General features: G+C 50.4%; 6 protein-coding genes and 1 long non-coding RNA gene across 44 annotated transcripts; 3 read left to right on the forward strand and 4 right to left on the reverse strand.

Annotated features, from left to right (window-relative positions):
• Window positions 1-3,322: 3,322 nt before the first annotated feature.
• On the reverse strand, window positions 3,323-9,791 carry TRIM65 (tripartite motif containing 65). Of its 2 annotated transcripts, XM_054456208.2 has the most exons (6): window positions 9,378-9,791; window positions 7,108-7,203; window positions 6,622-6,855; window positions 6,366-6,540; window positions 6,170-6,235; window positions 3,323-5,705 (listed from the first exon to the last, which is right to left on the reverse strand). In XM_054456208.2, the coding sequence occupies exons 1-6, from the start codon at window positions 9,789-9,791 to the stop codon at window positions 5,137-5,139; spliced, it is 1,554 nt and encodes a 517-aa protein (XP_054312183.1). In that variant the 3' UTR covers window positions 3,323-5,136. The 2 variants fall into 2 exon arrangements, with proteins under 2 accessions (XP_054312183.1, XP_054312184.1); XM_054456209.2 differs by lacking the exon at window positions 6,170-6,235.
• Window positions 9,625-13,055, forward strand: LOC134738657 (uncharacterized). The gene is made up of 5 exons (XR_010124575.1): window positions 9,625-9,759; window positions 10,712-11,238; window positions 11,371-11,457; window positions 12,011-12,276; window positions 12,714-13,055. It is a non-coding gene; the product is annotated as an uncharacterized LOC134738657 (long non-coding RNA).
• MRPL38 (mitochondrial ribosomal protein L38) lies at window positions 11,473-18,220 on the reverse strand. Its single transcript, XM_054456212.2, has 9 exons — window positions 17,729-18,220; window positions 17,452-17,631; window positions 14,928-15,062; window positions 14,626-14,834; window positions 14,122-14,194; window positions 13,903-13,948; window positions 12,426-12,584; window positions 12,068-12,204; window positions 11,473-11,815 (listed from the first exon to the last, which is right to left on the reverse strand). The coding sequence occupies exons 1-9, from the start codon at window positions 17,793-17,795 to the stop codon at window positions 11,679-11,681; spliced, it is 1,143 nt and encodes a 380-aa protein (XP_054312187.2). The 5' UTR covers window positions 17,796-18,220; the 3' UTR covers window positions 11,473-11,678.
• A 4,502-nt stretch (window positions 18,221-22,722) lies between these two features.
• Window positions 22,723-54,230, reverse strand: FBF1 (Fas binding factor 1). 33 transcript variants are annotated; one of them, XM_063655809.1, is made up of 31 exons: window positions 53,919-54,047; window positions 52,808-52,872; window positions 51,135-51,220; window positions 50,554-50,581; window positions 48,636-48,677; window positions 45,993-46,086; window positions 44,157-44,217; window positions 42,776-42,826; window positions 40,847-40,964; window positions 40,226-40,303; window positions 39,526-39,645; window positions 39,057-39,192; window positions 38,784-38,917; window positions 38,107-38,206; window positions 35,941-36,399; window positions 34,700-34,801; window positions 34,423-34,511; window positions 34,195-34,253; window positions 33,230-33,385; window positions 32,963-33,063; window positions 32,623-32,829; window positions 30,992-31,099; window positions 30,760-30,899; window positions 30,562-30,680; window positions 27,869-27,991; window positions 27,599-27,784; window positions 26,975-27,151; window positions 26,766-26,903; window positions 26,555-26,672; window positions 25,042-25,157; window positions 22,723-23,660 (listed from the first exon to the last, which is right to left on the reverse strand). In XM_063655809.1, exons 3-31 carry the CDS (start codon window positions 51,135-51,137, stop codon window positions 23,577-23,579), a joined length of 3,447 nt encoding a protein of 1,148 aa, XP_063511879.1. In that variant the 5' UTR covers window positions 51,138-51,220; window positions 52,808-52,872; window positions 53,919-54,047; the 3' UTR covers window positions 22,723-23,576. The 33 variants fall into 33 exon arrangements, with proteins under 33 accessions (XP_063511879.1, XP_054312175.2, XP_054312168.2 ...); XM_054456200.2 differs by having other exon boundaries at window positions 35,941-36,396; window positions 53,919-54,044; XM_054456193.2 differs by having other exon boundaries at window positions 53,841-54,040.
• A 265-nt stretch (window positions 54,231-54,495) lies between these two features.
• On the reverse strand, window positions 54,496-92,009 carry ACOX1 (acyl-CoA oxidase 1). 3 transcript variants are annotated; one of them, XM_054456847.2, is made up of 14 exons: window positions 91,563-92,009; window positions 91,132-91,291; window positions 86,281-86,441; window positions 70,419-70,526; window positions 68,895-69,014; window positions 68,633-68,748; window positions 66,501-66,670; window positions 64,468-64,630; window positions 63,827-64,017; window positions 62,771-62,950; window positions 62,547-62,652; window positions 62,269-62,412; window positions 61,306-61,512; window positions 54,496-59,830 (listed from the first exon to the last, which is right to left on the reverse strand). In XM_054456847.2, the coding sequence occupies exons 1-14, from the start codon at window positions 91,669-91,671 to the stop codon at window positions 59,783-59,785; spliced, it is 1,983 nt and encodes a 660-aa protein (XP_054312822.1). In that variant the 5' UTR covers window positions 91,672-92,009; the 3' UTR covers window positions 54,496-59,782. The 3 variants fall into 3 exon arrangements, with proteins under 3 accessions (XP_054312822.1, XP_054312821.1, XP_054312823.1); XM_054456846.2 differs by lacking the exon at window positions 86,281-86,441 and adding an exon at window positions 73,136-73,296 and having other exon boundaries at window positions 91,563-91,751; XM_054456848.2 differs by lacking the exon at window positions 70,419-70,526 and having other exon boundaries at window positions 91,563-91,694.
• On the forward strand, window positions 91,971-113,557 carry TEN1 (TEN1 subunit of CST complex). Of its 2 annotated transcripts, XM_054456853.2 has the most exons (5): window positions 91,973-92,110; window positions 97,485-97,605; window positions 98,808-98,905; window positions 104,414-104,571; window positions 113,113-113,557. In XM_054456853.2, exons 2-5 carry the CDS (start codon window positions 97,504-97,506, stop codon window positions 113,232-113,234), a joined length of 480 nt encoding a protein of 159 aa, XP_054312828.1. In that variant the 5' UTR covers window positions 91,973-92,110; window positions 97,485-97,503; the 3' UTR covers window positions 113,235-113,557. The 2 variants fall into 2 exon arrangements, with proteins under 2 accessions (XP_054312827.1, XP_054312828.1); XM_054456852.2 differs by lacking the exon at window positions 97,485-97,605 and having other exon boundaries at window positions 91,971-92,110.
• A 131-nt stretch (window positions 113,558-113,688) lies between these two features.
• On the forward strand, window positions 113,689-119,038 carry CDK3 (cyclin dependent kinase 3). Of its 2 annotated transcripts, XM_054456849.2 has the most exons (7): window positions 113,689-114,576; window positions 114,910-114,987; window positions 115,058-115,178; window positions 115,284-115,454; window positions 115,547-115,648; window positions 116,234-116,437; window positions 118,339-119,038. In XM_054456849.2, exons 1-7 carry the CDS (start codon window positions 114,323-114,325, stop codon window positions 118,462-118,464), a joined length of 1,056 nt encoding a protein of 351 aa, XP_054312824.1. In that variant the 5' UTR covers window positions 113,689-114,322; the 3' UTR covers window positions 118,465-119,038. The 2 variants fall into 2 exon arrangements, with proteins under 2 accessions (XP_054312824.1, XP_054312826.1); XM_054456851.2 differs by lacking the exon at window positions 115,547-115,648.
• The last annotated feature ends 626 nt before the right edge of the window (window positions 119,039-119,664 follow it).

The raw sequence follows: 119,664 nt of genomic DNA on the forward strand, positions 1-119,664 counted from the left end.
GCAGATGCTTGATTACTTCTCCTTTGTGTTGAATTCCCCGTTTCCTGGATCCCAGGCCTTCCTTTTCCCTTCATTGATTTACTTCTTCATTTTTGAAAAGTCTGCCCTCTGGGTGCTTCCTAAGGATGGAGGCTGATGTGTCTGCAAGTGTCTCTGTTCGGGCTTCATCCCTGACTGGCAGTTTGGCTGGGCATGGAATTCTAGGATGGAAATCCAGTCCCCCAGCATCTCAAGGGCTGGCTCCATTGTCTTCTACCTTCCAGCTTGATGCTACTCAAAGCCTCAGTTTCAGGCAGCATCCTGCTCCCATCCTGCCTGGAAAGGCACATCCCCTTGTTCTCTTTACTCTTCACCTCTGATATGGTTTGGCTGTGTCCCCACCCAAATCTTATCTTGAATCCCAGCTCCCATAATCCCGACGTGTCATGGGAGGGACTTGGTGGGAGGTAATTGAATCATGGGGGCTGGTTTTTCCCATGCTGTTCTCATGGTAGTGAATAAGTCTCACGAGATCTGATGGTTTCATAAAGGGCAGTTCCCCTGCACACGCTTTCCTTGCCTGCCGGCATGTGAGACATGCCCTTGCTCCTCCTTCGCTTTCTACCATGATTGTGAGGCCTCCCCAGGCATGTGAAACTGTGAGTCCATTAAACCTCTTTCCTGGCTAGGCGCAGTGGCTCACGCCTGTAATCCCAGCACTTTGGGAGGCTGAGGTGGGCGGATCACGAGGTCAGGAGATCGAGACCATCCTGGCTAATGTGGTGAAACCCTGTCTCTACTAAAAATACAAAAAATTAGCCAGGCATGGTGGCAGGCACCTGTAGTCCCAGCTACTCAGGAGGCTGAGGCAGGAGAATGGCGTGAACCCAGGAGGTGGAGCTTGCAGTGAGCTGAGATCGCGCCACTGCACTCTAGCCTGGGCGACAGAGCAAGACTCCATTTCAAAAAAAAAAAAAAAAAAAAAAAACACCTCTTTCCTTTATAAATTGCCCAGTCTCAGGTACGTCTTTATTAGCAGCATGAAAACAGACTAATACACCTCTCTGGCCTCCAATCCAACTCCCTCCAATCCTGCTGGCCCGTGAGGTCCCTGTCTTTCACAACCTCTCCTGCCCTTGTTCTGTCTCTGGGTGGCCATCCACCTGATTGTGCATAACTGAAGCCCAGAATCTGTAAGGGGTTCTGGTGGGTAGTCCAGACATGCTGGAAACACCCACAAGCTAATCAAACGTGTCCCCTTTCCAAATGTCGCATCCCAACCCTGTGCTGCCTTCTCCCTCGATGCCAGCATGCATTTTCCTGGAAAGACGGTGGAAAGTTCTATCAGAATCAGTTAGGCTGGCTGGGCATGGATCGCTTGAAGCTAGGAGTTCAGGACCAGCCTGGGCAACACAGTGAGAACCCCGTTCTTGACAAAAAATTAAAAAATTAGCTGGGAGAGGTGGTATGCGACTGTAATTCCAGCTACTCAGGAGGCTGAGGCAGGAGGAGGAAGGATCACTTGAGCCCAGGAGGCAGAGGTTGCATCCCACCCTTGCACTCCAGCCTGGGTGACAGAGCGAGGCCCCATCTCTTAAAAAAAAAAAAAAAAAAAAGAAAAGAAAAAGAAAAAAGAAAAAAAAAAAGCAATGGCTCACGCCTGCAATCCCAGGCATGGATCCCTTTGGAAGGCTGAGGCAGGCAGATGACATGAGGTCAGAAGTTTGAGACCAGCCTGGCCAAACTGGTGAAACCATGACTCTACTAAAAATACAAAAATTAGCTGGGCGTGGTGGTGGGCGCCTATAATCCAAGCTACTTGGGAAGCTAAGGCAGGAGAATCACTTGAATGTGGAAGGCAGGGGTTGCACTGAGCTGAGATTGCTCCACTGCACTCCAGCCTGGGCAACAGAGTGCAACTCTGTCTCAAAAACAAAACAAAACAAATTAGCTGGGCATGGTGGCGGGTGCCTGTAGTCCTAGCTACTCTGGAGGCTGAGACAGGAGAATGGCGTGAACCCAGGAGCCAGAGGTTGCAGTGAGCCAAGACTGTACCACCGCACTCTAGCCTGGGTGACAGAGTGAGACTCTGTCTCAAAAAAAAGATAAAGGGTGGGAGTCTCTGAGCCTACGTTGACTTGGGAGGCTGTCCATTAGGAAAAAAAGCGGTGGGGGATGGACATGGCGACTCATGCCTGTAATCCCAGCACTTTGGGAGGCCGAGGTGGGTGGATCACGAGGTCAAGAGTTAGAGACCAACCTGACCAACATGGTGAAACCCCATCTCTACTAAAAATACAAAAATTACACCGGGCGTGGTGGCTCACGCCTGTAATCCCAGCACTTTGGGAGGCCAAGGCGGGTGGATCACAAGGTCAGGAGATCGAGATCATCCTGGCTAACACGGTGAAACCCTGTCTTTACTAAAAAATACAAAAAATTAGCCGGGCATGGTGGCAGGCGCCTGTAGTCCCAGCTACTTGGGAGGCTGAGGCAGGAGAATGGCGTGAACTCAGGAGGCAGAGCTTGCAGTGAGCCGAGACTGTGCCACTGCACTCCAGCCTGGGCAACACAGCGAGACTCTGTCTCAAAAAATAAATAAATAAATAAATAAAAATTAGTCGGGCGTGGTTGCGGGCGCCTATAATCCCAGCTACTCAGGAGGCTGAGGCAGGAAGATTGCTTGAACCCGGGAGGTGGAGCTTGCAGTGAGCTGAGATCGTGCTACTGCACTCCAGCCTGGGCGACAGAGCAAGACTCTGTCTCAAAAAGAAAAAGGGGTTAATATTAATAATATAGAACACGCTCACAGAATATAGAAAGAACCACCACCCAATAGGAAGATGAATTTCACATAATAAATGACTCCAAACACCTCCCACCTCAGAAGCAGAAAGGGGCCACCTCTTCCTCTCTCTGCCCCTTTCAGAGCGTAGCTCAGCCCGTTGCCGCCTTGGATTAGGAGGGACTATGAGGTGGGGACAGCAATGACAGCCATCTGGCCAGGCCAATACATCCTGCCTGGCTGGACTTTCAGCTCCCACCGTTGCCCCTAGCTGGTCAGCAAGGTCCTGCCTGCCTCCTGGCTGTGGGGCTGCATATGTCAGATTCCCTTCCCATGTCTGGGGAGCTCCCACCTGAGGATCTTGCTGGAAAGTCCTTGCCTGGGCTGTGCCAATCCTAGGCCCTGCCCTGCTCTTGAACAAACAGCCACAGGCTAGGAGCAGGGACACAAAATGGGGGCTGCAATGGTGGCAGTGATCAGGGTGGGGTTGTCGTGGGAGGTTTTTTTTTTACAAATATAAAAACATTATATATATTGGGTGTATGTATATTACACGTATTATCCTTTTAAAAAGTTTTATTGTGAAATATTTATCCATGAGTACATATAACACAGATGTCCAGTTTTTCAAGTTACAAAAAGCAGACAGCCCTCCTTTTTTTTTTTTTTGAGACAAAGTCTCGCTCTGTCACCCAGGCCGTAGTGCAGTGGCGCAGTCTCAGCTCACTGCAACCTCACCTCCTGGGTTTAAGCGATTCTTCTGCCTCAGCCTCCCCGGTAGCTGGGATTACAGGCGCACGCCACCATGCCCGGCTAATTTTTGTATTTTTAGTAGAGACGGGGTTTTGCCATGTTGGCCAGGCTGGTCTGGAACTCCTGACCTTGTGATCCGCCCGCTTCAGCCTCCCAAAGTGCTGGGATTACAAACGTGAGCCACCGCGCCTGGCCAAAAGCAGACACCCTTGGAACCACCTCCCAGAACAAGAAGTGGAACATTTCAAGTAAAAAAAAATTACACCTGCCCTATGACCCAGCAACCTCACTTCCGGAAATACAAGCAAAATCATGCCCAGGCGTCTTCGTGGCAGCTTGCTCTGCAATGGCAAATACCACACCAAACCAGGAGGAGCTAGCCTGTGCCGGCACCTGCACACACAGCTGCCCCAAAGTCCCACACCCAGGGGTGGGATACTGGAGACGAAGGTCCTGCCAGTGTCACGCGCTGGTTAGTGACAGGGTTGAGGGGCCTTAGTTGGCTTGACTCAAGGTGGCCTCACTGTGGCCTTTTGTGTAAAAAAATCTTCAAGTGCTCACTGTTCCCTGAGTGACTCACTTGAGGTAACAGCCTACATACATGACCATAAATGTGGCCAAGCATCTGCTCAGAAATGTTCATCATAAGCCAGGCGTGGTGGCACACACCTGTAATCCCAGCTACTCAGGAGGCTGAGGTAGGAGAATCCCATGAGCCCATGACTGCACCCCTGCACACCAGCCTGGGTGATAGATGGAGATCCTGTCTCAAGAAAAACACATTGATGTTTGTATAGCTAAAAAGAAAGCAAGTTAAATGTCCAATAATGGATAAATAAACTTGATAGTCATTAGAATGACTACAGCAATCAGTGAAAATTTTCAGTCATGTGAAAAATGCTTATGTTAAGTCAAGAAACTTCAGAAAACACTGTAATCTCAGCTACTCTGGAGGCTGAGGTGAGAGGATCCTTTGAGCTCAGGAGCTCGAGGCTGCAGTGAGTCATGATTGTGCCACTGTACTCCAGCCTGAGTGACAGAGCAAGACCATCTCCTAAAAAAACAAAAATGTTTAAATGCAGGAAACAAAATTGTTTATAGAATACAATTATAAGGATGCACAAAATAAAAAGACTACAGACAGGACGGACATCTATCCAAATGTTACAAAAAATTAGAGAGCGCTGCAGGTAGGGAGGAGGGAGGAATCTGTCTCCCCCTGGGATTACTCTGGCTCACCGCCCCTCCGTGACTGCTCCTTTGGCCTTTATGGTCTCCAGAGGCAAGTTCAGGTAGATCTGAATTTTGTCACACATGCTGTCCTGTAAGCCCAGAAGTCCCCTGGGCACTGCTCTCACCTCCCAGGCCCAGGCAGTACCTAGAACTGGGTTCTGTTTGGGGCAAGGGCATCCCATTTATCCCCCTCCTAGACTGTGTCCCTTTCAAAAAGGCTGCAACAGTGAACTCTGCGTTTATGCTCACCTCCCCCAACCTCCAATCTCTTTCTGAGTTAACAGAGAGGCCAAGAGCTGGTCCTCCAGTCCCCAAGCTGGAGCTGGGCAGCTCTTGGGCACATAGGCATGGTGGCAGCTATGCCAGGGCTCCATCCCATGCCTTCTTCAGCTGAGCACCTCTTCCTGGGGCCCTGGAGGGAATACAGCCCCTGGCTGATGGCACAGGGTCAGGGTCCTACCCTCGAGGAGCCAGAAGACGGGGGTGAGGGGCTGGTTGAAGAGGGCATGGAAGGTGTACAGGGGCTGGGTCTGGGGCTCCAGGCTGTAGAAGGTGAGGCAGCCTGCGGCCAGGTCCAAATCCATGCCCAGAAGCCGCCCTGACACCCCTGGGAGGCGCTGGGCCTCCCCGTTGTGCCAGGCCTGGAGGCTGTCCTCCTGGACACAGAGCCCCCAGGAGCAGGGTCCCCGGCCAATGTTGTCTGTGTGGGGCCCCAGCCTGCACCGTGGCAGTTGCGGGTAGGAGACGCCCAGCGTCACCGAGTGGTCTGACGCGCACACCTCCCAGTAGTGATGCCCGGCCTGGAAGCTCTGGGCACATTGCACCTGCCAGAGCTCGAAGCTGCCGGGCCCGCCTGGGCCCCGGGACTGAAGGCAGTGCTTCACCTGCTGGTCCTGGCATGACAGATAGAAGTAACGGTTGGCGCTGACTGGATCAAAGGTCAGATTTCGATAATCTGTTGGGGACAGGAGGACAGCAGTGGGCTAGGGGAAGACAGCACAACCAGATCTCCATTGATCCGCTGCTAAACCTCTGCCAGGCACGCTGAGCACCGGCCGTCACCATAGCACTTAATCCTTGCCGTGACCTCGCAGGCGGAATCCTCTATCAGCCCCGTTCACAGCTGAGAAAACTGGGCTCCGAGAGCCATTAACTCAGTATTAAGTGGAAGAATTGCGGGTCTGTGTCCCAGACTCTGTCCTTCAACACACACTGGCTGCGTCTGCTTCAGGGTGGATGTGCACGAGGTGTGCAGGGGGTGGGGCCAGGCTCAGATGTCCCGGCAGGACAGTCACAACACGTGCCCCCCTCACTCACACGTGCTTACAAACATGCACACACACACCTGCTCACAGCACACACAGGCACTTCCTTGCACACGCACGCACAGGTGCACACATACACGAACGGCCTCCTTACTCTGCCAGAGTTTCCTCCTCAGTGGACAAACTGTGCTTGGGACCGGTGCCAGGGGGCCTGGGGCCTCTAGGGGGCAAACAGTGTTAGGGGAATGGTTGGAGAGGTCATGACGTGTAGGCCCTGACCCGCCTCCACCCCCCAGCGGGAGGGGCAGCTGGGCCCAGGACAGCAGGGGGAGGCCTGGGGTCAGTCTTACCCATGGGGGCTAAGTCCACAGGTTTGGCTGGTGCCCCAGGGTGGCTCCCCTCTTCCAAGAGGAGGCCACACAGCCGGCTTAGCAACTGCTTCAGGTCACCCAGCTGTTGGTCTTCATCCCACTGCAGAGGGGTCAGTGGCCCAAGAGGCCCTGGGGGCTGGAGGAGCTGTGATTCCTGAGCCCCAGGGAGAACAAGTAAGCCTGGGCCTGAGGGGCAGGGAAGCAAGTCCCCCACCTGTGCCCTGAGCCCTCGCACCTGCAGGAAGGTCTGCTCATCCACCTGCTCCAGGAGCTCCCGGATCCTGCAGCCATGGCGAGCCACAGCCTCCAAGTGGCCCCGCAGCCGCTGTTCCTCGTCTCGAGCCTGTGCCAGCGCCTGTGTCTTGGCCACCTCGATGCTCCTCAGTGCTGCTGTGTGCTGCATTTCCAGGGCCTGTAGAAGGCTGCTGAACTTGCCGGAGACCCAGGAGGCCAAGATGCAGGCCGAGTTCTGGGTGGGAACAGCAGGGGCTTCAGGGTGGCCAGGGCCCTGTGCCATACCAAGGCAGGCCAGGGCCAGGGCTGCCCGCTGGGCTGAGGGTCAGGATGTGGGGAGGCAGGGTCCCGGGAACCTCCCCACGACCCCTGTGCCCAGATCCCTGCCCAGCCCCACTCCCTGCTGCCTAGTGTTCCAGGGACCAGCTGGTGGCCGCCCCCAGGATGCAGTGTGAGGCCATGGTGAGCGGGCAGACAGGCCTTGTACCTGGATCTGGCTGCTTTGCTTCTGCAGCTCTAGTAGCTGGCCTTCGGCCTGCGTGGCCTGCTGCTGGGTAACCTCTAGGCTGGCTCTCAGCTGGGCCTGTGATGCCCGCCCACGGGACAAGCAACAAGAGAAGGCCAGGATTGGCTGTGACGTCCTTTCTCAGACAACCAACCATGCCTGCAGACACCAGGCAGCCCCTCCCCACGCCACCCCAGGCCAGCCTGCAGAGCACCGGCCTCACTCTAACCCAGGGAGAGTTGGGGCCGTGCCCCGGGGGGTCCCGACAAAGTCCTTTCTAATCTGCAGCAGGGTGGTGCCTGAGCAGAGCGGAAGCCTTGGGCTCAGGACCCAACTTCCATTCCCATTTCTACCTCTTGCATGCTGAGCAAGCTGAGGCCAAGCACCTGCCCTCTCTGGGCCTAACCCCCCACCCATCAATACAGGAAAGCGATAATGCTGGCTCAGGAGGCCTCGCAGGGAGGACCCCAAACACTAAAGCCGTTGGTCCCTGTCTCACTGCAGAGGGGTCAGTGGCCCAGGAGGCCCTGGGACTTGAGCTGACTGCAAGGACCACCCAAAGCACCAAAGCTGTCTGACAAGTGGGCAGTTATTTGCATGGATAAACTAGATTCTTCTGGGGATCCGGCCAGTCCCTGGCCCTAGCTTTGAGCCTGAGACGGGAGGAAGGGACCCCTATTCGGTTGTGCTCCCTGAGTCCCTTGGGAATCAAAACACCGTGCTCTCACAAGAGCGGGACGAACCACGCAGGTCCCAGGGGCTCCATTCCCGGCACCTGGTCAAAAGCTTCACCACCTCGTTTCTGCTCCTCCCGCAATGCACTGAGATGGGGACCGTTACTATCCCCACATCACAGAGGAGGAAACAGGCTCTGAGAAGTTGATAATTTGATCAAAGTCCTCAGATCTTCCTAAGCCCAGAGCTCCCCCAGGCCCCTGGCCTCCAGCATTTAACACAGGAAGACAGGAGGCGGGAGGGCAGGCTCTCCCAGGGCACCTGACCCTCCCCCAGGGACAGGCACCCCCATGTCCCTTTCCCTCTCTTTTGCAAAATTCTGGCTCCCCTGGTGCTACTGGCTGCCCCTGTCACTCCCTTCCTCCACCGGCCTCCAACTCAAACTTCCATGCCTAGCTCAGTCTTCTGCACCCGCCAGTGAGCAGTACATCTCGTCTCCTCCTCCTTGGCGGCTTCAGCAGCTACAAGGAACGTCCCGCAACACTCTGGAGCCCTTTTCCTTCACCTCGTCTCAGCCGCTCCTGTGAACTCACCCTGGCCCTGTCACCAGCTCTAAAATCTCCAAATTGGCCTCAGCTTGCTCAGCATGCAAGAGGTAGAAATGGGAATGGAAGCTGGGTCCATTCTTCCTTCTTTGACCACTGCCTTTGTGGCCTCTCCTGTTCCAGCCACCTCTGTCTCAGTCCTCCCACCTCACCGACCCCCCAGCCGTGCACCCCCATTCCTCCCTGCCCATCAGGCCTCCTGGCCACCCCTTCCCTTCCTGTCCCATCCAGCGTCCCTGCGCCATCCTCCATCCACGCCTTAGCCCCAGCCTTCCTCTGTCCCCGAATGATTCCACGTCCTGTCTTCGCTGCCGAAATGGGTTTTGTCAAAGGCACGGACCACCTCCACAGTACCGATGCTGAAGGTCATTTCTGTCCTCGTACTGGGCCTCTGATCAGCATGGGCACCCTGCCTGTTCTCTTCCTGGCACCCCTGTCTCCAGGCGCCACACAGGGCTGCCGTTCCCCCGACCTTCCCCATCTCCCTGGGAGCTCCAGCTTGGAACCTTCTCTCCCTCCTAGCGCTAATGACTCCCAGCTTTCGACTTCCAGCTCCCCACTCCTGAGCTTTGGAGCTCACTGCAAGCTCCGCCTCCCGGGTTCACGCCATTCTCCAGCCTCAGCCACCCGAGTAGCTGGGACTACAGGCGCCTGCCACCAGGCCCGGCTAATTTTTTGTATTTTTAGTAAAGACAGGGTTTCACCGTGTTAGCCAGGATGGTCTCGATCTCCTGACCTCGTGATCCGCCCGCCTCGGCCTCCCAAAGTGCTGGGATTACAGGCGTGAGCCACTGCGCCTGGCAGACCCGCGATTTTTATAATCAACTCCCAGGTTGGGCGAAGCCCCTTACAGTTGAGACTCCCCGCCCCCGCCGGGTGCCCGAGAGAGCAGGGCGCGGCCCGCAGGAGTCACCCGGCGGTGGCCAGGCTGCGGCGGGTCCGGCCCCCTCCCGCTCCCGGCGGACGCGTCACCTCGCGCTTGAGGCGCTCGGCGTCCAGCAGCGCCCGCTCGTGGAGGCGACACTCGCGCACGGTGCACACGCTGCACACGCAGCGGCCCTCGGTCCGGCAAAAGAGCTCCAGCGGCCACCCGTGGCGGGGGCAGCGCGCAGCAGGGCCGGGGCCGGGGCCGGGGCCGAGGCCGGGATCCCGGGCGGGCCCGGCGCGCACCACCTCCAGCACGCCGCTGAGGGCCACGTTGCGGCGCAGCTCCGCGCCGTCGGGAAAGGGCTCCCGGCACTCGGGGCACGCCTTTCCGCAGCGGTCCCACCAGTCCCGGATGCAGGCCCCGCAGAAGTTGTGGCCGCAGGGCAGCGTCACTGGGTCCTGGTAGAGCCCCAGGCAGATGGCGCAGGTCAGCTTCTCCTCCAGCAGCTGCGCGGCCATGGCCCGGCGGCGGCGGGAGCCAGGCGGGCCCCGGGCTTCTTAAAGGGACCGCGGGCCTCGCGCGCTGAGGGCGCCTGGGCGTGGCTAACGCGGGGCGAGGTCCCCGCCCGGGACGGCGGAGGGGGGCGGCGGGCCCTTCTCTGACACCCTCGACGAGCGACCGCCGCAGGGGCCTAGGCCACCCCTGCCCACCTCGGCCTGGCCCGCTCGAAGGTTCCGCGTTCCCGCCTTGCGCCCCTCCCTCCCTCTAGGCTCCGCGCCACCCCGGCTGAGAGCTGGCTTCGGCTCTCTAGGGTCCCAGCCTGGCGGGTCTATCCCACCCCCCTGGGCCTTCAGCCCAGGTCCTGGAGACCAGAGGCTCGAAAACCCCGCCAGGCCTCCGGGCTTCTGACCACGGGCCGCGCGGAACCTCTTCTGGACTCATCTGTCAATCACCTAACAGCATAGACCCCCCCCAACAATCCCCCGGGGCTTGGCGATGAAACGGGCGGGCGGGCTCCCTGCAGACCCGAGCACTGCTGCACTTTTTCCTGGAGCTGGGTTTGGGACACTTGCCAGACTGGGGTGTCTCCCTTCTCTGGGCTACACGTAATTTTGGTTCTTTTAAAGTAAACAGCGAGATGGAAATGTCTGGTCACCAAGAGACAGGGACCAGTTAACTGGTATTTTTCAAATGGCTCTTGAATGAGTACACAAACCAGCTTTCATCTGCAATCAGCATCCCCTCTCCCTGCTGCCCTCTGCTGGGGAGAGTTCTTTGCCTGGGGTCCAAGCCGATCTGCAGCCTCAGTATTTAGAGGCACTTCAGCGTTTCCCCTGCAGCTGAGCAGGCAAGGCGGGTCTGGGGCCTAGCGCACACCGGCAGTGTGTATCAGGCAAGGGGGAACCCCAGGAGAGTAAGGCCTTTCTTTCTAACCAAGCTGGGCTGATGTTGAGGCGACACGAGCTCTCACTGCTGCAGCAAGCACTGCGTCCTCTGTGCGGCCATAGGCGAAGTTTCTTTCTGACAAAGTGCACGGATCTATCCTCCACCTACTAGTTAACCAGACTTCTGCTTTTGGTAAGGGAGAAACAAAACACCTAACCTTCCAGTCGCGAGGCTCCATGGGCTTTCTGACCCTGAGCAGGTCTCTTGAGACACGCTGTTGCCTACCTAACGTGGCTTCTCCTCCCAAGCATGGGGTGGGGGCTGGAACCTGCGCAGAGGGTCAGTGCTCGGGCAGGCACTCTCTCTCCAGGGTCCGGTGGGACCCCCCTGGGGCACAGAGCCAGTGATCAATAAATGCTCCCTCCTGAGCCCAGCTGCTCTGCTCCACTTTTTCGGGGAGCTGGGTTTCAGGAACCTGCTGGATTGGGATGTCTCCCTTCTCTGGACCACACCTGTTTTTGGCCCACTGCCTGCTTTTGCTTCGGATCCCAGGGCCCCTGACACCCTCAGAAGACGGAAGTGAGTGAGGACGCACTTAGTGGGGTGGGAGGCAGCCTCTTTCCCACCCATGAAGCTCCATCGGGGTCCTCTGGCCCTGGAGCACCGACCCAGGCCAGCTATGGCAGAAATCCCTTTTTTTTAAAAATACAGGCAGGGTCTCATTATGTTGCCGGCTGGTCTTGAACTCCTGGGCTCAAGCGATCCTCCCTCCTCAGCCTCCCAGTGTTGGAATTACAGGTGTGAGCCACCAAGCCCGGCAAGAAATCATCTTTATTCACATTCCCCACCCCACCACCTGAGAGTCACTTTCACTTCAAGCCCTGGGCCTGATGGGAGGGGGCCAAAGAGGGGGGCTGCCTAAGGCAGGGCCCAGACCCCACAGCGTGGGCCTCTGGAGCTGTGTCTTTACTCTTGCTGCCGATCAATCCCGTGCTCTGAAGTGCGCACACTCTGGCTCCTTAGTAGATGCCATAGGTGGGCTCATGACTGTCCCTGTACCGGTCCAGGTAGCGCAGGGGCTGCCGGTGGGGGAAGCGCTTCTGCTTGGGGTGGTAAGGGGGCGGCCGCACGAACTCAAACACTGGCTCCCGCATGTCTGCAAGAAGAGTGAGGGGCACAGGGGTGGTCTGCTGGCCTGCGCCCCTTCAGGCTGAGGCCTGCCCACCAGGGGCCTGCCGCAGCCTTCCCCTAACAAAGCTTCTCCCTGGCAGGGCAGGCGAGGCCTGGGAGCTCAGGCCCACCCACCAGGGGCCTGCCGCAGCCTTCCCCTAACAAAGCTTCTCCCTGGCAGGGCAGGCAAGGCCTGGGAGCTCAGGCCCACCCAGTGCCCCAGCCCCATGGCCCTTACCCAGAAGCTGGTGGAAGATGTAGGTTACGGAGTCATCCCAGCGGCACTGGAAGAAGGACAAGCCGGCTGGAGTCATGGCTTCTTGGTATTTCTTGTAGAAATCAAAAGTGCGGAAGGTCCGCTGGGCCAGCTGATAGCTATGAGAAGATGGAGAGCGTGTGAGAGTGGGGAGTGGGGCACCAGAGCCCCTCACCCCTCCACCCCAACAGGTAACCCTGAGAGGCCCCTGGGAGTCTGCTAGCACCCTATCTTGCTCTTCTGCCAGTCTCAAGGCCAAGGTCAAGAGAGAACTGAGCAAGAGTGACCGTTCCAGGGGAGCTGGCCTGACGCCAGGTTATGTGTGGGTGGTGTAGATTACCAGGGTGAGGGGCGTGCATCCTCGGAGAAGTCAATTGGCTGGTCCTGCTTGAAGAGCAGGAAGGCAAGACGGTGGATGCCGGAGCCTCGGGCAGGGAAGGGGGGGAGGTAGGGACACGTCACCTGTCCTTCAGCCACCCGGTTACCCGGGATGTTGGTTCTGGGAGGAGGAAAGTCCCCATTAATTACCACTCCAGGGAGGCAGCAGGAGTGTCCCCTCAGCTCCATGCACACCCTAGAGGCTGACGTGACTCCCTGGAAGGACAGCTCTAAACGCTCTCTCTTCTAGGACAGAGGAGGCAGCCAAGCTCTGTGAACGCCTGGACATACTGCAAACATGGGAAGCGGGCTGGAGGAGCTCCGAGTGGGGGACAGGGCTTCAGAGAGCATCAATGTGACAGCAAGGCCATGCAGCCTGCTTCCAGGCCCCGGGAACCAGGGGGTCCGCCACAGCCACTGAGGCTAGAAAGCCATGCCACTTCTGGCTGCTTTTCTCTCTGCGTCCTGAAGTCTCCAGGATCTCGTCAGGGAGTGTGTGCCCAGCCTGGCACAGGGGCGGCCAACGCCTCAGGCAGAACTCCCCGGAGGGTCCTGCGGCACAGGCTGATAACTACAGTTGAATAAAAATGACAGAAACCAGCCTCCCAGTCACTGTCCCCAGTTAACCAGAAAGCTCAAAGTTGGGATCACTGGCCTGACCTCTGCCCCCTGGCCTGGTGTTCAGAGCCAAAAGCTACCAAGATAGAAGGCAGCCCAGTCTGGGCCCAGGGAAGGAGCGGCCAGTGGTTCAAGGAGCACCTGGGAGATGCCACAGCTGCCAGGCCTCTCCCGCTCCTTCTCCCACGTGACTGTCACAGTCGACCTCATGTTGAATAAGGCATGTGGTGCCATTATCCCAGTTTTACAGGTGAAGAAATGAGTTTAGAGAGACGAAGGGGCCAGGCATGGTGGCTCACGCTTGTAATCCTAGCACTTTGGGAGGTGGAGGCGGGCAGATCGCTTGAGCTCAGGAGACCAGCCTGGGCAACATGGTGAAACCCTGTCTCTATAAAAAAATACAAAAATTAGCTGGGTGTAGTGGTTTGCACCTGTAGTCCCAGCTACTCAGGAGACTGAGGTGGGAGGAGCACCTGAGCCCAGGAGTTAGCGGCTGCAATTAGCCATGATTGCACCACTATACTCCAGCCTGGGGGACAGAGTGAGACCCTGTCTCAAAAAAAAGAAAAAAAGAAAAGAAAAGAAAAGATGAGGAGGCTTGTGGGGACTGACCGAGGCCTACTGCAAACTTTGTCTCCTGTAGCTGTCTTCAAGTAGACACGTGGATCCCAGGGCCCCTAACACCCTCAGGAGGCAGAGGCGGGAGGTGAATTCAAGTTCCCATGGGTAGTCCATGAAACTTAGGAGCAGCTCAGTCCAGGCTCCCAGGTCCTCTTCCGGCCTGGGCAGCACCCCCCTACCCCCGGTACTCCGGTACTCACAGCAGCCAGTGGAGGTACTCAGCATCCGGCTCCAGCAGGTGCCCATCTGCACAAAAACACACCTGCTGACCACGGCCCAGCCAACCACGGCCCTGCCGCCCCCTCCCTTGTTAGGAGCCAGCGCTGGAGATCTCCACCTGGTCTCTCCCCCAGCCCCCCCAGGCCCTGGCTCATGGGAGGTGAGGGGGGCAGGAGGCCTGGTGAGCCCCAGACACCCACCCAAGCTAGTGAGTAGCAATGTCCACAAGGAGCTCTCTTCTGCCTCATAGGTCACCTCTGGCACTTGGGCAGCCTGGCAGGGAGAGAAGGAAGCTGTAAGCCCCACCAGGGACAGGCCAGCTGTTGCAGGGAGCCTTGGAGAAAGGGGTGCCCACTCTGACCCAAAAGCCCTTGACAGCCCCTGGCACAGGCAGGCAGGCAAAGGGATGTGTAGAGAAGGAGCCCTGCAGAGTTGCCTGTCCAGGCAACAACCACAAAAACGAACATGTGCCAAGGCCTGGGCAGGAGGGCATACCACAGACAGCAGGCCGGTCACAGGAATGTGCTAAGACAGAGCCTCTTTTTCCTTCATTTTGTTCTATTTTCTTTGAAATTGTCACGGTGTTGTCTTCCAGGAAATCAAAGAGACAGAGAACAACAAAATTCCAAACCCAGGAGTGTCTGTGACACTGAGATGGGATGTGTCTGTGCTTGCAGGGAGGAGGGGCACAAGTGAGCGGTTACCTCGGTTGGAGTCACCTCATTGCCACAGTACACGGGCATCAGGTCGTCCTCACCCACAGCGTAGGCCACGTGCAGAGGGACTCGGGGCACAAAGGTAGCACCGTGGAACAGGTCTCGGTAGAGGCCGTAATACTCAGCCAGACGCTGCTTGTGGTAGGGGCCACAGGTCCTCTCCCACTCGGCCCGCACAGCATCCAGCGGGACACTGGCTAGACAGGAATAAGGCCAGTTGGGATATGGGGGGGGCAGGGACACACCCTGTACCCCAACTCTGGGATGGCCCCTCCCCTGAGAAGGCTTACCTGTGCGGAGGCGGGCAGCCCGCTCCTCTTCCACATTGGCCCGAAGCTCCCGGATGGCCTGTTTCCGTTCCAGTAGCTGTTGGGTCCGGGAGACTTTGGGTGGAGGCAGCCCAATATCAATCTTTTCTTCGGGATCTGGAGAGGGAAGATGTGTGGGAAGAACAGGGTCATGGCTCACTGCAGCCTTAACCTCCCCGACTCAGTCTCCTGAGTAGCTGGGGCTACAAGTGTACACCATCTCATCTGGCTAATTTTTGTATTTTTTGTAGAGACAGGGTTTTGCCACATTGCCCAGGCTGGTATGAACTCTTGGGCTCAAGTGATCTGCCCGCCTCAGCCTCCCCCGGTGCTGGGATTACAGGCGTGAGCCACTGCGCCCAGCCATGGTAGCTAATTTAAAAAATCTTTCTGAGATATGGGATCTCATTATGTTGCTCAGGCTGGTCTCAAACTCCTGGTCTCATGTGATCCTCCTGCCTCAGCCTCCTAAGTAGCTGGGATTACAGGCGCAAGCCACTGCACCCAGTGAGGGGGCGGGCACATCTTCTTGGTTAAACTGCCTGTCTCTATCTAGTCCTCTCATTCTGTGCTTCAAGCTCTGCTGCTCAAGCTTTCCCTGCGATTCACAGAATTAAAACATACTGTGCAGTCTACTTCCCAGACCTGAACAGGATGTAATTGGGAAGCAAATCAGATACAACTTGAGGTTGTTTTTCTTTGAGACAGAATCTCGCTCTCTCGCCCAGGCTGGAGTGCAATGGCGCGATCTCGGCTCACTGCAACCTCTGCCTCCCGGGTTCAAGCAATTCTCCTGTCTCAGCCTTCTGAGTAGCTGGGACTACAGGCGCCTGCCACCATGCCCGACTAATTTTTTTTTGTATTTTTAGTAGAGACGGGGTTTCACCATGTTGGCTAGGCTGGAGGTTGTGTTTTTCTGATCCCCAAACCAGGTCACAGTTTTGTCTAGGTCGTGGGAAATTGAAGTCAATGGTCCTTCCAATTATAGTTGAGATCACCTCCAAGCCTGTTTCACAGGTGGCTATGAACACCCAGCTGTCCTGGGTAGAGTGAATGACTGATGCTAGAAGGACTTATAGAAGTGCTTCTCGGCCAGGTGCCGTGGCTCACGCCTGTAATCCCAACACTTTTGGAGGCTGAGGCAGGGGGATCACTTGAGGTCAGGAGTTTCAGACTGGCTTGGGCAACATGGTGAAACCCCATCTCTACTAAAAATACAAAAATCAGCTGGGCGTGGTGACGCATGCCTGTAGTGTCAGCTACTTTGGAGGCCGAGGCAGGAAAATCGCTTGAACCCAGGAGGCAGAGGTTGCAGTGAGCCATTGCACCACTGCACTCCAGCCTGGGCAACAGAGCGAGCCTCCGCCTTAAAACAAAACAAAAATAGTAATAACGAAAACATACTGAGCCCTCATCAGAGATGGCATTAGGCAAAAATGCCAATGAATTGCCTCTTTGAATCGTCACAGCAATTTTGTAGCAAAGACAGAATTATTTTATTTTACAGTTGAAACAAGCTCAAGGGCATTATCCCTGAGAGGCTGAGCTAAGATTTAAATCGGGCTATTTAGATTCCACGCTTATGCCTTTAACCACCACAAAACTGCCTCTATAAATGCTTAAAAAGAAAAAAAAAAAAAAAGCAAAGCATATAGTCCATAAATTGTAAGTTCCTTAAAGGTTGGGGTCTTTTTTTTTTTTTCTTTTTGAGACGGAGTTTCGCTCTTGTTGCCCAGGCTGGAGTACAATGGCGCGATCTCGGCTCACCGCAACCTCTGCCTCCTGGGTTCAAGCGATTCTCCTGCCTCAGAGGCCTCCCGAGTAGCTAGGATTACAGGCATGCGCCACCACGCCCAGCTAATTTTGTATTTTTAGTAGACACGGGGTTTCTCCATGTTGGTCAGGCTGGTCTCGAACTCCCAACCTCAGGTGATCCGCCCGCCTAGGCCTCCCAAAGTGCTGGGACTACATGCGTGAGCCACCGCGCCCGGCCAGGTTGGGTTCTTTTTTGAGTCACCCTGCCCAGGCCTTTAATTTCATTCAGCAAAGTACTGCACACGTACATCCTTGCACTGTTCAGGTGCAAGGATCCAATGGAGGGCAAGACAAGCAGGATCCCTGTCAACAGGGCGTTTACAATCTGGGGAGAGGCAGCGCACAGAGTCAGAATGCAGAGTGGCCAGAGCTACCTACAGAATATTTTAGGCGCACAGAACGGCATCCCAATCCGGAAGGTCAGGTGGTCAAAATTTTAGAAGCAAATATTTTAGGAGCTCGAACTCTAATAGTAGGGGGAGCGAATTTTCCAAGAATGAGGCGCAGAAGGTGTGAAAAATTCTGGCGTGATTAAGCTGCCGATAGCGCACACAGGTCTGCAGGCAGGCCCACCCAGCGTCCCCAGCATCCACAGGGGCGCCGGCAAGTCTCGCCCACAGCCCAGGGAAAACCGGCGGGTCCCCTGAGTTCCCCGGCGGTGGCTGCAGCCCCTGCTCCAGTCGCCCCGCACCTGTCTTCTCCCCGAAATGCTCCCGGTAGGTCCGCCACCAGTGCGGGGCCTGCGCCTCCTGCTCTGCCCGGCGCCGGTAGCGGTCGAAGCTCCGGTACTTCTCCAGCCGCTCCAGGTTGCTCAAGTCGATGTCACTGTTGGGCATCGGCCCCAGCGGGGGTGTCCGGCGGCCCAGGACGGCTGCGGGCAGAGAGAAGACGTAAGGCCGGCGCCCCAAAACTCGGGCGACAGCCCCCCCTACCCAACGCACAGAGCTGCCCACCCCCACACCCCTCACCTGAGGTGCTGAAGCCCCGCCATCTCCGACACCCGCACAGCGCGGCTCGCCACCAGGGCGCCGCCATCTTCCCTCCGGCCTACGTCACTGCGGCCGCCACTAGGACCCGGGCACAGGTGGCCAGCTCGGCGCCTGAGCGCACCGCGGCAGGCCCCGCCCCTAGGCCCGCCCCCAGCCCCGCGCTGCGGAGCAGGCCTCAGACGCCTGTCCCGGAGACCCCTGCACCGTCTGCCTTGGGCGGAGGTGGAGGTGGCCGCAGTCTGCAGGCGCCCGGCTCCGGAAGTGCCCGTTGGACGGCGGGGCGGAGCTGAGAGCAGTCATATGCTCGGCCATGGCTGGCCACCAGGGGGCGGAACAGACGGGGGTCGGCCGGCGGGGCCCTCCCCCAGCCCCTGGACGCTGCGTCCTGATTTCCCCAGGGACGCACGCCTGGTTGGAAGAGAAGGGGTGCGAGCTCCGATTCCGGACTTGGTCTGCTTGGGTTTAAAACCCAGATTGAGGGCTGGGCGCAGTGGCTAACGCCGGGAATCCCAGCATTTTGGGAGGTCAAGGCCGGTGGATCACGAGGTCAGTTGATCGAGACCATCCTGGCCAACACGGTGAAAACCCGGCTCTACTAAAAATACAAAAATTAGCCGGGCGTGTCATACGCCTGTAGTCCCAGCTACTCGGGAGGCTGAAGGAGGAGACCCGCTTGAACCTGGGAGGCGGAGGCTGCAGTGAGCCGAGATCGCGCCACTGCACTCCAGCATGGGGGACAAAAGTGAAACTCTATTTCAATAATAATAATAATAATAATAATAAAATAATAGTAATAAAAACCCAGATTGTGGCTGGACGCGGTGGCTCATACCTGTAATCCCAGCACTTTGGGAGGCCGAGGTGGGCGGATCATCTGAGGTCATTAGTTTGAGACCACCACCATCAACATGGTGAAACCCTAAAGATACAAAAATTTTTGTATCTCTACTAATGATACAAAAATTAGCCGGGCGTGGTGGCAGGCGCCTGTAATCCCAGCTGCTCAGGAGGCTATGGCACAAGAATTACTTGAACCCGGGAGGCAGAAGCTGCAGTGAGACGAGATCGCGCCACCACCTCGGTGACAGAGTGAGACACCGTCTCAAAATGCCCCCCGCCAAAAAAAAAAAAACAGATCGTGACCTTACCGTCTTCGTTGTGGTTTCCTCATTTGGGAAAAAGCAGGTTAACACTAGTGCTTACCTGACAGCTGTCAGGATGAAAAGATTACCTTCTGGAAAGCGCTCGCAGTGGTTTGTGTGTTAGCTCAACTATCTCCAACTTCTCATTATCCACACAAAGGCAGAAGTGACCTGGTTAAGATGCAGATGTAAATGTTTCTGGCAGGACTCAGGCTTGCTCTTGTGATCCAGTTCTACCATGGCATAACTTGGTAGCCCGGGGAATCTGGGACCCTCCTTTGCCCCAGCCCCGGCCCTCCTGCCCTAAAAGGCAGGACTTTTCCATCGCACTTTGCCCCCAGGCCACGGGCCCTTTGTATACGCTGTCTCTTCTGCCTCTCACCTCCTCACTGCCCCACCTTGGCCTGGCCACCACCCAGCCCCAGGAGAGGGGTCTCTCCAGGAAGCCTGCTCTGACATCCCAGGCCAGGGCTGGTGGTGACCAGGCCAGTGGCTCTGGCACCAGCAGAAGCTTGACCCTCACAATCACTTTGAGATGGAATGAGAATGGAATGAGGGTCTCTCCAACCAGCAGGAAGTGGCGACACCTTCCACTGGTTCTCATAAACAGCAGCCAAACAGCTAAATCTTTCACAGTCATTTCTAATTCACTCAGCAGTGTGCACCTGCTACATGCTAAGTGTGGAGGCGAATACGTGGGGCAGTCACACCCAGTCCTGCTCGTAAGGAGTTGCTTATTGTGAAATTCCATACTGCAGTTATGCAGTACAAGAGCATAACTGGATTGTGTGTTTACATTGTGGCTGTTTTACCTTGTCCTTTTTTTTTTTTTGAGATGGAGTTTCTGTTACCCAGGCTGGAGTGTGGGGGCACGACCTCGGCTCACTGCAACTTCTGCCTCCCAAGTTCAAGTGATTCTCCTGCCTCAGCCTCCTGAGTAGCTGGGATTACAGGCATGCACCACCAAGCCTGGCTAATTTTTTGTATTTCTAGTAGAGACGTAGTTTCACCATATTGGCCAAGCTGGTCTCAAACTACTGATCTCAGGTGACCCGCCCACCTAGGCCTCCCAAAGTGCTGGGATTACAGGTGTAAGCCACCGCGCCCAGCCACTTTGTCCTTTTGTTTCTGAATCATTTTCTTCAGCCTCTAAACCTACCCGCTCTACCCCACGACCCTCCCATCCCTCTCCAGATGAAGATGTATGGGGCCTTGGCAGTTGGCGTGGAAGCTGCTGGCCACCCAGGTGGCGGTGCATTCCTCCATTCTTGTCCTCTCGCTGTCCTAGAACCCTGACTGGCGCTTGCTTGGATATTAACAGTTGAGAGAGGCTTCACATGGATTCCCACATGTACCAACTTGAAGCAAATAACGATGAATATCTTGAAACTAGAAGCAGTGGCTCTACCATTTTAGAAAAATATATGGGGTCTCACTATGTTGCCCAGGCTGGTCTTGAACTCCTGGGCTCAAGCCATCCTCCCACCTTGGCCTCCTGATAGCAGCTACAGGTGTGTACCATTGTACCAGTATTTTTTTTTTTTTTTGAGACAGAGTCTTGCTCTGTCGCCTAGGCTGGAGTGTAGTGGCCCGATCTTGGCTCACTGCAAGCTCCGCTTCCCAGGTTCACGCCATTTTCCTGCCTCAGCCTCCCGATTAGCTGGGACTACAGGCGCCCGCCACCATGCCCGGCTAATTTTTTGTATTTTTAGTAGAGACGGGGTTTCACGGTGTTAGCCAGGATGGTCTCGATCTCCTGACATCGTGATCCGCCCGCCTCGGCCTCCCAAAGTGCTGGGATTACAGGCGTGAGCCACCGTGCCCGGCACTTGCACCACTATTTTTTACCCATTACATTCCACCAATACTTTTCTTTTTTTTTTAGACAAAATCTCACTCTGTCATCCAGGCTGAAGGGCAGTGAGACAATCTCGGCTCACTGCAACCTCTGCCTCCTGGGTTCAAGTGATTCTCCTGCCTCAGCCTCCCAAGTAGCTAGGACTACAGGCCACGTGCCACCACACCCGGCTAATTTTTGTATTTTCAGTAGAGACAGGGTTTCACCATGTTGGCCAGGCTGGTCTTGAACTCCTGACCTCAGGTAATCCACCCACCTTGGCCTCCCAAAATGCTGGGATTACAGAGGTAAGCCACCGCGCCCAGCCGCACTATTTCTCTCTAAAAGGAACTGAATGAAGCACTTGGGTTATGATCTTGTTTACAATTTTGAAGGAAAAAAAGAGCAGCAGCTACACAACACTCATTTCTGTACTCAGCTCTCTCCAGTGTCTGTGGCCTGGGAGAAGGCTGAAGGGGATAATTAGGATGCCTGCCACACCCTCATGGCGGTGACAGGAATGCTGAGTGCTTACACTGAGTAAAGTGCCATTATAACTGAGTGCCTGTGGAATGCCTCTGCTTGGCTGTCCCCCCGGCACTGTATACTCATCTGTGACACCACCCAGTCACCCAAGCCAGGAACCTGGGCGTCCTCAACATGTCTTCCTTTCTGATCCTCCATGACTGGCACTAGGTCTGAGGGGCACTTTTCTGTGGGCCCTCCCTGCCATGCCCGGCAGTCTTGCCCATAGTCCCTCCCCTGCACCATTGCCAGCTGCCTTCCCACACATCCTCTGTCCCCACTCTTGCTGCCTCTGGTCTGGTCCCCACCCTGCAGACACAATGGGTTTTCTTTTGTTGTTGTTTTTTTTGAGACGGAGTCTTGCTGTGTCGCCTAGGCTGGAGTGCAGTGGTGCAATCTCGGCTCTCTGCAACCTGTGCCTCCTGGGTTCAAGCGATCCTTCTGCCTCAGCCTTCTAAGTAGCTGGGATTACAGGCACACACCACCATGCCCAGCTAATTTTTTTGTATTTTTAGTAGAAACAGAGTTGCACCATGTTGGCCAGGCTGGTTTTGAACTCCTGATTTCAAGTGATCCACCCACCTTGGCCTCCCAAAGTGTTAGGATTACAGGCGTGAACCACAGTGCCTGGCCAATGGGTTTTCTAAAATACAAATATGGTTCAACTTTGTTTAAAATCTTCTAGTGAAGACCTGAAAATTTGCCCTCAGACAAATTTGCCCTGAAAAGTTGCACGTCTTTAACAAGATATGCAAAGCCCTCTCATTCTAACCTCTTCTCCCTACTCTGTCTTGAAGGCCATGCTCTCCCGCTGTGGGTCTCCCAGCACCGCCCTCCCCGACGTGTGTGCTTGATCACCTGCAGGTCCTGCAGGTGGCTGCCTAGATACCAGCTGCCCCTGGGCCGACGTGCCCATCCTTAGACCCCCCAGCTCTTTGCACAGGTCTGCCTCAGGACTGGTTGAGTCTGTTTTGTGGAGAATCAAATTTGAGACTTTACCAAAGCTTCCAATGGGGCATGTGATACTTCCCTCCCCAGTGTTGGTACCAGCCCCAGAAGCGCCTGAAAAGATCTTCCTCCCACACCAGCACCTACCAGGAGTGTAGCCTGCTCCTCTGGGAGGTAGGAGAGTGGGGTGGCTGACAGCCTGGGGCTTGGGGATTGGCCAGAGCAGAACTCAAATCCAGGCGCAGCTACTCACTGTCATTTCAGGCAGGTTATTTAATCTCCCCGGGCCTCAGTTTCTGCATGTTTGAAGCAGGGCTAATAGTACCCTTCTCCTGGCTGTGGTCCAGCTGCCAGGTGCCACTGGAGACCGCAGGTGCTGGAGGGGAGAGGCACGTGGCCAGAGGCGCCTGGTCCTGACCAATCTTATAGGCTGATTTTTTAATAGGAACATCTGCCTGTTCTTTGGGACTTGTCCAGCAAATAACAGGAAACATTTTCTAAGAAATAAGTATAAACTCTGATGAGCCATGGCAAAAGCAGTTTTTTTAAGCTTAGTCAAGTGAAGCAGCGGGAGTGGAGGAGGATCAAAGAAATCTCTGCTAGTTGTGATTGATTCCTTGTCACCTCCACTGCACACCCACTGAGCTGTGGCTTTGGGCAGGTGAGCAGCACAGAGGCGCATTCCCTCCTCGTCCCTCCCCACACCACAGTTCCCTCCGCTGCCAGTGGGGCATCCAAATGGGGAAGAAGCTGAGGAGGCCACTGTTCACCCAAACTGGTTGGTCCTTCGGGCAATGCTGGGAATAGGGTGGGGGCTCTGGGCAAGCCCAGGAGGAGGAGGGCCTGGCTGAGTTCCAGGAACATCTCACACCACAAGGGAGGATCTAGCTGGTGCCCTCCCTGTACTATCAGGAGGCCAGAGGGCCCTTCTCCAGCTCATCAGGGAGGGAACTGCTCTGGCAGGGAGTAGGGAAGGCTGTTTGTGGCATCCCTCAAGAAAGCTCCTGCCTCAGAAGAGGCCCAGGCAAAAAGAGCCCACAACAGTCTACCTGTGGAGTAGGGGGAGCCCACAGAGCCCAGTGACAGCTGGGGGTCCTTGCTGCCAACTCAGACCCTCAGATCCAAGCCAATGGCTTTGAGGCAGGGCAGCCAAAGCCGTGGTAAGACAGCCTACACCACAGAGCCCCAGAGGCAGGGGCTGCCCCGGGCTGGCACATTTGGAAAGGATGCACTTGCACCCTGTCCATGGAAGAGCTGTCATCAGGCCTGAAGCATCTCAGAATCCTCCCCAGGCACTGCCTCCATGGAGGCAGCCGGAGGAACAGGAGAGTTCTGGGGTCCAAACCCTCTGTTGGGGAATTGGCTGGGGTCCCACTCAGGCTGAATGAGATGTCAAATTGTAGGACCCTTTCTTCAGGGTCTCCAGGAAGAACTGTTCATTCTCCAAGAAGTCACGGTCCTGCAAGGTAGATTTGGATGGGCGGTCACCTTCCCTGAGCTGAGAGAGAGGTGGAGCCCTGGACACTAGCTGAGCCAGCCCTCACTGAGGCCCCTCCCCACATCGTCCCTGACTCTGCCTGGCTCTGGGAGTCAGCAGGAGCCATGAAACAGCCAGGTACGGAGTGAGACAGACCACAGTCTCAATCCTGGCAAGGTTACTTGTTTGCCGTGGAACTTACGAGCACATGACTTCATGTCTCTAAGCCTCAGTTTCCTTGTCTGTAAACATTCCCTGTAGCCCTTCCTTGTAGGGCTGTGTGAGGGTAAAAGCTTAAAATATACACAAAGCAGGCCAGGCATAATGGCTCATGACTGTAATCCTAGCTAATCCGCAGGCCAAGAGGGTAGGATCACTTGAGCCCAGGACTTTGAGACCAGCCTAGGCAACATTGTGAGACCCCATTTCTAAATATAAATAAATAAGTAAAATATAAACAAAGCCTTCAGCATTGAGGTTGGCACACAGGAAATGCTCCATAATGACAACTGTTATCATTATTGTTTTGTTTTGTTTAGTTTGAGACAAGTGTCTTGCTCTGTCACCCAAGCTGAAGTGCAGTGGTGTGAACACACCTGTAGCCTCGACCAACTGGGCTCAGGCAGTCCTCCCACCTCAGCCTCCCAAGTAGCTGGGACTATAGATGTGCCCCACCATGCCCAGCTAATTTTTAAATTTTTAATATTTATTTTTTTGAGAGAGTCTCGCTCTGTTGCCTGGAGTGCAGTGGCACTGTTGTGGCTCACTGCAGCCTCGACCTCCCGGGCTTAAGTGATCCTCTCCCCTCAGCCTCCGGAGTGGCTGGGAGTGCAGTGTATGCCACCACGCTCAGCTATTTTCTTGTGGAGACGAGGTCTCACTATGTTGCCCAGGCTGGTCACAAACTCCTGGGCTCAAGTGATCCTCCCACCACAGCCTCCCAAAGTGCTGGGATTACAGGTGTGAGTGACGCACCCGGTCCTATTTTTTTAGTTTTTCATTTTGTAGAGACAGGGTCTCAACATATTGCCCAGGCTGGTCTCAAACTCCTGGGCTCAAGTGATCCTCCTGCTTCAACCTCCCAAAGTGTTGGGATTACAGGTGTGAGCCACTGTGCCCAGCCTGTTATCATTATTGCTCTAGGTTACCATGAGGTTTAACTGAGATGACATATGCAAATTGCTTTGCACAGAACCTGGCCTAGTGGGGAAGTCTGAGCATTGGCTCACTAAGCAAACTGCAGTTTTACTCCCCAGGAGCTGGGGTCACCCCTCCCCAGGGCTGCCATGTACTCCCCCCTGCCTCTGCCCTGAGCTGGAAGGACTTGTGAACACAAGGATCCCCAAGGCCAGGAGAGACTCACCTGCTCTGCCATGTGCCTCAGCAGCACCAGCCTGGCATGGAGGTGCAAGGGGCTGGGGTCCAGGCCAGTCGGTGGCTGGCTGCACCAAGGAGTGGTGGGAGCAGGAGGCATGAGGGCTGAAAAGGCCAAGGAGGAAGTCAGGGACCAAAGTGTTGATGGAAACACCGGGCGGTCACAGCTTGTTCCTGCAGAGCTGCTCCCCCTGCCAGTGGGTGGACCCTGGCCATATACTCAGGGTGCAATGGCACTAACTCTCAGAAGCCTCTGGCAAATGCATACCTGCTCCTACCTGGCAAGACCATTTATAGGAATTTATTCCAGTGAAATAATCAGGCAAAGGTGCAAACACATATGTAGGAAGATATCCACTGGGTACTCTTTCTCTTTAAGACAACAAATCACTCAGCATAGAGCAGCCTCACAGTGGAAAACTGTGCTGATTGGGAATTGACTAAATGTTTAATGAGTGATCTGAAAACCTATTCCACGTGTACATTACTGAGTGAAAAAAGTAAAGTTATCGAAAAACACATACGATCCTAATTTTGTTTTTAAAAACATGTACCAGGCTGGGCACGTTGGCTCATGCCTGTAATCCCAGCACTTTGGGAGGCCAAGGCGGGTGGATCACCTGAGGTCAGGAGTTCAAGACCAGCCTGGCCAACATGGCAAAACCCTATCTCTGCTAAAAATGCAGAATTAGCCAGGCATGGTAGCACATGCCTGTAATTGCAGCTACTCGGGAGGCTGAGACAAGAGAATCGTGTGAACTCAGGAGGTGGAGGTTGCACTGAGCTGAGATCATGCCACTGCACTCCAGCCTGGGTGACAAGAGTTAAACTCCATCTCAAAAAAAAAAAAAAAAAAAAAAGTACCAGAGTGGAACATTATGCACCAAAATGTTACAAGTGAAAAGTGGTTATCTCAAGACTCGGGAGTGGCGTTGAGGGTGACTTTTTTTTTTTTTTTCTTTTTTTTAAACGGAGTCTTGCTCTGTCCCCCAGGCTGGAGTGCAGCGGCACAATCTCAGCTCACTGCAACCTCCACTTCTCAGGTTCGAGTGACTCTCCTGCCTCAGCCTCCTGAGTAGCTGGGATTACAGGCACCTGCCATCACACCCGGCTAATTTTGTATTTTTAGTAGAGACGGGGTTTCATTATGTTGGCCAGGCTGGTCTTGAACTCCCGACCTCAGATGATCCGCCTGCCTCGGCCGCCGAAAGTGCTGAGATTACAGGCGTGAGCCACCGCTCCCAGCCTGACAATGGCTTTTTTTATTTCCTTTTTTTCCTGAGTCCAGAGTTACAAAAAGGTGACATTTTTCATAATAGTGTCCCTCTCTCTATTTCTGATTTATCTAAAATTAACACACATTATTTGTGTAAAAAACAAATAAGGCGACTGTAAAACCCAGCTGGCCGCCTTAACTGGAGCGCTGGAGGAGGGCCTGCCCACTCCTAGCACTGCCCCTGCCCAGTCCTGAGCCACCGGCCCTTCCTTCTGGAGCCACTCACCATTCTGGCTGGAGGCTGCAGGGCCCTGGGCCCTGGGGAACAGACCCACGAGGCTGGAGGGCAGGTCCTGTCGTGCGCGGTCCAGTTGCAGCCTCTGCTGGGCCAGACTCAGATGCTCCTGTCCCCGTTCCCCCGGAAAGAAGGACTCAGCTGTGAGGTGGGAGGCTGGGGGTGCCGGGGGCAGGGGCGCCATACACTCAGGGAGCCTTGCCTGGTGCATGTGCTGCTCCTGCTTCCGCAGCCGCTCCTGCTGTTGCTGCACCGCCTGCAACCGGGCCTGCTGCTCTGCCTGCACCTGCCGGGCCTCGCACAATGCCCGCTCCCCCTCCTCGTACTTCTTGGAGGCCACCTGCAGGGAGGCCGCCTGGGTCAGGGCTGCCTGGGCTCAGCTGCGCCCATGCCCATGTGCCCTAGCAGCACCTTGCTCATGCTCTCCACCTCCTCAGCGCGGAGCTTGACACGCAGGGCGGTGGCGTTGATCCTCTCCTTCTCCAGCCGCAGCTCCTGCCGCTCCTGCTCCAGGGCTGCTCTCTCCGCTGCCAGCTGCTTCTCCTCGGCCCGGAGCTCGCTGGCCCTGATCTTCAGCTCAGCCTGCTCCTGGAGACGGCGGAGGCCCTGCTGCATTCTCCTCCCAGGAGTTGCGCTGCGCTCTGTGCAGGACCCTAGGGTCCCCTCTGCCCACCCTGCCCCTGGGAGGGGGTGGTGGAGCCAGGGGCTTCCAGGGAGAGCCAGAGAAGCCTGGGCCAAGCCCGAGTGCTGCCCTCACAAGCCACGTGACTGTGGCAGGCTCAGCTCTGAAGTTGGGGTTCCTCATTTCTAAATGATCAAAGTCATGGGAATATGAGGATCAAATAAAATGTGTATCATGCACCTGGGACAATACGAGGAAGCTGTTAGCATGATGATGCGATTACTGTTTTAATCCCTATGCTCTTGTGACATTAGTGCTACACTCTCCTTTCCTAAGACTGGAAGCGGATGTGTCCAGATGGAGGGGCGCAGGCTACCCTGGGCCCTCCACTGTCCGGAGGCTCTGGGCCCTACCTTGGCCAGGCTGATGAGGGTGCCCTCCCGCTGGGTGTCCACCTGCAGCGCCCGCTCGGCCTCGCGCTCGGCCCGCTCCTTACTCAGCTTTTGCTGCGCGGAGAACTCCGCCCACTCGGCAGCCAGGCGCCGCCGCTCCTCCCCGCACTTGAGCATGACAGACTTCTGCTCCTCCAGCAAGGCGCTCTGGGATGTGGGGATGAGGGCACGGGGTGAGTGTCCCTGGGCGTAATGGCAGGGGCAGGGGCTGAGTGCGGTGGCTTGACTCACCTTGGCCCGCTCCAGCTCCGCCCTTTCCATGGCCATCTGCTGGGCGGTGACCTTCCTTTGCTCCTCTAGGGCGCGCTGCATGGACTCCGCCTTAGACTGCTCGGCAGTCACCCGCCAGCGTTCCTGTAGGGCCCAGGGCAGGACTGAGAGCGTGGTTCCCACCCTGAGGATCACGCCTGGCCACTCCCTGAGAAGCTGCATGAACCCACCAATGTCTCCCACACCATGCCACTGACACATCCTTCCCAAAGAGGCACAAAATGAGGGGTGCCTGGGAGGGACTGCCAGGGCCCAGCCCGCACAATTCTGCCCAAGAGGAGGACCCAGCAGGTGCCCTCCCAACCCTCAGGTCTCCAACAGCACCAAGGCTAGCAGCTTGGGGGGGCCTAAGAGCAGCAACATCCCTGCCTTTGAATCGCCAGCTACACACTCTGCCTGTCCTCACCCATCAGCCAAGCAGGCTAAGCACAGCGTGGCCTAATGCTGTGCTGTGGGCCCGGCCACACACAGCATGAGGCGAGAGCTTCACTGTGCCTGACCCCAGGCAGATGCTTAACACAGTTACCAAATGAAGAGGCGAATCAAAATGGTTCACAACATAAAAGCATCTCTATCTATGTTGATATGGCTACAAGACAGATATCAGGTCAACAGTGGACATCTGTGACTAGTGGAATATTTTCATTTTCTTCTTTAAAAACATTTTTTTGGGCCAGGCACAGTGGCTCAGCCCTATAATCCCAGCACTTTGGGAGGCTGAGACGGGCGAATCACCTAAGCTGGTTCAAGACCAGCTTGGCCAACGTGGTGAAACCTATCTCTACTAAAAATACAAAAATTAGCTGGGTGTGGCGGCAGTTGCCTGTAATCCCAGTAGCTCAGGAGGCTGAGGCAGGAGAATCCCTTGAACCCAGGAAGCGAAGGTTGCAGTGAGCTGAGATTGCACCACTGCACTACAGCCTGGGTGACAGAGCGAGACTCTGACTCAAGGAAAAAAAAAAAGTTTTTGGCTGGGCATGGTGGCTCACGCTTGTAATCCCTGCACTTTGGGAGGCCAAAGTGGGCAGATTGTCTGAGCTCAGGAGTTTGAGATCAGCCTGGGCAACATGGCAAACCCCTGTTTCTACAAAAAATACAAAAAATTAGCTGGGTATAGTGGCATGCACCTGTGATCCCAGCTACTTGGCAGCTGAGGTGGGAAGATTGCTTGAGCCCAGGAGGTTCAAACTGCAGTGAGCCGAGATCTCGCCACTGCACTCCAGCCTGAGTGACAGTGAGACCGCATCTCTAAAAAAAATTTTTTTTTTTTGGCCAGGCATGGTGGCTCCCACCTGTACTCTCAAAATGTTGGGAGGCTTAAGTGGGCAGATTGCTTGAGCCCAGGAGTTCAAGAACAGCCTGGGCAACATGGCGAGACCCACATCCCAATAAAAAATACACTATTAGCTGGGTATGGTGGTTTGCGCCTGTAGTCCCAGCTACACAGGAAGCTGAGGCAGGAGGATGGCTTGAGCCAAGGAGGTCAGGCTGCAGTGAGCTATGATCACACCACTGCATTCCAGCCTGGGCAACAGAGCAAGACCCTGTCTCTAAAAAATAACAGTGCTTTGTAAAACCTTAGAAGATGACAGCTACTAGCTGAGGACAAAAAGATACCGGTGGGAGGACAAGGAAGGCTTTGTGGAGGTGGTAGCATCGAAAGATTCATTACCATTGAATTCAGCCTAGAATGATTTCCACAGGTAAGGAAAAGGAAGTGAGCAAAGGCAGGGACTGCAGGTGTGCACCACCACACCCAGTTAATTATAACAAAATTTAAATGTTTTTATTATTTATTTTTTTGAGACAGAGTCTCGCTCTGTTAACCAGACTGGTGTGCAGTGGCGTGATCTCCACTCACTGCAACCTACGCGTCCTGGGTTCAAGAGATTCTCCTGCCTCAGCCTCTCTAGTAGCTGGGATTACAGGCATGCGCCACCGCGCCTGGCTAGTTTTTTATTTTTTTATTTTTAGTTTCACCATGTTGGCCAGGCTGATCTCGAACTCCTGACCTCAAGTGATCCTCCAGCCTTGGCCTCCCGAAGTGCTGGAATTACAGGCATGAGCCAACTTGCCTGGTATAAAAAATATTTTTTATGGTCTCGCTAGGCTGGTCTCAAATTCTTGGGCTTAAGTGATCTTCCCGCCTCAGCCCCCCAGGTAGCTGGGATTATAGGCAAAGTCCACTGTGCCTGGCTAAGGTCATCATTATTTAAATAAAGCATGTGCTTATATATGAAAGGTATCTAGGGAGTTCAAATGTCTCTGTGACAGCTGAAGAGGCTAGGATGACATTTAATGGGCAAGAGCATCTGTCCCAGTGTCAGGCCTCAGCTGATGTGACAGATTCGAGTGTCAGGAAGTGGAAGTGCAGCTGATGGTTGCGGGGCTAGACTGCGGAGGGCAGCCAAGGTGGCTGAGGGGCTTGCGGTGCTGAGGAGCAGGCAGGGCGTGGTGGGGGCCTGGCCAGGCGGCCCCTGCGTGCTCAGGTGGGCAGTGCTGAGGGCCTGGCCAGGGCAGGGAGTTGTAGAGGCAGGAAGCGGCAGGTGGGGCGCTGACCTCCTGAGGAAGTGAGGTCAGGGGAGTGCCGCCACACCTGCGGGTGCCCTGGAGAGGAGGCCCCGTGGCAGGAGGGCCAGGAGGACGGGCCTCACCTGCTCCAGCAGCCGGCTCTGCTCATTTAGCCGCGCCTCCATCTTCCCGATGACCTCCTGTTGCCGGCTCCGCTCCTCCTCCATGTCCCGCTGCTGTTGGCCCAGCCGCTCCTGCAGTGCTGGGGGCAACCCACAGGGTGCTCAGCAGCTGCTCCCCTTCCCACCAAGAGCCCGGGTGGCTGAGAGGGGAGGGCGTACCCCGCAGCTGCTCGTCACGCTGCCGGATCCCCAGCTCCCGCTCCTGGGAGGTGGTGAGGTGCGAGGCCTCCACGCGGGAGGACAGCTCGTGCAGGCTGCTGGAGAACTTCTCCATCTGGTGGATGATGCTATTCAGAGACCTGGAAGAAGACTAGGTCACCCCCTCCTGAAGGTCTCGGGGACCCCCCCGGCCTCCAACCTCAGGCGGGCATGGTTGGGACAGCGCACATACCGCGTGTGGGAGGTGGCACTGGTGGCCGCATCGACCTCTCGGTCCTTCAGCAGCTTTAGCCGCTGCAGCTGCTCCTCATGGTCTCTGCGCATGTCTAGGATGGACGCCCTGAGCGGAGGTGGGAGGGGAAGGCGGTCACCCTGAGCGGAGGTGGGAGGGGAAGGCGGTCACCCTGAGGGGAGGTGGGAGGGGAAGGCGGTCACCCTGAGCGGAGGTGGGAGGGGAAGGCGGTCACCCTGAGGGGAAGTGGGAGGGGAAGGCGGTCACTCTGAGTTGGACCACCCAGATGCGGTAACTCCTTGTGGAAGGGCATGCTTCTGTGCAGCCCTTGCTCCCAGGCCTCTCCTCCGCTGGGCACTGCCTGTTTCCCCAGCTCCTCTGTCTTATCTGTCATGGTGCCTCAATGCCACATGCACTAAGATGGGCATTCCTCCCATTATTCAGCTTTTTTTTTTTTTTGGAGACAGAGTTTTGCTCTGTCACCCAGAGTCTCTCACTCTGTTGCCCAGGCTGGAGTTCAGTGGCGTGATCTCGGCTCACTGCAACCTCTGCCTCCTGGGTTCAAGCAATTCTCCTGCCTCAGCCTCCCAAGTGGCTGGGACTATAGGCGCTCACCACGCCTAATTTTTTATATTTTAGTAGAGATGGGGTTTCACCGTGTTGCCCAGGCTGGTCTCGAACTTCTGAGCTCAGGCAATCTGCCCACCTTGGCCTCCCAAAGCACTGGGATTACAGGTGTGAGCCACCGCGCCCGGCCCCAAGCAGTCTTTCTTTATTTTTTTTTTTGTAGAGATGAGGTCTCACTATGTTGCCTAGGCTGGTCTTGAACTCCTAGCCTCAAGCAATCCTCCTGCCTTGGCCTCTCAAGTGTTTTGTTTTTTAAATGTTTTCAGAGACAGGGTTTTGTTCTGTGGTCCAGGCTACAGTGCAGTGGCATCATAGCTCATTGCAGCCCTGATCTCTTGGGCTGAAGGTATCCTCCTGCCTCAGCTTCCCAAGTAGCTGGAACTACAGGAGTGCACTATCATGCCAGCTAATTTAAAAATTGTTTTTAGAGACGAGGTCTCACTGTGTTGCCCAGGCTGGTCTCAAACTCCTGGCCTCAAGTGATCCTCCCACCTCGGCCTCCCAAAGTGCTAGGATTACAGGTGTGAGCCACTGCACCCGGCCCTGAGCAGTCTTAAAAGGCTGTCTCTGCCTTCATCGACCTCTGACTCCCTTAGGTAACTTTTCTTAGTTTCCTTCTCTTCCAGAAAGGCAACCCTATCAACATGGTAGGCACAACAGTGCAAGCCTTTCCCAGGTGGATCTTGTTTCTAGTCTCTACTGCGTGAGCAGGCGAGTGGATGACCCTGTGCTTAGTTAGACCCTGGGGGGCTTGCTGCTGCCATACCGTGCCTGAACAGCCTGTGGGTACCCCCTCCTGCCTCTGTAAGAGCAGGTGGCACCCCCACCCATGGGTGTGATGGGTCAGTGTGCTCAGCCCTCAGTCCTCACTCACTGGACTGGGAGGGAAGGACCCAACCCCTGTCCAAAGGCTGCTGAGCCACAGCGAAGGGTCTCGTGGGGATGGCTGTCTTCCGGCTACTTCTTGCAAGCCTGCTCCCCAGCTGCCTGTCCCTGGGCCTCACCGCTGCAGCTCCCGGAGCCGCTCCATGTCCTGGTCCTTCTCCTGTGCCATGGCTGCCAAGCGCCGCTGGTGCTGGGCTGTAAGCTCAGCACGGGCCTGTTCGGCCTCCTGGCAGTGCGACAGATACCGAGCTGACAGCTCCTCGTTCTCTCTCTGGAGCCGCTCCTCCCGTTGCTGGTACGATGTTTCTAGCACCTTGATGCGGCTTCTGCCAACAGAACACCCAGCCATGGCGCAAGGAACGCAGAGGGCTGCCACCTAAAGGCCTCTCCAGGCACACTGGGGTGGCCTTTGGGGTCAGTGTGAGATCCAAGGCAGAGCTGGGGCCAGCGCCAGGGTACCTGTGTGCACTCTCGATGAGCTCCAGGTCTGCCTGGTGCTGCTGCTGCAGACTCCCCAGCAGCAGCTCATGCTGGGCCCGTTCCAGCTCCAGCTTCCGCACCTGGGAGACAGCAGGAGGGCCAGCGACCAGGGAGGGGAGGTGGCTGTACTCCACGCTGCCCTGTGCCAACAGCCCCTCCTTCCTCCTGGGGAAGCTTCCAGCCACTCTCAGTGTCCCCTCCCGTCACAACCCTGCCCACAGCGCCAACGGCCCCGCTGCCCCTCACCTGGGCCTCCAGCTCTGCCAGCCGGGCCTGGCTCTGCAGCAGCTCGGCCTGGAGCTCGGCGGGGCCGCTCTGAAGCTGCACCTGTGCTGCCAGGAGCTGCTTCTGGTATTCTGTGCCCGGCAGCAGGCTCTGGGCCAGGGACTCTGGGAGCAGGGGCTGGAGGAGAGGAAGAGAGGTGTTCCTGGTTAGGGAGGGGACAGGGGCCCAGCTGAGATCGGCTACCTCCTGGCCCGCTGCTCACTGGACCTCCCTGCATCTGATCTGTGGCTGCAGATGGGGCCAAGGCCTTGGAAAGTCACAGTCACTGTGGCTGAGCAGTCCCCAGTGTACCTCCCCTTGCGGGTCTGGTCAGGAGCATGTCTCCCTCCACCCTCTGGAACAGCTTCCTCCCCAACATGGTCTCCGGCTTCCCAGGCAAATGGCTGAACCCCAGCAGAGTCTTCGCTATGACAAAAGCTGATGCTGGCTTTTCCTGTCAGGCCTGAAGCCCACATGTTGACACTAATTTGGTTCCCACGAGCTGTCCCCTACCCACCATCTCCCAGGGACACACTCCTGGGGGCACCACACCTCCCAGGCCCAGGTGTCACAGGTGACTGACACACATGGGAAACAGAGGCAGAGGTGTGGTGGGAGGATGGCAAGGGTGGAGGAGGCTTTCTTGACAGAACAGGACCCTGCGGCCCTGCTTTCTGACTGCAGCATCCCAGCTCCCCGGCCTGGCTGCCTCTTCAAACTCCCCACTGATGTAGGCAAATTAACACCCAGCTCTTCCCAGAAGCAGCGAGGCTAGAAATTCAGGCAAGTTCTGGTGGGGGGTGCCAGGGGGAGCTGGCTGACATCACATTTGGTAGGTTTGACACATTTTTCCTGGCAGGTCATCAGGTCAAACTGTTGGTGTTGCCTCTGGGCATGGAGAATTGCTCCCTAGGCCCTGAGCTAGACCTGTCTGCCCACACCCCTACCTGGACGGGGATGGAAGGCTCTGTGGGTTCCTGGGTGCTCGGGAAACATGTGGCAGACTCTGAAACATCAACAGCAGAGAAATGAGCAGGAGGCCCAGGGCTCTGGGCCTGCGAGTGTCCAGGAGGGGCTGGTGTCACTCATGTCCCAGGGACCCCAAAGGAAGCTCAAAGCACCTCTTCCTCACCCAGGGTTAAACTCCCAAATGAAGCAGAAAACAAAAAACAAACCAGTGGCCGAGAGGTCTCCAGGGGCTGTTCCTCTCTTTGGGGAACCTGTAGGGAGTGCTGAGGCGGCATGGTTCCGAGTCACAGGGGACCTGAGGACACAGGGATGGGGCAGGGTGGGCAGCCTCTGTGTGGGGCACGGGGACGGGGCAGGGTGGCAGCCTCTAGGTGGGACACGGGGACGGGGCAGGGTGAGCAGCCTCTGTGTCCCTCTCTCAGGACAGAGGCCTGTGCTGCCCACCATGCTCTCATTCCCGCTCAGCCCGCAGCCCAGGCCTACCCTGAGATGCCAGGCCTGACACACGGTCTTTCTCGTGCAGTTGTTCCAGAGCTCCCTCCAGCAGCTGCGTGCTCAAGCCCTTGTGTGCTGGTGAGAGGTTGGCTGAGGAAAGGCAGCGTTCAAGATGAAGGTGACAGAAGGCCCAGGTCAGGCTGGATGAAGACAGGGCCCAGGACGGGCTTCACACGTAAAGCTCGTGGCCCCCCTTCCTCCTGCTCCCACCATCCCGTCTTGGGGCGTTCTCCTCCCACGTCTGAGCTCCTGGGATTTCTAGGCGTCTCTTCCCTTCGAGTACCCCCTTCCTGCCTCAATGTCCACAGTGGCGTAGTGAATGGACACTGTCCAAGCAGTGACAATGGAAATGTTATAGACACTGGAGTCAAGTTCAAGTTCAGAGCCCTGTTCCAGTCCACTTAACTTGGCTCAGCTCTAGATTAGGGTTCTGCTCAGTCTACCAAATCTGGCTGGCTCCCTTTCCCGTTATTTCCACCTCTTTCTCAGCTCACGGGTCAGTGAAGAGACAGGCTCTCTTCTGTTTTGGCCTGAGCTTTCCCCTCGGCCTCAGATCAAAGTCAAAACTGCCCTCCTGTCATCAACCCCAGGACAGGGTGATGTCCCTGGGCTGTCACAAATTGCCCAGTTCACTCCCCTGGGCTGTGGCCACAGCACATCTCACCACTTCCTCTGGACTCCCCCAGCCTGCCAGCCCCTTGTGCCTTCCTGCCCTCAGGGGTCACTCGCTATCCTGCCCCACGGATAGGGGCTTCTCCCAGAGGTGCTTCTTGGCCACTGTGTCTCCTCTAACACTCTGAAAGAGCACAGGGACATCTCAGCTCACACACGCCATACTTGCTTCAGTGGAGTTGGCAGAAGCACCAGCTGTTTGGATGCCGGGGCTTCCAGCCTGAGGGCGCTGTGACAGGGCAGCGGTGTGTCTGCCACCTCAGGGACCCTCTGTCTTCTGCCCGATCAAGTTAGCACCCATCCCCATGGCAGTCAGGGCATGAATGTCAACAGCCCTCCTTCTTGGGTGTGTCCCTGGGGCAAGCCCGGGAGCCAGAGGCTCTCTCTGCAGTGCCCAAAAGGCAGAGTAGCAAAGTCAAGAAGCGGCCTCTGTGGCCATGGCGCCCTGCCTTGTTCCCCAACTCCTGACTGAGGCTGCGACAGGTGAAGGGGCAAAGGGGCTCCTCGAGTCCCCAGCCAGTCCTCCCCCTACTAGCCACAGCAGCCCAAGCCCGTACCTGCCAGAAGGGGGATGGCCCGCTGTCCCCGCCAAACTCAGGCCCTCAGAGGTCCCAGCATGCTGCTCCCTGGCCAGGCCTTGGGACTTCTTCCGAGATAGGGCATGGCTCAGCCAGTCCTCCTCTTTCTCCTCCTTGGAGGCTCGCAGCTTGGAAGCCTGGCTGGCTTTGGCAGGGGACCCTGCACCTTCAGTTGGTGGCTTTGCCCTGGAGGGGGGCAGCCCAGCTGGCGTGGAGTGCTGGCTTGCAGGAGGAGGCACTGAGGGCGTGACAGGCACTGAGCTTTCCCGACGGGCCTCTCTGGTGGGTGAGGCAGGGAGCAGGTCCAAGTCCTCATCCTTGAGGCCCAACCAGTCAGCTCCTCCCTTCCTGGGCTGGATGGGGCTGGAAGCCGTTGGAGGGCTCTGTTTGGAGCCTGGTTCTCCCTTGGGGTCTGGGCCACGGTCTGCTAAGAACCTACTTCAAGACAGAAAGAAGGGTGTCAGGCAGGGGAAGCAGCCAGTCCCAGTGGCCCCCTAGCAGCCTGTGGCTGGGCGTCACGATGTCCAGGGACCCTGCATAGTCAGCTGAGGCCCAGTGAGCAGTTGCTCCTGGACCGGCTCAGGTGGCAGGCCACGTGCTGTCTGTAGAACACCACGAAGTACAGAGACCTTGACTTCCATCACATGAACCAGGGACAGTTCTACCCACAGAGAACAGGAATAGGATCAAATGACAACCGTGGGCACACAGGTCTAAAGAAAAATCAGGCCGAGCATGGTGGCTCATGCCTGTAATCCCAGATCTTTGGTAGGCCAGGGTGGGCAGAACACTTAAGGCCAGGAGTTCAAGACTAGCCTGGCCAACATGTGAAACCCCATCTCTACTAAAAACACAAAAAAATTAGCCAGGTGTGGTGGTGAGCACCTGTAATCCCAGCTACTTGGGAGGCTGAGGCACGAGAATCGCTTGAACCCAGGAGGCGGAGGCTGCGGTAAGCCGAGATCATGCCACTGCACTCCAGCCTGGGCGACAGAGTGAGACTCTGTCTAAAAATAATAATAAGAAGAAGTTGGATCAAGTGGTTTCCAGGTTTTCCAACAACAGTTACTTCATTTGTTCGGCCGTGGCCTTCATCTGTCACTGACCAGTGGCAGCAGGTTCCCAGGGTTAAGAATGTACTGGGTATGGGAAGAAATGCCGATGTGCATAGAGCTATTCAGATAGAAAGAGGATGAAGAAGCCAACCTGGCACAATGGGAACAACTGCTGAACCTGGGAAAGGATGAGAGGGGCTCCTGGTGCTGTTCTTACAACTTCTGAAGTTTTTTTTTGAGACGGAGTCTCGCTCTATTGCCCAGGCTGGAGTGCAGTGAGTGGTGCAATCTCAGCTCACCACAACTTCCGCCTCTAGGGTTCAAGCTATTCTCCTGCTTCAGCCTCCCGAGTAGCTGGAATCACAGGCGCCCACCACCACGCCCAGCTAATTTTTGTATTTTTAGCAGAGACGGGGTTTCACCATGTTGGCCAGGCTGGTCTCGAACACCTGACCTCAGGTGAGCCACCTGCCTCGGTCTCCCAAACTGCTGAGATTACAGGCATGAGCCACCACACCCAGCTGACTTTTGAAGTTTGAAATTACTTCAAAATATAAAGTTTAAAATATATACTGGGAAAAAAACTCCAAACTCAGAAAATCCTATCACTGATTTAATTTTTTTTTTGTAAACTGCGAGGATCACACTGTTAGAATTGTCACGCAGGTTCGACAGCAGAGTTCCTGGGAAGCGGGGTCTAAGAAGCCACCGCAGAGGCCAGTGGTCTTGCTACCCATCGGGAAGTATGTTCCTTGGGGAGACCGAGTGACATCACAGCCTTTTATGATTTCAGGGGCTTTAGGTGGAGGCAGGCCCACCTGCCCCTTTCCTTCTGAGGCTGGGTGGGGCACTGGTGAACCTGAGCAGCGTCTGGGATGGGGGCTTCCACTGGGGCTGTCTCCACCACTCTGTCTGGGCTGGCAGGACCAGGCCATCTCCCGCTTCCTTCAGCACCTGCAGAGCTGAGGGCCTTGTACCCTGTGGCCTCCCACATGAGACTCTCGGGTGGGACAGGGGACAGCTGCAGGGGCCTGTCTTCCCAGTGGCCGACCTGTCTCAAGAGGTCAAGCCTCCTGCAGGCCCCACTTACCTGACCGACTGCCGGCGGGACTGCCGGCCCTCAGAGGAGACCACGGTGGGCTGATAGGCTCCAAAGGTGAAGTCCTCGTCACCCCACGCATCTTCACTGTCTGTGAATTAAGGAGCCTGTGACCGTGATCTGGAGTAGGGAAACCAAGCTCATTTGCGGCTGCAAAATTCTAACAAAAGCTGAATTTGGTAGCTTGTTGTGTAAGACAAGCAGAGGGAAGCTGCTGTGAAGGGAGCACCTCAGGCACTGGCCAGGAAGATGCAGTGGTCTTGCAGTAGCCGGGCCCTGCCCCGTGATCCCTCGAGGTCAGGTCCAGCAAGCTGCATGTGTCACAAGAACGATTCTCAGCGGACAGCTTGTGGGCTGATGCTTTGAGAAACATGGCCAGAGCAGTGCTTTTCAAATGCGAGCTGCTACCCGTGAAAGGGCCGAGAAACCAGCTTAATGTGTCACAGCCAGTGTGTTTCCAAATCAAACAGCATCTCAATCATAGACGACCAAGCACGAACAGTGATCATGGTAAATATTATTTCATGACGCTTTTGTCTCAGCTATAGACGTGTATAATCACATGTGTGTATCAGGATGTGAGGCTGATTTCTTACTACAGGTTGTGATGAAAGACTGATCTAGAGGCCTCCCTCCCATCCTGTTGCAGCCCCCGCAAGCCTCCTTACCCTGTGGCCTCTGGTACTTCTTGTCTAGCTTGAACTCCCTGTGCTCCCCGGTGCCCGGGCGGGCCAGGAGTTTGGTGGCCGTGCCTCGACCCAGCAGCTCATCCAGCGTGGAGCGAGCAGGGCGAGGCCCTTCCCTGCAGGATGGGACACACAGCAGGAACGTGTAGGTATGAGGGGCTCTCGGGAATCCCACAGTACCCGTTCACCAGCTTTTCCCTGAACCTGAGGCAGCAGCCTCAGGCAGCAGCCCGGCCTACTCATAGGGATCCTTACTGGTCTCCTATCTGCCTGTTCTCTGCTTTGGGGCTGTCTCCAAACCCCAAGGTGGCCATGATGTCATCCCCATCGTCAAACAACAATTCTTTTTTTCGGATAGGGGTGTCCCCAGGAGTTAGAGGAATAGAGGGACCTGAAAGACAGAACACAAGGCCCGATGCCCACAGCCTTCTTGCCTTCAACTGTGATATCTGAGTGAGGTTGGGGGTGGTTTCTCTGCACCTTTGGGTAGGACGACAGGCTTTAGACCTGCCTGATCTGTCCACAGGACCCAATTCCTCCAGCCTACTCCCAGACTCACACATCCTACCTCCCTATTCCTAAAGGCTGATGATCTCTTTGTACGGGACCTTAGACCTCTGGTCCCCACCTGGGAGAGGCCTCTGGTTCTGCACCAGAAAGGCTGGTTAGCTTGTTGCCAATAAACCCTTCCTCCAGGATGGGAAATGAGCCCACTCCACCCTACCTTGATCTCTGACTGTGCTGGGGCTCTTGTCAGAAGCTGTTTTACTCTCTGTCACAGGCAGCTTCTTGGTGATTCCTTCTTCATCATAGGAGAGAAGTCCTCCGAACGGGTCTTCCAAGTCTCACAGCAGAAGGGAAAGCACAGGTCAGACTGCAGCACTTAGTTGAGGAAAAGCAAGCCTGAACTGGGGAGCAGCGCTCGAGTCAAAGCTTCTAGCTGCTCCAGTACACAAACAAGCCCCCCTGGCATCTGGAGGGGGGGGCCTGGGGCAACGGGGACTCCACAAAGAGACAGGCCAGGCAAGGAGAGAGGGAGTTGGAGGGCGGCCCTGGACCTACGGGGCCTGCCTCAGGCTTGCCCGTGGGGGCCTCTGACTCTGCAGGCTGCATCGCCTTCTGGAAATGTCCCTCAAGCGTCAGAAGAGAAGTAAAATATCCACACATTCATGACGGGAAAGGGGCTTCTTCCTATACTTGGGAAAATCTTCAGTTTGATGCCTGGCTTTAAGGTCTTTGCAAATAAGTTCCCTAATATCTCAGCCAATACAATATAACTGGTCCCGACATGAATTCATGAGGAACTAAACCAGTGGCACCCCATGTGACATAGGCAGCAGCTGGGCCTTGGGCCAGCAAGCATACCTAGGCTGCTCTACTCCCAAACCAGAGTGTCCCAGAGGCATGACAGGAGCCTATGGTACCTTCAGAGGAAAACCTCCTGTTCTGATGCCCAGAGCTGCTGGGAGACAGAGGTGACTTCTTGGTGGGAATGGCGCCCCCTGCAGGAAGCAGAAGACAAGGTCGTGGGCATGAGTCTCTCCTGGCCAAAGTCCTCCTCCCATATCATGGACTGGGGCCCCTGGGATGGGGTGCACTTCTTCCTGGGAAGCTGGGGGCTCATGGCCATGGGCACAGCCAAGGGAGGAGTCTCCAGTTCTCCCATGGGCTTCTGGCAGGGAAACGAGGTAGGAGCTACCTCTGCTTCCTCATCATGAGTCACTCCAGAGACATGGGTTCAGGAGAGGCACAGGCTATCATAGAGTTCTCCATTTTAACTCACACAGCTTCTCCAGGAGCTGCCCATGTTGGACCCAGAGGGCCTGGAACAGCTCGAGGAAGGGAGGAAACTCAAGCTGTCCCCTTACCCCACCACACACACTCAAATACGCACACGCACAACTGCTCCTTGGCCCCTCTATCCTGTGCAGAGAAAACCCAAGGACATGAACGCTTCCTACTAGCATCTTCCACGTCCTCAAAGTCTCCCTAGCAGATGCGAGGAGCCGTCTCCCATGCACCTTTCTCACGGGCTACTGACCCACCTGCAGGCTTGGGGTGGCTGGGCAGCTCTCCTTTCCCAGGGTCCTTTGCAGCTTTTTTGCTAGGGGCTGGATTAGATTTCTTCAGACCTAAGATATCAGCATCCATGCCGTCCAGGTCCTAGAAAACCAGGAAGGGAGGGCAGAGGACGATGTCTGATAAGGGGCTGAGGACTTCCACCTGAGAGAGATGGGCTGTTGGCACCCCAGGTGTAGAATTGTGAGAAAACAAAGGAAAATGAGAAAACTGTTGAGAAAAACAGTGAGTGAAGAAAGAAAATGGAGCTAAAGGTAAGCAGGGTGGAGTGGAGTGGAGTCCAGCTCATGGTTCTAGGATGAGAGACTCAAAGTCAGCACCAAAAATTGAGTCAGAGGACTTGTGGGTCATGCCCAGGGATCCTAGGTGGCTGGTCCTGGGAAAAAAGCTTTCTTTTTTTTCTTTTTTTAGACAGGATATTGGCCAGGCGCGGTGGCTCATGCCTATAATCCCAGCACTTTGGGCCGAGGCGGGTGGATCACCAGGTCAAGAAATCGAGACCATCCTGGCCAACATGGTGAAACCCTGTCTCTACTAAAAATACAAAAATTAGTTGGGCACGCTGGTGCACGCCTGTAGTCCCAGCTACTTGGGAGGCTGAGGTAGGAGAATCGCTTGAACCTGGGAGATGGAGGTTGCAGTGAGCTGAGATCACCTCACTGCACTCCAGCCTAGGCAACAGAGCAAGACTCCGTCTCAAAAAAATAAAAATAAATTAAAAATAAAATAAAATAAAGACAGAGTCTCACTCTGTCACCCAGGCTGGAGTGAAGTGGTGCGATCATAGCTCATTGCAGCCTCCAACTCCTGAGCTCAAGTGATCCACCTGCTATGGCCTCCCAAAGTGCTGGCATTACAGGAGTAAGCCACCATGCCAGACTTTTTTTTTTAAAACAGAGTCTCACTCTGTCACCACCCGGGCTGGAGTGCAGTGGTGTGATCATAGCTCATTGCAGCCTCCAACTCCTAGGCTCAAGCAAGCCTACTGCCTCAGCCTCCCAAAGTTCTGGGATTACAGGTGTGACTGACTGTGCCTGGACTTTGAGGAGAAAGATTTCAAGATGAGATTAAAGAAGCTGAATCTGGACCGGGTGTGGTGCCTCATGCCTGTAATTACAGTATTTTGGGAGGCCAAGGTAAGAGAATCGCTTAAGGCCAGGAGTTTAAGGTTGCAATGAGATCACACCACTGCACTCCAGCCTGGGTGATAGAATGTGATGGTGTCTCTAAAAAAAAAAACCCAAAAAACAAAAAAACACAACAAAAACAAGAGCCCCACAGGGCTGTAACCAAAAACGTGGCCTTGTCCTAGGGACTGTGGCAAAATGAGTTAATTAAAAGGGACACAAAACCCCAAGCGTCAGACAGGAAGGTGCTGCTGGCTGGAAGGGGAGGGAGAACAAGGTGTCTTAGGCCAAGCTAGAGATTACGTCCTTACAAATTATTCAGAATCTGTGCCTTAAAAATCCATTGCAAAGATTGGCGCTGGGCTTGATCTGATGAGAAGACAGCAGTATTGAAGGGGGCTTGGCAGGGGATGTGGAGAGAAATATGGAGAAAGATTAAGAACAAGCGTTAGAGGAGAGAGTCTCCCCCTCTGTCTTCTAGGTGGAGGTGAGGGGACCCAGCTAGGTGGGCCTCCGAGTAGAGCTGGCTCCATTTCCCCAGAGGCCTGTGGCACCCTCCACTCTCTATACACCAGGAACACTGGTTGATACTCAGAAAGGCAAGAAGGCCAACGGCTCACAGATGAGTTCCATGCTTGCACGAGGAAGGGCTCAGAAACACAGGTTGTAAAGGGAGAAATTAGAGGGAGAATGAAGCCTTGGTACAAAATATCATGACCCCACCCCACCCACCCCCAGTTGTAAGAATCGTGCAAGCTGTTTCCTTACCTTCATGGCCTGGAGCACAGCCTGTGGGTCTGCCTCTGAGATACCTGAAACCTAAGTCCACAAGGAGGGTGAGGACACAGATGAGGAGGCACATTAGTCAAGGCCCAATAAAACTCAGGGTCCTGGCCCCTTGCTTCTGTTAGGGCAGACGGCGCGGCAGGAGCAGAGCTTGGCCAATGGAGCTTACACAGGAGGGTGGCTTTGTTCCCCTTGCTTGGGCTTGGCAGTTGTTTGAAGCCAAACCTGCCTGGTTATAGAGACTCAGAGAGCACTGCCATTCCTGCTCCTTCCACCACAGAGAACTCTTCCATCCAGGACCGGAATTGTGCTACTTCCCACCCATGCCAATGGACAGCTATGGAGTTTATTAGGGGAAAGGAGCAACATCTAAGACTCCAGCAGTTTCAGGGAGCTCTCCTTTCCACTCATCTTACTACAGGAAAGAGGATTCTGCTTTGGGTCCACTCAGCAGCCCTTGGGCATTATTTACAGTGGCTCACGCCTGTAATCCCGGCACTTTGGGAGGCGGAGGCGGGTAGATCACTTGAGGTCAGGAGTTTGAGGCCAGCCTGGCCAACATGGTAAAACCCCGTCTCTACTAAAAATACAAAATTACCTACTAAAAATACAAAAATTATTTTCTTTGACTGGGCACAGTGGCTCAGCCTGTAATGCCAGTACTTTGAGAGGATGAAGTGGGTGGATCAAGAGGTGAGGAGTTTGAGACCAGCCTGACCAACATGGTGAAACCCCGTCTCTACTAAAAATACAAAAATTATTTTCTTTGGCTGGGCACAGTGGCTCAGCCTGTAATCACAGTACTTTGAGAGGCCGATGTGGGTGGATCAAGAGGTGAGGAGTTTGAGACCAGCCTGACCAACAGGGTGAAACCCCATCTCTACTAAAAATACAAAAATCAGCCAGGCGTGGTGGTGGGTGCCTGTAATCCCAGCTACTCAAGAGGCTGAGGCAGGAGAATCGCTTGAACCAGGAGGCGGAGATTGCAGTGAGCCAAGATTGCACCACTGCACTCCAGCCTGGGCGACAGAGAGAGACTCTGTCTCAAAACAAAAAAAAAAACAACAAAGAACAAAAAAATTAGCCAGTCATGGTGGCAGGCGCCTGTAATCCCAGCTACTTGGGAGGCTGAGGCAGGAGAATTGCTTGACCCCGGCAGGCGGAGGTTGCAGTGAGCCGAGATCACGCCACTGCACTCTAGCCTGAGCAACAGAGGGAGACTCCATCTCAAACAACAAACAAAAAGAACAAAGTGACTTTGCAGGGACTTCTAAACCCTTCTGTGGGCAGCCCCTTGGCCCCAACACCCATCTCATTGTTTCTGGGGATAAGTAGAGAGGTGGAGGGAAAAGGCCAGGCTCACCTCAGCATCAGCTTCTTCCAGGCCTGCCATGGTGCTGAAGACATCATCACCCAGGAGGGACCTGCAAAGGGGAGGCATCAGCCCCTACCTGCATCCCAGGGCACTGGATGACTCTAAAAAGGGGAGGAGTGGCTTAGAAAGCCCAAGGAATCTCGGATAGGTCTCTCCGGAGAACAGAGGTACTAAAAGGAATGTCACAGGCCACCTGATGCAGTGATTTTCAACTTTGTTAGCAGTAGAACTGCTTCAAAAACAAATTGTTAAAAACAACAGGCTGGGCGTGGGGGCTCATGCCTGTAATCCCAGCACTTTGGGAAGCCGAGGCAGGTGGATCACTTGAGGTCAGGAGTTTGAGACCAACCTGGCCAGCATGGTGAAACCCCATCTCTACTAAAAATACAAAAATTAGCCAGGCGTGGTGGCGGGCACCTGTAATCCCAGCTACTCAGGAGGCTGAGGCAGGACAATCACTTGAACCCGGGAGGTGGAGGCTGCAATGAGCCAGGCTGCACTCCAGCCTGGGCGACACAGCAAGACTCCGTCTCAAAAAATAAAAGTAAAAAAAAAAAAAAAAAAAAAAGAAAAATAACTGCTCCAGATCACATGAGGGATGAGGGCTCACAAAATTCCTCCCTATCTCTCATCTGTGGGGTATTCGTTCTTATCTTAGAAGAACAAACACAATTTGAAAATCACTGATCTAGGCCAATCCTTTAATTCTGAGGATAAGAAAATTAGGACTCAGAGAAGTTCAGAAACTGCCCAAGGTCATATCATAAATAACAGATGGAAGATAGAAGCCAGGACTGCTGACCTCTTGTGCAGTTCTCTTTAACTTCCCCAGGCTCCTTCAGTAAAACCAGGAGCTGGCCAGGTGCGGTGGCACACGTCTGTAATAACAGCACTTTGGGAAGCCAAGGTGGGCAGATCACCTGAGGTCAGGAGTTCGAGACCCGCCTGGCCAACATGGTGAAACCCCATCTCTACTAATAACAAAGTAGCCAGACGTGGTGGCGGGCGCCTGTAATCCCAACTGCCCATCTCTACTATTAACAAAGTAGCCAGACGTGGTGGTGGGCGCCTGTAATCCCAACTGCGTGGGAGGCTGAGGCAGGAGAACTGCTGGAACCTGGGAGGCAGAGGTTAGAGTGAGCTGATCGCGCCACTGCACTCCAGCCTGGGTGACAGAGCGAGACTCCATCTCAAAAAAAGAGAAAAAATAAAAATAAATAAATAAATAAACAAAACCAGGAGCTGAGGGAAGTAGGTGGAAATTAACTGACATTAGAAGTGAGCACGGCCAGGTGCGGGTGGCTTACACCTGTAATCCCAGCACTTTGGGAGACTGAGTGGATCGCTTCAGCCCAGGAGTTCGAGACCAGCCTGGGCAATGTGGTAAAACTGTCTTCACTAAAAATACAAAAATTAGTCGGGTGGGCCGGGCATGATGCCTCACGCCTGTAATCCCAGCACTTTGGGAGGCCGAGGTGGGCGGATCACCTGAGGTCAGTTTGAGACCAGCCTGACCAATATGGTGAAACCTTGTCTCTACTAAAAATACAAAAATTAGCCAGGTGTGGTGGTGGGCACCTGTAGTCCCAGCTACTTGGGAGGCTGAGACAGGAGAATTGCTTGAACCGGGGTGGTGGAGGTTGCAGTGAGCTGAGATCATGCCACTGCACTCCAGCCTCGGCAACAAATATTCTCTAAAAAAAAAAAAAAAAAAAAAAAAAAAAAAAATGGCGAGCAAATGTGAAGTAGAAAGTGGGGGGTGGAGGGGCAGAGAGCATTTAGACTGAAGTAGGTCATGGATACCCAGTCCAACCCTGCCCTTACTTTGTTCTAGCCTTTGAAGAAGGGAACATCTGAGATACACCTGTGGTGTCTCTGGTATGTGAAGCTAGTTTAACAGGCTTCTCAGGTAGTGTCACTGGAAAAAAAGAAAAGAGAAAACGTGTCATTTAGCTAAAGGGACCTGGAGTCAAGATGCAAAGGCTGGCAAGCTCCCTTCCTACGCTGTCTCTATATTAGGAGGAAGAAACCTGGCCCCATAGGCAGGTCCCAATGTCACCCCTTGGAAAACCTGAATGGGAGAGGGGGTGGTACATTTCCAAGGAGGAAGTCAACCCTAAATGCCAAATACCAAATGAAGAGCGCAACCCAACCCAACCCAACCCAACCGCACCCCAAGGAAATGCATGAGGAACAATTGCTTTTCCACAGCCCAAAACTGTAGGCTGGAATACATGGGCTGGAATACATTAGCCAGGCGTGGTGGTGGGTGCCTGTAATCCATCCCAGCTACTCAGTAGGCTGAGGCAGGAGAATCGCTTGAACCGGGAGACGGAGATTGCAGTGAGCTGAGATTGCGCCACTGCACTCCAGCCTGGGTGACAGGAGCTTTGTGGGTTCTCTGGGGCCATGTAGGGGAAACCTAAGTCTCTCTGTCCCTGGTGAGCTTTACATGACCATGAAGCCAGGTTCCTTAATAGACCAACACGGACACAAATAATATGGATTAGCATCCAGAATCTACAAGGAACTCTTTTAACTCAACGATAAAAAGACAAGTAACCCAATTAAAAAGGGGCAAAGGATCTGAACAGACATTTCTCCAAAGATATACACATGGCCAATAAACACATGAAAAGATGCTGAACATCATTAGTCATTAGGGAAATGCACATCAAAACTACAACGAGATACCCACTTTACACCCTCTAGGATGGCAATAATCAAAAAGAAGGAAAATAAGTATTAGCAAGGATGCAGAGGAACTAGAGCCATCTTACATTGTTGGTGGGATGTAAAACGGCACAGCTGCTGTGGAAAAGCAGTCTCCTCAAAAAGTTAAACATACAGTTACCATATGGTCCAGGAAGTCCAAATGAACTGAAAACACATGTCCACCCAATAACTAGTACACGAACGTTCACAACAGCATTATTCATAACAGCCAAAATGTGGAGATATCTCAGATATCCATCAACTGATGAAGGGATAAACAAAATGTGATTTATCCACACAATGGAACATTATCTAGCCATAAAAAGGTTATAAAGTACTGATTCATGCTACAGTGTGGATAAACTTGGAAAATATTATGCTACATCAGAGAAGCTACGTGCACTGGCCATGGTAGCTCACGCCTGTAATCCCAGCACTTTGGGAGGCTGAGGCAGGTGTTTGAGGCCAGGAGTTCAAGATCAGCCTGGCCAACATGGAGAAAACCCATCTCTACTAAAAATACAAAAAGTAGCTGGTTGTGGTGGTACGTGCCTGTAGTCCCAGCTACTCGGGAAGCTGAGGCACGCGAATTGCTTGAACTCAGGAGGCAGAGGCAGAGCCGAAATGGCGCCACTGCACTCCAGCCTGGGTGACACAGTGAGACTCTGTCTCAAAAAAAAAAAAAAAAAAGCTAGATGTAAAGGTAAGATGCTGGCCGGGCACGGTGGCTCAGCACCTGTAATCCCAGCACTTTGGGAGGCCGAGATGGGTGGATCACCTGAGGTTGGGAGTTCGAGACCAGCATGACCAACATGGAGAAACCCCCGTCTCTACTAAAAATACAAAATTAGCTGGGCGTGGTGGTGAGCGCCTGTAATCCCAGCTACTCAGGAGGCTGAGGCAGGAGAATTGCTTGAACCTGGGAGGTGGAGGTTGCGGTGAGCCGAGATTGCGCCATTGCACTCCAGCCTGGGCAACAAGAGCGAAACTCTGTCTCCAAAAAAAAAAAAAAAGGTAAGATGCTGTGTGATTCCATTTTATGTAAAGTGAGTGTCCACAATAGGCAAATCCACAGAGACAGAGAGTAAATGATAAATAGTTGCCTAAGGTTGGAGGGAGGAGAGAATGAAATTGACTACTAATGGGCATGGGGTTTCTTTACAGGGTGACGGAAAATGTTCTGGAATTAGGTAGTGTTGATGGTTGTACAACTTTTGAATATTCAAAAACCACTGAGTTGTACACTTTACAGGAGTGGACTTTATGCTATATAAATTACATCTCAATTTTTTTTTTTTTTTGAGATGGAGTCTCACTCTGTAGCAAGGGCTGGAGCGCAGTGGTGCAACGTTGGCTCACTGCAACCTCCGCCTCCTAGGTTCAAGTGATTCTCCTGCCTCAGCTTTCTGAGTAGCTGGGATTACAGGCACCTGCCACTATGCCCAGCTAATTTTTTTTTTTGTATTTTTAGTAGAGACGGGGTTTCACCATGTTGGTCAGGCTGGTCTTGAACTCCTGACCTCGTGATTGGCCCTCCTCGGCCTCCCAGAGTGCTAGGATTACAGGCGTGTATATCTCAATTTTTAAAAAAGGCCGGGTGTAGTGGCTCATGCCTGTAATCCCAGCACTTTGGTTCAGGAGGTGGGAGGATCATTTCAGTCCAGAAGATTGGGACCAGCCTGGGCAACATAGTAAGAAAAAAAAGCAACAGCAGCAGCCCAAAGTAGGGGATTCTGGGCAAGGCACACTTACTATCATCCCCTAGAAGGTCACCAAGTAAATCACCAATGGAGCCTGGAACAGAAAAGGGACTGTCATGACTTCAGGAGGAAAGAAGAGTGGCCCTCATAAACATCAAGGCTTGAGACTCGCCAGAAGGCGGCAGAGCTTTCAGATGTTGGGACTTAGGCTTAGCTCTCCTTTCATTGGCCACAAGATGTTTTATAAGTCTCTGGCAACAAGTCACAAAGACTTGTTGAAATACCCCTAGGCAGAAATTTAAAATAACTATCTCAGGCTGGGCGCAGTGGCTCACACCTGCAATCCCAGCACTTTGGGAGGCCAAGGCGGGCAGATCACCTGAAGTCAGGAGTTTGAGACCAGCCTGACCAACATGGCGAAACCCCATCTCTACTAAAAATACAAAAAAACGGCCGGGCGCAGTGGCTCACACCTGTAATCCCAGCACTTAGTGAGGCCAAGGCGGGTGGATCATGATGAGGTCAGGAGATTGAGACCATCCTGGCTAACACGGTGAAACCCTGTCTCTACTAAAAACACAAAAAATTAGCCGGGTGTGGTGGCACGTGCCTGTAGTCCCAGGTACTCGGGAGGCTGAGGCAGGAGAATCACCTGAACCCGGGTGGTGGAGTTTGTAGTAAGCCGAGATTGTACCACTGCACTCCAGTCTGGGCGACAGAGCGAGATGCCGTCTCAAAAAACAACAAAAAAAACCCTAAAACTTAGCCGGGCATGGTGGCGCATCCCTGTAATCCCAGCTACTGGAGAGGCTGAGGCAGGAGAATTGCTTGAACTTGGGAGGCAGAGGTTGCAGTGAGCTGAGATCGCGCCACTGCATTCCAGCCTGGGTGACAGAGCAAGACGCTGTCTCAAAAACAAACAAACAAAAACAAAACAAAAATTAGCTGGGCATGGTGACACATGCCTGTATTCCCAATTACTGGGGAGGCTGAGGCAGAAGAATTGCTTGAAACTGGGAGGCAGAGGTTGCAGTGACCTGAGATCATGCCATTGCACTCTACCCTGGGAAACAGAGCAAGACTCCGTCTTAAAAAAAAAAAATTATCTCAAAGGATGATGGTGCAGATTTTCAGCAGAACCTATACTCTACCTGCCTACCATGACACACTGGCCAAAGATCAGTCTTCTAGACCCTGAACACAGCCCAGTGCAGCTCGTTGGGAAGAGTGCCCGAGATTTCTAGGCACATGGAAGCTACTTTCAGACACGTACGCTCCTTGTACCCTTCCATCTAAGACCCCCCCAGAACTGGTCTGGATGTCCTCATCAATGGCCACTTTCTGATGGAGGCATGTGGGGGAACCTAAGTATGAATATCTAATTCGATTCCCCCCACCAGCTTTCCCACCCTGAATCCCAACCACATATTTCTGGATACAGAGCCCAAGGAGAAGGATTTTTTCCAAAACCCCATATCTTATTTATGTCTGAACTTCTCTGAGGACCAGTGAGGCAGCATAAGGAAGACCATGCCTGCCTGCAGAATAATGGGAAGAACAGCAAGACTCTGATCAAAAACATTTTTTTTTTGAGACGGAGTCTCGCTCTGTCACCCAGGCTGGAGTGCAGCGGCACGATCTCGGCTCACTGCAACCTCTGCCTCCTGGGTTCACGCCATTCTCCTGCCTCAGCCTCCTGACTAGCTGGGACTACAGGCGCCCGCCACCACGCCCGGCTAATTTTTTGTATTTTTAGTAGAGACGGGGTTTCATTGTGTTGGCCAGGATGGTCTCGATCTCCTGACCTCATGATCCACCCGCCTTGGCCTCCCAAAGTGCTGGGATTACAGGCATGAGCCACCATGCCTGGCCCAAAAACATTTAAATAAACACACGTCTCATTGTTCCAAGACCAAAGGGGAAAAAGATACATATTTGGCTTAAGAGTAATGTTCCATCTCTCCACTCACCTTTCCATCTCTTCTTGGTTTTTAGCGCCTAAAATGGGAAAAACAAATCACATCAAGAAAACCAAACAGTGAACACAGGTGGAAATTGGCAATGCAGAATGAATTGTGTTGCCTTTTGCCAAGTAACCAGAGGCAAGAGCACCAATGGCATCTAGAGATGTAAGTCCTTTATGCGTTCCTATAGTTTCTGAGAACGGACTCATTCAGAGCCTGGAAACAGCCCCACTAACCAGCGATGGGTGCCAATGGGCGGGCAGGTCACTCCTTTCCCAGACACGACATGCAAACCCTCCCAGCCGAGATGTCATGTGACCGGAAATATCTTCTATTCCATGCCCCTGACTCCTCAATACCAGTGACAGACACTTAAAAATGCTTCCAGCTGGACACTCAGAGTCTCAGAAGAAACCTTGGTTATCGAAAGTTTGGTATCAGTGCCACCTCCTGTCACTCTTCTCCAGGGTCTCCATCCTGGTCCTTGCCGCCCAGCCCCCAGAGTGTTGCATGCAGTCAAGATCTTTAGGGATGCAGGATGGGAGGCATGTTCGCTTTCCATGCATGTTACTCTGAACTCTGCCTACCATCTCACAGCTCTCGGGGGTGCTCGCAGCTCCTTCACAGCACTGGCCAGCTCATCTGGATTCTGCCCACATCAGGCTCATACTCCCTAATGAAGAAAATTAAAGTGGTTGCTTAAAAATGATGTAGCTTTGGCTGGGCGCCGTGCCTCACGCCCATAATCCCAGCACTTTCAGAGGCCAAGGCGGGGGGATCACCTGAGGTCAGGAGTTCAAGACCAGCCTGGCCAACATGGTGAAACCCTGTCTCTACTAAAAACACAAAAATTAGCTGGGTGTGGTGGTATACATCTGTAATCCCAGCTACTCAGGAGGCTGAGGCAAGAGACTCGTTTGAACCTGGGAGGTGGAAGCTGCAGTGAGCCGAGACCGCGCCACTGCACTCCAACCTAGGCAACAGAGTGAGATTCCATCTCAAAAAAAAAAAAAAAAAAAAAAAAAAAAAAAGAGACCGGGCGCGGTGGCTCATGCCTGTAATCCCAAAACTCTCTGGGAGGCCGAAGCGGGTGGACCACCTGAGGTCAGGAGTTTGTGACCAGCTTGGCCAACATGGTGAAACCCCATCTCTACTAAAAAATACAAAAAATTAGCTGGGTGTGGTGGCAGGCCCCTGTAATCCCAGCTACTCGGCAGGCTGAGGCAGGAGAATCTCTTGAACCCGCTAGACGGAGGTTGCAGTGAGCTGAGATCATGCTATGCATTCTAGCCTGGGCAACAGAGCAAGACTCCATCTCAAAAAAAAAAAGATGTAGGTTTAACAGCATGAATCCAAGGGTTATCAAAGCTTCTCTCACTTTGCCCATTCAAGAGGTAAGGCCCATTTCCATAAATTAAAAATTCCTTATAGGGGATGCACTTCAGAAGAGGAGCAAAGTACTCTCAGGCTGGGTGCGGTGGCTCACACCTGTTATCCTAGCACTTTGGGAGGCTGAAGTGGGCAGATCACTTGAGGTCAGGAGTTCAAGACCAGCCTGACCAACATGGTGAAACGCTGTCTCTACTAAAAATACAAAAATTAGCTGGGCATGGTGGCATATGCCTGTAATCTCAACTACTCAGGAGGCTGAGGCAGGAGACTAGCTTGAACCTAGGAGGAGAAGGTTGCAGTGAGCTGAGATCGCCTCACTGCACTCCAGCCTGGGCAACATGCGAGACTCTGTCTCAAAAAAAAAAAAAAAGTGCTCTGGATAACTTAATGGGCTTTCTGAGGCTTTGAAATTACTTGAAAAAAGGGCAGTGGCTATCATCCCTTACCCTGAAAGCCGATGCAGCAAGTGGCAAGTACTCATTTCAGAAAGGAGGTGGGTGCCTGGCACCAAGGCTGAAACCCTTTCCCGGGCAACACCCATGACTACTTTCTAGGCAGCATTTAGCACAAAAGCAGGTATGAACTCTGGTTACTCTTTGATATTCTTTTTCTTTAAAAATTTTTTTTTAGAGACAGGGTCTCACCGTGTTACTTAGTTTGGTATTGAACTCTGGGGCTCAAGCAATCCTCCTGCGTTGGTCTTCCAAAGTGCTGGGATTACAGGTGTGAGCCACCACATCCAGCAACACGATTTTCACTGACAGTGGAAATATTTCCCTTTACATAGGCAGTAAATCTGACCCACTGAGAACAGTTTTCCTCGGAATTAGCTCTCTCCCTCCCCCTCCTCCACTTTACCAAAACCCACCTACAGGATGTCCTGGAAGAAAGGAGTCAGAGGGGTCCTCTCTATGTCCCAGGTGTTGGCCTGTCCTGTTATTGGAATGCAAGGGTTATCTGGGCTTAGCTACAGAGCCCACCCTGAATACATGTGTTTTGTTTTCTTTTTTTCGACAGAGTCTTGCTCTGTTGCCCAGGCTCGATTGCAGTGGTGTGATGTTGGCTCACCACAACCTCAGCCTCCCGGGTTCAAGCGAATCTCCTGCCTCAGCCTCCCGAGTAGCTGGGAATACAGGCACGTGCCACCATGCCCGGTTAATTTTTGTATTTTTAGTAGAGACGGGGTTTCACTGTTGGCCAGGCTGGTCTCGAACTCCTGACCTCGTGATCTGCCCACCTCGGCCTCCCAAAGTGCTAGGATTACAGGTGTGAGCCACTACGCCTGGCCTTCTTTCTTTCTTTTTTTTTTTTTTCCCAGACAGGGTCTCTCTCTGTTGCCCAGGCTGGAGTGCAGTGGCACGATCACAGCTCTCACAGCTCACTGCAGCCTCGACCTCCTTGGGCTCAGGCGATCCTCCAATCTCAACCTCCCTAGCAGCTGGGACCACAGGCACACGCCACCATGTCCGGCAAATTTAAAAACTTTTTTGTAGAGACGGGTCTCCCTATGTTGCCCAGGGTCGTCCCAAACGCCTGGCCTCAAGTGATCCTCCCGTCTTGGCCTCCCAAAGTGTTGGGATTACAGGCGTGAGCCACCGTGCCCGGCCTTGTGTTTCTTTTTCTCTGCAATGGCGACTTCACGACTTACAAGTCCAAATGTGTCCCATAACACATCAAGGAACTTCTGGCATCTCCTATCGATCCTGCAGGGGCTTCTCAGACTATGGGGATTTTCTAGGCGTGGTTTGCCAAGGCCAAAGGTCTACAGAGTAACCCCGTCCCCACATGTTTTCAGCCGACTCCATGCCAGGCGTTTTACAGATCCCGAGACCACCTCTAAGCAAGACCCCTAACCGGAGTCGCCCCTCCGTCCCGAGACTCCTCGCCCCTCAATGCGTCACCCTTCTGAGCGCCCGGCCTATCTGGCCCCCGAGCGCAGCCTGTAACGCTCTCAGCCCCTGAAGCCTCCCGTTACGCGCCGTGCCCCCGGAGATGTGGCCGATGGGACCAGCGCCGGCCCTGGCTCCATTCGGGTCGCCCGCCTGGCCAGGCCTGGCCTCCAGCTTCCAGGCGCTGCCGTCACCCTCAGCCTTCCGGCCTCCCGCGGAAAGGCGGGCGCGAGGCATCCTGGGAGTCGCAGTCTGCGGTCGCTCACCTGCCCGCACCGAGGAGGCGGGGACGACGTGAGGAACTACAGCTCCCAGGGAGCCGCGCGCGGCGTTGGCGGGGCCAGGCTTCTGCCGGCGGCGGGCACGTTGCTAGGAGCTGCCCCAACGCCTCTCCCGGAAGAGGGCGCCAGGCTCAAAGGCCCTCTTGGGAACTGCCGGGATGCTTATAAGTTCCTCCTGCCCACTTCTGAGGGCTGACACGTGGCCAGCGCGGAGGCGTGAGAAACGTGTTGATATTGGGAGGTTGACGGGTGAATCCACAAATTCACCCGTGTTTATTCCACACCCCAAAGCTTGAGGGAAGTGACTCACCTGTTAATGATCCAATCAAAGCTGTATAGCCAGAATGAAACCCAATACTGTCGCCCCACAAAAAGATTAAGTCACATTTTTTTCTAGTATGTGCTAATTATGAATTTTATTAAGGTTTATTCAATGTCACAGAGGAAAGAACGGTTTGTAGTTTGGCTTACCCGCAGTGCTGTGACAGCAGGTCACAGCTGTCCAACCATGATCCATTCACATGCTCTGGCCCCATGCCCCTCGTCCTCCCACCCCTACCCCCACAGGACACTATTAAGCCAGGGCTGGCTAACAACATATGCTAAATGCATCTTCTCAGGTATGAACCAAACTCAAGCCACAACAGCAAAGGGGGAAAAAGGTAGCAAAGTAATTATGTGCTCCCAGGGCATACAGTCACTTAGTTGAATCCATAACAATTGGAAATAAAAAGGCATTTATGAAGTGTAGTCCACAGTCTGAATATGGAAGGTGGAAGATCACACATTTACTAATCTAAGAAACACTCAAAACATATTTTGGTTCAGAATTCTTAAAAATCCCCAATTTTCCATGATCTTCCCAAGACAACCAATGACCCACTTAAATTTAAGGCAAAAACACCCTTGAATCTAGGAATGTCCACATATGCAACAGCTAACATCTGGTAACTCTAGCAATGTTCCTTATATGTTTCTGTGTTTACTATCATGACCATAGGAAGAAGTACTGGAAAATTTAGTAAGTGTGGACAGTTAAAAGCAAAACACTGGCCGGGCGCGGTAGCTCACGCCTGTAATCCCAGCACTTTGGGAGGCCGAGGTGGGTGGATCACAAGGTCAGGAGTTCAAGACCAGCCTGGCCAACTTGGTGAAACCCCTTCTCTACTAAAAATACAAAAAAATTAGACGGGCATGGCGGCAGGCACTGTAATCCCAGCTACTCAGGAGGCTGAGGCAGAGAATTGCTTGAACCTGGGAGGCGGAGGTTGCAGTGAGCCAAGATTTCGCCGCTGCACTCTAGCCTGGGTGAAAGAGCGAGACAGCGTCTCCAAAAAAAAAAAAAAAAAAAAAAAAAAGCAAAACCCCACCACCATCCGTATTTTAAAATAAAAAGTCGTTTTAGTCAATTACAGTGTGACTTGTTCTAATCCTCCAAGAATGGAGTAGTAAATAAACAGCAGAAATGACTTCCCTGCATTATTTCATGAAGATGATCAAAACCTTTATCTAAGTCAGAACATCAACAAGACTCTTGGTCTCAGGTCATCAATTTCCTGGCACTCCTCTCTCTAGCTGCAGTAGCAGCTACTGCTTGAAGACAACCTATATATCCCAGGCATACCCTCTACATGTATAAAAAGATGTGCAGGTGTTACAGACCACCTACACCTAATTCACTTCCTTTCTAATAAGATGGATGGAGTAACTCGGAAAAGGGAGAGGATGGATTTTGAGCCGCAGTTGTCTAAAGAATTATTGATTCACAGGGATCTCAAAGATTATGCATTTGAAGAGTTTTATTTCTCCACCCAAAACCCTGCAGTGAAGAAAACCCAAGAATTAAGATGTAACATATTGGCTGGGCGAGGTGGCTTGTGGCTTATGCCTGTAATCCCAGCACTTTGGGAGGGGTGGGGGGAGTGGGGGTGCGGATCACCTGGCCAACATGGTGAAACCCCATCTCTGCTCAAAATACAAAAATTAGCTGAGCGTGATGGCAGGTGCCTGTAATCCCAGCTACTCAGGAGGCTGAGGTGGGAGAATTGCTCGAACCCGGGAGGTGAAGATTGCAGTGAAGTCGAGATCGCACCATTGCATTCCCGCCTGGGTGAGAGCGAGACTCCGTCTCAAAAAAAAAGTAACGTGTTGGCCCAGCGCAGTAGCTCACTCCTGTAATCCCAACCCTCTGGGAGGTCTGAGGTGGGAGGATCACCTGAGGCTAGGAGTTCATGATGGGCCCAAGGCAACATAGCCACACCCTATCTCCAAAAATAAAAAAATAAAAAATTAGCCAGGTGTGGTGGTGTGCACCAGTAATCCCAGCTTAGAGGAGGCCAAGGCAGGAGGATCACTTGAGCCCAAGAGTTGGTGGCCAAAGTGTGCTACAATCACACCACTGCATTCCAGCCTGGGTGAGAGTGAGACCCTCATGGGGTGGAAAAAAAAAGATCTAACATGTTAACTTTAGGAACTATAAAATGCCTTCAGGTGTATGTAATCTGAAATTACAAGTGGTGACTTCTCAGAAAGCCTATGAACATAGTGAATGTTGTAATGTTCTGAAGATAAGCTGATACTTAGTACTGATATGTTCTAAAGACAAGAACATGAGGGCCCCAAAGGCTGTGTCATCAGCTCTGCTTTGAGGTCACTAATTTTTAAATACAGAGCATAAAGTAGAACTCCAAACACTTGGGCAAGAAGAATCCATTGCAAATAGCCAACACATTTCTATTAAACCTCACATTTTCAATTTCGTATTTGGTTGAGAATACTTTTTTTAAAAAGGCTTAAATCAGTATTATCTAACACACAAAAAAAATCTCATTAATTCTCCTCACTCTGGGCCAGGTGCTGTGGCTCACACCTATAATCTCAGCACTTTGGGAGGCTGAGGTGAAATGATCGCTTGAGCCCAGGAGTCTGAGACCAGCCTGGGCAACATGGCAAAACCCCGTCTCTACAAAAAAAATAGAACAAATTAGCTGGGCGTGGTGGCACGTGCCTGTGGTCCCAGAGACTCAGGAGACTGAGGAGGGAGGACCATTTGAACCCGGGAGGCAGAGGTCACAGTGAGCCAAGATCCCACCACTGCACTCCAGTCTGGGTGACAGAGTGATACCCTGTCTCAAAAAGATAAAAATAAAATTCCTACTCAGTAATTTTGGAGAAGACAAGGTTAAAATGTATCTTTGTACTTGTGAAAATGGCTCACAAAATTTTGAATCCAACAGACCCAAACTTGTCAGTGGCAGTCTAGTGTGGTAGAGAGCAAATTGCACTTGCCACTTCCTTTAAGGTACAGCCAACAGATGTGTACCAAGTACTTCCAAGGACTCCTAAAGTGACTGGAGCCACTCACAACTATTGCTACAACTGCAGTAATTACAGCTGATTTACAGCTGTCCACTCAGGCAGGTATCACTCCTTCCTTTTTTGTTCTTAGTGTTGCCTAAATCTAATAAACCTCTATTCTAAATTTCTTCATAATTTAAACCTATGTTTAATTGTGTGGCATATTTTTTCTCTCTTAATAGTACAAATCAGTGAGGTTTACTCTATCTTTATTCTTGATTATATTGAACAAAGTTCAAGACAGAACATTCCAATATTAATAAAAATAGCATCAAATGTCAGATTTAGATTTTATTTATTTTATTTTTTTGAGATGGAGTCTCACTCAGCCACCCAGGCTGGAGTGTAGTGGCACCATCTTGGCTCACTGCAACCTCTACCCCCCAGGTTCAAGCGATTCTCCTGCCTCAGCCTCCTGAGTAGCTGGGACTACAGGTGTGCGCCACCACCATGCCCAGCTAATTTTTGTATTTTTTTCAGTAGAGACGGGGTTTTACCATGTTGGCCAGGATGGTCTCAAACTCCTGACCTCAGGTGATCCACCTGCTTCGGCCTCCCAAAGTGCTTGGATCACAGGCGTAAGCCACCGCGCCCGGCCCCAGATTTAGATTTTAAATAAAACGTGAGATACTGGGTCAAAGGGGGCTCTGCAGGTCGATGATCTCCTCAAACCTGCAAAGATATCCCATCTATGCAACTGGATTAGGGGGGTGTCATTCCAAACACCCTCAGATCCTGCCCAGATATTCATCTGTGAACAAGGTATTTCAAAACTAATTTTGAAACAATTCTACATCTAGCAGGTCAGTTTATCATTTTCCAGAATCTGAACTACTGTCAAGATAGACTCAAGTGAGATTAACACAGGGTTAATCTTCAATCTTAACACAATTATCAATTAGTTCTCCCAGTGGAAAGATTAAGGCTTTTATCAACATGTAGCATTTCTGCTGTAACCTATAAGTCTCATATTATCAGTTCCCCAGGATAGATAGATATTATGTCAGGTCCCAAGATAGGAGTTATATTTCCATGGAATTAAGCCATATTCTCAGGACTGATTCTAGAACAGCTGGTTGGTTTCATGAGGCATATAGCGTAGATTAAAAAAAAAAAAAACCAAAGTGACTTACATTGACTTTAAGAAAAAATTAATTAAGATGTATTTAACCTTTAAATATAGAATGATTGTGTAAATTAGATTTCAACTGAAAGGACAATTAGTGATTCAGAGAAAGCTCCTAGAAATAAACTGAAAACAAAGCCATACATAGAGTCAGAAATAGAACCTACGGAACTTCCATTTTTCTAACTATATTTTTTTGTGTTTGTTTTCTCCCAGTTGTTAAAAAAAAAAAAAAAAAAACCTCACAGTTTCAATGATTATATTTTCTGAACCAAAAATCAGAACACATGGTTTGTCTCAAAGGGTTTTTCTGTGCTACGTCTGGGAGTGAGGTGATCTCAGTGACATTTTTTTTAATGCCAAATACAGTAACCTCCAAGCTTTTAATGGCTTATGCCAAGATGACAGAATATGTGAAATCTGATTGTTTGAGTTACACTCTGCACTCCAAAGTTACAACAGTGCCACAGCTGAGAGGTCTCCCTATACTTCCTACTGTGACAATTGAGCGATCCTTCAATGGAAAATTCCTAATTACACGAGACAATGGTCCTACAGTAGGCCCATGCGGAGTAAGTTCCCTCGTTGGAAAAATGCTAGCATGAATAGTTTGATAAACGCAATCCATCAGCAAAGGAGAGCAAGCAGGCAGAGACTGTGCCAAGCAGAAACTCATTCGCATCAAGTTTTCCAATAAGTTTCCTTCCCCCAGTCCCTTTTCTTCAATCCTGCTTTTAAGCCAGGCCCCAGGGTAAGTCTGGTAGAACACTGAGAAGGAAAGCTTGGAAGGGTTCTACACCACTTCAAAAATACCTTTGCTTAAAAACACTTATATAGCCAGTGATTAGCAATTAAAATGTGAAAATAATCAACTACTTAGTAGTTAAATTCTGCTAATTATCAAAAGTCATAGTCTACTGGGATCAGCAGCATTACAAAAGGAAGTCATATCGCATTTCTTAAGCTTTTTCTGAATGGTTTAACAGGTCTCTTTCAGTGTTAATTGCACTTAAAACATCTGCTTTTTTTCATTTAATCTCTGAAATCTGTTCATTTTTTTCCCTCCATTTATAAAAAGGGGTCAATTTATCATTTGCTCCATAGCTATTTGAATTCAAAAAAGATTCCACACAGATTTGAGTTGCACAAAGGCGCTTTCTGGAGCAGATTAAACTTGTCCTTGTGACACTTCAGAGCTTGGACTGCAGTGACTTCAGGTGCTTGTAAGATTCGTGGACCTGTGGGGAAAGGAGAGAGAAGAACTACTAATAAAGAGTTTGCCATGTTAAATAGTATACTGTTTGTTTGTTTGTTTTTTTGAGACTGAGTCCTGCTCTGTTGCTCAGGCTGGAGTGCAGTGGCACAATCTTGGCTCACTACAGCCTCTGCCTCCCAGACTCCAGCGATCTTCCCACCTCAGCCTCCCGAGTCGCTAGAACTACAGGTGTGTGCCATGACACCTGGCTGCTACTATTTGTATTTTTTTGTAGAGATGGGGGTTTACCATGTTGGCCAGGCTGGTCTAGAACTCCTCAATTCAAGTGATCCACCCACCTCAGCCTCCCAAAGTGCTAGGATTACAGGTGTGAGCCAGTGCCCAGCCTGTGGTTGTTTCTGAAGAGTCCTTATCTTTTAGAGCTATGCATTGAATTATTTATGGATAAAATTATCTGATGTCTTAGTTTTTTTTTTTTTTGAAACGGAGCTTCGCTCTTGTTGCCCAGGCTGGAGTGCAATGGCATGGTCTCGGCTCATCGCAACCTCCGCCTCCCAGGTTCAAGCAATTCTCCTGCCTCAGCCTCCCGAGTAGCTGGGATTATAGGCATGCGCCACTGCGCCCGGCTAATTTTATATTTTTAGTAGAAACAAGGTTTCTCCATGTTGGTCAGGCTGGTCTCAAACTCCCGACCTCAAGTGATCCACCTGCCTCGGCCTCCCAGAGTGCTGGGATTACAGGTGTGCATCACTGAGCCTGGCCCTGATGTCTTATATTTATTTCAAAATAGTCCCCAGGAGGAGGGGGATGAAGGTTCAGATGAAACACAACTAGCCACGAGTTGATAGTCATTGCTGCTAGACAAAGGGTGTACCAAAGAGCACTATGGAATTCTCTTTTTGTATATTTTATTCTATTTGTGTGTGTGTGTGTGTGTGTGTGTGTGTGTGTGTGTGTATATATATTTTTTTTTTGAGATGGAGTTTTGCTCTTGTCACCCAGGCTGGAGTGCAATGGCACGAACATGGCTCACTGCAACCTCCGCCTCCTGGGTTCTCCTGGGTTCAAGCTGAGGCAGGAGAATTCCCGAGTAGCTGGGACTACAGCCGTGCACCACTACCACCCGGCTGTTTTTTTGTATTTTTAGTAGAGACTGGGTTTCACCATTTTAGCCAGGCTAGTCTCGAACTCCTGACCTCAGGTGATCTGCCCACTCGGCCTCCCACAGTGCTGGGATTACAGGTGTGAGCCAATGTGCCTGGCCTGTATATATTTTTAAATGTTCAATTCGTTATCAAAAATTGAAATTGATTAAGACCCTGGTTACTGTGGGAACAACCCAATTCCCTTCTGAACCTGTTGCTCAAATAAAGTGACCGTCAGAAGTGGCCATGGTACTTTCAGAGCTTTCACAGATAAATCCCCTTCCAGAGGCCTTTCCTGCTTCAATATTTAAGTGAAGACTTTAAAAAAGGTGCAGAGACACTGGATTTTTACCTCTGCTTTGTTCAGTGGGGAGTTCTTAGCCCACTCAAACAAGTTTTCATACACATTCCCATCATAGCGGCCAAGCACAGAGCCAAGTGTCACATCCTGAAAATCAAATGCATCAACCAAAGCAACAGCATCTGAGCGAATCAGAGTGAGTAACTCCTTTACACGCTGGTTTACTTGCGTAATCTGAGGCTCTGTCATGATGCTCCCCTAAAAGAGACCAAAATAAGTAAATAAAACATATATATGTATATAGATAGACATAACTATATGCATATACAGCTATAAAGCAGATGACAATTATTTTTTTCTTTTTTTTTTTTTTGAGACTGAGTTTCACTCTTGTTGCCCAGGCTGGAGTGCAATGGTGTGATCTTGGCTCACCGCAATCTCCGCCTTCCGGGTTCAAGCGATTCTCCTCCCACGGCCTCCCAAATAGCTGGGATTACAGGCATGCGCCAGCACGCCTGGCTAATTTTGTATTTTTAGTAGAGATGGGGTTTCTCCATGTTGGTCAGGCTGGTCTCAAACTCCTGACCTCAGGTGATCCACCCGCCTTGGCCAAAGTGTTGGGAATTACAGGCATGAGCCACTGTGCCTGGCTATTTTTCCTTTTTTTTTTTTTTGAGACAGAGTCTTGTTCTGTCGCCCAGGCTGGCGTGCAGTGGTGCCATCTTGGCTCACTGCAACCTCTGCCTCCAGGGTTCAAATGACTCTCATGCCTCAGCCTCTCTAGTAGCTGGGATTACAGGCGTGCACCACTGCACCCGGCTAATTTTTGTATTTTTAGTAGAGACAGGGTTTCACCAGGCCGGGCTGGTCTTGAACTCCTGACCTCAAGTGATCACCGTACCCGCCTTGGGCTCCCAAAGTGCTGGGATTACAGGCGTGAGCCACCGTGCCCGGCCAACAATTATTTTTCTTAAAACAACAACAACAAAAGACTTATACTTAGAAAATACTGACCTGAAGGAAATCCCCCGCGTTCTGACTGATTCCATACAGAGAATACAGCAGACATAAATTCCTTAAGACAGCTTGAATGGCTTTATCTTGAATTTTGAGGAGTTTTTCTGAAAAGAGCTTAACTACCACATAGTGGCAATGTGCCTAAGATTAAAAAGAAAACACCAGAGTTTGAGAACCTTGGAAAAAGATTCAATACACAGTGACTACGGTTTCTGTATCAGAAAATGCGGGATGCTAGGGGCAGGGAAGGGGAAAAAGAGAGAACTACCACTGACCTCACTTGCTCGAACAAGGTCAACAGAAGTTAGGTTCCACGCTACCTCCTTGCTTTTTCTGTGAATCACTTCTTTCTGAAGGTTTTTTGCAGCAATTTCTACTAGTCTGTTAAGACACAGATTGGAGGTCTGAGGAAATGATCGACAGTATTCACGCCCTTCTTGTCATCTGTCAGGGCCCCAGCCCCACTGCTGCGTATTCCAGCTCTTGAGGGAGAGCTCACCTGGCTGCACGGAGTTTATATGCTTCGGTTAGGCTTTCCGGGCTGTGGATATCCACCATGGTTGGCCAGACTGCTACCTGCTGTGGCTGGATGCGTTGACTGGGCAGGTCGTTCAAATAGGACACCATGCCACACACCAACTTTCCTGAGTGCACCTGGTCATAGCTTTTCATCAGGAACCTAAAAGTCACCAGTAAACATGCTTTTAGTAACTCTACTTTTTTTTTTTCTTCGAGATGGAGTTCCGTTCTTGTTGCCTAGGCTGGATGGGGTGCAATAGCCGGATCTCAGCTCACTGCAACCTCCTCCTCTCGGGTTCAAATGAATGATTCTCCTGCCTCAGCCTCCCAAGTAGCTGGGACTACAGGCACCTGCCACCATGCCTGGCTAATTTTTAATATTTTGTTTTTTTAGTAGAGACAGGGTTTTATCATGTTGGCCACGCTGGTCTCTTAACTCCTGACCTCAAGTGATCCACCTGGCTTGGCCTCCCAAAGTGCTGGGATTACAGGAGTGAGCCACCACACCTGGCCTTTTTTTTTTTTTTGATGGAGTTTTCGCTCTTGTTGCCCAGGATGGAGTGCAATAGTGCAATCTTGGCTCACTGCAACCTCCGCTTCCCAGGTTCAAGCGATTCTTCTGCCTCAGCCTCCCAAGTAGGCTGGGATTACAGGCATGTGCCACCATGCCTGGCTAAATTTTTTGTATTTTTTTAGTAGAGACAGAGTTTCACCATGTTGGTCAAGCTGGTCTTGAACTCCTTACTTCGTGATCTGCCCACCTCAGCCTCCCAAAGTGCTGGGATTACAGTCATGAGCCACTGTGCCCAGCCCAGTAACTCTATCCTTGATACAACTTCAAGCTATGTAACAGGTGCTTCATACTCTCTATCCTCACCACGAAATAAAAACCGTGAGTCAGGATGGAAGGCAAAAGTATACCTTTCAGGAACAAATATATATATATGGTGAAGAAAAACCATGGGAACAAGAACCTAGGAAAAGGACTAGAACATTCTTATGAACAGATGGGAGGAATTGTGGATTTGACTCTCACCTAGCCGTCTGGAGCATCATGACAGTGTTTTCTCCCTCAAAGGTACAGCTTGGGGTGAAATTGACATAAATATTTGGAAGACCACTGCAATGAGAATAGCCATGCCCACCACAAGCCATCCGACATGCTTCGATGCCAGTGTTTGCAGTCCAGGAGGTGAAAGCCTTCAGTCCGGCGGTGAGGGCATGAAGCTGAGAGGACAAGCACAAATCTGTCAGGACATTTGTGGTGCTGAGAGCCCGAGAACCAATGAGAAAACACACCCCTCCTCTAACATCTTGGCCACTGTCAAAACACAGCTGCCGCACATGCAAACTGAAGAAGCGCAGCTGTCCGACTGGCCAGAAGAATGCAGAACACTACCCATGCCCATCTAAGCTGTTCTACTTGGCTAAACATTCACCACTTACATTTCCTTGATTAACAAATAATCAACATGGTACAGTATTTCTGATAACACTAAAAATACTTAACAACAAACCCCACAGATCTTCATATCTGATCTACTTTCAACCAGAAGAAGTTCTCAGAATACATAATTCTTTTCAGGAAATCCCAACATTTAGTTATCTCTGGACATCATCCAACAGGCAACCATGAAACAGAAGGGTGCCCACGAGTGAATGAGACCTAATTCATACCTCAGGCAGTTCACTCAGGTCCCCTTGCCCAATGCCTTCGTTAATCCGGTGATAGGTCTCCTTCATGTATGCACCCACAAACTGGAAGGCATAGGCAGTGGCCAGGAGTGGAAAGAGTTTATACTGCTGGGTTTGAAAATCCAAAATCTGCGGTTCTGGTTCACTACATGACATAGAAAAAGAAAAAAATAGTAAGGAAATGTTTATACAGAACTTTCTATATGCCAGGTTCTAATCTAAGCACTTGGTATTTTAACTTATTTAGTCCTCAGAAGGGCACTGTGAGGTAGTTACTATTACTATCTCCATTTTACAAATGGGAAACTGAGAGGTTAAGAATCTGCCTGAGGTCACACAGCTCATACATGGCAGGTCTTAGATTTAAATTGAGGCTTTTTTTTTTTTTTAACGATGCAGTCCCCCTCTGTCACCCAGGCTTTGGTGCAGTGGTGCGATCTTGGCTCACTGCAAACTCCGCCTCCCAGGTTCAAGCGATTCTCTTGCCTCAGCCTCCCACAGTGCTGGGATCACAGGCATGAGCCACAGTGCCTAGGCTATTTGGCTCCCTAAGACTATGCTGTAATTACCTTGTACTGCATAGGCTGACAGAATTTTCTGGCTGCAAAGTCCATATCTGTCCTAGTCTTTCCAGTATGACTAAGAAAACCGTAGCTCATAGCAACATACAAAACCAACGCTAGTCAAGCTAATAAGAAGGCAATGCTGAAAAGCTCTGCTCACCAGATGGCTGAATACACTGTATTTTGACCACAATCTTGGAGAAGACCCAATGGATGGTGTTAAATATTTTGAAGTGTAAGAATTAGCAAGGGTCTGATTGTATCAATTCCTTTATTCCTTTTTAAAAGTGTAATTATTATTATTATTTTTTGAGATGATGTCTCTAACACCCAGGATGGAATGCAGTGTTGTGATTTTGGCTCACTACAACCTCCACTTCCTGGGTTCAAGTGATTCTCCTGCCTCAGTCTCCCGAGTAGCTGGAATTACAGGCACCCGCCACTACACCCAGCTAATTTTTGTATTTTTAGTAGACGTGGGGTTTCACCTTGTTGGCCAGGCTGGTCTCGAACTCCTGACTTCAAGTGATCCACCCTCTTTGGCCTCCCAAAGTGCTGGGATTACAGGCGTGAGCCACTGCGCCTGGCCTTAAAATTTAATTAATTTTTAATTTTTTTGAAAATAGACCAGCCTGGCCAACATGGCGAAATCCCGTGTCTACTAACAATACAAAAATTAGCCAGGCATGGTGGCGTGCGCCTGTAATCCCAGCTACTTGGGAGGCTGAAACAGGAGAATCACTTGAACCCAGGGAGGCGGAGACAGCAGCAAGCTGAGATCGCGCCACTGCACTCTGGTCTGGGCAACAGAGTGAGAATCCATCTCAAAAAAAAAAAAAAAAAAAGAAAATAGAGACAGGGTCTCACTATCTCACTATGTTGCTCAAGTTGGCCTCAAACTCCTAGGCTCAAGTAATCTTCTTGCCTCGGCCTCCCAAAGTGCTGGGATTACAGGTGTGAGCTACCACACCTGGCCAGTTTCTTTATTCCTTAAGAGTAAAAAGAGTATCAGGGAGCATCAGTGAAAGGCAGTTGTAGGAATAAACTGTGGCCATGAATGCAAAAGGGAAACAAATTTAATGTCACTTTCACCACGCACAATTTATAGCTGCTAGTAGTAATCAGAACTTTCAAATTGCCTTTAGTGTGTTGAACATTTCACTTATAAAGTTCAAGTAATATTATTACTACTTTTCTTAAAAGGTTAAACATAATAAGGTGGGTATTCTCTTTTTTTCTTTTTTGGCAGTCACTGATTATAGCAAGGGTGGTTATTTCTATCTTTCCTCTTAAGAAAAGGAAGCCTAGATACAAAATTACAGGCCCAGTTATCACCCTAGGCAATTTTGCAGTGCCAGTGCATCTTCTGTATTGACATCTGGGAATTCTGGGATGTGAATGGGGTAAAAACTAGGCCTTCGGTACTGAGCCCATCTAGGACCCTGCCCTTACCCTGGCTTGATTTCAGACTGGTGCCTCACAGCGCTGTATCGGATGGCAATGGTGCATGCCTTAGACAGAGCCCGAGCAGCTTCTCCCACAAGGAAGGACCTGACAAACACCATGGTCCCGTAAGTCAGCTTGTTACTCAGCGGTTTCACATACGTGCCATCAGGCTTCACCTGGAAGAAGAACGTGGAACTGATACTTCCTTCTTTTAAGCCCAAGAAGCAGTTCAGTGGTTCTCAAAGTGTGGTCCCTGGAATAGCAGCATCAGCATCACCTGGCAACTTGCATGAAATACTACATCTTAATCCCCACCCTGACCAACTGAATCAGAAACTCCAGGGTAGGGCCTAGCAATCTGGGCTTTAACTGGCCTTCCAGGTGATTCTAACGCCTGCAAAAGTTTGAGAATCATTGGTTTAGCAAATCAAAATATGTCCTTCGACACTGCTAACTGTTTCTGATTTCACTGTCACAGTAAAAGAAGCATCAGAGTGGGCGTGATGGCTCATGCCTGTAATCCCAGCACTTTGGGAGGCCGAGGAGGACAGATCAAGAGGTCAGGAATTCGAGACCAGCCTGACCAACATGGTGAAACCCCATCTCTACTAAAAATACAAAAATTAGCTGGGTGTGGTGGCACGTGCCTGTAATCCCAGCTACTCAGGAGCTGAGACAGGTGAATCGCTTGAACCTGGGAGGCAGAGGTTTCAGTGAGCCGAGATTGCGCCACTGCACTCTAGCCTGGGTGACAGAGCAAGACTCTGTCTCAAAAAAAAAAAAAAAAAAAAAATGCTGGGCGCGGTGGCTCACACCTGTAATCGTAGCACTTTGGAAGGCCGAGGCAAGAGGGTCCCCTGAGGTCAGGAGTTTGAGACCAGCCTGGCCAACAGGGTGAAACCCCATCTCTACTAAAAATACAAAAAAATTAGCTGGGTGTGGTGGCACATGCCTGTAATCCCAGCTACTTGGGAGGCTGAGGCAGGAGAATCGCTTGAACCCAGGAGGTGGAGGTTGCAGTGAGCCAAGATCACGCCACTGCACTCCAGCATGGGTGACAGAGTCTTTCTCTCAAAAAAAAACAACAAAAAAACAGGGCATCAGAAGGAAAAATGCATTATTACCTCCTTTTTTTTTTTTTTTTTTTTTTTTGAGACAGAGTCTCGCTGTGTTGCCTAGGCTGGAGTGCAGTGGTGTGATCTCGACTTACTGCAACCTCTGCCTCCTGGGTTCAAGCGATTCTCCTGCCTCAGCCTCCTGAGTAGCTGAGATTACAGGCGTGTGCCATCACACCCGGCTAATCTTTGTATTTTTAGTAGAGACGGGGTTTCACCGTATTGGTCAGGCTGGTCTTGAATTCCTGACCTTATGATCTGTCCTCCTTGGCCTCCCAAAGTGCTGGACTACAGGCATGAGCCACCGCACCCGGCCTTATTCCCTTCTTTTATGAGACGGAGTCTCACTCTGTTGCCAAGCTGGAGTGCAGTGGCGCACGATCTCTGCTCACTGCAACCTCCGCCTCCCGGGTTCAAGCGATTCTCCTGCCTCAGCCTCCTGAGTAGCTGGGACTACAGGTGCGCACCACCACACCCAGCTAATTTTTTTGTATTTTTAGAAGAGACGGGGTTTCACCATGTTGGCCAGGATGGTCTCCATCTCTTGACCTCATGATCTTCCCGCCTCGGCCTCCCCAAGTGCTGGAATTACAGGTGTGAGCCACCGCACCCAGCCTTTTTTTTTTTTTTTTTTTTTTGAGACAAGGTCTCACTGTCATCCAGGCTGGAGTACAGTGGCGTAATCACAGCTCACTGCAGCCTCGGCCTCCCAGGCTCAAGTGATCCTCCCACCCCAGTCTCCCAAGTAGCTGGGACTACACACGTGTACCACCATACTCAGCTAGATTTTTTTACTTTTTGTAGAGATGGGTTCTCACTATGTTGCCCAGACTGGTCTTGAGCTCCTGGGCTCAAGTCATCCACGCACTCAGCCTCCCAAAGTGCTGGGATAACAGGAATATGCCAGTGTGCCCAGCTGTTATTACCTTCTAAAAGAACAGACCATTCTAACCCTATTGTGAGCAACAGCCACTGCAACCCCACTGTTTGGTGCCTCTGCTTCTATTTTCTATCAAAACGTACCTGGGCATACTTCATCAGCATGTTTTCTCTGGGAATACGATAGTTGTCCATTTTGAGGTAGCCATTGTCTATCTCATCATAACCAAATTTGGGACCGATGTCACCAACGGTAATTCCTACCACAGATGAAAGGACAGTCACGAGATGTTTATGCTCTGGAATTTCTGGCTTTTGCTCCGCCTCTTCAGTTGGGCACTCTATCTTTTGCAGAAGAAAGTGCTCAGTTTCATTTTCATCTCAACATCAGATGAACAGTTCTTACCTGGCAAAGGCTTATGGGTCCCAATTTCACGAATAGGTACGATAAAGGCATGTAATCCATAGCCTTTCCCCTTAGTGATGAGCTGGGCAAGAACTATTGCATGATTTGAAGTCTTTCCAACTGTAATATCAAAGAGAACAAGGGAGAGGTGAGCAAACGTTCATACATTTTTAAAGGGTAGAAAAAAGAAGAAAGAATATGTTAAATCTAACACTAGACTAAACCAATAGTATGTGTCCAGAAAGCCTTTCTGCTAACAGTATCACACCTAGCTTTCAGAAAGAAATTCCCTTAAGCTAATAGTTATTACTTTCTTTTCTACTTATTTCTCATGCATTTACATAGAGAAAATTTTAGGATAAAAATAAGAATATTAATTTAAACTACTTCCTTGTTATCCCTTAAGGCAGTGCTGTCCAAAACAGTAATCACTAGCTACATGTGGCTTCTTACATATAAATTATAAATAAATAAAATATATAATGTGAATAACAAAATCCTTCGACCACTAACTGTATTGGAAATATATATTCCAAGATAATAACTCAGAATGGAATAAGAAGATATAAAAGTTTCGGGTCAGCTGGGCACAGTGGCTCGCGCCTGTAATTCAGCACTTTGGGAGGCCGAGGCGGGCAGATCAGAGGTCAGGAGTTTGAGACCAGCCTGGCCAACATGATGAAATCCCATCTCTACTAAAAATACAAAAATTAGCTGGGCGTGGTGGCATGCTCCTGTAGTCCCAGCTACTCAGGAGGCTGAGGCAGGAGAATCGCTTGAACCCAGAAGGTGGAGGTTGCAGTGAGTGGAGATCACACCACTGTACTCCAACCTGGGTGACACAGTGAGACTCCGTCTCAAAAAAAAAAAAGTGTGTGTTAAAACTGTTTAAATTTTTTTCTTTTTTTTTTAAGAGCAGGGTTTCACTCTGTCACCCAGGCTGGAGTGCAGTGGCACGATCACAGATAGTAGCTCACTGCAGGCTTGAACTCTTGGGCTCAAGTGCCTCCCACCTCAGCCTCCTGAGTAGGACTACAGGTCTACAGGTATGTGCCACTATGCCTGGCTTTACACACACACACACACACACACACACACACACACCCCCCTACCTCTCTGTCTACATACACACACCACACACACATATATTTGTTTGTTGGGTTGTTTTTGAGACAAAGTCTTGCTGTGATGCCCAGGCTGGAGTGCAATGGTGCAATCTTGGCTCATTGCAACCTTCCTGGGTTCAAGTCATTCTCCTGCCTCAGCCTCCCAAATAGCTGGGACTACAGGTGTGTGCCACCACACCCAGCTAATTTTTGTATTTTTAGTAGAGACGGGGTTTCAGCATATTAACCAGGCTGATCTTGAATTCCTGACCTCAAGTGATCCGCCCACCTCAGCCTCCCAAAGTGTTAGGATTTCACCACCAAGCCTGGCCGACATTATCATAAAAGCTCTACATTCTAAGCAAAATCTCATGACGAACCTTCAAAACATCCAATAAATGCTGAAAAATTCACTTACGCCCACCAGGCCACCATTTAATGGAGGTCACAGTAGGACTGTTGAGAATGAACTCCTGGGTTTCAGGGTCATATGTGGCTGTGGTTTCCAAGCCTCGAAGGTGAGTTCCTAAGGAGATAAATTACATTGACTTCAGTTAAGAGATGGGGAAAAAAATAGGCACAAGGAAAAATTTCCTGCACAGTCCTTTAAACTCTCATATCTCAGAGAAAAACAAAATCTAACAAAAAACACCTGTAGATGAGCTACAACTGGTTAATAACCAAGACACTGAATTTCCCACACTATCTGATGGTTTCCTATTAAGCTGAAAATCTAAGTGTCATGCATGTTCCATTTCTGTATTTAATTTGTTACATTTATTTACAGCAACTGAAAGAAAATATAAAGGCAACTTAGAATCACATTTTTAAGATCACAATATATGAATTTAACAGGGATGTTAACTGTCTTTTTAAACCCATCTCTGAGTTGCAAGTATGCCAATTTCAAGTCATATGTATTGTGTTAACCACACCAATTCAACATTCTTGAATTCCGTACTAATGAGAAGAATGAGATAACATGTGAGAGGAAGACATTTCAGCCAAAATTCTTATAAATTAAAAATGTATGGCTTTAGGAGGCCGAGGCGGGTGGATCACGAGGTCAGGAGATCGAGACCATCCTGGCTAACACGGTGAAACCCGTCTCTACTAAAAATACAAAAAATTAGCCAGGCCTTGTGGCGTGCGCCTGTAGTCCCAGCTACTAAGGAGGCTGAGGCAGGAGAATTGCTTGAACCCGGGAGGCGGAGGTTGCAGTGAGCCAAGATTGTGCCACCACACTCCAGCCTGGGTGGCAGAGCAAGACTCCATCTCAAAAAAAAAAAAAAAAAAAAAAAAAAAAAAAGGCCAGGCGCAGTGGCTCAAGCCTGTAATCCCAGCACTTTGGGAGGCCGAGGCAGGGGGATCATGAGGTCAGGAGATCGAGACCATCCTGGCTAAAGTGGTGAAACCCCGTCTCTACTAAAAATACAAAAAAAAAAAAAAATTAAAACTGGGCACAGTGGCTTACGCCTGTAATCCCAGCACTTTGGTGGGCCGAGGCGGGCGGATCACAAAGTCAGGAGATCGAGACCATCCTGGCTAAAACGGTGAAACCCCTTCTCTGCTAAAAATACAAAAAATTAGCCGGGCATGGTGGTGGGTGCCTATAGTCCCAGCTACTCGGGAGGCTGAGGCAGGAGAATGGCGTGAACCCGGGAGGTGGAGCTTGCAGTGAGCTGAGATCGTGCCACTGCACTCCAGCCTGGGCGACAGTACAAGACTCTGTCTCAAAAAAAAAAAAAAAAGTATACAAGTATAACCATTATTGGGGAAATGACCTGGAATGTGACTTTTAAAAATTCCTAAAGGTCCAATAATAAGGTCTCAGTTGACCCTACAGATTTCCAATGGCAGGCCTAACTTAGTCCTGCTGGTTCATTAATGTGGCGAGGAAGAGTTTCCAGTTTCTTATGTGTACTGGGATAGGATCTTATGTTTTAAATCTTAACACAAATATACCAAAATTATTTGAAAAGAGTCATAGAAAAATGTTCTAGGTGGCAGTCTCTACAAAAATACTGTACTAAAGCAAACGTTGGGAACCTTTTACCAATCTGCTTTCATAACGCTTAGACCTCATTAAACGCACTTTGAAACATTTAGAAGCTTCCAAGTTGAATAACCAACTTATGTGCAATCCACAACTTTCCCGAGTGGGAGTCAACAAATCAGACACAGACATCTTTCATCAAAGAAGCAGCTTTTACAGAAAAGCAGATAACATTAAACAGAACAGATAAGGACAAAATGTTTCCAAAAGCACAACTGAAACAAATAGTATTCCACTTGGAGTCTCATGAAAATCCTGTAAAATACTATTCAACACCAAATAAAAAGCAGCAGCTGTATAGAAATAAGGAGCAAGCAGCAAATACACACTAGACCAGTTTTTCTGAAACGTCAGAGCAGAAAAAGAGAAGCCAGAAGCAAATGAATGGCAAACACGGACCCAATTCAGAGAAGATACAAAGAGGAACAGCGGCCACCTCCAGCCCACCCAGGTGCATGAAGAAAGCAGGTGGGGGGTGGAAAGATCAATGAAAGGTGGAGATACAGAGTCTGAAACCAAATGCCTGCAAGTTCGGCTTATCTTGGTTTTTTCACTCTCCAGCCAAGTCACTTGCAGAACTACTGATTGACTCAAAGTACAAATAACTCCAAAATGTCACACACTTCAGTTATAAGCTACTCATTTCCCTCAAGCAAATCCAAGAGTACACAAACTATTATTTCTATTTCTTCTGGAATTTGTACTCATTAAGGTATCAGTAGTAAAGGTAATCAGATAGGAACGAAAAAAAAAACAGCTTCGGGTTGTATACGCACACAGATTCTATACAACCTCAGTAACACTGAAAAACCACTTGGTAAATAAGGCCTGATTTGCAATTCTTGACCCTCTGAAGGGGAACTATGGTATAAAAAGGACAATCATTTCATCACTATCACGGCCTTTAATTCCCACTCACCAAAGCAGTGTCTATACCAAAACCTGGACTCTGCAAAAAGAGCTCATTTAAACAGACCATAGAACATCGACACACCATCGATGGCACATGGTGGGCACTCCACACATGGTAAGCTCACAGGGGCCCACCCAACCCAGAAGGTAGACTGAATACTCCATACCATGACCCATCTCTGTCTGGGCATAAGTGCCAATGATCTCCAAGTTCCAGGCGGGCATGAAGAAGCGCTCCTGCTGCTCCGCAGTTGCCTGGTGAAGCAAGGTGGGCAGGAACATGCCCAAGTGAAGATCCAGAGGCTCAGGCCGCCCTCGGTGCACAAAACTTCGAGGAATTATCAAGGATGAGCATTTGAGAGAAGAGTCATCAGGTGTAAGAGAATCAGCAATTTAAATAGAGCAAGGGAAGGAGACAAAAAAACCTTAAGTATGAATTAGTTGCGTGCACTTAATCATAGATGGGAGCACTGTCCCTTTCTGTATTACTTTATAACTCTTGTTAATTTCCATTTTTCCTGAGTCAGCAAGGAGTACGAGGACAGGGATTGGTTACTGATTCCAAAGCCAATGCAGTACAAAACCACACGTGCAAGGCAGAGGATCCTAGCCCAGGAATTAAATCAAAGGAAATAAAGAAAATTTGAGAGGCCGGTGCAGTGGCTCACGCCTACAATCTCAGCACTTTGGGAGGCCAAGGCGGTCAGATCACCTTAAGTCAGGAGTTCGAGACCAGCCTGGCCAACATGGCAAAACCCCGACTCTACTAAAAATACAAAAATCAGCCAAGCATGGTGGCGCCAGCCAGTAGTCCCAGCTATTTGGGAGGCTGAGGTAGGCAAATCGCTTGAACCTAGGAGGCAGAGGTTGCAGTGAGCCGAGATCACGCCCACTGCATTCCAGCCTGGGTGACAGAGTGACACTCTGTCTCAAAAAAATAAATAAATAAGAGAGAATTGGCCAGGTGCAGTGGCTAACACCTATAATCCCAGCATTCTGGGAGGCCGAGGTGGGTGGATCACCTGAGGTCAGGAGTTCAAGATCAGCCTGGCCAACATGGTGAAACCCTGTCTCTACTAAAAATACAAAAATTAGCCAGGTGTGGTGGCGCACACCTGTAATCCCAGCTACTCGGGAGGCTGAGGCAGGAGAATTGCTCCAACCCAGGAGGCAGAGGTTGCAGTGAGCTAAGATCACACCACTGCATTCTAGCCTGGGCAACAGAGTGAGACTCCATCTCAAAAAAAAAAAAAAAAAAAAAAAAAAAGAGAGAATTTGTAAAGTTGTATAGGGCCAGGCGTGGTGGCTCACACCTGTAATCCCAGCACTTTGGGAGGCTCAGGCAGGCGGATCACTTGAGGTCAGGAGTTTGAGACCAGCCTAGCCAACATAGCGAAATCCCGTTTCTACTAAAAATACAAAAAAAAAGTCCGGGTACTGTGGCTCATGCCTGTAATCCCAGCACTTTGAAAGGCTGAGGTGGGCAGATCACCTGAGGTTAGGAGTTTGAGACCAGTCTGACCAACATGGTGAGACCCCATCTCTACTAAAAATACAAAATCAGTCGGGCATGGTGGCACATGCCTGTAATCCAAGCTACTTGGGAGGCTGAGGCAGGAGAAATGCTTGAACTTGGGAGGCGGTGGTTGCAGTGAGCCGAGATCACACTACTGCACTCCAGCCTGGGCAACAGAGCGAGACTCTGTCTCAAAAAAAAAAAAAAAAAAAAAAAGAAGAAGTTGTATAGAATGGAGAATTTGCTGGGTGTGGTGGCACGTGCCTGTAATCCCAGCTACTTGGGATGCTGAGGCAGAATCGCTTGAGAAGAATCGCTTAAGGCCAGGAGTTGGAGAACAGAGAATTTGAGTGGTACTGGTACAAGGATTTCCTCTGATGAGAAAGCGAGACAGTACATAGTAGTTCTCTCAGAGTGACAATATGACCCCCAGATTATAGTTTTTCCTCAATGCAACTTCAATAATGCTTCTAGGCTGGGATTTTTTTTCTGTTTTGTCCACAAAACATCCAGCGTAGAACCACATTCCTCACATAGCTCTGATCATTTCATTCAGATTCATCATATCAAATATTCGGCCATGCTCTACTGAAACAATTTAATACAAAAACTGACAGTGCTCTTCATCTCAATAATTTATTTCAGAAATTAAAAAAGACATGCAATTTCTAGTGAAGACCATAATAATGACAAGTTACAGATTCATGCATAAGCTCTCCGTGACAATTATACAGAAATTATCACTAATGATAATAAACATCTTAGCTTTATTAGTTTTAAATCCACTTTCTGGGGTCATTCTTTTCCACTTAAAACGTGCAGGGGACAGGATTCTGTGTGAATTTCTGCTAAGGATAGGAAGTCGTTCTATATGCCTTTGCATTTTCCCACATTACTGGTATTCTGTTTAATTGCCAGCTCCAAATCCGTCAACTCCATATTGCTCTTATCATTCTATGTGTCTTTGAAATGAGCATAAATGACGTTTCAGTTTTTAAATTTCTGTTTGTTCCTTGCAAGGTAGGGAGGAAAATAACCAGGGCACACTGCTCAGACAAGGGCTAATCAATCACTTCTTCCAATCTAGGGGCTGGGCTTTCAGCTAAGCAATCACACTTTAGAAAAAGAAAAATCAAAATATGTGTGACTGAATCCCTCATTTTACAGAGGAGAAGTTAAGGCTGAGATGGATTAAATGCCTTGCTCAGGGAAAAAAGATAATGGCAAAACAAGGACAAGAATCTCATCACCATGCGAGCTGAGCAAGGGGTAAACATGGACACGCAGAATGGAGTAACAGACACAGGGGCCAGGCACGGTGGCTCACGAATATAATCTCAGCACTTTGGGAGGCCGAGACAGGGGGATCACCTGAGGCTGGAGTTCAAGACCAGCCTGGTCAACAGGGTGAAACCCCATCTCTACTAAATATACAATAATCAGTTGGGCGTGGTGGTGGGCACCTGTAATCCCAGCTACTTGGGAGACTGAGGCAGGAGAATCACTTGAACCCAGGAGGCAAAAGTTGCAGTGAGCCACGATGGTGCCACTGCACTCCAGCCTGGGCGACAGAGACTCTGTCTCAAAAAACAAAAAACAACGAACAAAACAGACACTGGAGGCTCCAGAATGTGGGAGGATGGGAGGGGTATGAGGCCTGAAAAGTTACCTACTGGGTACTATGTTCACTATTTGGGCAATGGGTACTGCAAAATCCCAGACTTCACCATTACATAATATATACATGTAAGGAAATGGCACTTGTACCCCCTAAACCTATTTTTTAAAAAAAGAACCTTGTCACCTAGTCCTGTCTCCTAGCTGGGGAAATTATTGCACAAGCATAGCATGGACTAAGGACTGTGACTGCAGGCCAGGCGCGGTGGCTCACGCCTGTAATCCCAGCACTTTGGGAGGCCAAGGTGGGCGGATCATGAGATCAGGAGATCGAAACCATCCTGGCCAACAAGGTGAAACCCCTCTCTACTAAAAATACAAAAATTAGCCGGGTGTGGCAGCACCAGCCTGTAATCCCAGCTACTCGGGAGACTGAGGCAGAAGAATCCTTGAACCCGGGAGGCGGAAGCTGCAGTGAATGGAGATCACGCCACTGAACTCCATCCTGGCGATAGAGCAAGACTCTATCTAAAGAAAAAAAAAAGACTGTGACTGTAATGAAGATGCTAAAAAGACATGCTGAAAAAGCCAGGGCTGTCCTTGGAAGCCTTGAAAATGGAAATCCCACAAGGTGTCACCACTGGTAGAGACTCGGTGACGGGTTCACAGGGTTTCTTGGTACTATTTTTGTAACTTCCTATGACTCTACAATCATTTCAAAATTAAAAAAAAAAAAGGCCAGGCATGGTGGCTCACGCCTATAATCCCAGTACTTTGGGGGGCCAAGGTGGGCGGATCACTTGAGGTCAGGAGTTCGAGACCAGCCTGGGCAACATGGTGAAACCCCATGTCTACTAAAAATACAAAAATTAGCTGGGCGTGGTGGCAGGCGCTAGTTATCCCAGCTACTCAGGAGGGTGAGGCAGAATTGCTTGAACCTGGGAGGCGGAGGTTGCAGTCAGCCAAGATCGCGCCACTGCATTCTAGCCTGGGGGACAGAGCAAGACTCCATCTCAAAAAAAAAAAAAAAAAAAAAAAAAAATTAATAGCGGATATCCCAAGAAAAACACATTCATGGGATGAGAGTGCCTTTCACTCAAACAGAAATATCAACTGTCCCCAGCCTTTTGAGTACCATCTAGGAAGACAAATCAATGTGCACTTAGAACTTGGAAGGCAAAAACTGAGTTAGGACTGAAACCTGGGACCAGATACTTTTCATGCTTTCATGGAAGGTTATTTTACTTCACTAGAAATCAGAGCAATTCCTGGTGAAGGAAAGGCCACTATCAAGCACCCATCAGACTCTGGAAGGTTTACATCTGAGTGAACCACAGAGCGAAGATGCACGCTAAGGGTTACAACAAATGCGCTCAATAGGGCAGGAGTAAAACCACTATAATCACGAATGCTTCTGACACTAAAGAATGTTTTCAGGAAAAAAACATTTCTTCCAACTAAGACAAGCATTATTCAGATGTGGATGAAATTTAGAAATGTTACAAGGAGAACGTGAACTGCATAGTTTTTTGACTTAAGCCAAGTATTTGTTTTAAAAGCTGGTTATGCATGATAAAGATATTATTTTTAAATAATTTATCGTAAAATTACGAAGCACCAACATTATACTTAGTGAAGCGCTAGAGTCAGCTCTTTTAAAACCAAAACATCAAAAGGCATCCCCAGCCTCTCTTTCCACATGATACAAGGCTGGAAAGGCTAACAATCAATACTGAGGAAAAACCAATTAGACTAATCATATATGAGAAAGGAAGAAATAAAAAGCAGCTCTGTAGAAAGCATGAGTATCATCCTAGGAAATTAACAATGTCAACAAAATACCACAATAAGTGAATTGAGAAAAGCTGCAGGCTATAAGGGAAAAAAAATTAACAGCACTCAGGCGTGGTGGCTCACACCTGTAATCCCAGCATTTTGAGAGGCCGAGGAGGGTGCATCACGAGGTCAGGAGATCAAGACCATCCTGGCTAACACGGCGAAACCCCCATCTCTACTAAAAATACAAGAAAATTGGCCGGGCGTGGTGGCAGGCGCCTGTAGTCCCAGCTACTCGGGAGGCTGAGGCACGAGAATGGCGTGAACCCAGGAGACGGAGCTTGCAGTGAGCCGAGATCACGCCACTGCACTCCAGCCTGGGCAACACAGCGAGACTCTGTCTCAAAAAAACAAACAAGCAAACAAAAAAAACCCAGAAAAAAGATAAATACCTAATAGGGTGGGAAAAAAAGAAGATAAAAATAACAGGAAAGAAATAGCTTCCCAAGAAAAGACAAGGCTTCAATATAAAACTAACTTAAAATTCCAGATAGAGAAGGAGAAAAAAAAACATTTAATTCCTGTGGAATTTTTTTTTAGAATCTGACAGATTCAGATCAGAATTCATCTAGAATAAGCAAGCTTGAATACCAAATACACGTATCTTTAAATGTAACAACAGTAGGCTTATCCTATCAGATTTTTTAATACCTTACAAGCCTGGGCAACACAGCAAGAGCCTATCTCTACTAAAAATTTAAAAAATCAACTGGGCACGGTGTCATGAGCCTATACTCTCAGCTACTCGGGAGGCTGAGGCAGGAGGATCCCTTCAGTCTAGGAGATCAAGGCTGCAGTGAGCTATGATCAAACCTCTGCACTCCAGCCTGGGCAGCAGAGCAAGAACCTGTCTTTCAAAAATAAAAATACGCCAGGCCCGATGGCTCACTCCTGTAATCCCAGCACTTTGGGAGGCTGAGGCAGGCGGATCACCTGAGGTCAAGAGTTCGAGACCAGCCTGGCCAACATGGTGAAACCCCATCTCTACTAAAAATACAAAAATTAGATGGGCATGGTGGCACGTGCCTGTAATCCCAGCTACTCGGGAGGCTAAGGCAGAAGAATTACTTGAACCTGGGAGGCAGAAGTTGCAGTGAGCTGAGATCATGCCACTGCACTCCAGGCTGGGTGACAGAGCAAGACTCCGTCTCGAAAAAGAAAAAAAATAAATGAAAATAGTAAAATAAAAAAATAAAGGCCAGGCGTGGTGGCTCATGCCTGTAATCCCAGCACTTTGGGAGGCTGAGGCGGGCGGATCATGGGGTCAGGAGTTCGAGACCAGCCTGACCAACATGGTGAAACTCCGTTTCTACTAAAAATACAAACATTAGCTGAACATGGTGGTGTGCGCCTGTAATCCCAGCTACTCAGGGGGCTGAGGCAGGAGAATCGCTTGAACCCGGGAGGCGGAGGTTGCAGTGAGCTGAAATCACACCACTGCACTCCAGCCTGGGCAATAGAGTGAGACTCCGTCTTAAAAATAAATAAAAAATAAAAATAAAAAAATAAAAAATAAAAATAAAAATAAAGTAAAAAGTCTTGGCTGGGCATGGTGGCTTACGTCTGTAATCCCAGCATTCTGGGAGGCCGACGTGGGCGAATCACGAGGTCAGGAGTTTGAGACCAGCCTGGCCAACATGGTGAAACCCCATCTCTACTAAAAATACAAAAAATTAGCTGGGCGTGGTGGCGGGCACCTGTGATTCCAGCTACTGGGGAGGCTGAGGTTGCAGTCAGCCAAGATCGTGCCACTGCACTCCAGCCCAGGTGACGGTGCAAGATTCTGTCTCAAAAAAGTTTTATAAAGCACCAGTGGTCAAAATTTATGTTAGAAGGAAAACAAAGAAAGAAATAAACCTATCAATGTAATATATTTAAGGTTCCAGAAATAAATTTAACCTATTATAAAACTCTAAGACAAACCAGAAAGGACATAATGGGAATAAGATAATAATGGGAAAAAGCCACTAGTTAATAATGAACATTAGAAATCTCAGAAGCTGTGCCACTGCACCCCAGCCTGGGTGACAGAGTGAGACTCCTGTCTCTCAAAAAAAAGAAAAAAGAAGTACAAAAAAAAATCTAGAAAACCATGAGATTCATTCTCACTCTGTATCATATACAAGTCAAATCATTAAACAGAAACCAAACAAAAATATTAGAAGAAAACAGAAGAGGCCGGGCGTGGTGGCTCACGCCTGTAATCACAGCACTTTGGGAGATCGAGGCGGGTGGATCATGAGATCAGGAGATCGAGACCATCCTGACCAACATGGTGAAACCCCATCTCTACTAAAAATACAAAAATTAGCTGGGTGTGGTGGTGGGCACCTGTAATCCCAGCTACTCAGGAGGCTAAGCCAGGAGAATGGCTTTGAACCCAGGAGGAGGAGGTTACAGTGAGCCAATATTATGCCACTGCACTCCAGCCTGGTGACAGAGGAAGACTATGTCTCAAAAAAAAAAAAAAAAAAAAAACCCAGAAGAAAGATAACTATTCAAGTTATGGAAAAGATAAAATTTATACCTATGCAGAGAAGGATATGTTAAATATATAAAGCAAAAACATTTAACAAAGCAGAAAATAATAAAAAAAAGAAATATATATATTTTTATATATTTATATATATATATGTGTATATATATATTTTTTTGAGACAGAGTGTCACTCTGTCGCCCAGGCTGGAGTGCAGTGGCACGATCTCAGCTCACTGCAACCTCCACCTCCCAGGTTCAAGGGATTCTCCTGCTTCAGCCTTCCGAGCAGCTAGAATTACAGGTGCCACCACCACTCCCAGCTAATTTTTATATTTTTAGCACAGACCGGTTTCACCATGTTGGCCAGGCTGGTCTCAAACTCCTGATCTCAAGTGATCCACCCACCTTGGCCTCCCAAAGTGCTGGGATTACAGGTGAGAGCCATTGCACCCAGCTGAAAAACCCTATTTTATACATAGAAAACGCAAACCGTAAATCAAAACATGTAATAACATCCAGGCTCACTAGTAATGGGAAATTAAAACATTAACTCTTAGAAATATATTAAAGTAGGCCAGGTGCAGTGGCTCACGCCTGTAATCCCAGCACTTTGGGAGGCTGAGGCGGACGGATAACGAGGTCAGGATATCGAGCCTATCCTGGCTAACACAGTGAAAACCCATCTCTACTAAAAATACAAAAAAAAAAAAAAAAAAAATTAGCTGGGCATGGTGGAGGGCCTGTAGTACCAGCTACTTGGGGGGCTGAGGCAGGAGAATGGCGTGAACCCAGGAGGCGGAGCTTGCAGCGAGTGGAGATTGTGCCACTGCACTCCAGCCTGGGCGACAGAGCGAGACTCCGCCTCAAAACAAAACAAAAAAAAGAAATATATTAAAGTAGGCCATGTGCAGTGGCTCATGCCTATAATCCCAGCACTTTGGGAGGCCGAAGTGGGCGGATCACCTGAGGTCAGGAGTTCGAGACCAGCCTGACCAACATGGAGAAACGCCGTCTCTACTAAAAATACAAAAGTAGCCGGGCGTGGTGACGCATGCCTATAATCCCAGCTACTCAGGAGACTGAGGGAGGAGAATCGCTTGAACACGGGAGGCAGAGGTTGTGGTGAGCCGAGATCATGCCATTGCACTCCAGCCTGAGCAACAAGAGCAAAACTCCATCTCAGAAAAAAAAAAAAAGAAAAAAGAAATATGTTAAAGTAGCAAAATAAATTAAAGTGACCACGTTGATGGAGCTGTGGAAATACAGGTACAGAGCTTGCTAAATATATTGTCAACTGGTTCTGTGTTTCAGGAAAAGCCTCAAACTATGTAGCAAAAGCTCTAAAATGCTCATGTCCCTCAATATAGTAATTCATTTCTGAGAGGTATTCCAGAAGTATGACCCCAAAGAATACAGCGTTTTATTTATTTATTTATTTATTTATTTATTGAGACGGAGTCTCGCTGTTGTTACCCAGGCTAGAGCGCAATGGCGCGATCTCGGCTCACCACAACTTCCACCTCCCAGGTTCAAATGCTTCTCCTGCCTCAGCCTCCCTAGTAGCTGGGATTACAGGCACGCACCACCACACCCAGGTAATTTTGTATTTTTAGTAGGGACGGAGTTTTTCCATGTTGGTCAGGCTGGTCTCAAACTCCCGACCTCAGGTGATCCACCCACGTTGGCCTCCCAAAGTGCTGGGATTACAGGCGTGAGCCACCACGCCTGGCCAGAATACAGCTTTCATAAAGTTTATATTATTATCACTAATATTGGTGAAATTTAGCCCAAATCCCCAGGGAAGCAAGTCTCATGAGAAGTCCAACAGGGAAGAGAATCACTTGGGCAGAGGGAAGAGGAGACTGTTGAGCCTAGGGAGAGAGGGCAACAGAGGTGCAGTAGAGACTGATGACTTACAAATCAAGTTTACTACCTCTTTCCAGTTTCAAAGAAAGGTGCTTTATTTCATATTTAAGTGTTAATGATGGCAATTTGCCAAGATACTGCATCAACTTCAAGGATAACTATGTATCATACAATCTCTATATTCCTAAATTGATGGTAATAGGAAACAAGGCAATGTGACCTGAGTCCACGGGTGAGGAATAAAGAAAGAAAGGAACAAAAGGAACGGAGGAAGGGAAGAAGATAGAAAGAGAGAGAGAAAGAGGCCGGGTGCAGTGGCTCACACTTGTAATCCCAGCACTTTGGGAGGCCGAGGTGGGCGGATCGCCTGAGGTCAGGAGTTCAAGACCAGCCTGGCCAACATGGTGAAACCCTGTCTCTACTAAAAATATAAATATTAGCCAGGTATGGTGGTGCACACCTGTGATCCCAGCTACTCAGGAGGCTGAGGCAGGAGAATCACTTGAACCAGGGAGATGGAGGTTGCAGTGAGCCGAGATTGTACCATTGCACCACTCCAGCCTGGGCAACATGAGACTCCAAAAAAAAAAAAAGAAGAAAGGAAGGAAGCGAGCAAGCAAGCCAACAAGGAAAACAAAGCAAGAAGAATCTCCAGAAGTGGCCAGATCTTGAAATGATTAGATATCTGTGAAGAGCAAACAAACGACCTGTTTTGTGGCCTAAAGAAACATATGGTCAGGATGATAACATGGACCCAGTTCCCCAGGCTGTTCCTTTAATCCCAGAACTCCAGGGAGGTAAGCCCATCACCCAGGCTCAGGCCTCTGCCTTTGATTAAGGCTCCCAGACCCACAGGGCAAGTGTATATCCGAGTTTCTTCATGCCCTTAGAGGAAAGAAGACACACTCTAGAAAGAAGGATAATGCTGGTGACTGAGACTTTCTGTAGGTGACTGAATTTTAGGATTTGGAAGGAACATGGAGTCAACCTGAACACTTCTGAGCCCCTTCACTTCTCAGCAGCTACCCAGAAGTGAAAGAATCCCAAACCCAAAGTTACAGCTGCTTCCGTGAGACCGCGTTAGATAATCACTGTTCACTGTTGATCCATTTTCCAAAGTCTCAGAATTTAAATAGTTAGATCTCATTCTATATAAGCTGCTCTATTGCCGATCTCCTGGATGTTGACTTTTTGTGTACTCTATATAAGGTAAAACTGTCACGTGATGCAAATTAACCAACCTGACTTATTTCCAAGGAAAAGATCAGTCGTCAACCAAGAACAGCAATATGAATTAGCAAAATTCCAGCAAGAAAAAAACTAATCTTAGGACACTGTTCTCTAAACCACAGAGATTAAGACAACATTAGTTCAAATACAAGAAAATACCCAAAACTAGCCGGGCATGGTGGCTCACACCTGTAATCCCAGCACTTTGGGAGGCCGAGGCGGGAGGATCACCTGAGGTCGGGAGTTCGAGACCAGCCTGACCAACATGGAGAAACCCCGTCTCTACTGAAAATATAAAATTAGCAGGCGTGGTGGCACATGCCTGTAATCCCAGCTACTAGGGAGGGAGAGGCAGGAGAATCACTTGAACCTGGGAGGCGGAGGTTGCGGGGAGCCGAGATCGCGCCATTGCACTCCAGCCTGGGCAACAAGAGCGAAACTCCGTCTCAAAAAAAAAAAAAAAAAAAACCAAAACTAAAAGCAATAAGGGAATGAAAACTCTAACAAATGCAAACTTGCCCACAGCCATATAGGATCTCTGTCCAACTTCTGTTCGCCTCAAACCAGTATAGTTCAAGTCTTCCTTTCTTCCTCTCTCCTTTCAAAAATTAGGGCAGGCCAGGTGTGGTGGCTCACACCTATAATCCCAGCACTTTGGGAGGCCGAGGCGGGTGGATCACCTGAGGTAAGGAGTTTGAGACCAGCCTGGCCAAAATGGCCAAACCCCGTCTCTACCAAAAATAGCAAAATTAGCTGGGCATGGTGGCGGGCGCCTGTAATCCCAGCTACTCAGGAGGCTGAGGCAGGAGAATCGCTTGAACCCAGGAGCTGGAGGTTGCAGTGAGCTGAGATCACTCCACTGCACTTCAGCCTGGGGCACGGGATGAGACTCCGACTCAAAAAAAAAAATAAAAAGGACAAATACATATTTGTGATATTACTTTACAAATGAGGCAGAAGCATTAGACCAACAAGAGGTATACTTAACAAATCCATTAGCCTCAGACTATTTCACATCTTATGCCTCCTATGAACAGCATGACTGTTAAGTCAAATAAATTCTATAATGATGAATACTGAAACACAGTTCTGTACCACAAAGCTACTTCAAAATTACAACACACACACACACACCACGCATGCATGTACACAAACACACAGATACTCCAAGCGAGGAGGACTACATAAAGAATCTTATCTCTCAGGCCAGGCGCAGTGGCTTACGCCTGTAATCCCAGGACTTTGGGAGGGCAGATCACGAGGTCAGGAGATCAAGACCATCCTGGCTTACACAGTGAAACCCCATCTCTACTAAAATACAAAAAATTAGCCGGGCATGGTGGCGGGCGCCTGTAGTCCCAGCTACTCAGGAGCTGAGGCAGGAGAATGGCGTGAACCCAGGAGGCGGAGCTTGCAGTGAGCCGAGATGGCGCCACTGCACTCCAGCCTGGGCGACAGAGTGAGACTCCGTCTCCCAAAAAAAAAAGGATCTTATCTGTCAGCCAGGTGCGGTGGCTCACGCCTGTAATCCCAGCACTTTGGGAGGCCAAGGTGGACAGATCACCTGAGGTCAGGAGTTAAAGACCAGCCTGGCCAACATGGAGAAACCACGCCTCTACTAAAAATACAAAATTAGCCGGGCGTGGTGGTGAGCCCTGTAATTCCAGCTACTCAGGAGGCTCAGGCAGGAGAATCACTTGAACCCAGAGGCGGAGGTTGCAGTGAGCCGAGATCGCGCCATTGCACTCCAGTCTGGGCAAAAAAAGCAAAACTCTGTCTCAAAAAAAAAAAAAAAAACAAAAAAAAAACAGAATTTTATCTTCCTTTACAAACCTTTCTTTCAGGCTTATAATTTCAGTACTGACCATCTTGAAGTTGAAGTCTTGAGTGTTTAGTAAAGTGTCTGGAACATCAAATCATGACCAGAAAGCTGCTGTCCCCATGGAGATGACAATAAATAACATTTTCCTTAAACCAATTCACATATTGAATTCAGTAATCAAACACAAAATGATGTTTCCCTGATATCTGCATCCCTTTTTCTTTCCCTTTCTTTACTCCTACCATTTTGATAATTAGACATGAGGCTTGGCAGTTCAAATTCCAAACACTCAAACCTGCCAATGGCCTTGTCTATGAAAACAAACCTATTTCACATTAAGATCAAAAGCAAAACTTTTTGAAGGAAGCCAGACATTTAGGAACAATTTAACAAAGAATTACTGGCAACACAAGAGTTCCCAGACATGTAGGGGAAAAAATGTCTAAAAAGACTGAAGTCAGATGAAGAGAATCATGGACTCTTTTCCAAACTGCCTTATAACCCTGCTAGTGGGCAATGACATGAGACAGGCAGCTGCCACTGCCTGCTGCCCCCATTAAAATCCACAGCTTTAGCTGCATTAGAGCAGAGAGGCACTTTCCAGATATTGCTGAGGCACTAACCCTCTGAAGAATTTCCAACAAAGTCTTTACTCATTAGACCCAGAGTAACATAATGGGGTTCCCTGCTGTACTGTAAACCCCATCTTTTCAAACTGTTCAATAATAAAAGGCTTTAGGAAATAACAGTGAAAAATGTTTATAGGCCAGAGCCCTGGACCAGTTTCCGGGGAAACTATCTAGGAGAAAACAAGAAGCTGAATTTTGACTTAACAACTTAAAAATAAAATCCCAAACAGGTAGCAGCAGAAAAAAATCAAATGCCGGCAATCACTGTTAACTGATGTCCTGAGGTGGGTTACCCAGAGACCCTCAACGTGGACTAACCGTGGCCCATTTCCGTCTGGGCGTAGGTGCCAATTATCTGGAGTCCTTTGGATGAAAGCAGCCATTTCTCTTTCTGAGCAGTGGTGCCCTGATTCAGCAAGGTAGGAATAAACATGGAGTAATTGAGGCCCACAGGTTCCACAAAATTGACCAAATGTAGTCTACAGGAGAGAAAAGAAAAGGATCTCAGCCTTCCTTTAGAAACTGCATCCTATTACCCCTTCTTGCCAAACAGCTTTGGCCTTCAAGGAGAAGGTCAGGAAAATGTAAACCCTCTTCTTATGAAATTACATATAAGATTTACCATTTTACTACCTAAAAAGCCAACAGCAGAACCTGATGATCTTCTTCTAATTATTTCAAGGCCACAATTCATTTCATATTTACATTTAATCCACTAAGCAAATTCTACCTAAGTTTTAGCATAAAAACATCTCTAATTTTTGGAAGGGGAGGTTGTTGGTGTTATTTGCTGGTTTGATTGGTTGAATTTTTTAGAATGTGTTTTTTGTTTTTTGTTTTTTTTTGCTTTATTTAGGTTTTACTTGTTTGTTTCAAAGAGCAAAAGTAACTCCATAGAACACTTATTTATAGAGCTGTTAACAAGAACTCCAAGGAAGAAATAATTTCAACTATGTTTCCCTAGATAATATAAGCAAATATCCAGAAGAGTAAATACATATTCCAGGGCAGAATCATACATCTCTAAAGGTCTTCAGGGTTTACAATAAGTAATGTGGGCATGTAAAAATTTATCCCCAATGGCAAATGAACATTACTACAGATTAACTCTACATCACATTGAAATTTAGTCCTCAACTCTCTTCTTACAAAACAGAATCCAAAGTAGTTGACCTTGGCTGTGCTGTGTCATAGATTTTATAGGGATCAATTTTGTACTTTGACAAAGCTAATATCTAAAAAGTTTAAAGTACAAAATACATCTCATCTAACTGATCTTCATGACTTCTTAACAGATGATTAGGAAGCAATGTTAGTACCAGTTTATCCTGACCTGTGCAATGAGCAGAGCATGAACTAAATGAGAGAACGGATAGGCTGCCATTGCAGTGCTGGGGGACCCTGAAACCAAACCACCACCTTAGAAGAAATAATAGTAGCCGGGCGCGGTGGCTCACGCCTGTAATCCCAGCACTTTGGGAAGCCGAGGCGGGCAGATCATGAGGTCAGGAGATCGAGACCATCCTGGCTAACATGGTGAAACCCCGTCTCTACTAAAAATACAAAAAAAAAATTAGCCGGGTGTGGTGGGCACCTGTAGTCCCAGCTACTCAGGAGGCTGAGGTGGGAGAATGGCGTGAACCCGGGAGGCGGAGCTTATAGTGAGCCGAGATTGCACCACTGCACTCCAGCCTGGGTGACAGAGCAAGACTCCGTCTCGGAAAAAAAAAAAAAAAAAAAGAAAGAAAGAAATAATAGTAAACACAATATACCCTTATTTTCCTATTTCCTAAATAAGTACTACATGGTTATCCCCACCATTTCTTTTTTTTTCTTTTTTTTGGAGACAGTCTCCCTCTGTTGCCCAGGCTGGAGTACAGTGGTATGATCCCAGCTCACGGCAACCTCTGCCTCCTAGGTTCAAGTGATTCTCATGCCTCAGCCTCCCAAGTAGCTGGGATTATAGGCGTGTGCCACCAAGCCCGGTTAATTTTGTATTTTAGTAGAGAAGGCGTTTTGCCATGTTGGCCAGGCTGGTCATGAAGTGGCCTGGCCTCAAGTGATCTGCCCACCTCAGCCACCCAAAGTGCTGGGATTACAGGCGTGAGCCACCATGCCCAGCCCCATTGTCTTTTCTATCTTACATAAATCATAATCCGCTTAGAAACAAAAAACTCTCAACATGGATGCTCTTAGATATGAATATTTCTAATTAATCAAAATGAGTTAATGTAATCATTATAGATTCCACCAGAGGGAACGACTTCTGCGTCCTAATCATGTGTTTAAGTCAATAGAAGCTGCTCATTAACATCAGTAAAAAATGTTCTCTCAGCCAAGCGCAGTGGCTTATGCCTGTAATTCCAGCATTTTGGGAGGAAGGGGCGGGTGGATCACAAAGCCAGGAGTCCGAGACCAGCCTGGCCAACATGATGAAACCCCGTTTCTACTAAAAATACAAAAATTAGCTAGGTGAGGTGGCAGGTGCCTCTTCACCTGCTGATAATGGAAATAAATGGAAATGCAGAGAGAGAGAGAAAGAAAGAAAGAAAAAGACAGAAAGAGGAAGAGAAAGAGAAAGAGAAAGAAAGAAAGAAAGAAATGAAAGAAAGAAAGGTGATGTATTTCACAATTAATAGCATGTCATGGTTAACTGGCAGCATTCTTTCTTTCTTAGTGGTACACAAAACACTGGTGTGAGTTATAATCGATGAGATTATATAACCGAGGCTTTAACTCGATGGCATGTGATAATTTCCAGGACTCATTTACAAACCCCTTCTCTAACTTAAAAACTGATCTCCTTGTCAAATCCTAAGGACATTGGAAGTGTGTCAAAGGGTGTGTTAAAGTTTGTCTTTTAATACTTCACATGAAAAATGATACACCAAATAACTTCCTGGTGTCCATCAATCTTTAACCCGCATAAAGGACTTTGTTCTATTTCATTGTGACCTCACTCGAGTCTGGTTCACATTATCAACAGGTCACAGGTTATGAAATCATCTGTATCAGCTTTGAAATGCATTGCACCATCCATTCACACACACACACACACATACACACACACAAAACCCACTTTTTTTCCTGACATTTCAAGAAGGAATAAAATCTTACTAATTTTTTCAAATTTACAAACACAGCACAGATATCAGTAACATAATCTTCTAGGAGTTACTCTATCTCAATATCCCCACAGCCATGAGTTACAAACTTTAAAAACAAAAAAGACCATTTGGAAGTATGCTGATTTGAACTACCAAAAATAAATAAACAAAATTTTTTTGTTTAAAACTGAGTGGAGCTCTGAGGAAAGTCCAAAGGGCCAGAGTAAACCATTTCATCTTCACAAAAATAACCCAAGTCAAGCTGAAAATCGATACCAAAGGCACTAGAGGCAGTGACCATTATTACCACAAAGGCACAACGTGCAACATGTTCTATTTAGCTTGGTTCTAGTCTATACACCACTCATATGATTTAATCTTTATTGATGAAAATACTGGAGTTCCTTTAAAATGGAGAAATCTAAAAGAGAAGATGCCCAGGAATAAATGAGAAAAAATGCTATAGGCCAAAATAATCTTGTACTAGGATCACGTAACAGTGTTTGTTTAGGTTAAGGCAAAAAAGTCTTTTTTTTTTTTTGAGACAGTCTCTCTTTGTTGCCCAGGCTGGAGTGCAGTGGCGTGATCTCGGCTCAGTGCAGCCTTTGCCTCCCAGGTTCAAGGGATTCTCCTGCCTCAGCCTCCTGAGTAGCTGGGACCACAGGAGCGCACCACCACGCCTGGCTAATTTTTGTATTTTTAGAAGAGAGAGGGTTTCACCATTTTGGTCAGGCTGGTCTCGAGCTCCTGGCCTCAAGTGATCCACCTGCCTTGGCTTCCCAAAGTGCTGAGATTACAGGCATGAGCCACTGTGCCCGGCCCAGAGTTCTTATTTTTATTTATTTTTACCGTTCCCTGTGGAGCAGGGTGGATCACGATGTCAGGAGTTTGAGACCAGCCTGGCAACATGGCAAAACCCCGTCTCTACTAAAAATACAAAAATTAGCCGGGTGTGGTGGCGGGCGCCTGTAATCCCAGCTACTCAGGAGACTGAAGCAGGAGAATCGCTTGAATCTGGGAGGTGGAGGCTGGAGTGGGCCGAGATTGCGCCACTGCACTGCAGCCTTAGGCGACAGAGCGAGACTCCGTCTCAAAAAACAAAAACAAAAACAAACAAAAAACACAACAAAACACATGGTCCGAAAAAAGGATATACTCTCTTCCACCCTAGAACCAAGGCAGGTTTTTATGACGTCTCTCTCATATGCACAAGACAAACATTCAAGCACTGTCATGGATTCAGAACTACTGGGTTCTTAGGCTTTCTATTCATTCAGAGGCGTGACTGATCGTTCTTCATCCAGGTCCACACTACCATATAATATAATCTGCTATTGCTCCAAAATATTTAAATGGTCGTGCAACTAAAAAAAAAAATCCTTCCAGATTCAGAATTCTAGCAGTCCTCGTTACAAAGAGCAAAATGATTCTGCATTTAAATCAGTCAAATTTGAGTTGCTTGGGCAGAACAATGCTTTTACAACATCCTCGAAACTGTACTCTTGAGAACAAAAACTCCTGCATTTCCATTTATTATCAGCATTCTATAAACACGTCATCCCACGAAAAGGCTTGGATACAAAAGTAATCACATTATTTTTCACACATATAACTTTATTTATTTATTTTTTTTTTTTTTTTGAGACGGAGTCTCGCACTCTTGCCCAGGCTGGAATGCAGTGGTGCGATCTCGGCTCACTGCAAGCTCCGCCTCCCTGGTTCACGCCATTCTCCTGCTTCAGCCTCCCGAGTAGCTGGAACTACAGGCGCCCGCCACCACCCCCGGCTAATTTTTGTATTTTTAGTAGAGATGGGGTTTCACCGTGTTAGCCAAGATGGTCTCGATCTCCTGACTTGGTGATCCGCCCGCCTCGGCCTCCCAAAGTGCTAGGATTACAGGCGTGAGCCACCGCGCCTGGCCACACATATAACTTTACAAAGTTACATGAAAATATGCCAGTTTGCATCTTCAAACGCCAAGCACGGTGATGAAAGGCCACCATAGACCGCAGCTTTAAAGTTTAGGCTTAACAACATTTGCTCTGTTCTAAGGCATACCTACTTTTTAAACCACATAATTTCATCAGGGTCTGCGATGCCAAACTCCCTCATCTTCTTCACCATGATGGCACTTTTCCTGACAGCCACCTCATAACGCTGGCTGCGAGTGAGGAAGTTCAAGTCCTCATGCTGGAAGTCTGGGTCGTTCAGGATCATGTTCTCTGGAAGGGGGTTAAAGGGCATTAAAAGGCAGACAGACACTCGGGGCTCCGTTCCACCCTCCCTGAATCACAATAGGCTTCAGAGTCGCGGACACACCTCGGGAATGGCGATATCCCCCCACCAGGGACACAGGCTGTTCCTCGAAGTGGGGGTCCCGGCTCCCCTAACGCTGGGCCAGAGGGCCTAGGCCCCACAGCGCCCCTGACTCCGCATCGAGGGAGTCTCCAGCTTTTCTCGGGAAAGGAGGGAGGTCTCGCCCGCCGCCCTCACCGATCTCTCGGCGGCGCCGGGTTTTCTCGGGGCTGCCGTCCAGGATGTGTGTAAGCAGCTCCGGGTTGAAGCTGGCGGAATCCCGCTCCCTGCGCAGGTCCGGGTTCATGGCGACGACCAACTGGCAGCGAAGTAAGCACCAACCGAGGCGGCAGTGACAATCTAAACCCGCAGCTCCAGCGCCGGCCGGACCCTATGAGGCAGCGTCAGGACGGCGCAAGTCCCCGCCTCCGCTCGCCCGGCCCGCCCCGGCCCGCCCCTTCTTTCTCCGCGGCCCTTCGGCGCGTGAGTGACAGCGGCCCAGACGGAGGGGACGATGTCCGCGGCGTGACTGGGGCCGGTCGCGGGGCAGACTAATCCCCTGCTCCTGGCCAGGGGAGGCTCCCGAGCGGAACCTCGGGAAAGGGGCTCCGAAGGTCAAGAAATTGCTCTGTTGGGCGTCCGGGGAGTGGTAAAGTAAAGCACTTTTTGTATCACGCCCCTCCCACGTCACGTGACCACGCGGGGCGGAAAGAAGAAATCCGAGGACCAGGCGACGCCTAGAACAGGTTGGCTGGGGCCTTGGGAAGGGGGCGGGACAACGAGGCTGAGGGGGGACCGCGCCTGCGCTTGCCGCCACCCCCTTCCCCCCCGGCCTCCGTCACGCTTCAGGGCCTGGGCCTCTCTGAAACGAGAGTGGTCGGGAGACTCTGGAGTCTGGGGCGGGAGATCGGGCTTTGCGGAATTGCTAGGGAGAGTCACTTGGGCTTTTGCCAAATCCACCCGGATTGGAGAAGAATGGGACGGGAACAGTCTCTTTGGGGAGAGGCTCCAGTTACCTTTTGTTAAGATAATGGCGTCTTTACTGGCAGAGGCGTGGGTTCCGGGGCCCTGGGTGTGGGATTGTGAGCGCTGCCTGCCGTTTAAGGGGTGGACGCGGACTTAGAATGAGGCCGAGCGGGCAGTGCTGCTCTAAGCATTCTGTCTGGGAAACCAGACATTTTTCCCCCCAACCTGGCAGTTACTAGATGTCTTGGAATCCAGACTTCTTTGCTTTCGCCATTATCGTCATCGAAGTGGGAAATGCACACTTACTGTTAAAACCTAGTGTAGGGCCGGGCGCGGTGGCTCACGCCTGGAATCCCAGCACTTTGGGAGGACGAGGCGGGCGTATCACTTGAGCCCAGGAGTTCAAGACCAGCCTGGGCAACATGGCAAAACCCCATCCCTACAAAAAATACCAGAAAATTAGCTAGGTGTAGTGGCATGCGCCCGTAGTCCCAGCTACTCTGAAGGCTGAGATGGGATGGTGGCTTGAGCCCCGGAGGTGGAGGTTGCGGTGAGCCAAGATTGTGACATTGCACTCCATCCTGGGCAACATAGTGAGACCCTATCTCTACAGAAAAAAAAAAAACAACAAAAAACAAAAAACAGTTCTGCCCAGTGGGATTGTAGACGAGGGAGATTCAGGGATTTCTTGAATCATCTCTAGTCATTTTTTTTTTTTTTTTTTTTTGAGACGGAGTCTCGCTCTGTCGCCCAGGCTGCAGTGTGGTGGTATGATCTCAGCTCATTGCAACCTCCACCCCCTGGGTTCAAGCGATTCTCCTATCTCAGCCTTCCGAGTAGCTGGGATTATAGGGGCTCGCCACCACACCCAGCTAATTTTTGTATTTTTAGTAGAGACAGGATTTTGCCGTGTTGGCCAGGCTGGTCTCTAATTCCTGACCTGTTGATCCACCTGCCTCGGCCTCCCAAAGCGCTGGGATTACAGGCGTGAGCTGCCGCGCCTAGCCTGTCTGTAGTCTGTGTAATACTATGACTTTGGTTTTCTCAGAAGAAGTAAAACTACGAGAGGTGCATAACATTCATAATTTGAATAATAGAACTATAATACACACTCTTAACCCCTAGGACCTCAGGATCTTCATTTGTCTTAGTAAGCTGCTGATCTCAGGCCCCTTCAACAGCAGGGAAGGTGTCTAGTTTATTCTCTGTACCTGGCACAGTGCCTGCCCCGCTAAAGGTGCTCAGGAAATCTTTGTGGAGTGAACAAAAGGCTACTTGACAGCTGACCTTCTAGTTCTAATATTCTAGGAAACCAATTGCTCTTAATGTAACAATGATAATGGGTGTACTCAGCATTGAATAGAAAAGACTTAGATGAAGAGCTAAATTTGGTGAGTTTTTATTTTGAAATAATTTCAAATTTACACGAGAATTACAAGAATAGAACAAAGAACTTTTCTTCTGTGACTTTAACGCTTTTTTTTTTTTTTCTTTTGAGATGATGTCTTCCTCTGTCACCCAGGCTGGAGTGTAGTTGCATGATCTCAGAACACTGCAACCTCTGCCTCCTGGGTTCAAATGATTCTCATGCCTCAGCCTCCAGAGTAGCTGGGACTACAGGAATGTACTACCACACTTGGCTAATTTTTGTGTCTTTATTAGAGGCAGGGTTTCACCATGTTGACCAGGCTGGTCTCCAACTCCTGGCCTCATGTGATCCGTTAGCCTCAGCCTTCCAAAGTGCTGAGATTACAGGCGTGAGCCACTGCGCCTGGCTGGCTGACATTACTTTTGAAGTGTATAAGCCCATTGTTTTGTAGTGTTGGATCTCAGAAAACAATACCCCAAAATGAAGGCCTCAGAAGCAACCCACAAAGCAAGTTTTTTTTTTTTTTTTTTACCTTCTGCCCTCCTCTCCCTCAGGCCCATTCTCCCCCGAGGCTAGCCAGAGAAGTTAGAATCCTCTTCCCCAAGGCAGGTCATAGAAAACAGAGTCCTTTACCCCCAAAGCCAACCATAAAACCCTAAATATAGGCTGGGTGCGGTGGCTCACACCTATAATCCTGGCACTCTGGGAGGCCAAGGCAGGTGGATCGCGAGGTCAGGAGATCGAGACCATCCTGGCTAATGCGGTGAAACCCTGTCTCTACTAAAAATACAAAAAAAACCGAGCGAGGTGCCATGTGCCTGTAGTCCCAGCTACTCGGGAGGCTGAGGTAGGAGAATCGCTTGAACCAGGGAGGCAGAGGTTGCAGTGAGCCGAGATTGCACCACTGCATTCCAGCCTGGGCGACAGAGTGAGACTCCGTCTCAAAAAACAAAAAAAAACCCTAAATATATTACTCTTAACTTTCCCTCCTTCTTTTGGTGTAAAAACTGGCCAAAAAGAAATTATCTGACCTACCTTGTTTGACTGTAGGCCATAAGACTGCATTCCAGAGAGGGTCCTGCCCCACATCCAGAAGGAAGGAATGCCTGTTCAAGAGGCCAAGAAGAATCTAGACAGACAGGCCTTGCTGGGCCTTCCCACTCAGTCTGTCAGCATTAGATCATACCTTTTATGTTCAATCATTTGCGTAAAAATGTACAATTTCCCCTGTATCTTTGGGTCTTCCTTCTGAAGGCTCCCATATGTACATGTTACATAAATTTGTACACATTTTTGACTATTACTCTGCCTTTTGTAAGTTGATTTTTTGCAGCGAAACTTCAGAGGGCCCCTTGGCACCTACAGTAGAATGTCCTTTAATTCGGATTTGTCTGATATTTCTTCATGATTAGATTCAGATGATGCATTTTTGGCAGGAATACCACACAAGTGATTAATAGGAGAAAAGGCATACACATGTATTTGATCACAGTTTTGCTTTGTTTTGTTTTGTTTGAGACAAGGTCTTGCTCTGTCACCCAGACTAGAATGCAGTGGCGCAACCATAGTTCACTGCAGCCTCAAACTCTTAGGCTCAAGCATTGATCATAGTTTTATTTATTTATTTATTTATTATTTTTTCAGGCAGAGTCTCACTCTGTCGCCCAGGCTGGAGTGCAGTGGCATGATCTCGGCTCACTGCAGCCTCCGCCTCCCGGGTTCAAGCAATTCTCCCGCTTTAGCCTTTCCTGTAGCTGGGATTACAGGCACCCGCCATCATGCCTGGCTAATTTTTGTATTTTTAGTAGATACGGGGTGTCACCATGTTGGCCAGGCTAGTCTCGAACTCCTGATCTCAAGTGGATCTGCCCGCCTTGGCTCAAAAAAAAAAGAAAGAGGCCCGGTGAGGTGGCTCACAGCTGTAGTCCCAACACTCTGGGAGGCCGAGGTGGGTGGATCACCTGAGGTCAGGAGTTCATGACCAGCCTGGCCAACATGGTGAAACCCCATCTCTACTAAAAATACAAAAATTAGCCGGGCATGGTGGCACGCGCCTGTAGTCCCAGCTACTCAGGAGGCTGAGGCAGGAGAATCGCTTGAACCCGGGAGGCGGTGGTTACAGTGAGCTGAGATCCCGCCACTGCACTCCAGCCTGGCAGACAGAGTGAGACTCCATCTCAAAAAAAAAAGAAAGAAAGAAAAAGAAAAATGTATAATCCTTATACCAGCAAATTCCTCCCTCGGTGAGAATTGCATAGCAACCCCAGCATCCTCCCCACCTCTTTTTCCCCAGATCCACCAGAAAAACAGGAACATCTAGTGGGGACACTCCTTTAGTCCCCTCATGTTAGTGAGCACACACTCGTGTACACTAGCCCTTTGTAATTGTTATCTCCCCCTGTTTTAGACAACCAGTGTTTTCATAGCCTATGCCATAACCACCTGATGGGTTCCCACAGCACAAACAAAATCATTTCATGGAGAGCATGGCATTACAGTCAAGAAAGAGTTTAATTGACACAAGGCTGGCCACACCACGTGGGAGTTGGTATTATTAGTCAATCTCCTGGAAGGCTCAGAGAGTAGACATTATTTAAATGTAGTTTCGGGAAAGGGGTGGTGGCAGCTAGGCAATGGGTGCTTGCTGCTGATTGGTTGGGGGTGCAACCTTAGGGGTGTGGCAAATGGTCCTCCTGCAGGCTGAGTCACCTCTGAGGGGGGGCCGCAGGAGTGGTGGGTGGGGTCCATGTGGAGTTGTTGGTGTCAGACATGCAAAAAACCTGAAAAGATATCTCCAAAGGCCAATCTTAGGTTCTGCAATAGTGATGTTATCTGCAGGAGTAACTGGGGAAGTTGCCTAGCTTGTGACCCCTGGAATAATGGCTGGCAATCTTAGCAGAGTTTGGGCTTCTCTGTGCTCCTAGCCTGGTGGTCTCTCATTAGCTTTACAAAGGTGGCTGTGTTTTAGGGAAGGGCTATTTTCATTTAAACTGTAAACTAAATGTCTCCCAAAGTTAGCTTGGCCCAAACCCAGGAATAATTAAGGGCATTTTAGAGGCCAAAGGCAAGAGGGGGACTGGCTAGATCAGCTCTCCCCGGCTGCCCTAATTCTCTCACTGATACAATTTTTGCAAAGGACATCTTCTCTATCAAACTATGACTCTGAGGAGGAGATCTTTTTGCTCATTGTTGGCCTTTATGGGCTGTACAGTGTGTTCCTTGTTCTGAAGAAATAATGGTCGGCTTTCCAAATCTGTTTACTGTCTCTTGTTCTGCTTTTTCATTTTTTTTTATTTCATTTTGTTTTTGTGAGACAGCGTCTCACTCTGTCACCCAGGCTGGAGTGCAATGGTGCAATCATAGCTCACTGCAGCCTTGACCTCGAAGACTCAAGCGATCCTCCCATCTCATCCTCCCAAGTAGTTGAGATTACAGGCATGCACCACCACACCCGGATAATTTTTATATTTCTAGTAGAGACGAGGTTGCCCTCAAACTCCTGAGCTCAAGTGATCTGCCCGCCTCAGCCTCCTCAAGTGCTGGGATTATAGGCATGAGCAACTGCACCCAGCCTTGTTTTGATTGTTTTGAAGCATTTGTAGCTTCTAGCAGGTAAGCAAAGCCCAGTCCAGAGTCACAGTCTGTTCCTGTCAAGGAATAGAGTACAGCGGTACTGCCCCAGAGCTACCAGCATGAGTCTCGCTTGCCAGCTATGATCAGGACTTTACACCACATTATCTGCACCATAGCCACAGGCAGTCTCTGTCTCTTTTGCTGACAAACAGAACAGTTCTTCCTGGCACTATGTGCTTGAGAGGGTGCAAGAGGAACGTGTTGATGAAGAGAGTCAAATTCAGCAAGGCGCGGTGGCTCATGCCTGTAATCCCAGCACTTTGGGAGGCCAAGGTGGGTAGATCATCTGAGGTCAAGAGTTCGAGACCAGCCTGACAAACATGGTGAAACCCCGTCTCTACTAAAAAGCACTGGGATTACAGGTGCGAGCCACCATTCTGGGCCACACATAGCTTTTTAAATATTGTTTTGGTGTATTATTATTTTGAGACAGGGTCTTACTCTGTTGCCCAGGCTACAGTGTAGTGGTGTGATCATAGCTCACTGCAGCTTCAACCTCCTGTGGTGAAGTGATCCTCCTGCCTCAGCCTCCTAAATTGCTGGGACTACAGGTGAGAGACACCATACCTGGCTAATTTTTGTATTTTTTTTGTAGAGATGGGGTGTTGCCATGTTGCCCAGGCTGGTCCCAAATTCCTAGTCTCAAGGGATCTACCTGCCTTGGCCTCCGAAAGAGCCGGGATTACAGGCATGAGCCACTGTGCCTGGCCTAATGTTTTAATTTTTTCATAGAGATGAAGTCTCACTGTGTTGTCAAGGCAGGTCTATGTTTGTTTGTTTTTTTTTGTTTTGCTTTGTTTTTTGAGACGGAGTCTCACTCTTGTTGCCCTGGCTGGAGTGGAATGGCACGATCTTGGCTCACTGAAACTTCCACCTCCTGGGTTCAAGCTATTCTCCTACCTCAGCCACCCAAGTAGCTGGGATTACAGGCATGGGCCACCATGCCCGGCTAATTTTGTATTTTTAGGCTAATTTTGTATTTTTAGTAGAGACAGCGTTTCTCCATGTTGGTCAGGCTGGTCTTGAACTCCTGACCTCAGGTGATCCACCCACCTCAGCCTCCCAAAGTGCTGGGGTTATAGGCATGAGCCGCTGCACCCGGCCATGTTTTTTTTTCTTTTTTTTAAATACATGAATGCATATTATATCAAAAAATTTTTTTTTCTTTTATATATATATATATATATTTTATTATACTTTAAGTTCTAGGGTCCATGTGCACACCGTGCAGGTTTGTTACATATGTATACATGTGCCATGTTGGTGTGCTGCACCCATTAACTCGTCATTTACATTAGGTATATCTCCTAATGCTATCCTTCCCCCCCCAAAATTTTTTTTTTTAATTTTAAAACACTGCCCACTGGAATTAGTCTTCAAGATGCTGTTGGTCTCATATATCTGCCAATCTCTGTTTTGTAGTCTATTCGGTTTATCAGGAATCTTCAAAATCCCTCTCAACTATTTGGTTACAGGAGCCCATGATGCTGCCCAAACCTGGGACCTATTACCTCCCCTGGGAGGTTAGTGCAGGCCAAGTTCCTGATGGGAGCACACTGAGAACATTTGGCAGGTGAGAACAGTTATTTTTTTCACTGGTGGGGGTGATGATATGTTAAATATCTTTCTCTACCTCCAAAAAAAAATAATTAGAAAAGATTTTTATAACTTTGTCTAATTATGTTAAAATACTAAAAAAAAAAATTAGTTGCCGGGCGCGGTGGCTCATGCCTGTAATCCCAGCACTTTGGGAGGCCGAGGTGGGTGGATCACCTGAGGTTGGGAGTTTGAGACCAGCCTGACCAACATGGAGAAACCCTGTCTCTACTAAAAATACAAAATTAGCTGGGCGTGGTGGCACATGCCTATAATCCCAGCTAATCGAGAGGCTGAGGCAGGAGAATTGCTTGAACCTGGAAGGTGGAGGTTGTAGTGAGCTGAGATCGCGCCATTGCACTCCAGCCTGGGCAACAAGAGCAAAACTCTGTCTCAAAAAATAATAATAAAAAATATATATACATATATATTGAAAAAATTAATATTCATTGTAAAAAGTGTAGATAGTCCATAAAGGTGTAGAGAGGAAGGAAAAGTCACCCATAATCCCATTACCCAGACAACCACTGCTAACCTTCGGTGATTATCCTCATGTGCTTTTCCATACATATGTGTTTGTATATGTGGGTGGGTATGGAGACACCCAATATACGTATATACATATATACTCTGTCAGTTATATATCAGTTATATATTGCTGTGTAACAAATTACCCGCACATACAATTTTAGTTTTTCGTAGAGACAGGGTATCCCTATATTCTCAAGGCTGGTGTCAAACTCCTGGGCTGAAGCAATCCTCCTGACTCAGCCTCCCAAAGTGCTGGGATTACAGGCATGAGCCACTGTGCCCAGCCTCCCCCAAATTTAAAATAATTATTGTCTCATAGTTACTGTGGGTCAGGAATTTGGGAGTGGTTTAACTGTTTGGATCTGGCTCAGGGTCGATCATGGGAGTGGCATCCAGATGTTGGCCAGGGCTGCAGTTATCTGGAGGCTTGACTGGGGCCGGGACCTCTACTTCCAAGGTAGCTTGTTCACGTTTGGCAAATTAGGGCTGGCTCTTGGCAAGATAACTCAGTTCCAGACAATGTGGATTTCTCTGTAGTTCTGTGTGAGGGTCCTCATAACACAGCAGTTTCTGCCAGAAGCAGTGACCAAGAGAAAAAGCAGGGTGAAAACCACAATGTCTTTCATGACTTAGCTTCCAAAGTCAGTCTCAGTCATTTCTGCAGTATCCTACTGATTACACAGGTCACCCTTACTCAGCATCGTAGAGGATGCACAAGGATGTAAATATCAGGGGGTGAGAATCACAGGGGACCATCTTAGAGACATGTGTACATACATATAGAAGTATTTTAACCTAGGCCAGGTGCGGTGGCTCACGCCTGTAATCCCAGCACTTTGGGAGGCCGAGGCAGGCGGATCATCTGAGGTCAGGAGTTTAAGACCAGCCTGGCCAAAATGGCAAAACCCTGTCTCTACTAAAAATACAAAAATTAGCTGGGCTTGGTGGCAGGTGCCTATAATCCCAGCTACTCAGGAGGCTGAGGCAGGAGAATCGCTTAAACCTAGGAGGTGGAAGTTGCAGTGAGCTGAGATTGTGCCACTGCACTCCAGCCTGGGGGACAGGGTGAGACTCCGTCTCAAAAAAAAAAAAAAAAAAGAAAGAAAGTAGTATTTTAACCTAGCCCGGGTGCGGTGGTTCACACCTGTAATGCCAACACTTTGGGAAGCCGAAGTGGGCAGATCACCTGAGGTCAGAAGTTCAAAACCAGCCTGGCCAACATGGTGAAACCCCATCTGGATAAAAAATACAAAAACTAGCCAGGCGTGGTGGCAGGCGCCTGTAATCCCAGCTATTCGGGAGGCTGAGGCAGGAGAATTGCTTGAACCTGGGAGGCAGAGGTGGCAGTGAGCTGAGATCATGCCATTACACTCCAGCCTGGGTGACAAGAGTGAAATTCGGCCTCAAAAAAAAAAAGTATTTTAACCTAGTTAAGGGCTGGGTGTGGAGGCTTACACCTGTGATCCTGGCACTTTGGGGGGCTGAGGTGGGAGGATTGCTTGAGTCCAGGAGTTTGAGACAAGCCTGGGCAACATGGTAAAACCCTGTCTCTACAAAATATACAAAAAATTAGCCAGGCATGGCAGTGTGCGCCTGTAGCCCCAGCTACTGGGGAGGCTGAGGTGGGAGGATCACCTGAACCTGGGAGGTCTAGGCTGCAGTGGGCCGAGACTGCACCACTGCACTCCATCCTGGGTGACAGAGTAAGATCCTGCCTCAAAAAAAAAAAAAAAGAAAAGAAAAGAAAGAAGAAGAAAGCAATATTTTAACCTAGATGAGATCCTATTATATTACTCTATTGTAGCATTTATTTACTTAGCTGTGTATGGTAGACCTAGTACCATGTCAGACATGTAGATCTATATCATCATTTTGAATGGTTCCATTTTGTTTCACTGTGGTGATATTGCATCATTTACTTAGCCAATTCTTTTGGTTTTTTTTTTTTTTTTTGAGAGGAAGTCTCACTCTGTCACCAGGTTGGAGTGCAGTGGTGCAATCTTGGCTCACTGCAACCTCTGCCTGCCAGGTTCAAGCGATTCTCCTGCCTCAGCCTCCCGAGTAGCTGGTATTACAGGCACCTGCCACCACACCCGGCTAATTTTTTTATTTTTTAGTAGAAACGGTGTTTCACCATCTTGGCCAGTCTGGTTTCCAACTCCTGACCTCGTAATCCACCCTCCTCGGCCCCCCAAAGTGCTGGGATTATAGGCGTGAGCCACCACGCCCGGCCTACTTAGCCAATTCTTTATTGATTTTCTTTTCTTTTTCTTTTTTTTTTTTTTTGAGACAGAGTCTTGCTCTGTTGCCCAGGCTGGAGTGCAGTGGCGCGATCTCGGCTTACTGCAAGTTCCGCCTCCCGGGTTCATGCCATTCTCCTGCCTCAGCCTCCCAAGTAGCTGGGACTATAGGCACCTGCCACCATGCCCGGCTAATTTTTTTTTTTTTGTATTTTTTTTTTTAGTAGAGACGGCATTTCACCATGTTAGCCAGGATGGTCTCGATCTCCTGACCTCGTGATCTGCCTGCCTCGGCCTCCCAAAGTGCTGGGATTACAGATGTGAGCCACCGCGCCTGGCCTTTTTTGTTTTTAATTGAGATGGAGTCTTGCTCTGTCGCCAGGCTGGAGTGCAGTGGTGTGAGCTTGGCTCACTGCAACCTCCAACTCCCTGGTTCAAGCGATTCTCCTGTCTCAGCCTCCCAAATAGGTGGGATTACAGGCGTGCACCACCACACCCAGCTGATTTTTGTATTTTTTTAAGTAGAGATGGGTTCACCATGTTGGCCAGGATGGTCTCCATCTCTTGACCTTGTGATCTGTCTGCCTCAGCCTCCCAAAGTCCTGGGATTACAGGTGTGAGCCACCGTGCCCAGCTTTATTGATTTTCAGTAAAGACATCAAGATAATTCAGTAGGGAAAGCATAGTCCTTTCAACAAGTGGAACTACTAGATATTGACACTGTGTTGCCCAGGCTGAAGTGCAAGTGGCATGATCGTGGCTCACAGCAGCCTTGACCCCTCAGCCTCCCAAGTAGCTGAGACCACAGGCATGCACCACTGTACCTGGCTAATTAAAAAAAGAAATTATAGAGACAGCGTCTTGCTCTGTTGCCCAGGCTGGTCTCTAACACCTGGGCTCAAGCAATCCTCTTGCCTTGGCCTCCCAAAGTGCTAGGATTACAGATGTGAGCCGCCATGCCCAACCTAGATTTTTTTTTTTTTTTTTTGAGATGGAGTCTTGCTCTGTTGCCCAGACTGGAGTGCAGTGGTACTATCTCGGCTCACTGCAGCCTCTGCCTCTTGGGCTCCAGTGATCCTCCCGTCTTGGCCTCCCAAATATCTGGGACCACAGCTGCATGCCACCATTCCTGGCTAATTTTTTATATTTTTAGTAGAGACAGGGTTTCAACATGTTGCCCAGGTTGGTCTCGAACTCTTGGACTCAAGTGATCCACCTGCCTTGGCCTCCCAAAGTGCTGGGATTACCAGCATGAGCCACCACGCCCAGCTAGATATTCTTATGGTCGGGGAAAACATCTTGATCTTTACTTCACAACATACAAAAAAAAATTTACACTGTGTCATAGATGACAAGCTAAAACCGAAATGTCTCAAGTAAACAGGAGAATATCTTTACAACCTTGAGTAGGCAAAGATTTCTTTTTTTTTTTTCTATTTATAGCATTTATAGCCCATATTGAAAAAGAAAAGATGGCCAGGCACAGTGGCTCATGAGTGTAATCCCAGCACTTTGGGAGGCTGAGGCAGGGGGATCACTTGAGCTCAGGAGTTCAAGACCAGTGTAGACAACATAGCAAAACCCTGTCTGTACAAAAAATTAAACTATTAGCCAGGTGTGATGGCAAGTACCTATAGTTCCAGCTACTCAGGAGGCTGAGATGGGAGGACTGCTTGAGCAGCCTGGAAGGTCAAGGCTGCAGCCTGGGATACAGAAAAAAAAGAAAAAAAGAAAAAAAAAAAAAAAAGGAAGAAAAAGATTTCTTAGACAAGACATAGAAAGCAAAAGTCATAAAAGAAAAAAATGATCAGGTGTGGTGGCTCATGCCTGTAATCCCAGTACTTAGGGAAGCTGAGGTGGGTGGATCCCTTGAGGTCAGTAGTTGGAGACCAGCCTGGACAATATGGTAAAACCCTTTCTCTACTAAAAATACAAAAATTAGCCAGGCCTGGTGGCAGGCACCTGTAATCCCAGCTACTCGGGAGGCTGAGGCACAAGAATTGCTTGAACCCAGGAGGCGGAGGTTGCAGTGAGCCGAGATTGCTCCATTGCACTCCAGCCTGGGCAACAAAGCGAGACTCCATCTCAAAAAAAAAAAAAAAAAAGAAAAAAAAAATGAATAAACTGATCATCAACAAAATTAAAAGCTTCTGCTTATCAAAATATACCATTAAGAAAATTAAAGGCGGCCGGGCGTGGTGGCTCACGCCTGTAATCCTAGCACTTTGGGTGGCCGAGGCGGACGGATCACGAGGTCAGGAGATCGAGACCATGCTAGCTAACACCGTGAAACCCCGTCTCAACTAAAAATACAAAACAAAAATTAGCCAGGCGTGGTGGCGGGCGCCTGTAGTCTCAGCTACTCCGGAGGCTGAGGCAGGAGAATGGTGTGAACCCCGCAGGAGGAGCTTGCAGTGAGCAGAGATCGCGCCACTGCACTCCAGCCTGGCTGACGGAGTGAGATTCCATCTCAAAAAAAAAAAAAAGAAAAAAAAAAGAAAATTAAAGGCAAGGAGATGAAAATTAAAAGGAATTCCTTCTCATCTACAATGCAGACTGAAAAATTTTTTTCTGGTTTGTTGCTGCAATTTGCATTTCTGTGATGAGACTGAGGCTGAACACTTTTCTATAGATTTCTTGGCCATGCAAACCTTTTGAGCGTGGTGGTGATTCTACGTATGGATGGAAATTATTGCATTTCCTCTGCCTTCCAGGTTGTGCCTCTATGACATGATCCAGTCCAGAGTAACACTGATGGCTCAGCACGGATCTGATCAGCACCAGGTTCTTGTCTGTACCAAGTTGGTGGAGCCCTTCCACGCCCAAGTGGGCTCCCTGTACGTCGTCCTTGGGGAGCTCCAGCATCAGCAGGGTGAGCTGCGGCCTCACACCCCCTTTCTCATCCTGGGGCCTGAGCTGGGGCAGTCTTTGGGGCAGTCAGTGAGAAATGGGCTCGTGACTCAACAGCAGTGTCTCATCGGGGTTAACGTTTCTTCCAAATCAGCCCACAAGTTCAACACTCTTGAGGATTCAGCTCAGAGTGGACTGGCCACATGGTGCCAACTCAAAGACAGGGTAGCTGGTCAGGAGTTCGAGACTAGCCCAGCCAACATGGCAAAACCCCGTCCCTACTAAAAGTACAAAACTTAGCTGGGCGTGGTGGCATGTGCCTGTAGTCCCAGCTACTCAGGAGACTGAGGCAGGAGAATCACTTGAACCAGGGAGGTAGAGGTTGCAGTGAGCCAAGATCGTTCCACTGCACTCCAGCCTGGATAACAGAGTGAGACTCCGTCTCATTAAAAAAAGAAGACAGGTACAGTGAAGAGATGGTCCCCCATGGGGAAGTGAGAACGAGGAGAGAGAAACCACTAATTTCTCAAGGCCTACAACACACCAGGCCTGATGTGAGGCAGCTTGCTTAGATCTTTTTGAATTTGCCTGTCAGCCCTTAATCTGAGTCTTAAAAAATTTTTTTTTTTTAGTTTTTTTGAGACAAGATCTCTCTCTGTTACCCAGGCTGGAGTGCAGTGGTATGATCACAGCTCACTGCAACTCCACCTCCTGGGCTCATGAGGCTCCCACCTCAGCCTCCTCAGTAGCTGGGACCACAGGCGTGCACCACCACACCCGGCTAATTTTTAAATTTTCTGTGGAGACAAGGTGTCATTATTTTGGGATGAGAGATCTGCCTGCCTTGGCCTCCCAAAATGCTGGGATTACAGGTGTGCAGCACCAAACCCAGCCTTACTTCTGATTCCTTTTTATTTTTTGAGACGGAGTCTTGCTCTGTCGCTCAGGCTGGAGTGCAGTGGCGTGATCTCGGCTCACTGCAAGCTCCGCCTCCCGGGTTCATGCCATTCTCCTGCCTCAGCCTCCCGAGTAGCTGGGACTATAGGCGCCCGCCACCACGCCTGGCTAATTTTTTGTATTTTTAGTAGAGACAGGGTTTCACCGTATTAGCCAGGATGGTCTTGATCTCCTGACCTCGTGATCCGCCCGCCTCGGCCTCCCAAAGTGCTGGGATTACAGGCGTGAGCCACCGTTTTTTGTTTTTTTTTTTTAGACAGTGCCTTGCTTTGTCACTGGGATGGAGTGCAGTGGCGCGATCTCAGCCCACTGCAACCTCCAATTCCCTGGATCAAGCGATTCTCCTGTCTCAGCCTCCCAAGTAGCCCTGCCTGCCTCTGATTGTTACTGCTGTTTTTTTTTTTGTTTTTTTTTTTTCTTGAGACAGAGTCTTGGTCTGCTGTCCAGGCTGAGTGCAGTGGCGCGATCTTGGCACCAGACCCTATCCTGCCATTTCTGTATGGATTGCCTGTAGTGGAAACCAAATGGTTGATGAAGGAAAATTATTATTTTTTGAGATGGAGTGTCGCTCTCTCGCCAGGCTGGAGTATAGTGGCATGATCTCAGCTCACTGCACCCTCCACCTCCCGGGTTCAAGCGATTCTCCTGCCTCAGCCTCCCGAGTAGCTGGGACTACAGACGTGCGCCACCATGCCCAGCTAATTTTTGTATTTTTAGTAGAAATGGGGTTTCACCATGTTGGCCAGGATGGTCTCGATCTCTTGACCTTGTGATCTGCCCGCCTCGGCCTCCCAAAGTGCTGGGATCACAAGCATGAGCCACCGCGCCTGGCCTGGCAAGTTCTTTAGAGAAGAGTCACAGCAAATGAACGCAGGAGAAATCCGTAAATTCAAAGTCATCACTTTAAAAGCCCTGACAAAATGAAAAATCCAGGCAACAGTCCTCGCTAGTGGCCAAAATCATTAGGAAACATTTTGGTGGGATCATTGTGATGGAGGGACCTGCCGGCAGTGCCTGGGCTGGCCTGATCGATGTCAACATGATAAAAATCAGAAGGGCAAACATCATGTACCTCCGATGTGAGTCATGAGGAGGACACACATAGCAACACCTCTGGTGGGTTCTTGCCAAAAAAATTGAACTTGGGCTGGGTGTGGTGGCTCACGCCTATAATCCCAGCACTTTGGGAGGCCAAGGCGGGCGGATCTCGAGGTCAGGAGATCGAGACCATCCTGGCTAACATGGTGAAACCCCGTCTCTACTAAAAATACAAAAAGTTAGCCGGGCATGGTGGCATGCGCCTGTAGTCCCAGCTACTCAGGAGGCTGAGGCAGGAGAATCGCTTGAACCTGGGAGGCAGAGGAGGTTGCAGTGAGCTGAGATCGCACCACTGCACTCCAGCCTGGCAGAGCGAGACTCCATCTCAAAAAAAAAAACAAAAAACAAAAAAAATTGAACCTGAAGCTAATCAGGCCTCAGAGGAAGTAGCCTGTTACCGGGCACTGGCTAGTTTAGTACTCTTATAATTTGCATCACAACCTGTTTTTTGTGGGTTTTTTTCTTAAAACATTTTTGTTGCTGGGCGCGGTGGCTTACACCTGTAATCCTAGCACTTTGGGAGGCTAAGGCAGGAGGATCACCTGAGGTCGGGAGTTCAAGACCAGCCTGACCAACATGGAGAAACCCCGCCTGTACTAAAAATACAAAATTAGCTGGGCGTGTGGTGCATGCCTGTAATCCCAGCTACTCGGGAGGCTGAGGCAGGAGAATCGCTTGAACCCGGGAGGCGGAGGTTGCTGTGAGCCGAGATCGCACCATTGCACTCCAGCCTGGGCAACAAGAGCAAAACTCCGTCTCAAAAAAAAAAAAAAGAAAAAGAAAAAGAAAAATTTTGTCTTGATTTTCTTTTTTTTTTTTTGAGACGGAGTCTTACTCTCTCACTCTGTCACCCAGCCTGGAGTGCAGTGGCGCGATCTCAGCTCACTGCAACTTCTGCCTCCTGGGTTCAAGCGATTCTCCTGCCTCGGCCTCCTGAGTAGCTGGGATTACAGGCACCCGCCACTGTGCCTGGCTAATTTTTGTATTTTTAGTAGAGACGGCGTTTCACCATCTTGGCCAGGCTGGTCTTGAGCTCCTGACCTTGTGATCCACCTGCCTCAGCTTCCCAAAGTGCTGGGATTATAAGCGTGAGCCACCACGCCCAGCCTGTCTTGATTTTCTAAGTCATACATGCTCGTCATTCACGGAGGGAACTCGGAATCAAAGATGAGGAGGTGGGTGGAGAGCATCCGGGCTGACTGTGCTCTGTCCGCCCTGACCTCTGGCCTGGGCAGAGGGGGAACCCTGTGGCTGCTTTAAACCTCCCTGTGAAAGCCAAGTGTGGTGGCTCATGCCTGTAATCTCAGCACTTTGGGATGTCAAGGAAGGAGGATTGCTTGAGATCAGGAGTTCAAGACCAGCCTAGGCAACATAGTGAGACCCCCATCTTTACAAAAATTAAAAAATTATCCAGGTGTGGTGGCACAGGCTTGTAGTCCCAGTTACTTGAGAGGCTGAGGTGGCAGGATTGCTTGAGTCCAGGAGTTCAAGGTTACAGTGAGCCGAGATTGCTCTACTGCACTCCAGCCTGGATGACAGAGTGAGACCCTGTTTCAAAAAAAAAAAAAGAAAAAAAGTCCAGGTGTGGTTGCTCACACCTGTAATCCCAGCACTTTGAGAGGTTAGGGAGGGAGGATCGCTTGAGCCCAGGAATTCAAGACCAGCCTGGGAAATGTAGCAAGAGCCCGTCTCTACAAAATAATAATAAATAAGTAGAAATAAAACCATAAACCTTCCTGTGCCAGGCCCAAAGTTCTGTGGAGACACAAAGGTTGATCAGATGTGAATCCTGCCCTGTGGCCAGACTGACAGTTTTGAGGACAGGTGAGAGGTCACCCTTCTCAAATGTTTGCCTAAGAGCTAGCTAAGAAGACCAACAGGTGAAGACATACTGGGGTGTGATAAAACCCACGGACCTGACACCCACTGTCGCTATCCAAAGGCCCAAAGGCCCCCTGTTCTGGAACTAAGTTGTGGGGCACAGCCTTTCCCAGGCCTACTCCAGAGGCCCTTGGAGCACGCCCGGGCTGAAGGGCACTGGACCACAGCAAGCAGCTGCCTACAAGCACTCGCCATGCATCCTCTGCCTTCTGCTTTTCTCTCACCGCACCCCTGCACTTTGCCCTCAGAAACCTTCCTTGTGTGGCTGGGCTCAGTGGCTCACTAATCTAGCATGTTCGGAGGCTGAGGTGGGAGGATCACTTGAACCCAGGAGTTTGAGACCAACTTGGGCAACGCAGAGAGACGCCATCTCTACAAAAATGAAAATATTAGCGGGGTGTGGTGGCTTGTGCTTGTAGTCCCAGCTACTTGGGAGGCTGAGGCAGAAGGATGGCTTGAGGCAGGAGTTCAATGCTGCAGTGAGCTATGATCACGCCACTGCACTCCAACCTGGGTGACAAAATGAGACCCTGTTTCTAAAGAAAAAGGAAAGAGGCCGGGCACAGTGGCTCATGCCTGTAATCTCAGAACTTTTGGGAGGCTGAGGCTGGTGGATTACTTGAGTCCAGGAGTTCAAGACCAGCCTGGACGGCCGGGCGTGGTGGCTCACGCCTGTAATCCCAGCACTTTGGGAGGCTGAGGTGGGTGGATCACTTGAGGTCAGATGTTCGAGACCAGCCTGACCAACATGGTGAAACCCTGTCTCTACAAAAAATACAAAATTAGCTGAGCGTGGTGGTGCACGCCTGTAATCCCAGCTACTCAGGAGGCCGAGGCAGGAGAATCGCTTGAAACTGGGAGGCAGAGGTTGCAGTGAGCTGAGATCATGCCATTGCACTCCAGCCTGGGCGACAAGAGCAAAACTCCATCTCAAAAAAAAAAATAATAATAACCAGTCTGGGTAACATGGTGAAACCCCGTCTCCACAAAAAATGCAAAAATTAGCAGGGTGTGTTGTTGCACACATGCCTGTAGTCCCAGCTACTGGGGAGGCTGAGGTGGGAGGATCACTTGAGCCAGGGAGGCGGAGATTGCGGTGAGCTGAGACTATACCACTGTACTCCAGTCTGGGTGACAGAGTGAGACCCTGTCAGAAAAAAAAAAGAGAGAGAAAGAAAAAGAAGAAAAAAGAAAGAGAGAAAAGAGAAGAGAAAGGGAGGGAGGGAAACCTTCCTGTGTGTCCCCTGTGTACTTCCCTCTTCAAGCATCCTTACGGCTCCGGGACTTGCCCAAACCTTCCTCCCCAAACCACACACCCACAGAGTCTGGAGCAGGGCCCGAGTTTCCCCGGCTTCTCGGGTGTGTCAGCATCACACATCCCTCCCTGTCTCCCTGTTGCCAGCCAGTTCCACCACTGTGCACCTCTGCCCCAATTCCACCTCCCACGCCTGCTGCTGCACCTTGGACTTGTTTTCCTGAAATTGCACGCCATCCACTCTCCCCTCTACTTCTGCTGCGTCCCTCTTGCCCTATCAGGACCTGTGGACTCGGGACTCCTGGGCTTTCTCCCCTACCTCTCTTCCCTGTTGGGCCTCACTACCATTTCAGCCACTTTCCTGGCAGCTTCACTCCTGCCCCAAGACCCCAGCCTCCACCCTCCTGGTCCTGCCAACTCTTGAGTGCAGAAGGATCACAGAACTCCAATGATTCGGAGCTCACTGATTTCAGGGGCTCACTGGGGTTCCCCTGCTCTGCCTAGAAATCCTTCCTGTGTCCTGGCCACACACCCCTCCCTGGCGCCACCACAGCTAGTCCAGAAATTCCCCTGCCTCATAAGAACCCACTTCCTCTCCTCCCCTGTCCCTCCCGGCTTATTGCTTTATGTCCCAGCTAGAATTGAGGCCACAGGCAGCCGTTCTTCCTCCTATAATCAGACACTGAAACGGCCACTGTTAGCTCCTTCCTCTAGTCTAAGAGGAAGCGGGGTCCCTCCTACCTAAGGGGTTACCACAGTTCTTCCCTCTCCACATATAAGGCGTTCAAGCCTCCTCTATATGGAAATAGTAGTCTCAATGACAAGAAGTCGTCTTCTACACTAGAGTCCGACCTGCCTGCCCGTGACCTTCCCTCCCTTTGCAGACAAACCTCCTAAAAGAACATCTGTGCTCCATACAACCCCTTCCTCTTCCCAGGCCTCACCCCACTGCATTCTGACTGTTTTTTATAACCCAGGCCCTTCTTCTTTGCTCCAGGTTCTTAATCTTTTTTTTTTTTTTTTCTTCTGAGACGGAGTCTCGCTCTGTCGCCCAGGCTGGAAGTACAGTGGCACGATCTCTGCTCACTGCAACCTCTGCTTCCCGGGTTCAAGCGATTCTGCCTCAGCCTCCCTAGTAGCTGGGATTACAGGCATATGCCACCACACCCAGCTAATTTTTGTCTTTTTAGTAGAGACAGGGTTTCACCATGTTGGCCAGGCTAGTCTTGAGCTCCTGACCTCAGGTGATCCGCCCGCCTCACCCTCCCAGAGTGCTGGGATTACAGACATAAGCCACTGCGCTTGGCCTTTTTCCTTTTTTTTTTTTTTTTTTTTTATTTGAGACAGAGTCTCACTCTGTTTCCCAGGCTGGAGTGCAGTGGCACAATCTTGGCTCACTGCAACATCCACCTCCCCGGTTCAAGTGATTCTCGTGCCTCAGCCTCCCAAGTAGTCGGGCCTGGGTAATTTTTGTATTTTTAGTAGAGACAGGGTTTTGGCTTGTTGGCCAGGCTGGTCTTGAGCTCCTGGCCTCAAGTGATCTGCTTGTCTTGCCCTCCCAAAGTATTGGGATTACAGTGTTGGGATTACAGTGTTGGGAGCCACCGCGCCCGGCCCCGATTCCTCTCTGACCTGTGTCAGCACCAGGGCTAACAGAAGCTGAGACACACAGGCAACCTCATGTTTCAAATGAGTTCATTGCCTAAGGGTAGCTAGCCTTTGTAGCCAGCTGGAATCTAGGCAGGATGACACCCTGAATTCTGCCCTCAGGCTGTGCTATAAATGACCTAGACTAGAGGAAAGGGCAGGCACAGCCTTTATCTCAAACAGCGTCAAAAGAAAACAGTGTAATAGCCTAGAACATTGAATCTATTCATTTATTTATTTATTTTGAGAGGGAGTCTCACTCTGTCGCCTAGGCTGGAGTGCAGTGGCTTGATCTCGGCTCACTGCAATGTCTGCCTCCCAGGTTCAAGCGATTCTCCTGCCTCAGCCTCCCGAGTAGCTGGGTTTACAGGTGCCAGCCACCACACCTGGCTAATTTTTGTATTTTTAGTAGAGACGGGGTTTTGCCATGTTGGCCAAGCTGGTCATGAACTCCTGACCTCAGGTGATCCACCCGTCTCAGAAATCTATTTATTAAATTGCTCAGAGAGCAGAAAGAGCATGAGTGCAAAAAATTTTTGTAACTTTTTTTTTTCTCTTGTAAGCTATGACTGGGGAAAAAAGAAAGAAAGAAAAAAAAAAACAAAAAAACGTCAGCAATGCACAGTGGCTCACACCTATAATCCACGCATGTTGGGAGGCCGAGGCGGGCAGATCACTTGACCCCAGGAGTTTGAAACCAGCCTGGGCAACATGGCGAGACCCCATCTTTACAAGAAATACAAAAATTAGCCGGGTGTGGTGGTGCGTCCCTGTAGTCCCAGCTCCTCAGGAAGCTGAGATGGTCACCTGAGCCTGGGAGGTGGAGGCTACATTGAGGCATGATTGAGCCACTGCATTCCAGCCCGAATGACAGAGCGACACCCTGTCTCAAAAAAAGAAATTTTTTTTTTAGGTGGAGTCTTGCTCTGTCGCCCAGGCTGGAGTGCAGTGGCGTGATCTTGGCTCGCTGCAACCTCCACCTCCTGGGTTCAAGCAATTCTCCTGCCTCAGCCTCCCGAGTAGCTGGGTTTATAGGCATGCACCACTACACGCGGCTAATTTTTGTATTTTTAGTAGAGATGGGGTTTCGTCATGTTGGCCAGGCTGGTCTTGAACTCCTGACCTCAAGTGTTCCACATGCCTTGGCCTCCCAAAGTGCTGGGATTATAGGCGTGAGCCAGGTCGCCTGTCAAAAGAAAGAAAATTTTTAAAAAGTCTCTCGCAGATGTCTTTCCTGTTTGGTGCCACCTGAACAGTGGCAAACTTTTCCATTATGTATCAGGTCACCACCGCATCTGCTAGAAGCCCCCCTCGTCCAGGGTGGGATGACCTGCTCCTATAAAGCCAAACTTACCTGGAGCTCAGTCTCTTGGATTTTTAAAATATGAGTGTCTCTTTTCCCCTGGTTCCTGATGACATTGTGTCCCAAGGTGCCAAGAGGGCCTTTCCCTCAGTCCAGAGGGGATTTCTGGCCACCTGCTAAGTTCCAGACACGGGCCTACTGTGCATGACAGGCCCACGGTTCTAGGCCCAAATACACAATTGCCTTTGCCCCATATGCCGTTGTTATTGTCCACACCGCTTGCTGCCAAAACCCAGGACTGAGCTGTGGAGGGAACAGCTGGAATGCACCTTGGAGGACGTTGTTGACACGCTGCTCAGTCCACCGTTCGTGCCCTGGTGTTTGGCTCAGTCACCGCTCGTGCCCCGGTGTTCGTCTTGCAGACAGAGGCTCCGTGGTGAAGGCGCGCGTGCTGACCTGTGTGGAGGGGATGAACCTGCCCTTGTTGGAACAAGCCATCCGGGAGCAGAGGCTGTACAAGCAGGAGCGGGGCGGCGGCCAGTAGGAAACAGCAGCCCAGCAACACCCTCACCTGCTTCCGAGCCCAAACCCTCTGGAGCTGCGGGAGCCCTGGAGGGCACAGACGCCTCCCCAGCAACGGCCTTGTCTGGAGCCCGAAAGCAGAGGGGCGGGTGGTGAATCCAGCCCTTTCTGCTGCTTTGGGATTGGCTCAGCAATGAGAGCCCAGAAAGCATGCCATAAATCCGACAGCCCCACCCTGGGAGACTGCAGGTGGCCGAGCTTGGGCTCTGGGCCGTGCTTGGTGTGGGGCCATGGAGGGTTCCAGAAGGTCCTGGTGAATAAAGGCCCAGGGGGCGTGCTCTCAAAGTGTGCTTGTGGTGCAGTGCTGGCGGGGGCCAGAAGGGGGAGCTGCAACCAGGGCTGTGGGCTGCAGCCTCTCAGGGCTTCTGGTGAATTCTGGGCCTGGGGCCTTAGGGGAGGGTGCCAGGGGCCCAGGGGCTGGGGTGGGAGGCCCAGGTCAGGGGCCCAGGATGCAGGGGTCTGCCCCTGGCCAGGCTCTGCCTTCAGAGGAGGCTGATGTGGTCACACGGGCCGAGCCGAGGCCCTGGGCCCTGACCGTGCAGCCTAAGACAGACTGTGGCTTTAAGACCCTCCCGACCCCTGACCTCTGCCCCCAGTGGCCCTGGCCCCTGGGCAGCCCTTCCTGGCCGCCATGTGTCCCCAGAGCCTGGGCCTGGCTGGGCTGGGCAGTGACCCGGGTGGGAGAGGGTGGTCTTGCCCTTTAAGGCCTGGCACGAGTGAGAGGCCTGGGGTTCCATGCTGGGCTGGGCTGGGCGAGGGGTGGCCTCTAACTTCCTGGGGGTTCTGGCTGGGCTGGGCAGGGGCTGGGTGGGAGAGTGTGGGCCCTGCCCTCTGAGGCCGGGCATGCGCGAGAAGGCTGGGGGTCCTGGCTGAGCTGGGCTGGGTGAGGGGTGGCCGCTGACCCCCTTGGGGTCCGGGCTGGGCTGGGCTGGGCGAGGAGTGGCCCCTGACCCACTTGGGGTCTGGGCTGGGCTGGGCTGGGCGAGGGGCGGTCTCCGACCCCCAGCCAGGTTCCCAGGCAGGATGAGCTGGGGTTGGGGTGGCTAGGCCATGGGCCTTGGGAGGTGGGCAGTCTGGGCAGGGCTGGGCTGGGCTGGGCGCCACATGGAGGCTGGAGGAGCAACGGGAGCGCTGGGCGTGGGGCGCAAATCGCCCAGCGCCTTCTGTTTCCCAGGCAGCTCTGTGGCCATGGATGTGTTCCAGAAGGTAGAGAAGATCGGAGAGGGCACCTATGGGGTGGTGTACAAGGCCAAGAACAGGGAGACAGGGCAGCTGGTGGCCCTGAAGAAGATCAGACTGGATTTGTGAGTGCTGGGACGGCCCCTGAGTTACCTACCCTGGGCCATCACAACCTGGGCACTCCCTGATCCGTTCCCTCCTTCCTGGAGTCCACATTTAACTCTTCCAGGTGCTGCCCAGCAGCCCTTACCTGTCCTCTCCCCAGCTCACTGCCTTCTGACCAGCCTTTGCTGGGGCCCTGCTCTGTGGAGCTTGGTGGGTAATGTGCCAAGGAGCACAGGTCTCCATCGCCGGGGCCCGGTTCATTCTATGGGGATAAGGAGAAGCCGATCCCCCTGGCTGGAAGTGCCCTTCTTAGCCTAAGTCTCTGCCCACGGCTGTGCCCTTGTTTCTTGCAGGGAGATGGAGGGGGTCCCAAGCACTGCTATCAGGGAGATCTCCCTGCTCAAGGAACTGAAGCACCCCAACATCGTCCGGTGAGTTGGGGATTGAGGTGGGGAAGCTGGGATGGCAAAGGTAGCATCCTGACTGCCATCTCCCTGCCAGACTGCTGGACGTGGTGCACAACGAGAGGAAGCTCTATCTGGTGTTTGAGTTCCTCAGCCAGGACCTGAAGAAGTACATGGACTCCACCCCAGGCTCAGAGCTCCCCCTGCACCTCATCAAGGTAGGGAAGGAAGGGCGGGGAAGGAGAGGTGACACCCTGTCCCTGCCATCCCTGTCCACGCAGTGCCTCCGCTCAGCTGGCTCCACCTCGCGCTCGTTTCTCCAGAGCTACCTCTTCCAGCTGCTGCAGGGGGTGAGTTTCTGCCACTCACATCGGGTCATCCACCGAGACCTGAAGCCCCAGAACCTGCTCATCAATGAGTTGGGTGCCATCAAGCTGGCTGACTTCGGCCTGGCTCGAGCCTTCGGGGTGCCCCTGCGCACCTACACCCACGAGGTATTGTGAGACAAAGAGGAGAGAGGGGCAGCAGGAGGAGTGTCACCCATGCACTCAGCCACCCTGAGTGATGCTGTTTCCTTGCCCTGCAGGTGGTGACACTGTGGTATCGTGCCCCCGAGATTCTCTTGGGCAGCAAGTTCTATACCACAGCTGTGGATATCTGGAGCATTGGTTGCATCTTTGCAGAGATGGTAGAGAGAGGGGCACACATGGCCACAGGGTGCCACAGGCAGGGTCCTACTGGGGTTGGGTGGGGCCTACTGATGCTTCCATTCCAGGTGGATTAAAGAGTGTTTGGGGCTGGACATGGTGGCTCACACCTGTAATCCCAGCACTTTGGGAGGCTGAGATGGGAGGATTGCTTGAGCCCAGGAGTTTGAGACCAGCCTGGGCAACATAACAAATCCCCAGCTCTTAAAAAAATACAAAAATTAGCTGGGTGTGGTGGTGCATGCTTGTAGTCCCAGCTACTCGGGAGGTTGAGGCAGGAGGATTGCTTGAGCCTGTGGTTGAGGCTGCAGTGAGCTGTGATCGCACCACTGCACTCTAGCCTGGGTGATAGAGCAAGACTCCGTCTCTATTTTTTAAAAAAAGGTGTTTGGTACTGGCTAAAGGACTGAGGAAGGTAGCCTTATTCCAAAAGAGGCCAGAATTCTTTGCACAGCCATGGGAAAGATATCTTGACAGGCCTCTCCCTGGGTCTGGCCACTTATCTGGTATTGGATTCTGTATAACAAAGCGGCGGACCCCACACCTTCTCTTCTTTCCTATTTCAGGTGACTCGAAAAGCCCTGTTTCCTGGTGACTCTGAGATTGACCAGCTCTTTCGTATCTTTCGTATGCTGGGGACACCCAGCGAAGACACATGGCCCGGGGTCACCCAGCTGCCTGACTATAAGGGCAGCTTCCCTAAGTGGACCAGGAAGGAACTGGAAGAGATTGTGCCCAATCTGGAGCCAGAGGGCAGGGACCTGCTCATGGTAGGTGCATGTGGGCTCCAGCTGCTGCTCCGACTGCAGTGTCCCCTCATCAGCCAGCCTCTTACATAACCCTGGCACTGTCTGAGTCCAAGGCCAGGGTCTCTTTCCTGACCCTTGTACACAACTGGCTTGGGTATACTGATTGTTCAACCTGGAAGCCTCCCCCAGGATAAGTACAGTATTTATCTTCCCTGTGAAAGTGGTACTCGTTGAGTTAGCTCTGTCTTTATGCTGTGCTACACGCCCTTTTTCCCTAGTTGTCTTGTGTGTTTGGTTATTCTACTTTGTGGACGTGACTGCTCCATTTAAGCTGTATGCCTCCCCAGGCTGGGGCCATACCTTCTTTTCTTTTTTTTTTGAGATGGAGTTTTGCTCTTGTTGCCCGGGCTGGAGTGCAATGGCATGATCTCAGCTCACTGCAACTTCTGCCTCCTGGGTTCAAGTCGTTCTCCTGCCTCAGCTTCCCGAGTAGCCAGGACTACAGGTGCCTGCCACCACGCCCAGCTAAATTTTGTACTTTTTTTAAATAGAGACAGGGTTTCACCGTGTTGGCCAGACTGGTCTTGAACTCCTGACCTCAGGTGATCTGCCCACCTCGGCTTCCCAAAGTGCTGGGATTACAGGCATGAGCCACTGTGCCCGGCTGGGGCCCCTCGTTCTACTGCCTGGCTGTTCCCCCTGTGACTCCTACAGTGGTCAGTCTTCAGAACAGGTTGTTCCCTATGGCCTGGTGCCATGTCACAGTTCTTACTCACCCCTCCTATTGGTGTCTTTCTTGAGCTGGCCCAGGCCGGACTGCCCAGGAAGTCTCTGGCAGAACCATCTGTTTTTTTTTTTTTTTTTTTTGAGACAGGGTCTCAGTCTGTCACTCAGGCTGGAGTGCAGTGGTGTGACCATGACTCACTGCAGCCTTGACCTCCCAGGCACAAGCGATCCTCCCATCTCAGCCTCCTGAGTAGCTGGGACCACAGGTACATGCCACTATGCCTGGCTACCTTTTGTATTTTTTTGTAGACAGCGTTTCACCATGTTGCCCAGGCTGGTCTCGAACTCCTAGGCTCAATTGATCCTCCCACCTCAGCTTCCTGAGTAGCTGAGACCATAGGGGTGCACCACCATGCCCAGCTAATTTTATTTTTGTAGAAATGGGGTCTCACTATGTTGCTCAGACTGGTCTCGAACTCCTGGGCTCAAGCGATCCTCCTACCTTGGCCTCTCAAAGTGCTGGGGGGATCACAGGTGTGAGCCACTGTGCCCGTCCACCATCCATTCTCGCCCACAAAGTCTTGGAGCCACATTTCTCTCCTTAATCTGGTGTTGAGTGAGAGGAAGGTGGGTCAGTATTTTCATCTTCAGGCTGTGTGTCCAGCTCTCCAGAAGTCTTTGTGTATTGTCTACCCGCCCAATGGCAGCAGGACGGCATGGACTCCAACCAAGGCCCCGAGCCCTCCAGCTGGGCTACTCCACCACAGGGGGTCCTTCCACATCCTGTCTGGGTTTAGGGACTCTAGGGCGGAGGGCTGGACAGGTTTGGCCTCTTGGAGTGTCAGTCCCCGTGCCCCCACTCAGGGTTCCTCCCTGGACAGCTTCAGTCCCCTGCTTCCTGATACGTGGGGTTCTGTGCTCTTCCTGACTAGAAGCAGGCTGCGACCTGGGACCCTCCCCGAGAAGGGGGGTGACTCAGCTTCAGTGGCCTGAGGAGACCTGGGTGACTTATTAGGACTGTCCAGATTCCAGGAGTGTCGAGAACTGGCTGGAGAGCTGGGAGGTCGTGGCTTCGTGCGGTTCTGGGTTTGAAGGCAGCCAATTTGGGGCCCAGGCCCTTGATCTGGGACCTGGGAGGGGAATTTCTCACCCCACCCTGGCTGCACCCAGACCACATCTTCCTTCTTTCTTCCTAGCAACTCCTGCAGTATGACCCCTGCCAGCGGATCACAGCCAAGACTGCCCTGGCCCACCCGTACTTCTCATCCCCCGAGCCCTCCCCGGCCGCCCGCCAGTATGTGCTGCAGCGATTCTGCCGTTGAGAATGTCAAGGCCACACTCAGATCCTCTCTCGAGCAGCTGCTGCCCCAGCTGCCTCCTACCCATTGCCGAGAGAGGATGCATCTGGGGAGAGCAAAGCACTAAGGAATTCAGCGTCAACCTGCAGAGGGCTGAGCCTGGGTTAGTCCTGCCCGCAGGTTAGCGAGATCCTGTGTTTTTTGGGTTTGACGGTGCCGTTTCAAAATAGAGGCACAGATGCTCCATGCACGAGGGATCCCCGGGCACTGGAACAAGTGCCAAGTTGAAGGCAGGGGGCCTGCCAGAGCTGGGTGTGGGTATTCAGGCCCTCACCTGCCCCGCCTGCAGGGCCAGACCCTGAGGAAAGGGCGCCCCCTGCTGGTCTTTTTGGATTTAAAATGTTTGGGGGAAGAGTTGAGTTCCAGTTGAGAGTTCCAAGTTAAACAGGAGGGAGTGAGGGAGAGGAGAGAGGGCATTCCCCGGATCCCAGGAGAGCTGGGCTATGACTGCAATAAGGAGTTGTTCCTTCACCTGAGATGTGCTTCTTTTGGTTCATTTCTGGCTTGACAACAAGAAATAAATGTGGTATGTTCCTGAGTTTTCTGATTGTACTGCTCACAGGGGACACCTGGGCTTCCCGACAAGGGGAACATTGACACAGGGCTGGAAACAGCTCTGGCCCAAACTGAGACAGTGGGGAAATGGGCAAGGAGTAGGTGGGGAGGCAGGGGCTATTCCATGATTTTTTTTTTTTTTGAGACAGAGTCTCACTCCGTCACCCAGGCTAGAGTGCGGTGACATAATCTCAGCTCACTGCAACCTCTGCCTCACGGGTTCAAGCAGTTCTCCTGCCTCAGTCTCCCCAGTAGCTGGGATTACAGGCTTATGCCACCAAGCCCTTTTTTTTTTTTTTTTTTTGAGATGGAGTCTTGCTGTGTCTCAGGTCTACCCTGTTGCCCAGGGTAGAGTGCAGTGGCGTGATCTCTGCTCACTGGAACCTCCGCCTCCCAGGTTCAAGTGATTCTCCTGCCTCAGCCTCCTGAGTAGTGGGGATTTTAGGTGCACACCACCACACCCAGCTAATTTTTATATTTTTAGTAGAGCCGGGGTTTCACCATGTTGGTCAGGCTGGTCTCCAACTCCTGACCTCGGATCCACCCGCCTTGGCCTCCCTAAATGCTGGGATTACAGGTGTGAGCCACTGTGCCCAGCCTCCTTTAGTG

The sequence above is a fragment of the Pongo pygmaeus genome, chromosome 19 (genome assembly GCF_028885625.2).
Source record: "Pongo pygmaeus isolate AG05252 chromosome 19, NHGRI_mPonPyg2-v2.0_pri, whole genome shotgun sequence".
NCBI lineage: Eukaryota > Metazoa > Chordata > Mammalia > Primates > Hominidae > Pongo > Pongo pygmaeus.

What these genes read in the sequence shown, in the direction of transcription:
- TRIM65 (XM_054456208.2), bottom strand. Translation starts at nt 9,791, where the DNA reads ATGGCCGCGCAGCTGCTGGAGGAGAAGCTGACCTGCGCCATCTGCCTG. An exon ending in CCGAGCGCCTCAAGCGCGAG is followed by an intron (nt 7,204 to 9,377) that starts GTGACGCGTCCG and finishes CGGGCATCACAG; the next exon opens with GCCCAGCTGAGAGCCAGCCT. An exon ending in ATGAGCAGACCTTCCTGCAG is followed by an intron (nt 6,541 to 6,621) that starts GTGCGAGGGCTC and finishes CCTGGGGCTCAG; the next exon opens with GAATCACAGCTCCTCCAGCC.
- MRPL38 (XM_054456212.2), bottom strand. Translation starts at nt 17,795, where the DNA reads ATGGCGGCGCCCTGGTGGCGAGCCGCGCTGTGCGGGTGTCGGAGATGG. An exon ending in GCATTTCGGGGAGAAGACAG is followed by an intron (nt 15,063 to 17,451) that starts GTGCGGGGCGAC and finishes TTCCCTCTCCAG; the next exon opens with ATCCCGAAGAAAAGATTGAT. An exon ending in ATGAGGTGACTCCAACCGAG is followed by an intron (nt 14,195 to 14,625) that starts GTAACCGCTCAC and finishes TCTCCCTGCCAG; the next exon opens with GCTGCCCAAGTGCCAGAGGT.
- FBF1 (XM_054456194.2), bottom strand. An exon ending in CAGCCACCCCAAGCCTGCAG is followed by an intron (nt 40,304 to 40,846) that starts GTGGGTCAGTAG and finishes TGCTTCCTGCAG; the next exon opens with GGGGCGCCATTCCCACCAAG. An exon ending in CAGCACAGTCAGAGATCAAG is followed by an intron (nt 39,193 to 39,525) that starts GTAGGGTGGAGT and finishes TCTGTCTTTCAG; the next exon opens with GTCCCTCTATTCCTCTAACT.
- ACOX1 (XM_054456847.2), bottom strand. Translation starts at nt 91,671, where the DNA reads ATGAACCCGGACCTGCGCAGGGAGCGGGATTCCGCCAGCTTCAACCCG. An exon ending in TGCTGATGAAGTATGCCCAG is followed by an intron (nt 66,671 to 68,632) that starts GTACGTTTTGAT and finishes TTCTTCTTCCAG; the next exon opens with GTGAAGCCTGATGGCACGTA. An exon ending in CCCCACTGAACAAAGCAGAG is followed by an intron (nt 59,831 to 61,305) that starts GTAAAAATCCAG and finishes CTTTCCCCACAG; the next exon opens with GTCCACGAATCTTACAAGCA.
- TEN1 (XM_054456853.2), top strand. Translation starts at nt 97,504, where the DNA reads ATGTGCTTGAGAGGGTGCAAGAGGAACGTGTTGATGAAGAGAGTCAAA. An exon ending in ACACTGAGAACATTTGGCAG is followed by an intron (nt 98,906 to 104,413) that starts GTGAGAACAGTT and finishes TCTGCCTTCCAG; the next exon opens with GTTGTGCCTCTATGACATGA. An exon ending in GGAGCTCCAGCATCAGCAGG is followed by an intron (nt 104,572 to 113,112) that starts GTGAGCTGCGGC and finishes TTCGTCTTGCAG; the next exon opens with ACAGAGGCTCCGTGGTGAAG.
- CDK3 (XM_054456849.2), top strand. Translation starts at nt 114,323, where the DNA reads ATGGGCCTTGGGAGGTGGGCAGTCTGGGCAGGGCTGGGCTGGGCTGGG. An exon ending in TGCGCACCTACACCCACGAG is followed by an intron (nt 115,455 to 115,546) that starts GTATTGTGAGAC and finishes CTTGCCCTGCAG; the next exon opens with GTGGTGACACTGTGGTATCG. An exon ending in GTTGCATCTTTGCAGAGATG is followed by an intron (nt 115,649 to 116,233) that starts GTAGAGAGAGGG and finishes TTCCTATTTCAG; the next exon opens with GTGACTCGAAAAGCCCTGTT.